Raw genomic sequence first — 141,363 nt, forward strand, 5'->3', positions numbered from 1 at the left:
AAACCAAAGGCATATGCATGAATACCATAATTCCGCAGCTTATGAAGAAATGTCTTAATATGAAAACAACTTTCCCCAGTGGACAATTAGTACGTCCGTCTGTCCGCACGCCCGCACCTATATCTGCTCCGCCAGACGGACACACTGACGGGAATATCAGTTTTGTACATTATTTCGTTCTGTTAACTATATTATTTATGAGGATGAATTGCACAACATGCCAATATTGCAGAACATATTTCACTTTTCTTTTTCCAAATAAGTGTTCATTTGAATTTCTGTTGTAATTTTCGTTTTTTTGTTTTGTTTGTTTCACTGCTGATCGATCAAACGGGTGTTGGTGTAGCTGTTAATTGTCAGACTTGCTTTGTGAAGTCTTCATGTTATTTCTGAGAAGCAGGATTGTCATTTTCACTTTCACGTGTTTCTTCCATCTGCCGACGGTGTCGCCGTTTCTCATTTCACCCGTTTTTGTGCGTACGCCTGGGTCAGAGCGTGAAGGACCGCACATTTTCCCGTCAAGTTTGCTTTTTATAAATCTCAACTATTGCGTAGAGAGTGGCGTACGCCTTCTTTTGTGCGTACGCAACGTTTATAAATGAGGCCCCTGATCAGGAAGTGAGGCGATCTGTAGGAACCAAACCGCGGCCACGAGCGCTTCATCCTTAGGGATGCACAGATAAACCCCTCAGACCTTCAGCTGGGATCCGGGACTCTGTGGATTCTTCCAGATGGACAAAAAAAAAAAAGACTTTAACATTAATGCCACAAATAGCTGGCTTACAAAACGCCACAGAGACACGCCCCCAAACTGCTGGACCAAAGTCGTTTAGACTGAACTTTTTGACCACAACCAAGAACCCTAATCCTACAGTGAAACACGGAGGCGGATGGCTGATGGTTTGGGGATGTGTGAGCTGCACACATTGCTGGTGGGACGGCCGCAGCACGCCGTCAGAAGATCCCGGAGGAAACTGGAAAACTATTCACCTGGGAGGCTGCACACGGGACTGACTTGGACATTTCAACATGACGATGATCCAAAACCAGAGCAGGGCCGCCCGTCGTTGGCTCCACCAGAATAAGGGGAAGGTTGTGGAGCGACCGCCTCCTGACCTCAATGAGTCGCTCGGGGGAGATCTGAAAATGTCTGCCAAGAACTGCTTTACCATCAGAGAACACAAAGCTCGTCCACAACGACCTCCAGGGAATCAAGATATTGATGCAACAGGAGGAAACAAGTCGACTTTTGAGGTTTCTGTTGTCATTAGGATTTCAAAAGTGTTGACGCTGTTTGACAGTAAACGCCTTAATCCACTAACCATGGGTGGAGAAAAACGATTTGGACTTTATGGTTCTGAAAAATAAAATATATAAACTTATGAGCACAGCTGTATGTTTGGAATGAAACGGTTTGTCCAAGAATACATTTGTTATTCAGCTGTTCATTATATTTGAAAATTGTCTAAATAACAACTAAAGTTATAATTTATTACATCTGGACTTTAAAAACTTTTACAAACCAACATGCAGGATGTAAAGCCTGCAAGAATATTTCATAAAGAAACTGCTCATCTTGTAAAACAATGTAACCTTTAGCGGTAAATAATGTGCAGGTTGCACAGTTGGAGCTCTAGTTCTTAATAAAGTTTGTTTTAAAAATGATATTCTTTCTTACCCTACAAGTATTGAAATATGAAACGCTGTCAGCAGCAGGGTTTGGAGCTCCAATTGACTCTGAAACACGCCGCTGCACGCGCGCTCGTCTTTGGCGCGCGCGCGCTCACTGCGCGCGCATCGTCTTGGATGCGGTCCGGCGGCTCCACCCTTGCTGGGAAGGTGGATGAGCCGCTGGCGGTCCCGCCTTCCGCCGCTCTGCTCTGTTATGACTTCCGCGGAGCTGCGAGGTCGGTCATGACTTCGGTGTGGAAGCGCGTGCAGCGCGCGGGAAAGAAAGCCTCCAAGTTTGAGTTCATCGCCACTTTCCAGGAGCTGCTCGTGGAATGCAGCCATAAATGGTGAGTCCCAACACTTTGATTCCGGAAGGACTCCAGCAGGAAGCGTCTCCAGACGCAAACCAACACCGAGAAGGTCCATTTGGATCCTCCAGAAGCAGCTTTAAATCCGCTTTCTGATAGTTTGTGTTGCCGTCGTGTGGAAGCGGAAGTAAACGCCCACGTGTGACGGACGATCAGCTGTTCCTCATCAATGATCCATGATGCTGCTGACATAAGGAGACTCTTCTCCCCGACGTTTAACGTGACCGTGACGTAAGAAAGTTGATCCTAGGGGAAAAGGCGCTTCCTGGCCCTTTCCAGGTGTGGCCGGTCGTGATGACCCCCCCCACCCCCCCACCCCGCGGGGAAGTTCGTGTCAGGTCGGATCGGCGCGGATCCCCAGCGGGGTCAGTTAGGGACCGTCAATAAATTATCAAAAAGAAATGAATTACAGTCAAACATTTCCTCAATTGTGTCCAGATGATCTGATTTACGTTGCTATGTTTTTAGAAGAAACATGGAATGAACTAGGCCTGCACAAGAAATTACAACGCATATCTCAAAAGACGGCGAAAATTGTTTCCTTAAATGTGCTAAAACAGTCTTATTGCAGCTTAAAGTATTTGACAAATTAAATAAATCCATTTATGTGTTTGACCAATCGGATGGAGCCTTTTTATGTCATATGTTCACCCTCCATGTAGGGTCATTTGGATTATTATTTGTCATCTTGACTCTTATTTAAATCAAACTGTAGCACTGAAATAGAATTGATGTTTTTAGTTGTTTTGCTTTTTGTTCATGTATTGCAAGTTATATCGTCAGCAATATTGATTGCTGATATCGCTAATTGCAGCCAGTTTGAGTTTAAGTTAATATTATGGTATTTCATTCAAAATCTCCCAAACCGTGTGACCTTATGACTCCAAATATATGCCGAATTGTGGCGCCGACATACCAACACCATACAGACCAATTTTTTTTGCATTAATAGATGGTAAATATTTTTTAGGAATTTTTATATTAAATTTTCAGAGGAAATGTGTTGGGATGTTAGTGCCTCATTTCGGGATACATTTGGCCTTCTCGGGTCACATGCCTTGGGAGCTATTGAAAAAAATGGTCAGAATTTATATGCAAACTGCTGGAATTTTAATATAAAATTCATCTAAAATATTCAGCATCTTTGATTGCAAAATAAATTGGTGTGTATGATGTTGGAGCCATAATTCTGCATATTTTTGGAATTCTAAGGACACGTGGTTTGAAAACTGTTGAAAAAAATATACCAGAACATAAACTTAAAACCATTTTTTTCTCATGAAAACATTGCAAAATAATAATATTGCTTAAACACAACATGAGGAAATATTTCGTTGTATTTTATTTCTTTTGCAAAGCATTTATTCTTGGGTTTGATCTAAAATCTTGGCCACATTCTGCACTTGTTAGCTTGTTGACGGTCCCTAAGAGAGACCACTGGGGACCACCCAGCTGATTGTTGAATATCCAGCCTAAAACTAACTTCAGCGTGGTCTGCAGCTTTGGTTACAGTGTCAGAAACAGAACCAGAACCTGTGGCTCTGGTTTCTGATGGTTAACCATATTTCTCAAGTCTGCTTTTTTAGTAAACAGATGTGATTTGTTCACCAGCCTAAAGAAAACCGCATGACTGAACATGACTCTGTCTAAGCATGTTAAGAGCAGGAATGTGGCTGCAGAGAAGACGGCACTGATTGAAAATGGAAAACATTTCAGTTTGTTGCAGAAGAAACGAAACAAAACAATGCCGTTCAACAAAAGGAGGTCAATGATCTGGAAAATTATCTTCCTTAATACTTAATGGTAAAAGGAGGAATTGGTTTTTAACGTAAAGAAAATGTAAAGCAACACCAGAAGAGGATTTTCTAAAACAAGGGATGTGTGAAGAATTGTGGAAAGGAAGGATCAGCTTTGAGCCGTTTCTGTGACAGACTGACAGAAGAGGTTAGACAGGAATCTCTGTGGATCACCACGTTTGCAGATGACACTGTGCTCTGTAGTGAGAGCAGGGAGCAGAAATGAAGGTCAGTATGCAGCAGAGCAGAGTTTCTGTGTGTGAATGAGAGGAGCTGAGGAGGAACGGTGGGGTTACGGCAGCAGAAGGCGGAGAAGGTGGAGGACTTTAAGTTCTTAGGGTTCACAGTCCAGAACAGCATAGAGGTGGAGAGGCAGAGAGGCAGCCCTGCTGCAAGCAGGTTGGAACAGGTGGAGGGAGGTTTTTGTGTAATCATCAAGAATGAAAGGAGAGGTGTAGAGGATTGGGGTGAGAGGATGAAGGGGTGTCCAATTCCAGGCCTCGAGGGACGGCCTCCTGCCGGTTTTCCAGAAATCCTGCCTTATCTGCTGCTGATCACCTGGATCAGGTTTAGCCAATAAAGCGTTTCAATGGCAGGCTGATTGAAAAACATGTAGGACACGGTCTCTCGCAGCCTGGATCCTGACACCTCTGCTGCAGAAACAGGAGGCGGAGCTTCAGGAAGCAGAGATGAAGATGCTGAGTGAGGTTGTCTTTGGGACCAGGATGGATCAGGAATGAATCCATCAGAGGATCAGATCCTGGTGGATGTTCTGGAGAGCAGGAGGAACAGTGATGATGATGATGGTGAGAGGATGCTGAGGCGCTGACTGGCTCTCCGCCAATCATTTCTTGTTCCTGTGGTAACGGGGAAAACTCCAACTTATTTTGCGTCTCCATACAGCATTTGTGTACATTGTTACCAAGACTTACTTTCAAAAATCTTAAGAAACGATCTGGAACAAAAAGTTACCTTAAACCTCCAAATAAAAACGGAGAAATGTGGGCGGCCTCTTTCTGCTTATTTTCATTTAGACTGTAATAGATAAGAAAACAACCTAACATGTTGAAAATGGAACATACCATTATAGAGTGAGTGGTAAATGTATGGTAAAGTATCCCTAATGGTATGTTCACACCGGGCATGTGATGCGTGTTCAAGAACACGCTCAACAGGCATTCTTACAGTGTTCACACTGCACTGCCCGATACTAGCACATGTACTTACAGTTGGAAGAGGTTTGGTGGGAAATGGGGCAGAAAACTTACGAATCTTGCTCCAGGCTTTTATTTCACAGCTCTATTCTGATATATGAAAGGCGGCCAAGGCATGATTGAATTTGGATGCCAATTTAGAATTTTTAGGAAAACTTTAATTGATTTAATAAAACTTTGAGTTTCTGCATTTTGTGTCCTACACCAGCAGTTTCTAAACGAATCACACATCTGCTCTGTTTGCCAGTACATCAAATGGCCTCTAACCTCAGATCGTGTATCCCATACTGTAAGAGCAGACTGGGTGAGAATCACGGTCAGTGAATGCTCTCAGTGTCTCCAGGAAACGACAGAGGAAGATGGACGTCCAATGAAGCTTGGCTTCCTTTGTCATCTCCAGACTTCTGGACATTTTTGGTCAGTGTGTCCTTTTCTAAATTGCTTTGTGTTGGGAAGTAAAGGAACACAAATAGACTGAAGAGGCTGATTGAGGAAGTAGAGTCTGTGGTTGTGTCATTGACTAAACATGAGAACTGGACAAAGTGACTCCTCCCCCTTGGCGTTCCAAACAGGAAGTACTTGCTAGTTCCTGCTACTAATCTTAGCATGTTCTTGCTAATCCTCCTTCTTTCATAAAATTTTCTCTTTATTTGCAAGTTATTCAAGTTATAAACTGACCAATGAGATGCCTCAATACCAGAAGTGGACCCCACATAGGGGTGTAGACTTCCAACAAGCCCCCATTCTGGTTGGTGAAAGTGGTTGCCATAGAAATGTTGACTCAGACCAACTCGGACCGATCGCTGCGTACTGACGTCGTCTGATGTCGTCTGACGTCGTCTGACTCCCACAAAATAATAAATGTATTTTTAAGCGCCTTTTGTGAAAAAATAAAATCAGCACAATAAAAGCACAGTAAAATCAGCCGATGGGTGGATGGATGGATGGATGGATGGATGGAGGATAGATGGATGGATGGATGGATGATGGATGGATGGAGGATAGATGGATGGATGGGCAATCATATAAGAAAGGCAGATTTAAAGAGGTGGGTTTTGAGTCTGGATTTAAAGCTGGGTAACGAGTCAATGATACGGAGGTCCATACAACTTCTCTCTCTTCTCTCTTTAACTTAGGCAACCAGATAAACTGAGAGTGGTGTGGACCAGGAGGAACCGACATTACAGCACCAAGGTAGGAATGGCACTGAGTTTGCTCCTATCTAAATGTCAGTATCCCAGGCTGGAGTTATGTGTGCTAAGCGTATGATAAAGATTCATAAGGCTGATGTAAGTTACACGCTCTTGTTCCATACGGGTGATGCTGTCGTACGGCGCCCTTCACGCCATACTTTGGTCATTGGTGCGGTGCGAGCACTGGCTCCTTACAGACCACAAATGCTGTATGCACGGGGTCTGTACCTGATTTAAATGAGGACGCCCACACTTACTACACTCTGATTCTCTGCTTTGCTCATTTGTAACACCCAGGCTATGCAAGGAGCTCTCATTTATCACCAAAAAAGCACTAACGGACTTCGGAGGGGGGGCTGACTTGAAAGAGGGAAAAATCTGTACGACTCTCACCTACTTCCCCCGGACGTACCCATGTGTGTCGTTCAATAGTTCACTAGGTCCTGTCGCTCGCAGCGTGTTCTTAGAAACAAATGGCCATGAACATTTTCTCTCTGCTGATTCGCCTAGCGGTCTACGACCTTGATATTTCGTGCGACCATCTACAAGCCCCAAACAGGTTTGACCATTTTTCACCTGCAGATGTCCCGGATCCACCTGTTGGGACTAAGTCATGAATTTGCACCTTCCCCGCTCCCTTTCAAGCAATCAATCAATCAATCTCCTTTTTAATGAATTCATTGTGTGATAAGTTATTATTGTGTGTATAAATGCAAATATTTATGATTATTAGCAATTATAATGTCAATAAGATAGCATCATTTTCCTTTCATTATTTTCTAATCAATTCAAAATTAATAACTTAAATGGACTTGACGTATCTATGTATTTTAAATGTCTTTTTGTCCTTTGTCATATTGCTGGAATTGCTTGGGGGGGGCAAATCAATCTAAAATCAATCATTATGCTGCACCAAAGATCTGATTACAAATCTGTATTTATTTAGATTTGAATGTAAAGAAATAATGTGATGTAATTTAATATTCTGATGGATGGATGGATGATGTTTCTGGTGGTGGTAGTGTGCGGTTCCAGTTCCAGTTCCAGTTCCAGTTCCAGCAGCTTTTGTTGTTGTTTCAGCTCCACGGCTGGCAGCCGGGCATAAAGAACCCCTACAGAGGCCTTGTGGTCTGGCAGGTTCCAGAGAGTTTGAACATCACGGTCACACTCTTCAAGGTATGAAGGAAAGTCTGTGTGCTGGTGTGAGCGTGTGCTGGAGCGTGGTCTGCGTGCTTGACCATCATCACATGATTCACATTCTAAATATAAGGCTCATGGATAGTTTAACACATTTTCAATTTGTTTGTACACAGAACATTTACACAGATCTTTTCCTGGACGACATCAGCTGCTGTCTTTGCAGCTTTTGGGTTCTGGAGCAAATAACCAATTAGTAAATCAAAATCTGTCAAGTTGTGGTAAATATCAGTTGGGCTTTGTGGACCAGCGTCAACCAGCTCAGTGGTAGAGTGTCTGTCCTAGAACTGCAAGGTCTTGGGTTCAAATCCACATTTAGGTCATTCAAAAGTCTCCAAAAATGGGACCCAACGCCTCTGTGCTTGACGCCAAGTATTAGGAGGTTGGACTGGGGCAGGGGTCGGCAACCCATGGCTCCGGAGCCACATGTGGATTTTTCATCCTTTTGTTGTGGCTCCCTGTGACTTTGGAAAATAATGAGTATTTTATAATAATTAATTTTTATTTTAGTTTTTTCATTTTTCATGGCATTTCAAAGGCGCTGCTGGGTCCGTACGAAGCGAGTGCCACGTAAAAAACAGCTTCGTAATGAGCTCGTATTTATCGGGCGAGACCTGCAGAGCTGATAGCAGGAGGAGACACGCGGGGCGGCTTCAATCAACACTCCGATCTTCTGCCGGGAACTTGACGTACCGCGGGGCAGAGACCAACTCGCTGATGACAGACTGAGAGTTCTCGCCGGCGTTGCCAGATAGAGTCACAGTTTTCCAGCCGAAAAGTCATCTGAAAACCGCCAGACCCAGCCAAAAACCGCCCAACACAGCTTTTGTTTTTTTTCGTACTGGACTGATTTAGCAAAATAAAAGATTTTTCTAAATAAAAGATAGTTCAGACTAAAATAAAATGTGTACACTATTGAATATTTCTTCAGCGGGCCGCCTTCTTCCATTCATTTTCTTAACCCGCTCTATCCCCGCTATAACCTGCGTCCGGCTCTTTCATCCTTGTGCTGCGCTGGAGCGCCCCGACTATCGTGTTTTGCGCTCTCTGTGTAGGACACACTGAGGAGCGCGGGGGAAACAACTCTCAGCTGTAGAGGATGTGAACAGGTGAACAGGTAGAGAGGAAAAGCAGGTGGAGAGGCGGGGGAGGGGCTTTGGCTTCAGACTCTGTCAGATGGAAACACGGCGTCAGATTGAGACGCAGCTTTCCCTGCAGGAGTTGAAGCAGAGACTTTCTCTGGGATGATTTTATGAACTCAAACATGGAAACATGGTTACCAAGTAGAACTCTTCAAAATAATAAACCTGATCTCTCCACATTCTCAGTGTCTACCATGAATTGATAAACACATCGCTCCATGCAGCGATCAGACCAGAACTTCAGCCAGTGGCTCCTCCCACACGTGGCCGCGGTATCATCCTTTAAAGAACATAATGTGCATTTGCAGCGACGTATGCTTCAGACGATGTCCGATTGGCCAATCTACATGTCAATCAAGCCCCGTACTTCTCAGTGAGGATTTTGATTGGCTGGTGGATTTTAAAGAAGTACTTTTTTTTAAAATCTTTTCTGGCCCGCGATCTACACTCATGTCATTGAAGATCGACCAGTCGATCGCGATCGACGTAATGAGCACCTTTGAATAATATATACATGCAAAATATATATAATGATGTCAAAACGGGTTGTGGCTCCGGGTGCTTTCTTTTCATTAGGGGCGGTCCCAAATGGCTCTTTGAGTAAAAAAGGTTGCCGACCCCTGGACTGGGGGGTTCAACCACCAAATGGCTCCAGAACTCGGCCGTGACTGCAGCTCACCCCCCCCCCCCCCCCCTCCAGGGCAGAGTTTAATATAGGGATCACATTTCACACAACTGGTTAGACTTTCTCTCATGAAGCACTTTTGCCTTTTACACAATAAAAAGAAAAAGATCAAAGTGGAGAGAAATTAATGACAACTATTATGCTGTTGTATTTCCAGACTCTCCAGGCCAAATTGTCTTAACTTTATTTATTTAAAGACTAGCCTGTGAAAGTGACCGACACTCCGAGGGATGAATGATGAAAATCTCGTTTAGGAACCAGACTTGAATCCCCACTTGGTTCACAGTAGCTATGAGTGACAGATGATTTGCTGCTGGGTTTGTTTCTAAGGTTTACAATTATTTCTTCAACCACAGGAACCTACTGCAAAAGAATTTGAGGACAAGGACTGGAGGTTCGTAATAGAAAATGTAAGTCTCCCATTTTCATACCAAATGAGTAGAATATGATTTTTTGATGTTTCTTGCAGTCCTTTGTTATCGAATAACTTACTGTACAGCTGGGGGTCTCCAGCCCCCGAGTGGCAGAGAAAAAACACGACGTACATTTTTTCTATTTTATTTCTACTCTGATTCCCGATTCCCTCCACCTCATCCAACTCATCCTCAACACGTCAAGTCGCTCGGTTTCGTGTCAGAAATGTACCTTCCTAAAGCCGCTGATCACTAAATCGAAACCCCCAAGATAGCAAAGTTAACAAAAACAAACGTAATTGGAAAGATGCTTTTGGCAGGAAAGAGCCCGAGAGGAAACCAACACGTTCTCACCCAAACTGGTCATAAATGGATTCATGGGTAGGGACCCCCCCTCCATGTCACATAGTTTGGGTGAGCCTAACTCGTCGTACTGAAAATGAGAAACCCGAAACGCTGGTGATTGATTTACGTTTTCAACCATAAAAATAGCTTGACTCTAATTTATTTTTTAAATCTAAGCTGGTTAAAGTGAACGCATTCTCATAAATGAGAACATAGAAAAATGCTCTTTTTCTTTTGTTATTTACGACCAGGCCAGTTTACACTTTTTTTCTTTTAATTACAACTTTTAAGTCGTAAATTTACGAGAAAAAAGTCATAACTGTTAAAATACGAGATCTTAAGTCGTATATTTATGAGAAAAAAATCTCGTCAATTTACGAATTAGAATCTCGTAATTTACCTTTTTTTTTTTTTTGGTGGCCCTAAAACTCTATGGTAGTTGTTATTATTAAAATTATTTGGTTATTTTAGCCGACGAAAATAACCAGTTCAGTATTGGACCATCGGGTTAAAAAAGGCAGATCACGATATATCTCAAAATAACAAATATGTTTTAGTTAACTTAATCAAATGTGAAAGTCCCTCTATGTCTAAATATGATTTTCTGGGTTTCCATCAGGAGACTAAAGGCCATAAAAAAGTGTTGGCCTCAGGGGAGATGAATATGAAAAAATATGCCAGCGACACACCAGCAACATTTGACGTCACCCTGAAACTCAAGCCTCTGTCTGTGAAAGTGGTTGAAGCTACTTTGAAACTGAGCCTGTCCTGCATCTTTCTGAAGGAAGGCAAAGCCACGTGAGTTTTGGTCTGTTGTCCAACCGAATGACAGGAACTTCTGAAAGAAACTTCTCTTTCTGGAGGTGTGATCTGTGAGGATTCTGTCTCGTTTCACAGGGATGAAGACATGCAAAGTCTTGCTAGTTTACTCAGCATGAAGCAGAGTGACGTTGGCAATCTGGATGACTTTAATGACAGCGACGATGAAGCCAGCAAGGAGAAAAAAGGTGGCCGTGGAACTGGACAAGAAATTCATGTGATGGGTAAACATTTATTTTGATGTTGTTTAAGTTTTTAGAGCAGAAAAAATAATGCTGATGCTTGAAGACGGCAGACTTCAGTTTCACTGAAGCGGATGTGGTTGCCAAAGTAAGCAGGTCAGAGGAGCCCGCCTTCTTGGTGACTCTGGGGGGTGGGGTACTGCAAAGTACCCCAACGGAGGACACCAATGTCCTTCTGGGGGACTTGGACGCCCACATGTGCCACAACAAAGGCACCTCAAAGGAATTAGCGGCCTCCCTGATCTGAACCCGGGTAGGGTTCTTGGACCTTCACAGTATTTCCATAACCAACACCAAGGGTGTCCGTCCACTAGGACAGCCGAGGCTGGGTGATGAACTTTGTAGTCCTTCAGCAGAAAGCAAGGTGGAGAGAGGAAGGAAAGAGGCAGGATGGTAGATCTTAGAGCCCGGGGTTCAGCGGGTCTGGTCAACGGTGTGTTCTGGTGGTTTGCCCAATGACCATAGTGGCACCTTTCCAAAAGTTTTACTTTGGTTCCAATGTTTAGAACCCCTTTAGTACTCCAGCATCATACATGTTTGCATTTACGATGTGATGATTCTTACTCCATGACACTCAGTGATGATCAACACTTCTCTTTGGGTGGATTCAGTCTGGAAAACCCTTGTTCCGGATCGAGTCCTGAACCTCACGTTTGGTCTGTATTCAGACTGGCATTGAGTGGACCGTTCTGTTATGGCTTGTAAACAAAACCATGTGACTAAGGATCTATTCAGTCATGGTCACACTCTTCAAGGTATGACGTAAAGTCTTTTAAGGGCTGGTTTACAATCCTCATCGGGACAGTTAACTTTGTCTGGAACAAAACTTTTTATTTGTTACTTTGGAAGCGTGCCGCAAGTCGGTTTCTGGCAAGGAGACGTGGCGTGTTTGCTTTATCTAAGAGGATGCTAGCGATGAGGAGGGTATTAAGGTACGCTGATAAGTGTCTAAGGCTACGTTCACACTGCAGGCTGAAACGACCCAATTCCGAATTTTTTGCCCCTAAGCGGCCCAATTCCGATCTTTTCATGACAGTCTGAATGACACAGATCCGATCTTTTCAATTGCGACCCAGGCCCCGTGGATTTGCCGTCCTGATTCCGAATTGTAGCCGTTCTTTTCAATTGCGACCGCCGTCTGACCGGCCAGGCGACTTGATTCCGAACCGTCATCGACACGCAACAAACGTCATCATTTTGCGTTGAACCATGGTGGACGATGCTGCTGAGACCAGTCAGTAGAAGGGAAGGGAAGTCACTGATTGGATTCTCATTTGGGGTAATCGCTCTTTTCAAGCCAAACTCCAGGGCTCTGATCGCAACTGGGCGGTTTTTGAAAAAAATTCCAGCTAAATGGCAGAGCGTGGTGTTGAACCTTTACCGCGATGACTTTTTTTTCTTTCTCCCCTTTCCGACCGTGCTCAGAAGCGCGGGGGACCCGAGGCGATCCTCCTCCTCCTCCTCTCTGTTCTGATCCTTAGATTCTCCAGAACGGGTTAATAAAGAGTCCATAGCATTTATTTTGGGGGAAACCTTCTTTTATTACCGTCCTCCGTAACACACACCATGAATGCGCACCCACACTGCCCCCCCCTATTCTCTATCGCGGCACCCGCTTGCACACACAAACACGCGGGCGCGCGGCTCCAACACATACACATTCCTCTTCCACTACAGTGGGTACAGACGATCCCGACTCCAATGCCTTCTTAAAATGAGAAGATTGTAATTGTGCTGCTCCTTCGTGAAAATAAATTTAATATTACAAAAAGAGCTCCGCTTTTGACAACACTGTTGTTGACATCCATTGTTAACGTTGGCTCCGCAAACAACGAGTGACGTCGTTCACCGTTGGGTATTCTTCTGGCTTCTGCGCATGCGGGTCTCGTTTGGGTCGTGTCACGGTCACACTGGAGATCACAAAAGTTCGGATTTACTTGGAAATGTGAACGGTCTAGCAAACAAATCAGATTTTTTCAAAAAATCCGAATTGAGCATTAAGCCCTGCAGTGTGAACGTAGCCTGTGACGTATAGATTGTTGTGATGTGCGTCACGTTAAAAATTGTTTTAATGAGTCTGAATTCATCCGGCCACATTTCAGTGTCTCATGGTTGTGGTTTTATGACATTGTTTTAGATAATTCTGTTTAGGAACTACAAGGTAGCTGTTAGGATGACGTCACAGCGGCGGAGGGGGTGTGCCGCATAACGAGAGAAAAGTGGAAGAAGCTTTTCAGTGATGTTAAAATAAACGCTCTAAAAAATTTGGTTTTGTTTGATAAAACGACAATCGCTGCTTTACATTTGTCCTGGGCTCATCCGTTGCTTCATTCCTAATCTGTTTACGTCGGCTACGGTGGCCATTTTGGTTCAGTTTCTCCGCTCCGGGAACGGATTGCATTCAGACTGAGGAATCTCACAGCGAACCAGAGCTCAGTCCGATTAGAAACTAACCGAGACCACCTCCAAAGACGGGTCCTGGTCCCGGACCAGAGGCTGCTTGGATGTACTCAGACTGAAATTTGTTCCAGATTATCGGGGTAAATGAACTCTGGTTCACTTTAAGTGAACCAAATGCGTCCAGACTGAAAACACCCTACATGAAAAGAGCTGAAGGTCCAGTTACTGTAAGTTCAATAGTGATGGATAGAGGACAAAGTAAGAAGGGCTCATATTAAGGCATTCATGTATGTAAAGTATCTTAATTATACTATTATATAAATATAAATAACTTAAATAAAAATATGTTAAGTAAAAAAATCACATTTTAATATAAATATCATCTTAATGTATAGGTCTTATTGTTAAGACAAAAACCCACTTCTTCTTCTTCTTCTCCTTTGGGCTTTTCCCTCGCCACAGCGAATCAGCTTTGTGTATCTAACCCTTCTTCTGCATCCTCTCCTCTGACACCAGCCACCTCCACCTCTGTAGCTTCACCTGTTCCACGCTCTCACTACAAACCACACAATCGTCTGCAAACATCCCAGTCCATAGTGATTCTGTCTGACCTCATCTGTCATTCTGTCCATCACCATCACCAACAGGAAGGGGCTCAGAGTTGATCCCTCATGTAATCCCACCCCCACTTTGAACTCCTCCATCACCCTACAGCTCACCTCACCACAGTGTAACTCCTTCTGTATCAACATCTTCAAACCAAATATCGCATCTCGGCATGAAACCATCCTGCTGCTCACAATTGTTCACTCCTGCTTGTAGTCCAGCTTCAACTAGTCTTTCCCATAACTTCATTGTTTGGCTCATCAGCTTTATTCCTCTGTCGTTGGCATAACTCTGCACATCCACACACCCATGCACCTACACCGTCCATCCATTTACCCATCTGTTCATCCATTTACCCATCTGTTCATCCATTTACCCATCTGTTTTTGCATTTACCCATCAACCCAACCACCAATCTATCAATCTATCCATCTATTTTTCAAACTCGCTCAATCTTCTCTGGGGTCACGAGGAGAGAGTCTATCCCTGCTACTGTGGGGTAAAGGTGAGTTTCACCAGTTCATTGATGGGCAACACAGAGACGTACAACCACACACACACACACACACACCCACACACACACACACACACACACACACACACACACACACACACACACACACACACACACACACACACACACACACACACACACACACACACACACACACACACAATAACACCTTAGCGCCACTTTGCCAGTGAAGCATGTTCTTGGAGGCATGTTCTTGTTCTCCTTCTCCACACATGAAGAAGGAGAACATGCAAACTCCACACAGAAAGGACCCAGCTGGGATTTGAACCAGGGCCTTGTCGCTTTATTATGCGAGAGTGTTTTTTGTATTTCTGTCTGGTTCTTTTAATCATTTCATTTTATGAAGACTTGTGGTTTGATCTTAAGGTAGTGATCCAATTGGTGTGTAATCTTGTCTGTGCTTTCTTTCTCTTCAGAGATTAGCAGACAGCTGAGTACTCTCAGTGAGGAGGACACTCAACATACAGGTGAACACCGGATTCTTTGCATTTATAGAAGCAGAATCTCCAGACAAACTTCATTCTTTCCTTTGTTTTTCAGCTTCAGACCCCAGTGCCCTGCCCATCCTGAAGTCCCAGCTGCTTGGAGGTGCAGACTTTGAACAAGTCAGAAGTGAAGCGATCAAGTCGCCATCAGCAGGGTGAGTAGGAATCCAGTGGTTCAGTTTGGAGCCTTACAGACCTACTGATGCAGCTAAAATGGCAGCAACTGCAGGTCTTCCAGTCAGACAGATTAGATCCAGATTCCTGCTCGGAAACCAAGACGTTCATGGATCTCTTTGTGTTTGTCACAAATGAGATCTTTTTCAAATAGCATTTAATCCTGATTCATAAGGATTTGAATAAAGGAATACTAAGAAATATAATTTTAAGCTTCATTTGCTTGATATACGTCCTCCATCATTAGAAAAATGCCAGAAGAACATGTTAGGAACACATGTGTGCTGCCTCTTCCTTTTGCACGGCAGTTTGTTGTTGGAAGGGAAATGTAACAGTCACGTAAGATCAGTTTAGCTGTTTTTACTAATGATAGATTTAAGCCTCTGGGCTTCATGCCCACTTCCTGTGGAACATTTTTTTAGGGAAACTCCAGTCCAGTCCACTTACCAAGAGCTACCAATAGTCTCCTAGTAGTGACTGATTCTGGGCTCCTATCCATTCCCAACTATTTGGATCTGAACCTTCAACACTTTTTCACACATGGCGCTGCGTTCACACCTCGGCCGCTGGCCTTTGAGTGACTGCTTTGAATGAAGTCTAACATAAAGCCACGTTTCGGGCTTCCACACTCTCTCTACTCTACTCTACTCTAAGTACAAACCGGGCGTTCATTGGTCGCCCGCTCAGAGTTGGACTGCTTTGGACTGCTTTGGACGTCAAACAGCTGAACGTTGACCAATCAGGGAGACTGATTTGGTAGTGACGTAGGTCTAGTGTCTTTTTCATGGGAAGCGCTAACCGGTTAAAAATCGATCATGAAGGAGAAATGAATAATGGCTGTTTGTGCCTGGAGCGAGGTTAGTGGGATCTGCCCATGTTGACATTTCTCACCAAGCCTCTTCCAAATGTAGATGGTTTGATTTTGAAATGGTTTATTTCAAGCAATCAAATAGAAATAATACACAAAAACAATATAATCATCAGTTATACATTCATACAGTAACTAATCAAACTTAGGATAATTAGACATATTAATAAATATTGCTTGAAAGGGAGTGGAAAGAAGCGAACTTATATAATCCCACCCCGTTATACTATAACCATTTTATTACATGATTTATCAATATCCAGTTCCTAGGTTTTATCAGACAGAATTAACAATCATAAGGTATCAATAAAGCACATGACAAAGATGAATTACTTAAGTACTACGTCAAAAATAACTATTTTAGAAATCAACATGGCAAATGCAGCATCTGAAATATATGCAGATTATGTTACTTTTAAAAGTCATTCATATGCTTTAAAACATAATACTATATTATTAAAGCAGACAACACTGTTTCAGGAATTTTCATAGCAAAATTTCATCAAGTATCAAAAGTTAAAAACATGTGCAAAGTTATGCTACATTAGGAAAGATTTTTGAATCAATTTATCAATTTTAGGAGCTAGTGAAGTAATATCATCAAAAGTCAATCAATTTAACAATTTTCAAAAGTGATTAATCATTTGTTTTACTCTTTATATATATATATATATATATATATATATATATATATATATATATATATATATATATATATATATATATATATATTGTATTTTTATTTTATTTTTTTATATAATAAAGTAATGCTGTCGGGGAAAAATAAAAAGGGTCCATAAACTGTCGAATTGTCCAAGGTTGGTATTTCTTCTTTTACTGATAACAGCAGATTTTCTTGGTTTAAACAGTTAATAGTTTTCTTCCATGTTATGACTGTAGACATTAGATTCAGGTCCATATCCTTCTTCAGCTGATATCAGCTGCGGTGAAAGTTGAGGTCAAGTTGTCTGCAGGTCAGAACTCTGCTGTTATTCAGGTTACGTCAGACATACAGAGAAAGTGATGATTCCTGGTGTCATATTTCTTGAAATTATTTGGCTCTTTGATTTATTACTCCACGTTGTTTCAGACAACCGTAATCAAGCACTTCTCAAAGTCCTTCATGGTGTTCACGACCAGAACCTTGGATCGGTCCTCTGGACCGAGTGGTTTGACGTGAATCCTGCAGCCTTTAACCCAAGTGTTCTCAATCTGCTTACGCTTCCTGAGAAGCCGTGCATGTTTTGAGATTTCAGCATTCCTTCTGGTCAGATGGTCGTTCAGATAAACAGCAGATCCTCTGAGATTTTTGCGTTGATTCATCAGAGCTAGCTTGTGTTTGTGATTCACAAACCTGATGAGGATCGCCGGTTTATCCGTCTCCTTTCTCCTGGGGAGCAGGTGGCAGGTCTCGATGGTATCAAGATCCAGGGAAATCCCTTTAGATGTGAGAAATGAATGTATTTGCTGCACCAAAGACTCTGCACCGATTTCCGTATTAGCACTGCTAGCTACGCTAGCGCTAGCATTAGCAGTGCTAGCTCCAGCTGCATTCAGCTTCGCTCGAGGCTTGATTGGTACTCCAGTGAGAATGACATTATTCATCCTTACTTGCTGTTCCACATCGTCCAGTCTTTTCTCCAGAATGTCGACCCGGTTTTCTCGCTGCTCGTTTTGAGCCCGAAATCTTCGGAACTCTTCCATCATCTCCCAGAGTGGTGTTAGCTTAGCCGACACTTGATCCATAAAACTTTTCAGCGTTTCTTGAATAATGTCAAGAGACTTTTTGAGATCTTCATATTCCTGGGGTTTCTTCGGGGGCATGGTCAGCTCTCTTTTTTGGAGAAAAATCAACTTTTTAAGTAATTTGAAGATAGTTGTATTCGCAGAGAGGCACGCCACGCGTCCTGCTGTATAACCCCGGAACCGGAATTTATGGTGGAAAGTAAAAAACAAAATAGAAGAATTCCCTCCCTGCTGCTGCTTGCTTGTGCCAAAAGCGTGTTCATGAAACCTTGCATAATGCTTTCACACTGTCAATGTGAACGTATCACAAAACAGCTGTGGGAATCGCTCATTCACACGTTTGGTTTTTAATCTTCTCCCTGCCTGCCGTCGGAGCAAACCATGAAAGTTTTTCCCTTTTTGTTGACTTTCTGTAACCTCAGGCTCAAGAGCTGATCACCTTTGTCAATAACCTCCGAGCCCTTGGCTACATTTTAGGAAAATATTACTTTTATTTTCTTTCTTTGTGGATGACACCCAGCTTTACACCTCCACCTAACCCACTGCTGCAGCCCCTCCCTCACACTTCACCGACTGCTGTTTGGCAACAGTTCACATGTAATTTCCCAAAACTAAATACAAATAAAACTGAAATGATTTTTTCTTTTGATTTGGTGATTTAAGAAGACGTTCTGATTCCCTCCAAGACTGCATTCACGAAATGACGGAGAAAGCTGCTGGTGCTGAGTCCAATGTCTATGGCACCTTTACCGTCAACTAGCAATGCTATTAGCACTTTGAAAACCATCTACAAGTTTGAAAACAACCAGTTTAATGTTTTTGTGTGTTTGGATCCTTTTGCAGGTACTTGCCTATTCCACATGGAAAGATCAAACACACCAATGCTTCAAAAACAGAAACGCAATCGGAACAAAGCAGTGAAGCAACCGCGTTGCAGAAAAAAGCTTCCGATGTGTCTTTCACTGTGAGTAACATGCTGCAAAAACTGAATCTCAAGGCCGCGTCACACAGCTGCTATAAACAATTTGTGAATTTTCCACCTAACAAATGTCGGTCTTTGACGATCCATGCGTGATGGACGTCACTCAGGTGTTTTTTGTGTTCGTCGATGTGTGCAGATGTCCATCGAGGATTTTGGCCGACGTGTCTTATGGTTTTGAGATGTTCAAAATTTTTGGTCGGTTGAGAATTACGTAGTTTAGACGCAATTGTGTGTGATTTTTACTAGATGCGTACGCAAATGTGTGTGTTTCCACGACGATGTGTAACTTTTAGATCACGTATACGGCGCACAGATCACGTTCAGATGACATCATTGATGCATGAATCACTGATGAATTACAGATAAACATCACAATAATCACACGCTTCATGTTCTACGTTGGTTTACGTGTTCTTAGCGTGTTTATTCCTACTTCTTCTGTGGTTTTAACGTGGTTCATTCCTGATACATCTGTGAACATTTCACCTAAAGACCACAACTTTCTCACTTTTTCCAAGTAGATTCACGTATGACCAGTTTACATCCGTGACATATGCACTAAATGTACGTAGTCGACATTCCACACGGCCTGGTTTTTTCTTTCTTGCAAGAATAATAAGTTTTTTAGTAGCGAAATGATTTTGGTTTGTGAAAACATGTCTAGGTGAACGGAATATTTTTTCTTGAAGTAAAAATTCTTGGTGAGACCATTTTTTTTACCACATTGACAGATTTTTTTTGCTTATTCAAAGAAAATTTACCAATGGGGTAACATTTTTTGACTTGTTTCTAAAGGAGCTTGTTTATGCAGTGCATGATCTGTTCCTCTGATGGATTCATTCCTGATCCATCCTGGTCCCACAGAGAACCTCAGCGTCTTAAGCTCCGCCTCCTGTCTCTGCATCAGAGTCTGTGAACCAACAACATCTCCCCACAGTCTTCTTCACTTTTCACTCTCTTTGGTCACACATCAGACCTGAAACCTTCCTCCACCCGTTCCAACCTGCTTGCAGACGCCTCTCCACCTCTTTCCTACACTTTCTGTTGTTCAGGACTGTTGATCCAAAGTCCTCCACCTTCTCCACCTTCTGCTCCCTGTAACCCCACCTTCCTCTTCAGATCCTCTCATTCACACACAGATGCTCTGTTCTGCTTTAGCTTCATTCCTGATCAAACCTCCACCTCTCTAGATGTTCCTCCACCTGCTTCCTGCTCTCACTACTGATCACATCATCATCTGCAAACATCATGATCCAGAGATTCCTGTCTAACCTCTTCTGTCAGTCTGTCCATCATCATAGTAAACTAGAGAGAGCAGTCCCTCCTCCTTCAACTCCTCTTCCTCACCTACAAACATCTCACTGCTGTCTTCCAGCTCTGAACAATTCCAACCTTCTCTGTCACTCCAGACCTCCTCCTCCTCCTCCTCCTCCAAACCACAGCTCCTCTCTCTGGATCCTGTCCTCTAGATCTACAAAGACACCATTCAGCTCCTCCTGACCTTCTCTGTCCTTCTCCAGAAACCTCCTCAAAGCAAACATCCTTGCTTCTCTTTCTCTGCAGGAAACCAAACTGTTGTTCCTCTGACCTCAGTCTGGCATCCACTCCTCTTTCCCATAATTCCTTGCGGCTCATCTGTAGTTTCTCTGCTCGTCTCCCTTCTTCTACTTCAAAATGGAGTCAGAACATTTCTCCTCCATTCTTCTCACTAACACCGGTTTGGTCCTCCTGCTGTCTGTTCTGTACACTGTTCTTTCGTTGGTAACGTTGTTTTCCTTCCTGTTGTGTACTCAGAGTTCTTCTGCCTCGGCGACGTCCAGCCAGTCTCTGCTGAAGTGGTGTCAGGAGGTCACGCAGGATCACAAGGGAGTAAAGATCTCAAACTTCTCCACTTCCTGGAGAAATGGCCTGGCATTCTGTGCTATTTTACACCACTTTCATCCAGAAAAAATGTAAGAAATACTTCACAGATAATTCTCTGTATTCTAATGTTAATGCAGTTACTCAGTAGTTTTTGTTTTATTTTAATCTCTCTCAGAAATTACAAAATGCTGGATCCGTATGACATCAAGCAGAACAACAAAAAGGTTTGTTTGAAAAGTACCATGCAGACATCACAGCTATCACAACCTTACCACAACTGAGCGCTGACCCACATAAAAAACAATTTAACACAGATTAAATGTTCAGTTGATAGCCAGGATTAGTGATAAACAAAGCACTGATGCGTCTTTGTTCCATAATAACTAAAAAACAGTTTAACTAGTGAAGAGCTAAAACAGCTGAAACATCCTAAGAAATAAAGACTACTTTGCAGATTCCACCTGTTGTTTTTTGGAGCTTAACTTCCATGATAAGGAACAAGGAAACACTATTTCAAAATAACTAAATAAAAAAAAAGTCCCACTATCTGAGCGGTGAGCTGCAGACACAGCCGCACTAAGGAACCATTTGGTGGTTCAACCCCCCCAAATCCAACCCCTTAATGCTGAGGGTTAAGCGGGGAGGCATTGGGTCCCATTTTTAGAGTCTTTGGTATGACTCTGCCTGGGTTTGAACTCACAACCTTCCAGTTACAGGGCGGACACTCTTCCACAAGGCCACTGAGCTGGAACAGTTAAAAATAATGGTTTCTTGACTGTTAAACAAAATAATGGATCATTTAAAGCAGTTACTGAGCCCAAACTAATAATTTAACAACAAACCAGGTTGAATAAAAGCTAGAGCTTCACTAAACGGCAGATCGATTCTAAAAGCAAAAATCAGGGTTCAGTAAATGAAACTTCATTTCTGCGACCCCAAACACTCTCAGAAATGACTTTAATGGAACACTTTCTGGCTTTTCCAGTTATAATATGTCTGATTCATTTGTAGATTGCTAACAGAATTTTTCTAGTGTTTCTCAAAACAAACTAGGGCTGCACGACATGAGGAAAACTCGCGATTTGAGATATTAGTGATCAATATTGCGTTGACAATATAACTTGCGATACAAAACAACCAAAAACATAATTTCTATTTCCATTGCAACAGTTTAATTTAAATAAGAGTCAACATAACTTAAGTTATACTCCAAATGACCCTCCTCTACGTAGAAGGTGAACATCTGACGTAAAAGAGCTCCATCTGATTGGTTAACAATGTGGGGGCGTCCATCCGATTGGTCATAAAGGGATTTATTTGATTGGTTAAATACTTCAAGCTGCCATAAGATTATTTTAGGACGTTTAAGGGAACCATTTATTGCGATTTTTGTTGCTTTTTACGATGTGCGTATTGCACAGCTTTATATCGCGTTAATGATAAACTTGCGATTTATTGTTTCGGCCTAAAACAATCCATAACAAGCATCCAGAGTTTGTATAAAAAACTGAAGATCTAAATATCAGGAAAGTTCCTCCCTGATACAAAAACATGAAAGCCAGAAATTCCTTCATCTCCATAAAGGGATAGATAATTGGCAGAGATATACTTTTCTGATCTATTCTGCTCATTGATGATTTACCGATATGTTTTCTAATGAATGCCTGTAACCTTTTGATTGATTCTGTAGGCCTTCGATGGCTTTGCCGATCTTGGTATTTCTCGACTGATGGAACCTTCAGACTTGGTCATGCTTGAGGTTCCAGACCCCCTGATTGTCATGACCTACCTCAACCAGATCTACACCCATTTTACAGGCCAGCAGCTTAGTGTGCTCCACATAGAGAAGGACTGCAGTGAAAGCAGATATGCGGTAGCAGAAAACTATGACACCCCAGAGAGCCGTGAGGAAACCTTTCAGTACTGCATCCAGAGGCTCCAGGAGCAGACCGGGACCGAAAACCGTCCAGAGAAGGCAGGCACCAGCAGCAGGAACGTGGCTCCTCCTACTGAAGCAGAGCAAAAACAAGTTCCTTCAACAAGTGCTGCAGAAAGTACTCAACAGCCAGCGCCACGACCACGGACCCGCTTTTCAACAAAGTCCAGTCTTATTCGAGTCAAAGATGCTGATCTGGTTAAGAAGCGTAGATCTCAACAAAGCACGTCATTTGATGGAGACGGTTCAGTGGTACGTTTTGATCTTATTTGTGTAATTTTTTAATTTATCCATGTCATATTTATTCATTTATTTACTATTTAGTTCAGTAAAAGCTGTATTTGTCTTTATCAGAGTGCTGTGGAACAAAGCTGGAGGAATTCAGAAAATGGTCAGATTTACTGTCATTGCTTCTCTTCCCGCCTATCTCCTTATTTTAGCATGACGGTCATTTCTGTCTCCTTTTTCCAGAAAAATCGCTGACGCAGCTAAAACAAGAAGGACAGGTCAGTCGTTGGTCAAACTCTTGTTCTGTTTGGGTGAAGTCCTACAGGACACACTAATGGCAATGCAGCAATGTTCTGCTAATCTTTCCTACCGTTTTTATGGTTTTAGGAGCCGGGTCAATACGTGTTGGATCAGATGAAAGCCCTGGAGGCAGAGCAAGCTCGCCTTGACAACAGAGCAGGAGTGGTAGAGAAGAAACTCAGACAGTTAATAGAAACAGGTAAAGTACTTAATGGCTGTAAACAAACCTTTACGGGCCGTGTCCCACGCGGACCTACAATGTGCGCATGATGCACGGAATCAGTCAGACGAGAAAAAGGGAGAAAAGTTGTGGTCTTTACGGGAAATGTTCACAGATTTATCACGCCACCTAATCATAGTGGGGGAGTCTGAGAGCTCGAGTGATCCCAGGAGCTAAGCTGTCTGGGGCTCAAGCCCCTGGTGGGGTCTTCCATGGCTGACCGGTCCTGGGTGACGAGTTAAACAAAGAGCGGTTCAGAAGCCTCTGCAGACAAGAAAAATCAAGGACTCAACTTCACCAACACCAACGGGCTAAAATGAAAGACGCTGGATTTTACCACGGAGATGATTTGGCAGTCCAGTCCATTTTAAAACCCAGATGTTTTCAGGAAGACTTGATGTCATCGTCTTTATCTCTTTCCTGTGGAACTGTTTCATTTATTACCAGAACTAAATACAATAAAAATATTCTTTATGTTGCAAAAGTGTGCCTATAAAAAAGGTAGACCTTTGTAAATGGTTAAATAATTTCATGGATCAGTTGTTGTTTTTTAATGGAAGTTTCGTGGTCGTCCTTTTTGTGTGCAGGTAGCGACAAGGTGGAGGAGGAGACGCTGATTCAGGAATGGTTCAGTCTGGTCAACAAGAAAAACGCTTTAATCCGGAGGCAGGACCGCCTCCAACTGTTGTAAGAAAAGATATGAAAAAGAATAATGCGTATCATTTTAGTGCTCACAATGGTGTGATGATGATCTTTACATTGACTGTAATAAAAAAGCTAAAACTCTTTCCATTTCTGATTTTAACCTACATAACACATTTAAAAGGCTGTTTGTGTTTGGAAGCTTCTAAATTAGAAAAAAAATTGTTAAAGATAGAAAACTTTTTATGTAGATTAAAAGGTTTTTATTTTTATCTTATTTTAAGACAGTCTTGGAAAGGACATTAGTTTTATTTGGTAAAGTTTTATCAAAATGTAGTATTTCTATACCATTTAAATGCGATATCTTAGTTCATAAAGCGCCTCTTGCTCCTATGCGGCTCTTTCATAATGAAATGTGCTCTAATTTTATGTATTTTGCTGCCTCTTCTAAGATTCTGCTGTTGTTTGAAGTATTTGTTCTTCATTTTTACGTTTTTTTAATCTTACAGTCCTTTGGCATGAAGCGATTCCGTATAGAAACACATTTATTCCTCTTTTTTATTACAGACTGCAAGAACAAGACTTAGAAGAACGACTGAAGCTGTTAAACAAAGAACTGAGAGACTTGATGACAATTAAAGGTTTGCAGACATATTTATCCTGGATTGACTCACTAATAATTATAATAATAATAATCTAATACTGTCTTCCATATGAGACATTACTCTGTAATATGCAAACAGTATTAATATACATGCATCGTTTAGGTCCTCACCTTTAGTTTACGCTTTATTCTCTTCCCATAACTGTACAAAAACTCACAATGAAATCTGTAGAAGAGGGCTGCAGTTTGCATCTAAGAGTTTAAGGATTTTGGAAAAACCAAAGCTTTTCAGAAATGGAATTACGCTTATTTTCTTCCTTTTGGACCTCTGGTTTCCATTTACTATTTTACATCATAACAGGTCCCACATAAATGAGTAAAATTAACCAAATGAACTCATCTTATTTGATCCCATGATGTTTTTTTAAACCCACTTTATCAGCCGAACCCGAATCTTACCGTCCCTATGCAGTCTTTCATTGTAAATGTGCATGTTAGGGACATAATCACTTAAGTGTATTTACTGTGATTTTGTATTTGGATCCATTTTTAGCATTTTGGCTTTTTAAAAACAGGAGGTTTTTACAGAAACTTGCATTTAGTAAAAAACAGAATTCAAGTCTTTTTCTTTTCTTAATACAAACAATGTTGTTTGGTTTCATTTTCCATTCTGATCTGTTTGACACAAAAGACACATTTTTAGTGTTTTCCAGGTTTAATTTTTTACTATTGGCCTTATTTACAAAGTCAACCAAACCCTCTTACTAAAAACAAAAAAACGCTTTTGTTCTCTTTGTTTATGTCAAGAAAGTTTTGAAAATGGTCATAACTACTGTTGTGGATCTTAAGAATTTTGCCTCTTTTGTTTAGGGTACTGACATATTTCTGTGCATTTGTTGCAGAGTGCCACAAGTCCCAAGCGCACACACAGAGAGAGCAGCTGCTGATCCAGGAGCTGGTGTCTCTGGTCAACCAAAGAGACAAACTGGTACATGACATGGACGCTAAAGAGATGGGGTAAGGTTCACACATCTACTGGAAAAAAGGAGAGAGAGAGAGAGAGAGAGAGAGAGCGAGGCTGGAACAGATGATGTGTTCAGGGACGGAGCAGGTCCAGGCTAAAAGGTCATGATGGTCTAGTACTGAAAGCCTTTCTGTGACTCAACGCTCTGCTTTTCTGCTCTTACTACTTATCTGCATGCCTTGATATGTCTGCAGTGGGGGTCCTGGAACCAATTATTGGTGGGGGGGCACAGCTCCAGCGGTGCAGGTAGACAGGCACCAGGGGCCTCGAGCCAATTCTAACAAATTGCGATCCCGGACGAGCCCCCAATTTGTTACGATTGGCCATGGACCTTGAAGAAATAGGTGGAGAGACGAAGCCGGTTTTGGCACTCAAAGTGCTTTTAATATGTTTAAAGAGTAATAAAAAGCTAAAATAAGAGAAAGGTTGAAGGTGTGCTGCTGTGCGAGTGTCTGCGAATGTAAGTGTATGCTAAAAAAACGTACAGAAGCCAAACAGAGGAGTAGAGAAGACGCAGCGATGGATCTGGATTTGGGAGGAAGAAGAGGGAGAACCATCCTAAGGGGGGTCTTTTATGTCCATCATCTGATTCCCGAATACCTGCACCTGTGCAGGAGGAGGAGGACAGACAGGAACGGAACCACAAGGCCCAGGACCATAACGGGGTGCTACCCTGTAGAACATTTTGGATTGAAGCCTGACTGCTCTGCGGTGTGCGACTAGCACTGCGTGGCGGACAAAGGAGCAAAAATGGTTATCCGTTTGTTACACTATAAACTGATAACCCAGGGGGGAACCTCCCCAGCCAGGGCGCTACCCAATCTATTCATTCTACAAGGAAGTCTCCATACCTGAATGCTGCCAAGTGATTCCCTAAAAATATAGTGACATCATTTAGCAAATGAGTATGAATCTATTAAAAAACACGAGTTCTCAGACGAAAAACGTGGAACCCTGAGGTACATTCTAAAGAGCATCTGCTTGGTAAACGGCTCACGATCCTTCTGTCTTTGTTCTCAGAGCGTTGGAAGAGGACGAACGCCTCAACCGCAGCCTCGAGCAACGGAAAATCAAGTACGCTCAGCAACAAGAAGACAAGTGTGTTTTACACTGACCGATCGTCAGCCTTTTACTACGAAATGCTGTCCTATCGCGTACAAATGACATAATAACTACAACAAGCAAAGTTTCTATTTTTATTTTACTTTTCCCACTGCAGCTTTAAGCAAACAGTTAAAGAACATGTGAAAAATATTCTCAGAAGGAGCACAGACTTTTCAAGACTGTTCAACAAAAAAATACAAGTTAGCCAGGAGGAATATCAGCTTAATTAGGATTCAGTTTAACTTTCACGTCTTCATTGTTCAACTTTCTGTATTTTAGGACCTAAAAAAGTCGCCTCCTGTTCTGTAGGAGCCAAACTTGCTTTAATTATTTTGAATCTGGCTTCAGGGTTGCAGGAAACCACAAACTTAAGGTCGTGTTGCACAGCTGCTGAGCACATTTTGTACATTTTCCACGTATGAAATGTCAGTCATCCGTGATCCAAGCGTGATCTACGTCATTCATACGTGTTTCTTGCGTTCGTTGATGTGCTCAGATGCCCGTCGAGGGTTTCAGCCGACGGGTCTTTACGGGAATTCATTTTTTAGCTGTTCTGAATTTTTGGTCAGTTGAGAATTATTCAGTTTGAGTATTTTATGTAGTTTATACACAATTATTACGTAAATCTTACATTTTTTTATGAGATCCATCCAGAAATGTGTGTTTTTCCAGGAGCGTTCCACGTTTGTCTAACAGACTTTTCATGCATGAACCACTGATGTGTAACTTTTAGATCACGTATACGGCGCACAGATCACGTTCAGATGACATCATTGATGCATGAATCACTGATGAATTACAGATAAACATCACAATAATCACACGCTTCATGTTCTACGTTGGTTTACGTGTTCTTAGCGTGTTTATTCCTACTTCTTCTGTGGTTTTAACGTGGTTCATTCCTGATAGATCTGTGAACATTTCACCTAAAGACCACAACTTTCTGACTTTTTCAACGCAGATTCACGTATGACCAGTTTACATCCGTGTCATATGCATAAACTGTACATAGCGGCTGTGGGACACGACCTTGACAGCTTCTGTTTTAAACATTTTACAAGAGCAAAATGTTCCAACCTTTATACTTTCCCTAAAAGTAATCATTTTATTATTTACCAGAAACACTTCGTAACAATGCTAAGTTGTTGAGCTTCTAACACAAAACATTTCAGTTTTTTTTTTAATTGTTATTTGAATTAACATTTTTGTAGCACAAATTACTAGCAAACATTCAGCGGTGCTGTCGGCGTCATTAGCAGACTCAGAAGATGCTGCTAAGTCAGAATATGTGGCAGTAAGTCAGACAACAACAACATCACGAGACGGTGGGTTTGCTCTTCATGTATGTTACAGAGTCTAGCGGCGTTCCCTCGTTTATGACTTTCTCAGAATAACCTGATGGGGGAAATCTGAAAAGCAGGATTCCAGATGTGTTAATGCTGTCAAACTCCTCACCACACACTTTCTACACTTTCTCTCCCGTTTAAACTCTCAAAGTTCAAACCTTGATAGAAAAAGAAGAATGTAAACGCAGATCTGACCGGGATACATAGAAGATGTCGAGGGATCACTGTGTTTTAGAAATGAGTTTTAAACTGGAGTCAAGTTTTTTCCCTTGTGTGTACTACTTTATCCATGCAGTTATTTTTCAAATATTTATGATGTGAGATTGTGTATGTTTGCTCCCATGCTTTATTTTGTTTCATTCTGTCTCAAATTGCTGCTTGGGGATAAATAAAGGTTTATTTGAACTGAACCGTGTGGCTAAAGGTTAACTCCCATCATCCTCTCTGTTCATGGACCTAAACACATTCAAGTCTCTGGAAGGCAACAACTGTAGTGTTAATTCAGCCTCAACAATCACAGATGCACACAACCTGTGTCACAAATACACACAATCTCTTCAGTCAAATCTAAGGGGCCGTTCGATTGGCTCAAAGCAAACACGCCTGCTTTGCTGATGAGTTTGATTGACAGATTCATTAGCCAATGGTGACACCAGTTGAGCTGCTGCGTCAGGAGAGTCTCAGAATCCACCGTAACAACACGTGTGTGTTTGTGAAACACAACGTGTGCATTTCCAAATGAATATGGGACATTTGCATAAAATTACAGTTGTGAATCAGAGCGTGTGTATTTGTGAAACAGGTTGTGTGCATCTCCGATTATTGAGACTGAATTAATGTGATGTGATACAGCTGGACATAAAAACCTCATGTGTCTCCTGACAGCAAAGTGAGGGTTTGAATCCCTCTGTAATTCAGAGCAGAGGATTTTGGTGTCTGACTGTCTCCACTCACAGTTGTGTATCTTGTCTAATACCAAAATCTCTACAAAGCAATAATGAAGAGGTGCACTTAGCAAAAACTAGTCTAGTTAAGTGTACCACAAATACACATGGTCTACCAGGGGGCCCCGATCCAGGCATCGAGGGCCGGGGGCCCCGATCCAGGCATCGAGGGCCGGGGGCCCCGATCCAGGCATCGAGGGCCGGGGGCCCCGATCCAGGCATCGAGGGCCGGGGGCCCCGATCCAGGCATCGAGGGCCAGTGTCCTCCATGTTTTCCAACCAACCTGCAGGGAATCGGCAGCAGATAAGGCCGGATTTCTGGAAAACCAGCAGGACGCCGACCGTCCAGACCGGATATGGGCACCTTTGGTTTACAAAAAGTGAGACAATAGAATAAAAGTTACTTTTTTCTATATATTATATAAACGTTTATGCTCTATAGTATACTTTCTGTAAGTATACTTGATAAAATAAACTTCCATTTTTTTGGTGAGGGTATTGTCCAGGTGTAATAAATGATCTGCTTGGCTTGGCCGTGTCACACAACCACTACGTACATTTTTGAGTATTTTTCACCTATGAAATGTCGGTCATCCGTGATCTACGTCGTTCATACGTGTTTCGTGTGTTCCTCAATGTGCTCGGATGTCCGTCGTGCGTTTCGGTCAACGGGTCGTGAATTCGGTTTTGAGCTGTTCAGATTAGATTTAGATTTAGATGTAAGATTCAGGATTACAGTTTATGGTATGTAACCCTTGTGCTATCCTAGGCACTTTACCATTGGGAGTTGGGTCATCTAGACCCACTAGACAATGATTTGTGATCTTCACTGGTGTCCATGGATTACATGAAATCTTTCCACCTTTATCCACCTTTGTCATGGTAGGGGGAACACCTCAATGGAAGGGGGGGGGGTTAATAGGATAGCACGAGGGTTAAGGACAGTTTATACCCAATTATTATGTAAATCTTATCCAATTGTGTCATTTTTGTGAGATTCATCCATAAATGTGTGTCTTTCCAGGAGCGTTCCACGTTTGTCTAACAGACTTTTCATGCATGAACCACTGATGTGTAACTTTTAGATCACGTATACGGCGCACAGATCACGTTCAGATGACATCATTGATGCATGAATCACTGATGAATTACAGATGAACATCACAATAATCACACGGTTCATGTTCTACGTTGGTTTACGTGTTCTTAGCGTGTTAATTCCTACTTCTTCTGTGGTTTTTGACGTGGTTCATTCCTGATAAATCTGTGAACATTTCACCTAAAGACCACAACTTTCTCACTTTTTCAACGCAGATTCACGTCTGACCAGCTTACATCCGTGACATATGCAGCAAATGTACATAGCGACTGGCACTGACACAGTTTTTTTTTTTTTTTCCTTTTAACTTTTTCATTTATTATTATTTACTCTTACAAACATGGAAATGAAAATGTAGGCCTGCCCAAAACACTTGAAACACATCTTTAACATTTAGAATTTATTGCTTCCAGTTTCACAAAAAAATGTTTTAGATACTTTTGCACCAGAAATGCCACAAACTTTCCAGGCCATGATGATAAAGGGAACAGACCTGAGCAAAACGGTTGCTGGAATGCAGCGTATCAGTAAAGGTTTAAGGATGAGTAGGAATACATTTAAGAATCAGAAGTCTTGAAACACGAATGCAGAAAACCGTTTCAGGTTGAGCAAAGAGAAGAGTTCAGAGATACAAATTGTTAAAAACAACATCTTAAATAAAAAAAATAAAAAATCCTTAACCTCTATAAATTAACGTGTAAATGTCACATGTATGAAAATGTAATTTTCAATTAAAGTTCTAAGGCTCATATTAGCGAAAGTTTTCTTTTGCTGAATAGAAACTTTGCATATGTTAACCACAATTTCACAGCTTTTCCTGTTTAGTTTCTCCCAAAAAAATAAAATGTTAGGTGAAACACAAGCTGCTATTTTTTCTCCCGTAAATTTTCTTGCAGTCTGTCTATAAAACCACATTCTGGTAGTGGTCACTCTGGGTCACAGGTTTTGCCAGCATGCTTTTAAGAGCCTGAACTCTTACAAACCCGTCAAGTATCAAAAATGATCCCTTTTAAATCAAGAACAGTAACAATTGTGAGGCGAGTGTCTCCATTTCTAGAAAGCCGGAGCAATTTTGGCCTTTAAATCGTCAACAGCCTGGTTGAGCTTTGAGTTTTTGGTCCTTTGAAGAAGTCTCACATGCCTGGTCCTGTGCTTGATTGTCTAGGCCTTCTTTCCAGCTGAGTGATTGAGTGCCAGGCTGAACGCTGAGCACCCGCTCCACAGACCAACATCAGCTTTCCGAGGTTAATATGAGTGATGCTTTGCCAACCCAGGTCCTACTTTTCAGGAGTTTGCACCTTTGCTTGAGTCATGGGGCCTTGCTGCCTCTTCTCCTTCGTCTGCGACTTTCAGAAAACCTGGCTGCCCCTGAAATTTGGCGTGGAAATGCTTCAGTACAAGCTGGGCCAATCCAATTGAGCGGACACATGCATCTGCCACTAACCCCGTCACAGCGAGCGCTGTGGGAACACTGACACTGTAGGGAGCAGTCCGGTCCAAAATGGTCTCCATTGCAGTGTTATTCACATCGTTGTCCTGTCCGTCCGGGGGGGCACAGGCACCGTCCCGTTTGTGGGTCACATGGTAACTGAGAACAGCCCGCTCCAAACCTGCCAGCTTCACACCTTTGACACTGTGGGCCATGGTAGCCTGGTGCACAGATGCATTTTCCTGTCACATGGTCACAATCTTGCCCCGTCTGGCAGTAACATGCAAGGGAACAGTTCACTCCATGATGTCCTGAAGGACACGTGTGTTGACAGGTGAAGCCGCAGTACCCAGCTGCAGCTGCCTGTAAAACGATCACAGGTCCCATGGGCAGTCTTCTGCACAATTCAGCCCATACTTACCCTGCGAACAGGCTGAGTCGCAGCGAGGTCCAGTCAAGCCCAGTCCGCACTTACAAGAGCCATCAACAGGATCACAACATTATTCTCAGGAAACCCGATTTACTAAAAGCAAAGGAGTGTTTTCCTACAGACAAAAGCTGTTTGACGTGTAACCCTTGTTCTATCCTAGGCACTTTAACATTAGTTGGGTCATCTAGACCCACTAGACAGTGCTCTGAACCTTTTTTCTTCAATTATTTGTGATCTTCACTGGTGTCCATGGATTACATGAAATCTTTCCACCTTTATCCTCAATGGAAGGGGGGGGGGGGTCATCTAAGATAGCACAAGGGTTAATGAATTCCAGAGTAAATGACAGACATTTGTAATCCAGACGTCATGTGACGACGCTGCAGTTACTGAAGCAAAACGAAAGCTTGTGGCAAAGAAAATACAGTTTCTCTTCAGATTCTACTTTGACATGAATCAATATCGACCTTTTTATTTGGAGTAACTTATGGAATAATCTAACAAAGGAGCCCACTACAAAAACCCAAAAAATGAATGATTGCTGGCAAAAACGAAGTGGGAAATGGGATGAGGGTGTTGATGTCAACGATCTAGAATGTTAAAGGGTGAAATAAACGACATTTATTTCACTGTCAAAGGAGCAGAAAGATTTCGTGTTTATCCTTTTAGGCCAGGAGAACTGGAGGAACCCGAAGCCTTTGCTTTTCTTTGGTGTTATTTCTTTTTCAACTTTTTTTCCATGCACTGATTTTATTTATTTTTTGGCTGTTAATGGCTGCTTTCCCAAATGAACAAACCAAAAACCCAAATGAACTTTGAAGCCCTGAAGGAAAACGCTGGGTTCTCCAGGGCTGAAGAACAAACTGACAGAAAAAGCCTGGAGAAAGAAGGCGTGTAATTAGCGTGTTCTGGGTTCACAGAACTCTAGAAACAGAGAAATCCAAATATTAAGACTTTATTAAAGGCATCAATAGGTTGTTAGACTTCGTGCAACAAATGAGTTTTTTATTTGAAGTGTCTCATATTTGATGATATTTAGACCTAATTGATTGCATGTGTGAAGGTGAAGTGGGGTCAGATCTGGTTTTATCTCATCCTTCCAACCGTCTTTATTTATTGAAGCCGTTCTCCGTCGTAGGACATCCCATGACCTCCACAGACCGGACCGTGTCTTTTATTACCCAGCAAACACAGGCGACACAAAGTGGTGAGCTGACAACAGTCGTAGCATCGTGAACGGGGCACCAACACGTTTCCTTCTTTAGCTAGGACTGAGGACTGGAAGAAAGACGCGTCGTTGGAGAGAGGAAAGCTCCGTGGCGTCCTCCCCTTCAGCTGGCCTGCTGTGCCTGCTGCTGCTCTACCATGGCCTCACACGCCCGTCCCAGTTCTCCCAGTTTGACCTTGGCGTACTCGGCTCTGTTCAGCGCCATCTGGCAGTCCTTCCTGGCCGAGTAGGTGGAGCCCTCGTGAGGCTGGCCTGTGGCCACCTGCAGACATCAGAACACAGTTTTCCTGTCGTCAGAGGAAACCTTTGGGAAGTTAGAGGGGCGGGGGTAGTGGTTAGCGCTCTTGCCTCACGCCGCTGGTTCAAATCCCAGCTGGGAGACGTTTACATGTTCTCCTTATGCACGCGTGCGTTTCCTCCAGTTTCTCTCAAACCTAAGCTTCATGGGTAATTTCAAGTTTCAAAATTGTCCCCTTTAACGTAAATATGCGGCGGTCTGCCTCTATGTGAACCCCACCCTCCCCCAACAGTAGCCGGATAGGCTCCAGCAACCCCATGACCAAAAATCAGAACCAGAACTTGGATGGATGAAGTTAAAAGTAGGTCATGATGAAAATTAGAATAAATTTGTTCTCTACCTATTTCACTGATATGGGGAGGGGGAGGGGGGGGGGATCATGGCTTTACATAATCATCCTACACTTTTTTTTATTATTTGATTTGAGTTGTGGGCGGGACTGTGTGAATTTCCCATCATCCCTTTGTTTACGATCTCTCACCGCTAGCTTACAGCCCCCCCCCCCCCCCCCCAAGCTAACGTTAGCGGCAGCAGCATCAGATCCGTCCATCCATCCGTCTGGTTCTGGTCCAGATTCCAGCTCAGACCAGGAGAACAAAGACGATCATGGATCTGTTGGTCTGCAGGTGGATGATCAGAAATGGGCGGAGCTTGTGGCCCACAGACTGTAGTTTGTACAAAACAACTACAAACTTTGTCAAACAGCATCTTTTTGTCTCATCCTGATTCACCACTCAGGCTTTTTTAAACAGAGAAATACTCAGAAATGCAGCTTAATGTTAATTTTCCTCATGAATGGAGTTGGTCTAAATAATTAAAAAAACTGCCTTATTCTCAGACTCTAATTATAATACTAGAAATGTTAGAGTTGGATCTTTTTTCAGTGTAAATCAGTGCTAACGTAAAGCTGCTTTTCATAGTGGGGAACGTGGACGAGTCGCTGTTTCATTGACTGGTGTGACTTGGTACTAAACGGAAAACGTTCTCCCTGCTCCTCAGTGGTACCCGGCCAGAATGATGACGTCACGCTTGGTTCTGGTTCTGGTACCTGGGTCAGGTAGCGGATCTGGGCGCTCAGTTCGCTCTCCACTCGGTTTGTCGAGCTTTGGAACTGCAGGAGTTGTCTTTCCACTTCTTTCCAATTTGCAATCTGTTTGTCCTTAGAGAGCTCCAGGACAATATTCCCTGCAGAGCAAAGAAGAAAATCATCACAGTCGGACAAATGACCCAAAAAAATAAAATGATTCTTTAGCAGCGACTCGATTCAGAATCAACTTTCTCTAAAGTTCTAATCTTTGGCTTCTTCTTCTCCTTCACTCCATCAGGTCTTTGGTCTTCCTCCTCCTTCCTGCTACATTACACCCTCATCATCATCATCATCATCATCACTGTTCCTCCTCTGAAACCGTCTCCATCTGCCTCCCTGCACTGATCTCCAGAACATCCACCACGATCCGTGCTTCTCTTTCTCTGCAGGAAACCAAACTCTGGTTCCTCTGACCTCAGTCTGGCATCCGCTCCTATTTCCCATAATGCATTGCAGCTCATCTGTAGTTTCTCTGCTCGTCTCCCTTCTTCTTCTTCATCCTTGAACAACAGTCAGAGACTCTTCGGCCTCCTCTCCTAAACTCTTCCAGACCTCCAGAGGTTTGCTGTCAGGACCAACCGTCTTTCTACTCTTCATCCTCGCTGATCTTTGCTTCTTCTGCCTCCACCTCTCCTCTTCTGGATCTGCTCATCCGTCTCCCTCCAGAACTTTCTTCTCGGACGACATTCAACATCACGAATTCAAACTTCCTGTTAAAATCTCTACATTTGTCCTCTTCGTCCTCTTCCTCCTCTTCTGCAGACAGAGGTTCTACCAGAACCCTGAAGGTCGTGACTGATCCAGTATGAAAGTTCTGCTCATGATTTAAATCCTTGGTTTTTGAATCCAGTGTCCTTCCCGTCTGGATTTCCACAGCTTTTCTTCAGATTAGGAAAAAATCTCTGGATTTAAATCCACGTATGGACGCATCGCTCACTTCCTAAAACTGTTTCAGGCCCCAAAATGAGACATGAATCACTTTAAAAATACTTGATACAGTCAAAAATTTGAATTAAAATAGAGAAGGAAACAAACCCACATGGATGAAGAGCTACTTTAAACCGGAAGACAGAGAATGAGGTTTTCAGAATAATGGCTCTTGGTGGGGGGGGTGGGGGGGCACATGGGACACGCAAGTAGAGCACAAGAAACAGCTGTTTTCCAGAATGGGATGCTTCATGTGGCACTGCCTTACCTGCACACTGCAGGACCATGGCTATCTCTTTCTCTACTTCCTCCAGAACTCGGAGACGCTCGTTTGCCATGAAGCAAAGCGGAGAAAAACCACCGTCTCTCCTCTCCAGAAGCCGAAACGAAACGAACAGGATCCCTCCGTCTCTCTCCTCTAAACCGTTTACCCTCTAAAACCCCTTACTGGGTCAAATTTGAACGCTATAGTGTAAAAAGTCCGGACACAAACAGAGCAGAGCTGAATGAGTCTTCTTCTTCTGTGGTTCTCAAACAACTAAATGGTTCATTACCGCCACCTACTGGTAGGAAGGGGGATTTTTTTTTTCTTTTCTTTCCTTTTTCTCAATTTTCCTCATTTCTTTTAAATACGTTGTTGTTGGTTTTCAAAAACGTTAGCTATTCTGAATGATGGAAGTATTGAATCGTATTATTACAATAGAAACACTAAACAACAGAACTCATGTAAAATATGAAGTCTATAAGAACATTTGATCTTTCTAAAGAACTGCAGTTTTTTCTACATTCTTTGTTCAATAAGATCATTTAAACCTCTGGACTGTAAATGTTCATTGTTGATGTGCAGGTGGCACAGCATGTGCAATGTTTTCTGTAGCCATTGTCTTGTGTCTAGTTCATTATAAAGTTTGTTTAAAAAAACATGCAAGAAAGTGTTTGGCAATGTTTTGATAAATAATTGTGCTACAAAATATTGTCACTTCTCGAAAGCCAATCCATACAATAATGTCACATGTCTGTCAAATGAAGCAGCATGTTTTTCTTTCTTAGTCATTTTTTAGCCTTCTTTAAAACGACCCTGTTCGTTCTAGAGATACAGTAAAATGAATAAATCATCAACTTATAACATTATACAGCAACAATCTGAAACATTAAGACGCCATCACAATAAAAAAAGAAACCAACAGCACTATATCAAATCAGATAAGGTTAAAAAAACTGTTTTTGTGTATAGAAAATTAAAACTAAAATCAAACATTTTATCTCTAAGGTATTTGGAGTGTTTGTGCCCATATTGGTGGTAAAAATCCTCCTGAAAAACTACTGATTTGTATGCATTCTTATCACAGATGATTGATTGTTTCCATGGTAACATCACAGCTGTTTTCCTGAAAAGTGTAAACATAACAGCTCCCTGTTTGGATGAATGTCATTCATATTCTTGAAATGAGTTTCTTTGCATTTTGGAGCAACAGGAAGTTTTATAAATTTAGATCTTAAGTTCCCGCTTTCCAACTTTGTGTAATTTTTTTTAATGTAGGACACGTGGAGCAAAGATTGAGGGACTTTTTGTAATTTTTTGCATTTTTTGCAACGTTTGTTGATGGAAAGTAGAATGTTTAGTAGTTTCTTACAGTCCTAATTGTATTTCAGAATGAAATTGCCCCCCCCCCCCACACACACACAAATCTGAGAATTAGATACTTTTTTCTTTTTCTTTTTAATCTAAGCCAAACAATTTTAAGTACACCGTAAAAACTCTGCAACTGTGTTGTCCACATCATTATAATGCAGAGTTATTGTGCCTTTTGTTCATGTAATGTTTTGTTTTTTCTAATGAAATTGAAGTTTCCTTTGTTTATTCATTTCTTGCAGGTTTGGGGATTGACAAAACATTTTGCAGTGTGAATGAATCTTGAGAGACATTATTTAGAAAAAACTTTAAAAATGGAAATGTCAAGCTGTGATCACACGTTTAAGTGAAGTTTGCTGCTCAAGCTCACTAAAAATACAGAGAGAGAGAGAGAGAGGGGGGGGGGGGTTAATAAATTTTTAATTTTTCAAAAATCAAATGAGTTCGAATTGGCTTTTGGTTTTGAAGTTGTTTGATAATGTTTGAGTACTGACTGATTTAATCCAAAAATGTGTTTTTTTCATCTGTAATTGTTTTATTGAACATTGAAAAAACAGTTTTATACATGGGGATAAATAAGGTCACCTCTTAAGGATAGATCAGGTCCATGTTCAATTCTCTTTTTATTTATTTTTAAATTAGAACTTTCATTCAACAAATGTTGGAATCTAGACCAGTGTGGTTTCGTTTGCGCGTGCGCAGTGCTCAGCCCCGCTGTCGGCCGCAGAGATTTGACGTCGTGTCGCACGTCAATGACGTATTTGTCGCCAGAGAGGGAAAATGGCTACATCTGTCGGGCTGCATGGCTCGCCTGCCCTCAGACTCACAGAGGGTTTAGTGTCGTTTCTGAAAGAACAGCGGCCCGAGTATTTACCGGAGGTGTTGGTCAACTACAGGGAGCACGGCCTTCAGATCCAGGTGAGCGCGCGGAGCGCTAAGGCTCATGGGAGCTTGATGTTTTTTTTGTTAATCGAAGGCAGAATGCTAACGTGGAGCAGCACATCATTGTGTGTATTTGTGTGTTTCACGTGAGCGTTTATCTCCTCAGGGAGCGAATGATGTGGCAGGTTTGGTGGGTTTCAGCAATGCCAAGTTATCCTCAAGCAAGACCAGGTGAGACTTTCACATTAAAATGCTGATGCTTTTACTTTGAAAAAGCACACAGGTAAAGGTAAGGAGGACCGTTTCTGCTTGTGTGCATCCATAAACAGGTTTGAGGGCCTGTGTCTGCTCTCTGTGTTGGTCAAAGACAGCAGCAGTGACCTGTTCCAGCAGCACTGCCTCTTCTGGCTGCGCTCCCTTCAGCAAATCATTCAGGTATGGAGAAGGCTGCATGCAAGGGCAGGTGGGGTTGGGAGGGGGCATTTGTTGTCTAAATACAGCCCTGCTCACCCTTACTGCCCCTCCTTCATGTCAGCATATTTTTTAAACATGTTGTTGTAGCATTTTTCTGATGATGGATGACATTTATAAAGAAATTCAGATTAAACTAGTAGGAGCTGCTTTTCTAGAAAGAACTGCAGGGTTGAATGCTAGATTTCTGAATGAAACTCAAAGGGGAAGAATTGGCCTAAAAATAAAGAAGGAAATGATCAAAGTTGACTATAAATAAGGGGAAAACAACACAATAACAAAAAAAACTTTGTGAAAAATGTTACAGCCGGGTATCGAACCAGCGAGCTTCTGCACCAAGGATTCCCCGTGTCTTTCAATGGAGGCAAAAATCCTGGAATATCTGGAAAAGTTCAAGGATTTGAAGGACCAAAAGTCAGAGCTGGAAAAAGATGAAAGAGCTGAACATTTGAATAGTTGAACGGTTAAAATAGATGAAAAACTGTAGGAGGAGTTAAGCACCAAAAAATGGAGGAAGATGCTAGAATAAAGAAAGAGAAACAGGAAAAGAATGGTTGAAGGATTTATAGTATTCACCAAATAGCATTTCTGAGTATGTCTTTATTCAAAGCAGACAAAACAAAGACATCCATTTCCCCCTGGATCCTGAGTGAGAAAATCCCCAATAATCTCGACCCCACCAAGCCCCCCCCCCTCCTGCAGGAGCTTTAATGAAGCCTTGACCTCTGCAGAAAGGCCTGTGTCAGTGGTGTCTCCCTCTCTGCTGCTGCTGCAGTCTCAGGCTCCCGTTCAGACCGTCCAGCTGGCCGTCAACATCCTGAAGGACCTGCTGCAGTACTCCAGCCATCTAGCGGAGCTCGCCAGGGAGGTCGGCCTCAACTCCATCCTGGGCATCCTGACGTCCCTGCTGGGCCTGAAGACCGAGGTGAGGGGGGGCGAGCTAGGAAGAAAGGCTGGGGGGCTGCATGGCACGTTTGTTTTCATCGTCTGAGCTTTTAGTACTTCATCGTATGTGTTCTGAATGTTTGTTTTTTTAAAGATGGAGTGGATCTATTGATGATCAGTAGAATGGGGGGGGCGGGGCCATTTTGAAGATGATTTTGTCTTTTTCTGAGGTGTTTACATATAGTTTAATCTAGTTTAAATTAATTTTAATCTTTCAGGAACACAAAGGAACTGAATGTTTTAATTTTATTCCACACATTCACGGTGTACTGCGTTGTCTGTACCTGTCCTTTTAAAGTATTGGTCCCTTTCACTTTTCTCTCTAAACGTCTCCACTTGTTGATTTTGTGTTCACGTGTTTTTAAAGCAGCAAAAAGAAACAGAAATAAAAATACATTCATGTATTTGTACTTACATTGACACGTTTTCACTACAGCTTCCAGCCTTCCTCCCTTATTTTGTCCATTTTTACTTTAGTTGTTCATTGGAACTTTTCTATTTAGTGTTTCCTTTGTCTCGTTGTGTCTTATTTTACAAACGTTTGTTTATGTAATACTCGTTGTTTTTCCAAAGAGGTTATAGTAGAAATGGAAGATGTGCATAGTTCAGTTCAGTTCTGTTCTGTTTCAATGAATTTTTATGAAACTCTTTTTGGAAAAATTGAATCTGAAAGTGTTTCTATGACCTGGAAGCTGCTCAGTGTTGCTTCGTTTGAATATTTATCTATATTTGGCTTTCCTAACGTTCAAAAGCATCCGTGTTGTTTGTGTTCCAACCCTCCAAGTGTGAACTAGCAGCCATGGAGGGAATGGTGGCCTGCATGCTCTTCTATCCCAGAGCCTGTGGATCCCTGAAGGACAAACTAGGAGCCTATTTCCTCTCCAAAATGGACAGCAACAACATGAAAACCCAGGAGGTGAGGACTCCTTCTGTCAGTGTCCGTCTCCTGTTTGTCCAGCTGTTTATGAATTGTTGTTGCTTTTTTTTGGTGTGTAGATGGCCTGCTTGTGTTACAGCCATTTGCCCTGCCTGGGGGGGCTTTTGGACAGAGCCATAAGTGCTGGCAAAGCTGACGGCTGGACCAATCAGATCCAATGTCTCCTGGCTACGGCTGATGCCTTGTTGACTCAGATCTACAAAGGCTCAGAGCCAGGTAATCTTTATGGTGGTTTGTTAGTACACACGTGTATTCTTTACTTCTCTGTGCTGGGTTGAATAGTTTTACTCTTTATTTCTGTGCAGCCACTGAAGGGGAAACATCCCAGGCAGTCAGCGATGCAGAACTTTAGTTATTCACCAAAAATCCTTATTTTCTGCACCATCAAACAAAAAAAAACCCAGAATATTTCTCAAATGTCCAACATGACGTTCATTACTCAGAATGATTAATTAGTGTCTGATTAGTTCCTTTGTTGATGGTTGAGTTAATCGAGGGGTGGGCAAACGTTTTGACTGAGGTGGGGGTCTTGAAATGTGACTGAAGCAGATCTGTGGAACATTTTGGAGTTTTTATTTCAGGACGGTGGCTTTCGTTTGTGCCCGATGAGTCGATTACCTTCTATGGGAAACGTTAACGCGCTCATGTGGCGTTGAAATGGTCGGGAAAAATGACAGTTCGGCTCCAAAAACAGAAAACCAACATCATATCCGAAGAACAACAATTCTTCCAACTTACTGTGGTTATAGAGCGCCATCTGTGGAGAGACACCAGAATTACAGGGAGAATTAAACATTAGTTAGGATTATCAATATAAATAATTTCAGTTTGGCGTGCCAGATTTAATGGTTGAACACTTATGGCCCCCGGCCCGTAGTTTGGCCACCGTGTTTTTCGGTTGCTTCCTGTCTTACAGACGGCTCTGATGACACATTCAGTCCAAAATAGGAGGGAAAACGGCGTTCATTTGTATATCTGATAATAACACAAAGAGAAAAATAAAGTTTGTTAATTTAGCCCCATAGTCGCCAAAAAAAGTCTAGAATAAAAATGATTATTTTATTTGTGTAGCCTATAGAATAAGTCCCCACTTCAACATAAACCGTTTATTTAGTTGAATATGGAAATAAGTAGAGCTGAAGCCAAAGACTGAAGTATTCTGAGGAGGATTCACTTCAATTAGAACTGCTTTGGAGAACTACAAACCTGGTCCTGATGGGACAGACAGAGAGAAACAGACCAGAATCTATCCCAGCTTGAATCGTTTCACATATTAGAACCAGGTTTTGTGAAAGTTCTTTTTGTTCTTTCAGAAATGGTGGTGCAGTACACAGGTCCTGGAGTGGAACTCGCCTTTCCTTACCTGGACCCAACAGAACCGCTGCTGCTGCTGCGCCTCCAGCAAAGATACACTGCTGTGTGCAGAGCCATGAGACACACACTCAGGTAACACACACACACACACACACATACAGAATAAAAAAGTGTCTGTCAGGATGTTGGTGGTCTATTTACTGTGGAGCCTCTGGAGAGAATCTGGACAAATAAGGGATTTATTTATTGAACATGAAGCATTCTAAGCATGAATGAACAACATGGAGAAGAGGTTTTCGATGCGCAGGTTTGTGACGTCGTGGGGGTGTGACGTCGTGGGGGTGTGACGTCGTGGGGGTGTGACGTCGTGGGGGTGTGACGTCGTGGGGGTGTGACGTCGTGGGTATGTGACGTCGTGGGGGTGTGACGTCGTGGGGGTGTGACGTCGTGGGGGTGTGACGTCGTGGGGGTGTGACGTCGTGGGTGTGTGACGTCGTGGGTGTGTGACGTCGTGGGTGTGTGACGTCGTGGGTGTGTGACGTCGTGGGTGTGTGATGTCGTGGGTGTGTGATGTCGTGGGTGTGTGATGTCGTGGGTGTGTGACGTCGTGGGGGTGTGACGTCGTGGGTATGTGATGTGATGTTGTGGGTGTCTGGTGTCGTAGGTGTGTGATGCCGTGGGTGTGTGATGTCGTGGGTGTGTGATGTCATAGGTATGTGACGTCGTGGGGGTGTGATGTCATCGGTATGTGATGTCGTGGGGGTGTGACGTCGTGGGGGTGTGACGTCGTGGGTGTGTGACGTCGTGGGTGTGTGATGTCGTGGGTGTGTGATGTCGTGGGTGTGTGATGTCGTGGGTGTGTGATGTCGTGGGTGTGTGATGTCGTGGGTGTGTGATGTCATAGGTATGTGACGTCGTGGGTATGTGATGTGATGTTGTGGGTGTCTGGTGTCGTAGGTGTGTGATGCCGTGGGTGTGTGATGTTGTGGGTGTGTGATGTCGTAGGTGGGTGTGTGATGTCGTGGGTGTCTGATGTCGTGGGCGTGTGACGTCGTGGGTGTATCATGTCGTGGGTGTTTCATGTCGTGGGTGTTTCATGTCGTGGGTGTTTCATGTCGTGGGTGTTTCATGTCGTGGGTGTGTCCTGTCGTGGGTGTGTCCTGTCGTGGGTGTCTGATGTCGTGGGTGTCTGATGTCGTGGGTGTGTCATGTCGTGGGTGTGTCATGTCGTGGGTGTGTCATGTCGTGGGTGTGTCATGTCGTGGGTGTGTCATGTCGTGGGTGTGTGATGTCGTGGGTGTGTGATGTCGTGGGTGTGTGATGTCGTGGGTGTGTGATGCCGTGGGTGTGTGATGTCGTGGGTGTTTCTTGTCGTGGGGGTGTGATGTCGTGGGGGTGTGTGATGTCGTGGGGGTCTGACGTCGTGGGGGTCTGACGTCGTGGGGGTCTGACGTCGTGGGGGTCTGACGTCGTGGGGGTCTGACGTCGTGGGGGTCTGACGTCGTGGGGGTCTGACGTCGTGGGGGTCTGACGTCGTGGGGGTCTGACGTCGTGGGGGTCTGACGTCCTGGGGGTCTGACGTCGTGGGGGTCTGACGTCGTGGGCGTGTGACGTCGTGGGCGTGTGACGTCGTGGGGGTGTGACGTCGTGGGCGTGTGACGTCGTGGGGGTGTGACGTCGTGGGCGTGTGACGTCGTGGGCGTGTGACGTCGTGGGCGTCTGATGTCGTGGGTGTGTCATGCGTATGTTTGTGACGTCGTGGGGGTGTGACGTCGTGGGCGTGTGACGTCGTGGGTGTGTCATGCGTATGTTTGTGATTTCGTGGGTGTCTGACGTCGTGGGGGTGTGACGTCGTGGGCGTGTGACGTCGTGGGCGTCTGATGTCGTGGGTGTGTCATGCGTATGTTTGTGACGTCGTGGGGGTGTGACGTCGTGGGCGTGTGACGTCGTGGGTGTGTCATGCGTATGTTTGTGATTTCGTGGGTGTCTGACGTCGTGGGCGTGTGACGTCGTGGGCGTGTGACGTCGTGGGCGTCTGATGTCGTGGGTGTGTCATGCGTATGTTTGTGACGTCGTGGGGGTGTGACGTCGTGGGGGTGTCATGCGTATGTTTGTGATGTCATGGGCGTGTGACGTCGTGGGGGTGTGACGTCGTGGGCGTGTGACGTCGTGGGCGTCTGATGTCGTGGGGGTGTGACGTCGTGGGGGTGTGACGTCGTGGGCGTGTGACGTCGTGGGCGTCTGATGTCGTGGGTGTGTCGTGCGTATGTGTGTGACGTCGTGGGCGTGTGACGTCGTGGGTGTGTCATGCGTATGTTTGTGATTTCGTGGGTGTCTGACGTCGTGGGGGTGTGACGTCGTGGGCGTGTGACGTCGTGGGCGTCTGATGTCGTGGGTGTGTCGTGCGTATGTGTGTGACGTCGTGGGCGTGTGACGTCGTGGGTGTGTCATGCGTATGTTTGTGATTTCGTGGGTGTCTGACGTCGTGGGGGTGTGACGTCGTGGGGGTGTGACGTCGTGGGGGTGTCATGCGTATGTTTGTGATGTCATGGGCGTGTGACGTCGTGGGGGTGTGACGTCGTGGGCGTGTGACGTCGTGGGCGTGTGACGTCGTGGGCGTCTGATGTCGTGGGTGTGTCGTGCGTATGTGTGTGACGTCGTGGGCGTGTGACGTCGTGGGTGTGTCATGCGTATGTTTGTGATTTCGTGGGTGTCTGACGTCGTGGGGGTGTGACGTCGTGGGCGTGTGACGTCGTGGGCGTGTGACGTCGTGGGGGCGTGACGTCGTGGGGGTGTGACGTCGTGGGCGTGTGACGTCGTGGGCGTGTGACGTCGTGGGTGTGTCATGCGTATGTTTGTGATGTCGTGGGTGTCGGATGTCGTGGGCGTGTGACGTCGTGGGGGCGTGACGTCGTGGGGGTGTGACGTCGTGGGCGTGTGACGTCGTGGGCGTGTGACGTCGTGGGTGTGTCATGCGTATGTTTGTGATGTCGTGGGTGTCGGATGTCGTGGGCGTGTGACGTTGTGGGAATGAATTAATGAATATTACAGCTTTTCAACAGAGGCGTTCTGGATCGTCAAACCCAGAAAATCTATTTGTCTTATTTGTCTTCTCATCATCAGGGTGATGTCGTGGGCGTGTGACGTCGTGGGCGTGTGACGTCGTGGGCGTGTGACGTCGTGGGCGTGTGACGTCGTGGGGGTGTGACGTCGTGGGGGTGTGACGTCGTGGGTGTCTGACGTCGTGGGTGTCTGATGTCGTGGGTGTGTCATGCGTATGTTTGTGATGTCGTGGGTGTTTGATGTCGTGGGGGTGTGACGTCGTGGGCGTGGGACGTCGTGGGCGTTTGACGTCGTGGGGGTGTGACGTCGTGGGCGTGTGACGTCGTGGGTGTGTCATGCGTATGTTTGTGATGTCGTTGGTGTCTGATGTCGTGGGGGTGTGACGTCGTGGCGGTGTGACGTCGTGGGGGTGTGACGTCGTGGTGGTGTCATGCGTATGTTTGTGACGTCGTGGGCGTGTGACGTCGTGGGGGTGTGACGTCGTGGGCGTCTGATGTTGTGGGTGTGTCATGCGTATGTTTGTGATGTCGTGGGTGTCTGATGTCGTGGGGGTGTGACGTCGTGGGCGTGTGACGTCGTGGGCGTGTGACGTCGTGGGTGTCTGACGTCGTGGGTGTCTGATGTCGTGGGGGTGTCATGCGTGTGTTTGTGACGTCGTGGGCGTCTGACGTCGTGGGGGTGTCATGCGTATGTTTGTGATGTCGTGGGTGTCTGATGTCGTGGGCGTGTGACGTCGTGGGCGTGTGACGTCGTGGGCGTGTGACGTCGTGGGCGTCTGATGTCGTGGGGGTGTGACGCCGTGGGCGTGTGACGTCGTGGGGGTGTGACGTCATGGGCGTGTGACGTCGTGGGGGTGTGACGTCGTGGGCGTGTGACGTCGTGGGGGTGTGACGCCGTGGGCGTGTGACGTCGTGGGGGTGTGACGTCATGGGCGTGTGACGTCGTGGGGGTGTGACGCCGTGGGCGTGTGACGTCGTGGGCGTGTGACGTCGTGGGAATGAATGAATGAATATTACAGCTTTTCAACAGAGGCGTTCTGGATCGTCAAACCCAGAAAATCTATTTGTCTTATTTGTCTTCTCATCATCAGGGTGATGTCGTGGGCGTGTGACGTCGTGGGCGTGTGACGTCGTGGGCGTGTGACGTCGTGGGCGTGTGACGTCGTGGGGGTGTGACGTCGTGGGTGTCTGACGTCGTGGGTGTCTGATGTCGTGGGTGTGTCATGCGTATGTTTGTGATGTCGTGGGTGTTTGATGTCGTGGGGGTGTGACGTCGTGGGCGTGGGACGTCGTGGGCGTGTGACGTCGTGGGGGTGTGACGCCGTGGGCGTCTGATGTCGTGGGTGTGTCATGCGTATGTTTGTGACGTCGTGGGCGTGTGACGTCGTGGGGGTGTGACGCCGTGGGCGTGTGACGTCGTGGGCGTGTGACGTCGTGGGGGTGTGACGCCGTGGGCGTGTGACGTCGTGGGAATGAATGAATGAATATTACAGCTTTTCAACAGAGGCGTTCTGGATCTTCAAACCCAGAAAATCTATTTGTCTTATTTGTCTTTTCATCATCAGGGTGATGTCGTGGGCGTGTCATGCGTATGTTTGTGATGTCGTGGGCGTGTCATGCGTATGTTTGTGATGTCGTGGGCGTGTGACGTCGTGGGCGTGTGGGCGTTCTGGATCGTCAAACCCAGAAAATCTATTTGTCTTATATGTCTTCTCATCATCAGGGTGGACCCGGCTTCAGCTGTTCGTCTGCCAGTAAAACCAATCCTCAACCTGGTGTGTCGAGCTCTCGCTGTAAACTCCAAGAGTACTGTAAGTGCAAAAACACACACACACAACATTCAAAAAGTGAAAAAGAAGATGAAGAGATATTTAATGTTCCTTATTGGAAATCGAGAGTAACGTTTGTTTATGGAAGCCGTCTGATTCAAATCATTTTTGTTGAACAATGACTGCTGCTGCTTCTACTGTTCAACACCATGAGTGAATTAATTACAAAAACAAAAAGTAATGGCACTAAAGAATCTGCTGACAGAAGTTTTAAAGGCCCACTTCAATGGTTCAGAACTGGACGGATGGACAGCTCCGATATTGCTGCTGTTTTTGTTGCAGCGCTAATGTTAGGCCAGAGTTGTTGTTGTAGTTGTTGGAGAGTGTAAACAAAGGGATGATGGGAAATTAAAAAACGGATGACAGAAACCAGTCTGCAGGTATATTTATGCCTGAAATGATCATAATGCAGCAGTAATTTCCTTCTTTGTTGTTCACTAAAGCTTTCTGTTCACGTGTTTTAAGTTACTGCACTCGAATGTACGTCTTTTATGATTTGGTGACGCTCTGTGTTTCCGTTTAATCTGTTCTTTTTCAGAGTTTATCTGCAGATGGAAGTTTGATGCTGTTGATTTTACCCAGCATTCACTGCAACACTTTAGAGATGCTGTCAGACCTGATCACAGTGTGAGTACTCAGCTGCATGTGCCCCATACGTCTATAGTTTGAGCCTTAGCGACCTTTAGAATGCACTGATCCAATAACTAAAGGGAACACCAGCTAACTGCTAACGGATGGAAGATTTCTATATAAATGCTTCATTATTTGCAGACCTGCATGTGCTGACAACACAACACAACCACACAACACAACAGGATTAATGCTAATGACATCTATTGGCCTGTGGAAGTCTGGATGTGGAATCATGCTCAAAAGAAAAAAACTCAACTGATCCAACGTGGATGTAACGTTTTTGACACGAGTCAGAATGAGGTGCAGGAGTGGGCGTGGCCTCCACATGCCCATATGACTTTACTTCTTATGAGGCGGGGGATGGTCCCCTGCCACACCGGGAACGACCGGGCCGGTCCATTCCACCGAAACCTTCGTCTAGCAGAAACTGCTGACACAATGCAGCCACATGAGGTCCAGTGTGGTCTGGCCTTGGGAGGACTCCAGGGCCCAACCGCACCAGCATGTGGTCTCACACGGGGTTTGAGGATCTGATCTGGGTACATAACAGCAGTCAGGCTTCCTCTGGTGAGCTCATGGAGAGCTGTGCGTCCCCAAATCATTACTGAACCGGTCAGAACATTCTCCAGACTCTGTCCCAGTGTGACCCGGCTTCCATCTGTGAAGACCACAGGGCGCCAGTGGAGAATTTGTCGATCTCTGTGTTCTCCTGCAAATGCCAAACGTCCTCCTGCTGTTGGGCTGTGAGCACGACTCCCACCTGTGGATGTCGGTCCCTCATGGGGTCTGGTTCTAACCGTTTGAGCAGACATGTGGCCTGTGGAAATGGTGATTCTGCTGAGCTCTGGCTGTGCTCCTCTTGTTTCTCCGTGAGCAAAGGAGGAGGTGGTGGTCCTGATGGAGGGTTGTTGCCCTCCTACCGCCTCCGCCACATCTCCTGATGTTCTGGCCTGTCTCCTGGTAGCGCCTCCACGCTCTGGACACGACGCTGACAGGCGTTGATGTGTCGTCCTGGATGAGTTGCACTTCCTGTGTGGCTCGTAGACGCCGTCTCCCGGTTCCACTGGAGTGACGGCACTGTTGACATTTAAAAGTCACCAAAGCATCGCCCAGAAAACAGAAGGGTGGAGAAGTGGTCACCACTGTCAGAATCGCTCCTTTATTGGAGGAGTCTCGCTGATGGCCCTTTTCTTTCCACCACTTCCACCAAAACAGGGGAAGTGTCTCTTCGGTCAGCGGTGCTTCCTGATTGGACAGTTTGATTACACGGAAGTGGACTTGGAGCAACATTGAGTTATTTAGGTGTTCCCTTTATTTTCTTGAGCATAAGTAAAATTAAATACTCTTTATTCCAGCAGGCTTTGTAATTTTACTTAAAAATGACCAACAAAAAAACATTTAGCTCACTGAGATTTTATTGGTTTTACTGACGTTTCCATCAGAAATCCAAGTTAAATTTTTAGGATATATTTTCAGGAATAATCAGTTTTTAGTAAAAAGTGGCGTCTGGTCACTCAGCCTTGAGGAACTAGTTGGTGCGATTGCAGCAAAGCTAGATCCTGTTAATCAGTTTAGCCTGATTTCTATCAACGCCTGCTTTTTGTTGGTGTGATTCTTGCATTGCAGGGTCCGCAGCAGCATGGTTCCATACGCCGCTATCATTCAAAGGCTGTTTTCTCAAACGCTGTCTGCTTGGACTCCTCTGGTGGAAGCAGGCGTTGGCCGGCAGAGAGGGTACAGGTGAGGGCCTCTACCTGTACCTGCTGCTACATTGACACTGAGGTTCTCTGATGAAGACTCCACAGGAGTCCATGCTGTGAGTTTTAGTCTGTGTGTGAATTAAGGAAGGTTTTCTTTTTCTTGTCCAGCTCGGTTAGGGTGTCTGTGTACAAAACCTTAGAGCTGTGGGTCAAGGTAGTGGGAGCTTCTGTCAGCATTCTCCAGGAAAACCCAATGCATGCAGACCTGCTGTTCAGTAACCTGCTTGGTGACATCACCCCCGGACCAGAATCCATCAAGGTAAGAATTGACCACATTCAGAAATGAAGGGACTATAAAAAGCAGTGGCTATGTGCTTGTAGCAGTAATTGAAGATGGACTTGGTCCACCGTTTACTCCCTTCTTTCAGTTTAGGGCGGGTCTGGGTGTGGACGTAGTTCCCGGGGGAAAGCCAGGTCCTCGGAGGACGAAGCATTTGGTCATTGCAGATCCAATGGGTCCATCACTGCAGAGGAAGGGGGACCCTTTGTCCAATCAGGACACGTGCCTTGCTGCCCTTAGAGGTGGAATCGCTATTTGATCCAATAATAACGGTTTAGTCGGGTGTTTTTATGAAACTGCTGACTTTTAAACGACTTGTTTCTCTTCTTCTGCAGCATTGAGACAAATCATCCAGACGTGCGGGACACTGATAAAGGAGGACATACACAAGGTACGTTTGTGGAAAGGACAATCAGGACTGAGGGTCTGATTTTAGGGTTAAGTTACCATGAGAGGTCACAGGGATGGACCACTGTCTGCATGATTTCCAGATATCCAAGCTCTACTCGTGACTGATTACCTGCTTCAGGCGTAGGGTAGGGTGTGTTGTAAAAACACTCCATAATGCGACCCTCGAGGCCTGGAGTTGCCCGTCCCTGGCGGGGCATTTCTTGCTGGAGGCAGACTTAAAAATGTTCCTGACAGTTGCTCCATTTTCCAGAAAGATGTGTACGGTTTACTGCACACATGATGTGCTGTTCATGCTGTTGTGTATGGCGTCATAACCCTCCTTTCCTGTTCTTGCAGAGGCTCCATGAGGTTGTGTTGCCGCTGTGTGTGTGTCTGCAGCAGCAGAAAGGCTCCAGCTCGGTTTTCGAGTCCACCGGGGCCATCAGTGGGCAGTACAGCAGCGCTCGTGCTCGTCGAGAGCTTTTCAGGTGCGCCGTTTGTAAATGCGCCGTATGGTGTCGCTCAGATTTTTCATGACAGTCGCCCAACCCTCCTGCAGATTTGTGAAAAATGCTCCTACAGCAAAGCAAAGTCTGCTTTTTACGTTGGTTCACGTGTTCTTTGTGCGGATTATTCGTTCTTCTTCTGTGGTTTTAACGTGGTTCATTCCTGATCCATCAGTGAACATTTCACCTAAAGACCACAACTTTTCTTTTTCCACGTAGATTCACGTCTGACCAGTTTACATCCGTGTCATATGCAGTAAATTCACATAGCGGCTGTGGGACACAGACTTTAACGGCTTAAATGCTGACGATGTCATAGATTTAATGGTACAGTTAAAATCAGAATCCATGGTTGTATTGCAATAGTAGGATTTGTAAATCGCTGTTCTGGTTTCATTTTTGGTTCTGGACCAAATTGAGTCTTTTTCCTCGGCTGATCGGTTATTCGGTTGCTGTGACGCCGACTGCAGCTCAGTCTTATTCTTCAGGTCAAAACGAGAATCTGAATGTCTGATCACCAGTTGCGGTTGCTAGTTGTTCATTGGGGGTCATCCATTGCAGAGGTTGTCATGACGACTGAGCCGTTGTCGGATAAGCGATGCAGAGAACATGTTGGCTCTGTTTGTTTGACTTCCAGGTTGCTGCTGGCTCTGGTTCTGGTCCCGTCACCATCATGGCCTCCACCTCTTACCTGCGCCGTCTCCATCTTCAGCAACGGCCGCACTGACCGCAACCTCAAGGTGACGCTTCTCCGTCAGTCACTGTTTGGGATCCATTTCTTTAGGGGGTATATATGACATTTGCAAAGGTATGGAGGGTATGTTTAAGGCGTTAGCGGGAACGCCGCTCTTTGACACACCGTACCTCTTTGACCGTTTACGCCATCAAAAACGGGAAAAAATTGTTTTTGCCTTTGCATCGATGCGCAGTGTCTCCCCTGGGACTGGAAGGTCATGAGTTCAAATCCACGGTGGAGTTGTACCAAATGTCTCCCTGCTTGATACTCAGGCTTAGCCCGCCGTGAGATCAGCGCCAGAAAACCGTCTAAAGTCAACTCTAACTTGTGTTTAATACTGTGGTTGAGGTTTGATTATATGAAAGACAGAATACGGCCATTATTTGTAGTTTCTGGAGAGGAGCGACCTTTAGTTTTGATAAACGTAGAGAAAAATGAACGTAGGTCAGAGGTCTGCAGCGTCTGGAGCCGCTTTGGGAGGCAGGGCTATCTGTAAGAAATCCAACAACAAGGAAGCCGATCGTTATTTTATTTAGGGATGAGGAGCGACAGGATTTTTTCTAGAGCAACAAATTGTAGAAACTTTACGATGCACAGCGAAAGTCCCACCCGCCGCCGCCACCACGGGTGGCGAGCAGTTCAAGTTCAGAGGAGTCAGACACGCCTCCACCTGTGAGTTAGACTCCAGCCAGAGAGGACGTCAGCAAAACAGAATTCCAGGAAAAAAGCGATATGAACAACAGAGCAGCACCGGAAGACAGATTCAGATTGTTTGGGCTGCCTGGAAGCTGAAGCCTCGCCGTCAGACACCAGGAAGGTCCCATCATGGAGGCGTGAGGCCTCCCATCAGCCTCTGTGAGGCGGAACACAAACGGTTTACAGAGGAGGCACAAAGAAATCGGAATTTCTTGTATTTTCTTCCAAAAGAAATGTTGTTTTTGTGAATTTCCATCTGAAACTTTCATTTTATGCTGTAAAAAGGGTCGGTTGAACATTTTTGGGGTTTTCACAGCAAATGTGAGCATTTTTCTCCAAACGGGATTCTCTGTTTTTGTATGATTTCATGTCTAGTGTGTGAATGCAGCGTGGGAAAATGACACAATAAAGTTAGTGTCACATAGATGAGGTTCTGTTGGTTAAAATGATCCCAGCCAAGCAAACAAGTAATCATTCAAATGGAAAAAAAAAACATCCAAACGTCCATCTGCAGCTTGGATTTCCTCCTTTTTTCCAAAAGGATTCGTCCGATAACATTTTAGTAACCTCCGCCTCTTCCTCCTCCTCTTCCTCTCTCTTAGGTCTCTTCGTTCTGTGCCGAGGCACTGACCATCTGCAACACCATGGTCCACCCACGCACCCCTTCAATTGCCCTGCCCTTGCCCCCCCTCACCCTCAAACCCCCCACCTCTGCCCCGGTGCTCTCCCCTCAGGGGTCGGCTCCTAGGCTGACCCTGCCGACCCTCCTGGAGGGTCACGGTTCCGGCCCTCCTTTTCCTTCACGGCAGTCTCTGAATCTGGGCCCGTCGTCCATGCTGAGCTCTCTGGAGAACCACCTGTCGACGGTTCCGGGTCTCCCGGCTCAAGGCCCCACCCCCGGGGACCTGTTCTCCCCCCACCGGCAGCACGACTCTGGGCTCGGGCTTCCGGAAAGCCAGAGGCCCGTTTTCGTCCGCTTCGACAAAGAGGAGCCGGACGACGTGGAGATCTCCCTGGCGAGTGACTCGGACGACAGCGTGGTCATCGTTCCTCCGGGGATGATCAACCTGGACCAGCAACAGGACGAGGCGGCGGCGAACGTGCAGACGATGCTGTCCGCCGCGCCGGCCGGGGGCGGCGTGGCGTTACCCGCAGCAGAATCGAACTCAATGGTCCCCATAACGGCAGCCACGAGCACAAGCGACGTGTCCACTCTCCTGAACGACTTGCCCGCCTCGTCGTCCCTGCTCGCCACCTCGGCCTCCTCCGTCAACTCCTTCCCCCCCTCCGGCGGCTCTGCGGCCCCTCTGCCTCCTGCCCTGAACTCCGGCATCGTCTCGGACCCGCACGGCGACCTGGCGGACGCGCTGCCCTGCAAACCCCAGCTCCAGCAGATGCTGATGCAGGCGCCGGCGGCGGGTCAGGCCAGCGCCATGGGGCTGCCGCTCCAGATGCTGCAAACCCCGCTGAGTCAGCAGGGAAGGCTCCACCCGCCGCTGCCCGCGCCCCCCAGCAACGAGGACTCCGCCATCATCAACATCAACAGCACCGATGACGAAGACGAGGAGGAGGACCTGGAGGACGACGAGGAGCTGGAAGAGGAGGAGGAGGACGGGCTGGATGAAGAGGAGGAAGAGGAAGGAAGCGAGGATTTCTACGATGGGGAGGAGTACGAGGACTACGACGAAGAGGAGGGAGAAGAGCTCGAGGAGGAGGAGGAGGAAGAGGAGGAGGAGATCGGGGACATGCCGCCGCTGGAGGGAAGCGAGGAAAAGTTGGTGGACGTTGCCATCGAGGAAGGGCAAGTCCTCCATCCCGCCGCCGATGACAAAGAGCCGAGTCAGCTTCACGCGGAGGCGGACTCCGAAAGAGGAATACAGGAACTCCAACCGCAGAGGACGGTGCTCGGAGAAGACCGGGTGAAGCTGCAGGAGGTGGAGAGCATCGGCGTCCTGGAGGACGTGCAGGTCGGCGTGGAGGAAGATGAGAGCGAGCGCATGGACGATCCCACCATGCCTCAGATCATCTGCGTCAGCGGAGGAGCGCAGGAAAGCCTGGAGTCGGGGGATGAGGGGGGAGGAACGACGAGCGTCCTTCAAGAAGACAGAAGTCATCAAGCTGCCAAGGAGGAGGAGCTGGAAGCTGCTGCAGAGGAGCAAGCGGGGTTCAGGGCAGAGGTGAGAGCCGCTGCTGAAACGGCGGCACGTAGACGAGACGGGTGAAGAGCGGAGGCTCACCAGGAGAAACGGCATCACGGTTACGTCACTTTGTGAGGTGTGTCAACGTGCTGCTCCTCATTTTCCCTTTGCTTCATGGTTCAGGAGCCTGAAGGGGAAACGGCGCCGGAGGACGTGAGCAGCAGCGACGCTCCGGATCCCCCTGCAGGACGGCCAGCCGGCGCTCCGGCAGAACAAGCAGAAGCAGGGCGGCGAAATCCAGCAGAAGAAGAAGAAAAACAGGCGGAAAATCCAGCCTCCGAGGGAGGAGAACAGCCAAAAGGAGGAGAAGAGGAGGAGAAGAGTGAACCGCCAAGAGAGGAGAGTGACAAAGAGGAGGCACAGGGGACGAAGAGGAAGAGGGAAGATGAAGTGGAGGAAGAGGCGGGACCAAGCACAGAAAAGAAGAAGGTAAGAACAGAACAGTTTCTGGCTTCACAAATATGTGGATCATTTTTCTGTCCTGCAGTAGGTTTAGGTTTGGAAAGGGTTGGGGTCGTGCTCCGGTCTGCCTGTGATCAGCCTCACTTCAGATCACTCATCCAGATACTGAAGGGTTGCCAGTTTGATTCCCGGCTGCCACGTTAAATGAGGGGTCTCTTGGCGAGGCTCCGCCTCCAGTGGGTTACCTTCATCCTCCTAGTCCGTGTTTTCGGTGAGAAGCTTGAGTAAAATGTCCACAAGACACGCCCAACTTCTGTTCGGTGGCGCCCGCTGTGCAACGCCCAAGGCCGCCAGGTCCTACCGAGAAGCGCGTCACCATCCAGTCGTTGGTCACATGGCTCATTCAATAAAAAAAAAGTGTTTCCGTTGCAGTTTTGGGCCATACGTCCATCTGGACACGCCTCAAAAACCGTTTTCTCCATAAATCCTACGGGCACGTCCGGATCACGTGCACGCCCAGTGCACGTGCAGCCTTTGTGAGGAGCCAGAGCTCACCTTACCAGCGACCAGAATGTGGCGTCAGGACGCCGTTAACGCCATACGTGCGAGTCACAAATACCTCACCATGCACTTGGCCACACTCACCACAATGGTACGTTCCGTTTCCATGACGTCACTAGAGGGGGCGTACGAGCCTCAAGAGGACTGCAGGACGCACCAGCGGCCACCTCAGGACGCTCCTCCATGAACCTCCACGGACCGGACGACCCCAAAACTTTGTGATGATGTCACAATGTGATGATGTCACAATGTGATGATGTCACAATGTGAGGAGGAGGGGCTCAGAGCGCAGGTCTTTAGAGGAACCTTCAGAAAACGGATCAAAATACCACTGGGGGGGGGGTTGTGAGAAATGAACATGATAAAACACTGAAGAGTGCAAAAAGTTTATTTTGTATGACCTATGCCCTTTAATGACAAAGCAAATGCAACAAGACACTTTCTTCTTAATTCCATTTAACCCTTGTGGTATCCTATGGGGTCAAAATGACCCCCCCCCCCCTTCCATTGTCGTGTTCTCCCTACCATGACAAAGGTGGATAAAGGTGGAAAGATTTCATGTAATCCATGGACACCAGTGAAGATCACAAATCATTGAAGAAAAAAGGTCCAGAGCTCTGTCTAGTGGGTCTAGATGACCCAACTCCCAATGTTAAAGTGCCTATAGGATAGCACAAGGGTTACACCTCGATATTTGGGTCATAGTTTTGGAAATGTGTGTATTACTAAAGAATAAAAAAAGTCAGAAATTTATGTTTATTCAATTTGCCAATAAGCAAAGGACAATAAAGAAAAACCTGTAATTAGAGATCACTAGGCCTTGTGTGATGCAATAAAACGCTAAATAATAAATCCTTCCTAATTTTAGCACGTGTTTTTTTTAGATTTAGTTCAGTTAAGTTTTAAACGGAATTGTGGCTCATCTACTGTGAGGATTAGGTTTATTTTGTTTCATGTCATGGCTTTTATTTTCTTAAACTGCATAATTCATTTATTTTATTTTGATAGTGCAGTAGTAGAAATTGCTCCTCCTATTCTGTTGTAGAACAACACAGTCACTCCTATAAATATAACTATGATTGTTTTATCCTTTTTGCTGCCGATTGATCGTACATCCTGTCTTTTCAGGTGGATGAGGACGCCATGGCGTCCATGCTGGCAGATTTTGTGGCGTGTCCACCTGATGATGAAGCTGCCGCCGCCGCCGCCGGATCAACCTGTTCATGAAAATCTGCCTTTCTCTAATGAATGTTAGGATTACATTGATGTGTACATAGATGGTTGATACATTGATACATTGACATAGATGGTCAACATTAGATTTCCCCCACATTTTGTCATCCCTACAACACTCTTCTGATCTTATTGTGAAAATCAAAGTCTGTTCATCATCCTCTACGTTCCACAGCATCTACTAGCAGAAACTCACAGAACCATGTTAGCTGTTACCTAAAACCATCACTCTATCCGTGCATGCAGTACGGATTCTCACATCTGTGTCCACTTTGAGACATTTCTGTTTTGTCTTTTTTTGTTCTTACAATAAAGTATTTCACCAGTTTTTTGGAAAAAAAAAACTTCATTCTTTTAAAAAGAAGCGAAAAGAACACACCCTGATAATAAAACACAAAGTGCCCTTTTAAATCAGAGCCTTAACTAAAAACATGACAGATCTGAATATTTTCCTTCAGGTTCACCTTTCACCCTCGTCAGGCCGACAGGAGCTGGGTTTGAACGGCGTTTTGACATGTTTGCCTGTTTAGCTGTCGGTACAACATGCCTGTCTCTCAATTGCATTCTTTCAAGGTAGGAAGTGATGGGAAAATAATCCAGGTTTCTTTTAATGTTTAAACTCATTTGGCCAGCAAGAACATCAGGTTTTTGATTTAAAAATATTTTTAAAAATGTGTCGTTTTCTTGGACACATTTCTGCTACGGAAGAGGATTAGAGCCATGGGAAAAGAAAAAACAAAGTACAGAAAATTCTGACTTTATTCTCAGAATTCTGATCTTAAAAGGTTAGAATTAAACTCTAAATTCACCCCTGAGTTGTGGGCGGGACTGTTGGTGCAGAGCAACTCCGCTCCCCTACCCGTCACCCATCTGTTTACACACACTCCCGCCGTCTTACAGCCCCAAGCTAACATTAGGGGTGCAACAAAATGGCAGCGATATCAGATCCATCCATCTGTCCTGTTCTGATCCAGATTCCAGCTCAGACCAGGAAATCAAAGATGTTCATTGTTCTGTTTGTCTGCAGGTGGAGGATCATAAAGGGGCGGGGCTTGGAAAGTGTGGCCCCGCCCAGCGTAGATATTTTTTTTAACATATAAGATCTTTTTCCATTGGCATTTTATTCGTCTGCTCCAGATTCCCAAAGCTTTGAATCCTGATGTGACGTAAATATGAGGCTGATTTCCACCGGGCCGTCTCAGTTCGATTATAATAATTAATTAATGTTCATCGGTCAACCAGAATGTTTACATCGCCTCAGTCATGTCTGCGTTCCACGTCCGTCCATCCGTACAGAAACGCAAGCTTTACGCAGGAGTTCTATTGACGGTCAAGGCTTCATGGGCAATTTCGCGGCAAAAAGCCGGAGAACCGGAAACGGATCCGGATTTCAAAATAAACACTTCAGTTGTACTTTCAAAATAAAGCTTTGTCTTATAATCAACGCCGAATTTCCACATCTCTAAGTGGGTCCGTCTCATTACTGTTTTTTTCATTTATGTGTTATTTTATTATTTATTTTTTATACTGTATTGTTAAAAATACAGAACAAATATGGAGGACAAGGACAATAGTCATAACAATGAGAATATCAGAGGATGGCATATATATTCTAAAAGAAAGATTGCAAAACACATTACCATCCATTGAATATGTTCAAAGACAGAAATCTTTCATATAGAAATATAGAAACTTTTTTGTTTGAACTATTACAAATGGCATGTAAATTAAAATGTAATTATTTAATTATTACAGGGGAAAAAGTTGTGGTGAGGAAAATTTTGATTTTCTTAACTCATCAATAAATAGATGAGTTGCCAATGTTTGATTTTGTGTTCTTTTCTTGTGGGCCAAATATGATATATTCAAGTTTCATCTAAAATTGTGAGTCAAAACATGTACATTCTTTCCAAACCTTTATAGTAATATTACAATTCCAGAGTAGGTGACTGAGTGTTTCTGGTGTTCTTTACAGAGAGGACAGCTGGGGTCAATTGTCTTATTATATCTTAGTATGTATTGATTAGTGGAAGAGATTCTATGTAGATGTTTGTAGGAGACGTCTCTCATCGTGTTATTGATTAATAATTCCTGATCCAGAGTCCACATATTTTAGTCTGGAATAAATATTTCCCCACTAGAACGCAGCAGAGGGAACAGAAATGACATTTTGCTGAAACAGCATGACTTTTTTTATCTTAAGGGCAAAGCTGAAACAGGATTTTCCAACATTAGTGTCATTATTAGGAGATATTTTCATCAAGTTCCGTATTTTTAAAGAGCTGACAGATTTCATTAACAGCATCAAAAACAATGGCGTACTCTGTTGGAGGAACAGCAGGGCAACATTTAAGGTTAAATTCTTTCTTTCTGAGTGATTGACCATTGTGGTTAAAAAGCTGACCCACCAGTAGAATATTATTATTAAACCAATGATTGTAAAATAAAGATTTGTTCTTGTAAAGAATATATCTGTTATTCCAAATAGAAAGGTTATGAGGGGAAAAATAGTGTTTATAAATAAGAAAGAAGAATCTGTCTGTAAAAAGCAAAGAGTTTAACTGGTATTTGTCAATATTATAACTAAAGAGGAGAAGAAAATGGAGAAAACCAACATTAGCAAACATGAGATGAGGGAAAATATTCCAGATTGAGAGTGGATTTTTTTAAAGTATTATTTAATCCTTTTTATGTTAAAAGTATGATGTAACCCTTGTTCTATCCTAGGCACTTTAACATTGGGAGTTGGGTCATCTAGACCCACTAGACAGTGCTCTGAACCTTTTTTCTTCAATGATTTGTGATCTTCACTGGTGTCCACTGTGGAGGACAAACAAGTTTTTTTTTTTGTTCAACATAAAGAAAATGCTGTTTGTATCATCTGCTAATAGACGGTGGCGGTATTCAAAGAAGACAATCTATGACGACATTATGAATCCCGTCAAAAAGAGAAATATGAGAGCTTGCAACTCTCAAAGCTATAATATCTATTAAGTTATTATATGTTTGCTGATTATTATTATTTTCTTTTTTTTCCTGAAGAACCCAGAGAGAATTATTTGATATCAGATCGGGTTATAAGTGGCTTTCTGGGAAACAATAAATATTTACATTTAGGAAACCCTGCGACTGTCACACTTTTTCTGTTTCAAACGGACCCTGGCCCCCGATCAGAGGATGGAAACGTCAAGGGGCCCTCACTGGAAAAAGTTTGGGGACCCCTGGATTTATCAATTAAGGGGGCATAATTAAATAAGAATCTGTCTATACTATTTTTGGAAATAATAATGCTTAAGTCTGTTAAAGTTTCTGTTTCTTTGACAGGAACGTTACAGATTGATTGCACAGAAAATGGACCTTTTTACACTCGTTAGCCTATTTGACGTCATCAGACTGAAGACCGAATTGGCCAATCGTCTTTTAGAGTACAGAATTGAGCTCAGCCAATAGGAATTCTTCTTGTTGGATTGCTCTTCCCCGCGGTTCAACCTTTGTAATATTCTGTTAGCCGCCATTTTGAGGTAGACTGCAGGTAGATGTTGCTTTGTCATTTAGCCTTGAATAGAAGTCCGGATTGAACTGAAGCTGAACGGAGAAGAAGCCATTTCGGTGCTGCGGTAATGGCGACTGGAGCGAACGCCACTCCTCTGGGGAAACTGCACCCCAGCATCGGCGCTAAACGGGGATTTGATGCGGGGCCTGGTGCGGGCAATGGGCTGATGCCCGCGCCGGGGCCGACCGCCTCCTTCCCCGCGATGCCGGGCTTCCAGCCCGCGATGCCGAGCGCCCCATTTGCCCAGTTCAATCCAGTCGGCAATTTTCAGACCCCCGCTCAACCAGCCGCCGTGTCCGGGATGAGCAAGAGTGGTAAGTGGACCGAAAGCCGGGGGGGCTGCTAACGTTTGTCAGGCGGTACGGTGGAACGAACGAAGGCCCGCAGCCAGCGCCGCTTCACGAAATGGAGGCCGTCGCTGGTTTGTAAACAGCTCGGACCAGACAGGACGAGCCACGAGGCGAGCGTCCCGCTCCTGCGCAGGAGCGAAGCGGTAGCTACGACCCGGGTTTGGACCAGTAAAGACGAACTTTGATGCCGTAATGGAACCGGGACGGGCTGGCAGTGCCACGGATTGGAATTTATTGTTGACCTCTCCGTCGTTGCCAGTTTTGTTCGAATATAAAGTTCTTCTAGAAACATCCGTGTTCTCCCAGAGATTCGAGTCTAAAATCAAACCTTTGCACACGAAAAAAACCGAGAGTTTGAGTCAAAAAACAACAAGAAAATCGTTAAAAAGCAGCAAAAGAAACTTGGAGAAAAAGTATAAATTATTAATTAAGGAAGGCCATTAACTTAAAAATAGTATTTACACACATTTGTTTTATGCCGTTATTTAATGTGTTCTCTATTGAAAGTTACTGGTTTAAAACGTAATGCAGCAACGCGCATGCGTGTCGCTATCTGGTCACTAAACTATGGCCAGCCTTGTAGACCTTTAACAAAAAGTTCATTTATTAAAGTCCCGCTCCGATCCTCTTTCGATCTATCGTTAAAGCTTTCTCAGTGGTCTCTTAATTATGATGATGATGATGATTTTATTCCAAATCTAGAAACCTGTGTTGTTTTCTAGAACCTAGTTTCTGAAGAGCCACAGTTAGGAGTTCATTACAAATCACCTCTGAGTTGTGGGAGTGTTGGATTGGAACTTACCCTCCTTCTCTCCCGCTGGCTTACAGCCCCTCACATCACCAAGCTAACATTAGCAGTGAAACAAAAGCAGCAGCAACATCGTAGCTATCCAGCCGTACAGTTTAGATCCAGATTCCAGCTCAGGAAAACAAAGACGTTCATGGATCTATTTGTCTGACAGTGGATGATCAAGAAGGGGCGGAGCAAGAAGACTATAGCACCTACATCACCGCTACAGGCTTTTCCCAACTGCGTTTTTTGTCTGCTCCCGATTCACAATGATTTGACTTAAGAAGTAATAGAAAAGCAGCTTTAATGTTAATATTCTTCATATGTGTCCTTGGTCCTTGAGGAACTGTGAGTTGGCCACCTTTGGCCCATGAACCAGACTTTGGACATGTATATGAAGTGTAGGAAGTTTACTACTGGTAACTAAATACTGCTTCAGACTGAATTGGAACATTTTAAGTTTACATTATAGATGACATGTAAAAGTGAAATTCATGTATACTGCCTGACTTTCAGTATAGACCAAATATACTTGTAGTATACTTAAATAAACTACTTTTTGCTGAGGGTAGATTATTTCATAATAACTGGAAGTTGGTGTTGTTGCTGGATTATCTCTTTCCAGATTTGCCTGAATACTCTGATCGTTTCTTACTGCAATATTTGTAATTTCTGTGTTTGTAGAAAACATTTTTTTTTATATTACAGTGTACCTGTTAAAGGATGACGTAATGCTTGTTTAAAAAAAACAACAATACAAATCGTTTCCACTGTCATTGTTTTCATGGTGATGCTTGACTTTTGCCTTTAGCTTTGGATGATGTCATCTAAAAAAACAACAACTTTACCCCCATTTTGTGCAGATTTCGGAAAGAAAAGAAAGAAAAGCAGATGGAGCAGTGAAACCCCCGATCAGAAGACGATCATTCCCGGAATGCCTACCGTCATTCCTCCTGGACTCACCCGGGATCAAGAGAGAGCTTACATAGGTAAATGTTGCTTTATTCAGCTAAGGTTGGCTTTTAATGCTATAAATGCCATTTTCTCTCACATTTCATCCGATGTATTTTGTTAAGGTTTGGATTTTATGCAAGTGCATACCAGTGTTTATGTTGTTTTGCTAAATTCTCAACAGTTGGAGCTTTCCGCAGACTTCTACAGAATTCCTACCTTTTTTTGTTTTTAAACCAATTTTAATCTTTTTTCCACAACATTATCAAAGTGTGAGAAATCGGATTCTGTTCCAACTGTTGAGATGAAGCTGTCATGTTTAATGACCAATGATTATAACATGTTGAAGCGTTGGATTCTCTTTAAGTGGTGCTGCTGTGTCCTGTAGTCTCTTTGTTTGCATACCATTGGGCTCCCATTAGCAAGATGGGTTTTTGATATCCCAACCTCACTGCCTGCTGATATCTATTCTGAGATCCAGGTCACTGCCCAGTGTCTTGCTTGATCCTCAGCACATCATCAGTGTCGTTTCTGTGCATGAAAACATTGCAATGTTGTAACAAAAATTGGTTATTCAATAATTTTGGTTTTCTGGGGGGGGGTTCACCCTAGCATAACTTGGTCTAAGGGGTATTTCAAAGAGAGACCCTTAATGCTTCTGTTCCCTGTGGCTTTATTGAACACGTAACACAAGTCAAAAGTGAGCGTGAACACGCCGCCAAAGCTTTTTTGATATGTTATATTATAGTGACTGGTGCCCCTGACCAGCATCGGAGGAGCTTCAGGTGAACAGAAACACAAGCGACGCTTAGATTTGCTCTTTGATCAGAGTCTTTGTGGGAAACTGGATTGACTGAATAGTGGGAACAGCTCGTTGAGAGGCTGTTGACCACACTCTTGGCATGGATTACGTGTTGAATTAAGCTCCAGTTTCTAGTTTGGTCTGCTTCAAATGGAGAGAAAACCAATGAACATTTTAACCACATGCCTTCCAGCAGCAGAATGACACATACACGCTGCCTTTACTTTCCTCATTAAAGTAGATGGCACCTTTTGTCAGAAACTAACATCATTCTTGATGTTGTCCTCTCATTGGTAATGGTTGTTCTTCCTTGGTATGTAAACATTCATTACCCCTTGTTTGTCACCCTTGGTTTACTTTGCTCATTCCGTAGATCCCCTGAGCACTTTGAAAATGGAATTGCTGTGAGCATTAAGCCAGCAGCCTCATTAACTTGCATATTACAGTAATCACTCCTGTAATCGGGTGGGGGGGCGTTGTCTTCACTTTCATAATGTGCATGGAATGAGTGGGTTTTTTCATCAGCAGCGTTAGATCTGTGGAGTGCAAACGTCTCACTGCTGTGCCTAGAATGTCAAAGCTGGAAAGGAAAGTACTCCGTTGTACAACAATAACCTTGTAAGGCGTGGGAGTTTACCACAGCAGACGTTTGAAGTATTAATGTCATGACAGGCTTTTTGTAGAACTCATCATTCTACCATTTAACATGTTTTCCTGCTTAATCATTTTCCAATAGAAGTCTTTGTAGAGCCTGTAATGTACAGTATCTGTCAGAGGGTTAGTGATTTCATGCTTCAGTCTTAAGAAGTGTGCATTTGATCTCCTGAACTGCAATAATGAATGAGACATGGCTCTAATGTGCAGAGCAGTGTCTCTCTGATGTTGTTTTGGTAACCACATTTCTCTCCATCCTTGTTTTTCTTTCCTAACCTGAATTCTTCCAGTCCAACTGCAGATTGAAGACCTGACTCGTAAACTGCGTACAGGAGACCTGGGAATCCCTGTTAACCCTGAGGACAGGTTGGAAAAAGATTAAACCCTTGAACAGTAACATTTTCTACCTTCTTGACTATTTGGAAGACAGTTGTTCATTTGAATTGAATGTGATGATTAGCTTAAAGCTATTTAGCTGCATTAGCTGAAAAGTGTAGAAACTACTTTGAAAGTCAGTGTTAGAATTACTGCAGGTTTTTTTTATGTCACTCCAACTTCCTGCTGGTATGTTGGGATATTTTTAATAATTAGTTTTCTTTTTTAGTGGTAACTCATTAAATCTTTAAATTATTGCTTTTTTAGAACAATGTGATTGACGTACAGTCAAAGATCTTTAACACAGACATAGAAAAATCGTTTGTTTTCATCCAAGTCAAGAATGCACTGTTTTCAAATGTGGGAATGACACTTTTTTTCCCTAATTTCCCATTGATTATTTAAACATAAGCTGTCAAGGTAATGACAGAGAGGAGAATCTATTGAAGTTTGGGGCTCTTCTGGTCTCACCATCACAGCTGCACTGATGCAGACAGTAGCTGTATTTCCATTGACTATGATATTATACATATTAGATTTGCGATAATAAATTCTCCAAATGGAAAAACGACAACTTTGAAAAAACGTATCAATTGAAAAAGGGTTGTGCTTGGAGGAGCTATTTTTTGAGGCGTATCAGAATGGACGTATTTTAACTGTGGTAGAAACACTTTTTTCAAATTAAATTCGTCACATGACCAACAACTGGATGGCGATGTGCTTCTCGGTGGGAACTGGCGGCCTTGGGTCAGACAGTGTCACAAGGCTCATCCAAAGTTGAGCGTGCCATGTGGAATTGTTGGATCCACAACTCCTCTGGAAAACCACCATTTCCCAAAATGGTTTTATCCGTAGCCCCTCCCACGTGTAAGGAGCTCGCCGCTTTATGGTATGAAGAAGACGCCGGCGTCTCCTTCGACAGATGATGATGAGCGCTAGAGCAACGGCAGACATTTTAATGTATCTGCAGTCAAAGTATTGTTCAGATCCGGCGCCGTGTTTTTTAATGACTTATCGCGTCAGTTGGTTTGTGTTTGTTCACACAATTAGGATTTAATGGAAACAATGTGATTGTGAATTTTCTTTTTTACATTTCTAGAATTTGGATCAAGTTTTGAGCACATGTGCAATGGAAACGCAGCTACTGGTATCTCAGAAGTAGCAACGGTGCTTCAGTCTTGGATTCAAAAACATTTTATTTTATTTAGATATGTTGATTCAAGTGGTATTAATGTTTTAACACTTAGTCATTCCTTCAAAAAGTTTAGTATACTGTCATCTGAAGATCAATTACGTTAGCCAGTAAAGACCATGGTCAAAGTTTCATGCATTCTTAATATTTATTACTACTTATATTTTTACTACTCAGTAACTTGAGTTTTCACTGGATTTCTGCACCTTTTAGCATTATTGGTTTACATTTCTGCTTGTCTTTATGTGATGCAAAGTGCTGTGTGGATGTGGTTTAAAAAGAACATGATGCTTTATGATACATGCTGTTTAGATATTTGACCATAAAGCAGGTGTTAGTTTGAGTTATCAGTTCATTTGAAGTAAACGCCAAAGTTAAAACAGCTCACTTTGGAATCATGTACAGAACTGTGCAAAAGTTTTTGGCTGGTGAGTAAAAATCCTGTAAACAAAGAAATATAAATTATGGTTTATCCATTTACAGAATACAACGTGGGAAGCCAAAAGTAAAAACATACAAGTCTGTATTTGGTGTTTCTAGCTTTTGTCTTCAAACCAGCATCCGTTCTTATCGGCTGGCTTGCTCAAAGTCTGGGGTTTTGTTAGATTTTACTCATGTCAAAGAAAGTAAACAAAGTATTACATGCACAGACAAACTATGTTCCCGCAATCTTAAGTACATAATATTCAAGAAACAAACATGAATCATATCAGAATGGCTGTTGCATATAAAATCAAACAGATGCTGGTGGTCAATGTTATAGGTAGTTTGAAACTGGTCATGAAGTGAAACAGAAACCACTGTGAAGTAGACTTACACCAAATTGCTACCAAGTGATGAGAGTGAGTACAAAAAGGCACAGAGAAGTTCCATTGGTTACCCCAAATTTCCGCTGGCGCGTCTGCAATGCGTTTCTGTTGCATTGTGTGACGAGTGCGTCTCAAGCCCATCAGTTGGACACGTTGTCTCCGACCCGTCCCTCCTCCCACCACTCCTGGAGGAGTCATTTGTCCTACTATCCCCATGTCATCAACATCCAAAACTTTAGCAATCGGGCCCCAGGAACCGCACCAATGTCCTGTTTCTCCAGCTTTTAACCACGAAATTGATGCGTTGACAGACTGGAAATGGAACTTCCAAGTAAAGCTTGCATTGTGGTGCGGAGGGAAGGACTTCAGACGCAGACACAATGGAGGCGATGTAAGCATTCTGATTGATGAGCGTTTTTATTTTCTGGATCTACGCACCGCAGACGGACCTTTAGGGGTTAGATGTTCATCCGCATTTGAAGAAGCATAAAGAAACGTCGAGGATAGTAAACACAGTGTTGGACAAGGAAAACTAGTTCAGCAGAAGATGGAAACATCAAAATTATTACTTTTCAAAATCAGAAGATGTCCAGCATCAGACAAGTCTGCTCAGAAGTATCTTTGTGGAAAAGTTTCAGGTTAAAAGCTAAACTTCTGACATAGAAACAAGACCAAGCAACTCAACTATGCAGGAAAACAGGAAGTGGACTGGAGAAAAATGGCAACAGCTGCTTGTTGAAGGGCTGTGAAGAAGAACAATGATTGTAGGCAATAGTGAAGCATGGCGGAGGCTCCACAAACATCTGGTCCTGTATTTCTGCAAATGGAGATTTGGTCAAGATTCATGGTGTCCTCAATGCAATACAGACAGATACTTACCCATCTATCGGGGTATGATTGACCGCAGTCTGAAGAACCAAAAGCCATGAAGAACTGGAAGTGATGGCATGGCCTCCACAGAGGCCCGGTCTCTACTTCATGGAGTGGTTCAGGAATTAATCAAAGAGGCTGAAGGTGGGGAAACAGACTACATTCACAGACGTTTTGTGGTTAGTTAACTAAAATGTTTGGATCAACCATGCTGAGCAAGTTTACCGAGAAGTGGTGCTGGTCTGAAGACAAATGGTGGTCACACCAAATATGGACTTTGTTCACATTTCTGTTTTGTTTTTTTTGTGCATTTCATTGATTAATGACAATAACTACTTTTTGTAAAAAAAAATTCTCACCTGCCTGAAATGTTTGCACAGTGCTGTATAAAAAAGTACATTTAATAGTCTTAATCGCCATCAGCTGATACAGCCGTATCTGTTTTACGTAGCATTTTCTTTCTCCCTTCTAAATTTATTAGTGATGACCCTAGCTAATGGTGACCACTGGCTCTGCCTTAGACCAAACGGAATGATTCATCATTGGACATCTTGGGTTCTTTTGTGCTCTATACACTTTTTTACCCAGCAAGGAGGCCACGTGTCCAGTTTTTGGGGGGGGGGGTCCTTAGCTGTGAAAGAAGGTGTTTGGAAACTCAGTGGCCAGTTTGACATACAGATCTGCTCCTGCAGGCAGCGTCTTTCCCTCAACTCTGTGTGGACTCACACTGTAAGAGTGTTCAGAACATTTCCACAGCAACCCAAATCTAATGGAGACCTTTAGCTCTCTTCCAATCCTTCCCCTCTAATGTGACAGCACAGACATGGGAGGCATTTCAGGTCATCATCGTTGGAAGTTTGAAGCTTAAAAGAAATCCTTTTTTTCCCTCCATTCCTCACTTTTCATGTACACGAGAGTGGCTCTCTAATGGGAGAGCGTAAGAAAAGGTGGATTTCTAATCTTAATTCCTTTTCTCTAACCCAAATTACCCCTCGTCAATCTAACCCTTTTTCAAGCACAGAGCCTCCGTATAACAGCAGCACAGGTTTTCAGCATCCCTGGAGAGGTCTGGACCTCTTCCTCCTCATCAGCACCAAGCAACCCTCAAAGCCATCGCCGTCTTAGGACTGAAATACTTTACACACACTCTGGTTGTCTGTTTGTTCCTTCTTTGTGGTTGATTCCCCTTCAGTGTAAAGGGTTAATTACCTGTATACAGCGATGGTTGCCCCCTTCTTACCCAGAACTGTATGAAGAGGTGCTTTGTAGCCTTTAACATGTCATTGCAGGGTCTTAAGTCCTTTTTATTTGTAAGTTTGTTTTCGTCCTGGTGGACCAGACAGTCCTCAGTACATCCAAGTCCTAACAGATAATAATGGTGATTGAAATGTAGTCTTAGTCAGCTGTAGGTAGCTCTTCTCAGCTGTGGGCCGCCTCCTGTACAAAGTCGTCAGTGTGCTGTGCTTTGTATTCTGTCTGCTGCTCTCAGGTCCCCCTCTCCAGAGCCCATTTATAACAGCGAGGGCAAACGGCTAAACACCCGTGAGTATCGCACGCGGAAGAAGATCGAGGAGGAGCGCCATGCCCTCATCACTGAAATGATCGGACTGAACCCTGACTTCAAGCCTCCTGCAGACTACAAGTATGTCCAGTTCTAGGTGTTCCTGATGATTTAATGTCCTTATTTTGGACATTAGCTCTTTGCTGTGATGTTTCATTAGTGTGTTTTATTTAAAAAGAATTCATCTACATAGTTACTGGGTTGTGTGGGTTCCACTGTGGGCGAATGTCAAAGCTCACCTGGACTCTGCAGCGTTCCTCTTCAGTGTGTATGCAGTGTTCCCTCGTTTATGTTCCATAAAGGACGTAGCGTTCTAGATGTTATAAGGCTATAAAACTCCTCACTTTGCATTTTTTTTTAATAGTTTTTTCAGTCAGACATGAATATTTTCACACTTTTCTCTCTGAAACTCTCAAAAGTTCAAACCTTAAAAAAAGAATCCAGGATTATAGAATCAGAACAAAGATCTGATCACGATAAAGAATAATGTAGATTTAACAAGCTGAATTTACGGCACAGAAGAGATAAGACAACATCAGTAGCCAATCAGGATGCAGAGCACAATGTGGTGTAAAAACACACACAGAACGCATGCAAAATTCTACAGGAAAAAAATCTGTTAAAAGGTGATGTGTACAGGTGTGTGTACATCACTGTTAAGTCTGAAGAAATAAAAAGACAGCTTAGACGATGTCTGTTCTTCAGGCATGGCGGTACAGACAAGCAACATGTCCTTTGACGATTTCCGATTGGCCCAATCCAAATTCACCTCCTGCCCCTACGGTTTCTCCAGACCCGTGCATTTATCCCTCCAAGCACAGACTTATAGAAACATAAGGTCTTCAAATCCGGGTGTTACTCCCACTTGATGGCGTCCTGAATAGTCGCAGGTCATCTGCGTAGGCGCGTAGCTGCCAGTGCTTGGAAATAAATAAAAACATCAGTTCTATTATTTAAAAAGCCATGCTAAAACAGAAAGTCCTTACCTGCAATTAGAATGAAAACTTGTGTGCTTCAGAGGTCACCCATGTGAGGAAAAGCGCCACGTGGAACACGCTGGCAGCGTAGGGATAGTCACTACGGCTACTCCTAAAAAATCGAGTTCAGACACCATTACAGCTTCAAATACCCCTACAGTTGGAGCAGTAAGGGGTCAGAGGGGTAGGGGAGGAACTCTGAGTTTATAGATATGAAATGTTTTTTCTCTCCTCCCAATAAACCGCGTGAATGTGCTAACCTTTTTGAAATAAAAGCTGCGCTTTTCTCAAGTGAATTCTTTTTGCTGCAGGCCTCCAGCCACCCGAGTCAGCGATAAAGTCATGATCCCGCAAGATGAATACCCCGAAATCAACTTTGTTGGGCTGCTGATTGGACCACGGTAACGCACACCGTTTCAGACGGCTGCCTTTGCTTTCTAACGTCCTGTAAACTTCAACGTCTTGAGGTGGCTCAGACTCTCTCTATGCTCTCGTTTTCCCAGAGGAAATACGCTGAAGAACATCGAGAAAGAATGCTGTGCCAAGATCATGATCAGAGGGAAGGGTTCGGTGAAAGAAGGGAAGGTCGGGCGAAAGGATGGCCAGATGCTGCCCGGAGAGGACGAGCCTCTGCACGCCTTGGTCACGGCCAACACCATGGAAAATGTCAAGAAGGCTGTGGAGCAGGTGTGTTTGCTGGTGGACACTTCCCAGTCTGATGTGTTTCCAGCTACAGGAGCAGATTTGGTTCTGATGGGAAAACTGTTCACAGATCCGAAACATCCTCAAGCAAGGAATCGAGACGCCTGAGGACCAAAACGACCTACGCAAGATGCAGCTGAGGGAGCTGGCCAGACTCAACGGCACTCTCAGAGAAGACGACAACAGGTGTGTGTGTGTGGCGCTATGGGCTGTTCTGCCCATAAAAACGACTCCACGAAAGGAGGATTTAGGGAAAGGTTCAAGCTTTATGTTGAAAGCGGCGCTGAAGATTGTTTCCTCGTTTTTCCTTGCAGGATTCTTCGTCCTTGGCAGAACTCGGAGCCACGCAGCATCACCAACACCACCCTTTGCACAAAGTGTGGTGGAGCCGGTCACATCTCTTCTGACTGCAAGTACACCAGGTAACCATCAGCCTCGGTCTGGAGGTTCCAGTTGCAGAACTCGTCACAAAGATTCATTTGTTGTTGTTGTTCTGCAGCACCTTCGCTGCCCACAGAGCCACAGGCGGGGAGCCCCCCCAGTCAGCGCAGGACAAGGCTCGTATGGACAAAGAATACCTGTCCCTCATGGCTGAGCTGGGGGAGGCCCCCGTCCCCAGCTCTGGCGGGGGACACTCCAACTCTCAGTCAGGATCTCGGAATTCCGGCCCCAACAGCAACCAGGCGATGGTCAGTTCAGGAAACAGACTGGAGCTGCTTCTTTGATGAGTGGAAAGCGTCTTAGCTGATGTGTGTTTCAGAACCGCCCCCCCTGGATGAGCTCTGGCCCCTCAGAGAACAGGAACTACTCTGCTGTTCAGGGAGGTCCCGCTGGACCCCACGGCTTCCCTCCCCCGATGCCTAGCATGGGAGGACCACCGCTTCCTCCCAATCCTAACGGAATGCCCCCACCCTGGATGCAGCCGCCCCCACCTCCCATGGGCCAGGGACCCCATGGACACCCCATGGGTAGGAGCTTTCATTGCCCAGAAGACGCACAATGTAAATATTACTCTTCTTTTCAAACAAACTGACTTTCAAATTCAAATGTAGCGGTCAGCAAGTAAAACGGTTCACTTCTGGCCCCAACCTAATGAAGTCAATTCAGTCGCCACTTTCTCACGGTATGGACGCCGTCATGTTGGAACCATCAGTAAGAAGGGATCTGCCTGAGTAGACGTTTCTATGGCAACCAGGAGTGAGCTTGTTGAAAGGCCACACCTGAAAGCAGGCTCAGGAGAATCTGTCAATCACACGTTTTCAACGCTCACATTTAGCGGGGCGTCTGATTGGTCCGTTTATAACTTGAGTGACTTGCAAGAAAGAAAAGAGATTTTAAAAACATTTAGCATTATCAAGATTTTAAAATAGGAATCTGAGCCAGAGCGGTCCTTAGTTCTCTATCGAAGTCTGGAATTTTGGCTTTTTGGAGCCAGCAGGTACTTCCTGTTTGGAACGCCGGGGGGGGAGGGGTCACTCAGTCCAGTTCCCATTTACAGTCAATCAATTCTGGCAAAAAAAAGTATATTATTGTGCTTTCAATTTTATATAATATTTACTTTGGTGTAAAGGATTTTTGTGTTTAAAGTGTTTTATAAATAAAGATTGATTTGGTTTATAAATAAAGGTGGAAGGCGGCGCCTTCCTCTGAACCTTCAAAGCAGAACTGAGCATCACATCTGTTTGTTTAGGTATGATGCCACCTCCAATGGGTATGATGCCACCACCTCCTCCACCCCCCAGCAGCCAGCCCCCTCCACCACCCTCCGCTCCCTTGCCACCATGGCAACAACAGGCTCCGCCCCCTCCTCCTACAAGCAGCATGGCAACAAGTACACCGCTGCCGTGGCAGCAGAGTAAGTATCCAACCAGAATCTGGTGCAGTGCATGTCAGACCCCAGCAGGGTCACGCCAGGGCGGTGTTGCTGCGTTTTGGCGCCGTTTGGTGACCGTCTGTCCCCTCCTCCTCCCTCGCAGACACCACCACCACCACCTCCAGCACCGGCACGCTGCCTCCATGGCAGCAGCCCCAACAGCCTTCTGTGTCTGCAGCTCAGCCCCCTCTGCCCATCGGAACCGCATCCATGGTGCCGCCTCCTCCCGGGGTCCAGCCCCCCTTGCCCCCAGGCGCCCCTCCGCCGCCACCCCCACCACCTCCGGGCTCCACCAGCATGATGTATGTTCCGCCGCCCCCTCCGCCACCCATGGACCCTTCCAATTTTGTTACCATGATGGGGATGGGAGTTCCGGGCATGCCACCCTTTGGGATGCCCCCCGCCCCTCCTCCTCCTCCCCCACAGAATTAATTCTCAATTGCAGTTGCCCGACAGCCCCCCCCTCCATCACATGATTCGGTCCGGCTGATTGACGCTACAGTCCACAGAGGAGTGGTTTCCAGCTGTGAGCGGCTGCATCCGTTCTGCTGCTGCAGCGCCGCGGTTGTCATGGAAACCCGCCCCCCCTTCATGGTTTCTGTGCTCCAATGAATCTGAACATTTTAGTTTGAGGTCCCAGCTGAAGCTGCATGATCCGAGCTCAGTCTGGTCCGCTGTTTTCCCGCCCTTCTCTGTTTTCCCGCCTTCAATCAGATGAATATTTTTGTAACAGTGAGACGATCGGTGACACGGATCTTAGCTCAGTCCAAAACGCTCCGTGTTGTAACTCATTTCCCTGTTGGTTGCTTAGCTCTAGACTATAATTGCTGTTTCCTGCTCTTCTTTTCACTGCATCTGCGTTCAGAAACGCAGAGACGGAACGGCGTTTGTGTGGCTTTGAGAAGATTCTGTTCTGTTCTTTCTTAGACGGACGTCAACAGAGCATCTTGTCTTTTTCCTTGTTTGTGGATTTGTCTCTGACCTCAATAAAAATATAATTCTTGGTTTGGTAATAAACTGATCAGTAAGCTTCCTTTCTGTGGATGTGAGGTCTTTGCACTCACTCTGAAATCTCAGGATTGTCAACCATGAACCCGTTCTGTCAAACGTCTGCTGCTGCGTGAACTTCTCGCTCCGCCTCCGTGTTGCAGAAGCTGTGTAACACGCATGTCTCACATACGGTGCAAACGGAGGTCAAAGCTTCTTTGAGGACTTGTCGTTCAGATTTCCCAACAGATCTCTAAAAATTGCAGCAGAGACAACAGGAAGAGTCTCAGGACGCAGATCCCCTCATTGCCCCTTACTGTGTTTTAATAATAGGTATTTACATGTATTTAGATGAATATTTACCAAAACTAAATGCAAAAGTAGTTTCAAAGACCCACTCCGGTCATCTTCTGTTCTATTTTTTTCAACGTTTTTAGCCAAAATTAGAGCATGTCGTTTTCTAGGACATAGTTTCTGCAGAGCGGCAGGAGTTCATCAAATTCACCTCTGATGTCCCATCATTTCTTTGTTTACACTCTGTCCCGCTAGCTTACAGCCCCTCACACCCCCTGCCTAACATTAGCGGTGCAACAAAAACAGCAGCAACATCAGATCCATCCATCCGTCCAGTTCTGATCCAGATTCCAGCTCAGACCAGGAAAACAAAGACAATCATGGATCTGTTGGTCTGCTGGTGGATGATCAGAAAGGGGCGGAGCATGGAGGCTTTGGCCTGCAGAATGTAGTTGTACATAAAAAATGCAAGCTTTTTAAATGGGTTTTTTTTCGTCTGCCCCTGATTCACAACGATTATACCACGGTCCGGGTGAATACTCGAATCTGATTGGCTGCTGGGTGAGCATTAGTGATAACCGCACGCCCCAAAAGGAAGTATCTTAAATCTTCTGTATCCATGAGCCGGCTTCTCTAAAACAACCTTTAGCTTCATCATCTGGACAAACACGATCGGTAAGAGGAGAACTTTCTCTCTGAACTGATGCTTTATTCAACCCATCGGGATCATCAGCATAGATGTATCGCTTTCAAATCTTGACTGCAGCGGTGGCGCAGTCAAATGTGATAATGCACACTTCGTCTGCCATTAACCCTTATAAAGAACAACTCAGAAAATTCATTTTAAGCTTACCGTATTTTCTTTGTTCTCCATCATCTGCAAATGCTGCTAGAACATGTTAACACTGGGGTTTCAGGATCAATGGTCGTAACACGGACTTATCTTTAGCTAAGATCAATGCTTCCACTAAACAAACCCTTAATGGAAGAAAAACGTTCAATGTCTTCAGATGAGTATCTGTACGGTTGTACAAAGCAGAAACTTAAGAATATTAAAAAAACTGTGGTGGTACTATGATGGTCTGGGCCAGGTTGATTTTGCACAAACGTCTGCTGAATACCGAACGAGCTGGATGGAGTCTGGTCTTCCAGAGGAAACAGTCCTGAGTGGACGACGTGGATTCAAACCTGAACGGCCAAAAACACATTTTTCAGTCAAAGTCTGGATTTGAAGAAATGCTTATTTAAAGGGTTTTTTTTAAACAAAGGGTACATTAGTCTAAATAATCACTAGAATATCTGCAGCTTTAACAACATGACAAGAACTTTTGCACCGTTCTCCAGAAGATCTCCAGATGTCATTAAACTACATTTCACCAAAAAGTGCCTAAAACTGTTGGAATCAAGAAAAAAGACATTTTTGCAAAGCTTCTGTTTTTCTATAGAAGCATCAAAATTGACAGAAAATAAAAACGTTATGTTTAACACTAAATTTGGCTGTGATTGTTCCGCTTGTTCTTCCCGCCACGGCCCGTCGTCTTTGAGAGGTAACCCCCCCCGACCTCTCAGAGCTTCACTGTCGTTGGCGTCCAGCCCGGCGTCTCAGGTTGGCGACCAACCAGAGTGGGTGTGGGGAGAACAGGCCTTTTTAGACCAGTGTCTCCATCCACTTAAACCACGAAAACTCATTTTTACACTGAAGCATTTGGTCCAACATGACGTTTTAATCTGAAGTGTTTTATGTTTTTATTCACCTATTTATAGCTTTCAACCGCTTTTATGATGGAAGCCGTTAATGTACAGCGTTTTGTTAGAATTTTGTTTATTTACAAATGTACAACTTTATAAATAAACTTATTGTTATTATTACTATTATTATTTTGGTTGAGTTCAAGGGTCGGTGACCTGAGGCTCCTTGAAAGAAAACTATTTGAATAAAGAGTGAATTTGTAGTTTTGGTTACTATATTTCAGATAATTTTATTAAATCATCTATGTTTAGACTTTTATCATGTCAGATAAAAATGATGGTAAAGCTTGAATCTACCATCCATCCATGTAGGACTTGACTGAATTTTTTATTATTTATTTATTTTAAGTTAATTCGCTGCACCAGGATCTTCTTTGACACCGGATGTGTTTTATTTTGAAAGGATTCTGGATGTGCTGCAGACAAAAGTAAAAAAAAAGTTCACGTTATTTGTAGCAAATTAGAAACCTGTTATAATTAAATTACTGTAAGCCAAATGTCTCTTGTGGCGTTGAGGCTGCCTGCCGCCTCCTGGTTTGGCCTCTGATGAAGTTTTACTTTGAAACGCCACCGGAAGCAGTTTTCTTTCCTGCGCTGTCCGGTATAAGTGAGACCGGAGCGTCTGCGCGTCTGCACCCGCGGAGAAGCAGCTCAGCAGAGGCCGCCGGCAGCGCTCCTCCACGCTCACACCTCCACGCACACCGGGACCGTCATGGCCAAACCGCTGAGCGACCAGGAGCGCCGGAAGCAGATCTCCGTGCGGGGACTGGCCGGGGTGGAGAATGTCGCCGACCTGAAAACCAATTTCAACCGACACCTTCATTTCACCCTGGTGAAGGACCGGAACGTAGCGACCAAACGGGACTATTACTTCGCCCTGGCCAACACGGTCCGGGACCACCTGGTGGGCCGCTGGATCCGGACGCAGCAGCACTACTACGAGAAGGACCCGAAGGTGAGCGATGCGGCGCTGTGGCGCAGCGGCACGTACACAGCTGATCGGAGTGGGAGGGGATGCGCTGCAGGGTCACAGCTGATGCTCGAGCCGCGCGCGTGCACGCCGCTTTGCTTTTCATATCCATTTATAGTCACACGGCGGCTCCGCTGCGTGCACGCGGGCTGCTTCAGCTGTTGGCGTTCAGCGCGTGCAGCTGTGCAGCCGCTGCAGCCCCTGAGTGACCTTGACATGGTCCCCGCTGCAGAGCTGCATGCGGCCTGCGGCGCTGCGGCTGCTCCGTTATGAGATTACGTAAGAGTTGTCTTCAGATGCCCCGCCCACCGTCATCAAAGCAGACGTTCTGTCCGAATTCTGTCCCTACATGCTGCACCATGTGGTGCGTAGGAAAGGACCGCTCTATATAGTGTACTATATAGAGCGGTCCTTCACTACGCACTAAAAAGTGCACTATATACACTATAAAGTGAACTATGGACTCTATATAGTGCACTATATAGAGCAGTGTTTTTCAACCAGTGTCCTGCGGCACACTAGTGTGAGATGGTCAGGTGTGCCGTGGGAAATTGCCCTCATTAACTGATCTAAAAACATTTCCCATCTTCAGGATTTCAGCTGTCTGTTCATCCAAACAGGCCCTGATAAAACACTGAGGAGTTAGGAATATAAAAGATCATAAAATACTTTTTCTTTGCGTTTATTTTATTTTATTAAAGATATTTTGATAAGAATGACCGTACGGCGATTCAGCTGCACCTTCGTCTGTATTTTGGAAAAGTCCCGCCCCTTTAACTGTCTCCACCAATCATTCTTGGGGAGCTTAATCACATGTCATCAGTCTGACCAATCAGAAGTGGTTAAAGTCTACACTTCCTTGTTCTTAATTTTGCTCGTAAAGTCGCTCAGTTCCAGCAGAAATACCAGCTAAAGCTCGTCTTTAGCGGTGTAGCTTTGCACAGAATCCGGTATCAGACCGTGGAACAAGAGAACAAAACCATGAAGCTCCGAAAACCGATCTCCGGCCGTTTTATGCACTACATCTCCCATGATGCATTGGGTTGTGAGAGTGACAGTGCACAAGGAGATCTGTTGTTAAACGTCTTGAAACCAACGAACACACATTAAACTGTTTTTAAATCTTCTAACTTAACTTTTATTGCATCTTTTAGAAAAAAACAGCTGCAGTTTCCAGCTTTTTCTGTAACAACTATCTCAAAAATGCATGTGAGATTGTGGAGGGGCTGTAGATCAATACAGACTATGAGTTTCTCCTTTTTTTTTTTAATTTTTGGATGCTGGTGTGCCGCGGGATTTCTTTTAAGGTTAAAGTGTGCCGTGGCTCAGAAAAGGTTGAAAAACACTGATATAGAGTACTACATAGTACACTATATAGAGTACATAGTATACTATATAGTGCACTATGTAGTGAATTGGGAAGGAATTCAGGCCCAACCTGCAATTCCAAAATTTAGAGCCCTACAAATTTCCCAAAACTAGTGTGCATTGATGCTCACTAGATCAGCAAATATGGACCACAATGCATTGCGTCTGAACAATTTTTGCCCAAAAACTGTATTTACATACATGTACTCGTTGTGTTCCCACCTTAACCCCTAACTACTAAAAAAATCTATATAGTGCAGAACTATGTAGGGCCCTGAATTTCACAAGCAATTCGGACAACACGCTCACTACTTTTTATTTTTTATGGTGGATATGACATCATCGTTTTTACAAAGTTAAAATCTAATGGATATGAGGGTTTTAGGGCCGATCATTTATGAGTCCACTGTCTTCTGAAGATAAAACCCTTGATGGTTTATCAAAAAAATACATTTAAATATTTTTTTTTTTTTTGCAAAAATTCTTCAAACGCAAGGCATTGTGGTATATGCTGATCTAGTGAGCATCAATGCACACCGGTTTTTCGCAGAGACTTCTGGGAAATTTCCAGGGCACTGGAGTTTGGAATTGTAGATTCAGACAGCTCTACAAAACGGCAAACACACTATGTAGGGGTTAGGGTGGGAATTCAGACACAAATATGTTTTTTAATAAACCATCAAGGTTTTTATCTTCAGAAGACAGTGGACGCATAAATGATCATCTCAAAACGCTCACATCAACTTTGTGAAAGGGATGACGCCATATCTGCTGTTAAAAAAAAAAAAAAAGTAGTGAGCGTGGAGTCTGAATTGCTTTTAAAATTCAGGCTACTATATAGTTTTTTAGTATTTAGGGTGGGAATTCAGACACAGCCTCGCCGGCCGCTCCACATCAAGCTTGGAGTCTGCGGCTGCAGACCTGCAGGCCTCCTCCTGAGGTCATGAAGGGGTCACAGCTGCTGCACCTTCATCCTCCATACAGGTCCTGTTGCACAGAGGAAATATGATTAAACAAAGTTTTACCGGAACTTATTTTGCAACCCCCCCCTTCCTGTGTGCGTGACTCTTCAGCTTTTCATGTTTGGTCAGGAGCCGTCATGTTTGCAGAGAACTGTTTCTCTTTCCTCTTGCTAGACGGGACACAGAAACCTCTTTTCTGTTGTGCAACGTCTCTGTTATCTGCCTCCTTTCTGGCCGCCATGATTGTTCAGCAGCAGGAGGGGACAGGATGTAACTGGCAGAACGCCAGAGCAACGGCCGCACGGGCACGGCGCCAGCTGGAAGACGCCGCTGAAATTCTACAAGTCTTTGTGTTAATTTGAGAGAAAAAGTTTCACATTCTGGAGAGCTGAATGTCCTCCACAGACGGCCGTGCTCCTGCTGCCGCCGTGCCACTCCTTTGGACGCGTTCATGCCTTTTGTCTCCTTCTTTCTTCTGTGATTGACGTTTTGAACAGACTTTATCAACAACTAACAGTAAATGATGGTTAAAGGCCGCATCTGCAGCTTCCTGGTGAATCCAGCCTCTGTCTGCTCCTCTGTTCCTCCTGCAGCGGGTCTACTACCTCTCCCTGGAGTTCTACATGGGACGCACTCTGCAGAACACCATGGTGAACCTGGGCCTGGAGAGCGCCTGTGATGAGGCCATCTACCAGGTAAAGAGGCTTTGTTAGTCTGGTAAAACCCAGAAGGCGCCGTCCGACCTGTCCTCCTGTTGGCCGGGGCGTCAGCATCAAATCACCACAACTCAGCCCCACAGCCCCCCAGCCCCCGTAGAGTTTTGGGCCTGCTTGTACTCTGGCATCTCCCCCAACCCTCGCCGTGGGCCCACTGGACCGGAAGGTTGGGGGAGATGAGGACAAGCAGGCCCAAAACTCTGGGAGTCTGAGCACAAACACCCCAGCCAAGGCTGAGAAAACCCTCATGAACAAATGTAGAAGTGATAAATAGAAAGTTAAAATATATAAACAGCTAAAATATGAAGATATAAATTAAAATACGTTAATGCATAAAAAAGCCCAAAACACCTGGAATATAAATTAGGATGAGTTAAGACGTAAAAAAGGACAACTTGACTAAAAAGCATGAAACCAATAAATATGTGATAAAATATCATCTAAAATATAAAAGTAAAATTCTAGATCCCACACACGAGATCTAATTAAAAGCTGAATTAAATAGATGCGTCAGTGGATGAGGCCTGTAGTTTCCAAAACAACACATCTCCCAATTAGCCTTAAACTTTCAGCTTAGAGTGAATGTTGACTGAGGATTACCGGGGATTTAAACCGTAGACCTCTGCAGGTCTTCAGGAGACCTGGTGATGTCACTCACAAATCTACTTTAGAAGGTTGGACACTCTACACTCGTTTACTCCCAAACACCATGGGAAAATCTCAAATGATACAATTTGGTTAACCAAATTCTTGAACATATGACCTAACTTTACATTAAAGAATCTGCTAAAGTTTGATGTTTGGATTGGGTGAATGGTAGAATGTGCTTTCCTACCTTGCTTTAGAGTCCGTGTCACACAACCACTACGTACATTTTCCACGTATGAAATGTCGGTCTTCCGTTAGTCAAATCCTTTTCAGGTGTTTGTTGGTTCTGTTCATGATTTTTAAGGACAAATTCTTGGTACATCCTGAGTTGGTTTGGGAACCTCAGGTTTTTATCTCTGCTTTATGCAGATGATGTTGTTTTGTCAGTTTTTTCATTGAACCAGGACCTTCAGTGTCCTCTAAGGCATTTTCAGTCGAGTGTGAAGTGGCTGGAACTCCAATTTGGAGGCCATGGTTCTCGACTGGAAAGAGGGGCTTTGGCTGGTACTCACGTACTACTTTTCTCTGTTGATTAAGGCCCAAAGTAAATTTACATCAACAGTTTAATTTAGCCATGCACACACACACATTCACACATTGATGGTGGCAGAGCTGCAATGCAAGGTGCTATCAGACCACCAGGACCAACGACTGGTTCAGAGTTTTGCCCAAGGACACCGTGATACCTGGACAGGCAAGGTGGGACCAAACCTGCAACTTTCAAAGGTTGACCACTCTGTCTGCGGATCTTTGTTTCATCATTTAGGTGTAGAGTTTGTGCCTGGAGGACTTTAAATGTCTTGGAGTCTTGTTCACGAGTGAGTGAGGGAAGGATGGAACGTGAAGTTGACGGCATCTCCGGATTGGTGCAGCGGTTTGCTGACTTAAGGCCCGTTCACACCGGGACGAATTTCGCCGGCGATTTTCGCCAACGTTTAACGCCTCGTGACTAAACAAAGGGCACCAATGAGAGTGTGCACACCGACACGAAAAAACACTACGCGTCAAAGCGTCAAAAAAAAAAACGCCTCGGATTCGTTTTTTTTTGACGCCTTGCATCGAAAGCTATTCGACCAATGAGAACGGCGCTTTTGCACACGTGTCTGGAGCTTCTGAAGTTACAGTAAAACACCACTTGGGGGCGCTCAAACACAAAACTGCCTTGCTGAGCACACATACCAGCGAAGAAGTTAGACGCCAAGTAGCGTCTACACTGCCGCGAAGAAATAATGACGGACATTCTAAAATATCCCCTTACCAAGTACCAGTTGGAGCTACTGGTGCTTGAAATATTCATGTTTACTTTGTTTGATTCTGACAAGCGAGTAAATACTTGCTCTCTTCTTCTGAGTGAAAAGCGACTTTAAGAAGCGTAAAGTTGCGCAGCGCCACCTTGTGTACAGGAGTATTTCTGTTTACATTAAGCGCCATCTAATGTCAGGGAATGAAATTGCATGTTCACTCCACTCATCGTCAGCGAAAATCGCCTGGGTGTGAACACAAAAAACGTGGCGAAAAACGCTGGCGAATATTCGTCCCGGTGTGTACGGGCCTTAAGTCTGTTGTAGTGAAGAAGGAGCTAAAGCTCTCCAGTGTTTGTTTCAACACTCATCTGTGGTCTTGAGCTTTGGGTCATGACCTCCTCCTCTTCTACACTGAGATGGCTAAGCCATCTACTCCAGGTGACTCTGGACACCTCCCTGGAGAGGAGATGTGGGCATGTTCTACTACAAGGAGACCTGGGGAAGACCTAGGACAGGCTGGGGGGACGGTCTGTCTGGACCGGCCTGTGAACGCCTCAGGGTTCCACCAGCAGAACTGGATGAGATCTCTATTGAGGGGGAGGTCCCTGCTGAGGCTGCCCGCCCTGGACAAGTGGGGGGAAAAGGGATGGATGTGTGATGTCTGACATCATTTAGGGTCTTTGGGAATGTTGTCCACAGCAGAAGTGGATCTGTCTTCACCTCCTCAAGTTTCTGAAGATCATGAAGAAGGTCGTTGTCTCTGGGGAAAAGAATCATGACGATCCAAAAGAAAATCATCTGTTCCCATAAATACGACACGAAAGTAAATAAACACACAGCATAGTCAGAACTGTTCAGTTAAACTTTACAAAAAGTACTTGTGTTGGTCTTTGACACGAGCAGGAAGTTGCTCCCTCATGGGTCCAGCATCCCCCCCCTATCCGCCCACCAACAAACTCATCTCACAGCACTTCAAGAGTACTTGATCTCCAGATGGGCCATCACTAACGTGGAGGCGGGGGAGGGCGTTCTTTCTATCCCTGGGGTCCTTCAGCTGAGTCTGCAGCAGCAGCAGCCCAACCAGAGGCTGTTTGAAGTTCTTCATCCACAAACGACACGTTTTTTTCTAAGGGAAATACTTCTCCACATTCTGCAGTGCAGAGATGGAGAGTCTGAAGGAAATGGTTTTGTCATGAAGACGGAGAAGATCATTTCAGAAGGAGAGAGACAACGCAAAGATAACCAGCGTTGAGCCCTAAAACTAGAAAGGCCGTGTGACCTTTGACCCCTGAGTCCAAACTGGGGACTAGTTGTGCCGGTCGATCCGGTTCAGCCTGAACACCGAAGGCTCACCGAGTGTTCAGACTGATCACGTTTGGTTCTTAAAGTGATCAGAGTTCGTCTCCACCGATAATCCAGAACACACTTTTAGTCTGAATTCACCCAAACGGACTCTGGTCCAGGACCAGGAACCGCTCTCTGACCCGTCTTTGGAGGTGGTCTCGGTTTGTTTTTCACTCGCTCTGACTTTCCTCAGTCTGAATAGACTCCATGCTCAGAGACCCAACTGGACCACAACAGCCACCGTAGCCGGGCATTATGGGATGTAAACAGAGTAGAAATGAGTGCAGGCTCATTGAAACAACTTTAACGTGATCCACATCACTTCTCACTGTTATCAGCGTTCCTTCTCAGCCGTCGTCTCCTTGGTAACCGCCCTGCAGCGACTCCTGGTTGTTTTCTCCTGTTAAAAAGGTTCTTGTCTTAAAATGTTTCACCAGAAGTTTTTGCATGGAGCTTCAAAGTAGCCTGATTTTTTTTCTTATTGTATATCAATAATGAGTTTGTTGGTTACATTTTGTTTTCATATTTAAGTTTTTTTTTAGCTGATCCTCTATTAATAGAATAAACTTGTTTTTAACCACTCCTGACACAACACTAAATTCAGAGGCCTCATGTTTTATCAGTCCTCCAAAATGCATAAATGTCAGATTATTATGAGGATTTAATTTGTTGTCAGAACTGTTTATATTTAGATTCAGTTCTTATCTTCTGCTGCAACAGAACCTAGTTCCTGTTCAGAAACAATGGGCTTAAATGAAAGAACTGCCTTATTATAAGAAATGCAACTAATTTTACTGCTTTAGGAGGATCTTTTGGACACTGAATTTTATTTTGAAAGGAACTGGAAGAGGCCGGTGTCAGAGTAAAATAAATCATAACTGTTATACAGCCTATTTAAAATCTAACACGGTTGTAGTTTAAATATTGTGAATATTTAAGTACTACATGTTAAAAATAAAAGGCCTCAAAAAAGTGTATTTTTTAAAAACAGATTTTGCTGCTTTGGCTCAGTTTTGTCAGTAAGAAACTGGACCAAATGGTTCTTTAGAGGTTTCAGACTCCGGGTTTAGCTGCTGCATTACACTACAATACATACACACTCCTTATACATACACACTGTATATGCTGGCCGTGGAATATTTACAATCAATCCAGATCAGACTTTAACGTATTGTCCACACATGTCAAATATAGCGATAATTGATAATTCCAAAATAATTTGAATTCAATTCTTGGTAGAAATTCAGCTCCCTGAAAAGAGCCATGAATGCCATCACAGATCCGGACCAAATGAAGTGGACCAATGGACTTTTCCAGTCTGAATACACTCTAGAGTTGAAATTTTTCATATTGATGAAGTGTTAGATTTATTAATGGACATTTTAAAGTTAGTTATTAATGTAATTATGAGTTGAGATGCCTTCTGAGTTTTTCTAGAACAGTGAAGATGCTAAACGCTCTGCTGGGATGATCTGATTTGAGAGTCGATGGAATTCATCAGCAGAGCTCTTCATGGATGCTCGACCGAGCTCACGTTTGGATTTCCAAACAGTTTTTCTGGAACTTCAGGGTTCTTGTCCTTTCTTCCGCTCATCAAACCTTTTTTTTCAGTTGGGGCTGGACATGGAGGAGCTGCAGGACATTGAGGAAGATGCAGGGCTGGGGAACGGAGGACTGGGCCGCCTTGCTGGTGAGCTGCAGATCGGCTGAGACCTGAACGTCTAGATTGGGGTTCGAACCCACAACCCCCCCCCCCCCCCCCTCACGATGCCTCGTGTCTCCCCCTCAGCCTGTTTCCTGGACTCCATGGCCTCTCTGGGTCTGGCCGCCTACGGTTACGGCATTCGCTACGAGTTTGGCATTTTCAATCAGAAGGTGGTCAACGGCTGGCAGGTACCAAGTCCGGCTGCAAACCAGTCTCTTCCTGAGGCGACGGCAGAGTCGTGACTAAACTAAACGCCACCCCATGTCTCTGCTCAGGTGGAAGAGGCTGATGATTGGCTGCGCTACGGTAACCCGTGGGAGAAGGCGCGCCCCGAGTACATGCGGCCCGTCCACTTCTATGGCCGGGTCCAGCACACGGCCGAAGGAGTCAAATGGGTCGACACGCAGGTCAGTGCTGGTGAGACAGAAAAACTTCATCTGGAACCGAGGCAGAATAAAATAAATAAAAATAAAAAAATGTCTGTTTAGAGAAGCAAATGTTGGTATGAAGTCTACAACCACACATGATTTCACAAACCGAGTATGTCTTTATTCTAATCAGAAGAGAATCAGAAGAGAAAAATGCAGATTAAAAAAGATCGTGTCTGTGATGTAGAAAATAGGCCGGGCGGGGCCAAAGCCTCCAAGCTCCGCCCCTTTCTGATCATCCACCCGCAGACCAACAGATCCATGAAGGTCTTTGTTATCCTGGTCTGAGCTGGAATCTGGATCAGAACTGGACGGCTGGATGGATCTGATACTGCTGCTGTTTTTGTTGCACCGCTAACGTTAGCTCCGGGGTGACAGACAGACAGACGGACAGACAGGCAGGCAGACAGACAGGCAGATAGGCAGGCAGACAGACAGACAGATAGACAGGCAGACAGGCAGACAGATAGACAGGCAGGGAGGCAGACAGATAGACAGACAGGCAGACAGACAGATAGACAGACAGACAGGCATCATAAAAGTAGTTACCCTCTTATGAATATGAGTTAAAAGATAAAACGTCACTAAAATATGTATTTCTCTCTAAAAATCCGTATTGTGAGAGGCTGGAAGGTTATGGGAGAGCGTTTAAACAGAGAGCTCTCAGCAACAGGGAGGGGAAAGGGGGCGGGGCTGCTTTACACCAACAGTCCCGCCCTCAACTCAGAGGTGAACTTCTAATGAACTTCTGCTGCTCTGCAGAAAAACTAAGTCATAGAAAGCAACTCAGGTTTTTAGATCTGGATCATCATCAAAGTAAGTTTAGTTGTCAGTTGTTCATATTTTATGTCTGATTTAATGTTTTTGTGCAGTTATTGGTGTGACGGCGGTTGAGACAACTGTGTTGAGATATTGGAGTATTTAAATACCATTGAATTAAACGAGTTTTATGTGCGAAGAGCATCAGAGACTTTCACACATTTACTGAAGGTAAAGTCAGGACCGTGACGTAAACGGCGTCCGCATTGATGTCCTTCTTTGGCTCAAGATGGCGGTCAGTCTTCATGTTAGTGATTGATCTGATACAGAAATAAACGTTCTGGTGGACTCTCAGAGTTTATTCACATGAACTTTAGGCTTCAGGCCAGTTCATTGTGTGTCGGGCCTTTTGATGCCTCTGGTCCTGAATCCAATATCTGCTGATGGCTGTTTGTCTCTGCTGCTGGAGTTTAGGTGGTTCTGGCTCTTCCGTATGACACCCCTGTTCCTGGATACCGAAACAACATCGTGAACACCATGAGGCTGTGGTCTGCCAAGGCCCCCTGTGACTTCAACCTCAAAGACTGTGAGTTTTCTTGGCTTTAAAAAGCTCGTTTGTGAAGCAGAAATGCTCAAACGTTTGGATTGTTTCCATTCTTTCTGCTGATCCTCAGTTAACGTTGGAGGCTACATCCAAGCTGTGCTGGACAGGAACCTGGCGGAGAACATCTCCAGAGTTCTGTACCCCAACGACAACGTGAGTCCTTTTCCCCTCGTGGACACAAACCTGCTGGCAACGTCTGTCAGAAGTGAACCGCAGCCAAACTAACGCCTCTTCCCCCCAAAACCAGAACGGTCCCAACTGCTCGACATAGAAAAGAGTCTGGATGGTTTTTCATTCACTTGTTTTGGTTTGAAATCCTGAAATCCAGAGGGAAATGTTTTGTGTCTTTACAAAAAAACTTGTTGGACCAAAACCCAGATCATGTGAAAGGAAGAGCAGGTAGGAGAAAAATGATCCCAAACAAAGTACAAGTACATTGGTGTCAGATGTTTTAGGCTGTGGTCAGACTGGACACAATCAGTTCTCTTAAAGTGAACCAGAGTTTGTTTCCTCCGATAATCCGGAACAAATTTTCAATCTGAATACACCCAGGCGGTTCCTGGTCCTCCAGGAAATTTCAGATTTCAAATTTGTCCCTGGACCAGGACCAGGACCAGGAACCGCTCTCTGACCCGTCTTTGGAGGTGGTCTCGGTTCGTTTCCAACTGGACTGAGCTCTGGTTCGCTTTGACTTTCCTCAGTCTGAATAGACTACATACTCTAAGCGGAATAACTGAACCAAAACGGCCACCGTAGCCGGGCATTATGGGATGTAAACAGTGTAGTAGAGCAGCGATGAGTCACAGCGACTCATTAAAAATGATTTCAGGCTCAAACTAAGAACTGGGTCCAAGTTCCACCAAATTCTTGTCCAAGTCTTCAAGAGCCGTTCCTCCAAGCCAGAGCCGACCTGTCCGTCCCTTCAGGATCCACCACCCTGTAGTCCTGTAGCCCCGCTGGTTAGAAACCAGGCAGGGGTTGCTGGTTCCCTCTGTGGTTGGGCGGCGCTAACCTGAGCTCTCTTTTGTTAACGCTCTGGTCCAAGGACATCATTTCTGTCCATCTGCAGCCAGTCTGTCTTTGTTTTTGATACAACAACCTTCATAAAACGATGATGAGGACATCACATCTGGAGCATCTGTTTGCCTCTTATGGGTTTCCGGACGTCATGGCGTCCTCAGGCCACGCCCCACCAGCAAAAGAGGCTGACTGCCAGTGGGACGTCTCTGTAATGTAAACATTATTCCCCCACAGTTCTTTGAGGGGAAGGAGCTGCGGCTGAAGCAGGAGTACTTTGTCGTGGCAGCAACTCTTCAAGACATCATTCGCCGGTTCAAAGCCTCCAAGTTCGGCTCCACAGAGTTTGTGAGGATCGATCTCTCTACTCTGCCAGACAAGGTGACAGCTTTCATTGGCTTTGGTGGGAATCTACAGCTCTTCTTAAACCAAAAACTGAATTCTTGCTCTGCTTTTTTGCGCTCCACAGGTGGCCATCCAGCTAAACGACACCCACCCTGCTCTGGCCATTCCTGAGCTGATGAGGATCCTGGTGGACGTGGAGAAGCTCTCATGGGAGAAGGTGAACGTCTGCATCTGTCGGCATCTTGAGTTGTTATGTCAGGAGGATGGAAACCAAGTGTCTTCCTGCCGTGCGTCCAGGCTTGGGACATCGTGATCCGTACGTGTGCCTACACCAACCACACCGTCCTGCCGGAGGCGCTGGAGCGCTGGCCCGTCGACCTGTTTCAGAACCTGCTGCCCAGACACCTGGAGATCATCTATGAGATCAACAGGAGGCACATGGAGGTGAGGAGAGCTGCTGCTCTGGGAGGTTTGAGCATTTGGGGGGTTACTTTGTCTTCTGTTTATCCAGATGAACAAACCTAAAGACACGATGACGATCTGGTTGTTTTTAGGCCTTGAAACTCCAGCTGCAGCAGCTGAAACCAGCATGACAGGCTTTAGTTTTACTCCAAGACTTTTTATTAGTATTTCACATTTAAACAAAGGTTGACAAAGTGTACAAAACTCCACAAACCCTCCCATTACTGGACCACTCTTTCAAACGCGAAATAGTTTTCAAAAGAAAATAAACCTCTCACTTGCACATTTCAGTCAATCTTTAAATATTCTATCAGCAGTGACGTCTAAATTCTTCATATAATTTAAAAAGGGACTCCAAGTGGGACAAAAATCTTGTGTGCATCCTCTGGCAGAAAAACACATTTTCTTCAAAACCAAATAGTGTCAGAGATCATTTCTACATATCTTTAACCCTTATGCTGTCCTATAACCCCCCCCCCCCTTCCATTGAGGTGTTCTCCCTACCATGACAAAGGTGGATAAAGGTGGAAAGATTTCATGTAATCCATGGACACCAGTGAAGATCACAAATCATTGAAGAAAAAAGGTTCAGAGCACTGTCTAGTGGGTCTAGATGACCCAACTCCCAATGTTAAACTGTCTAGGATAGCACAAGGGTTACGGTTGGAGGAAATTGATTCTTCCATTTTGAGAAGAACAAGTCTCCAAGGTCCTATAGAGCAGTGTTTTTCAACCAGTGTGCCGCGGCACACTAGTGTGCCGTGAGAGATGGTCAAGTGTGCCGTGAGAAATTGCCCTCATTAACTGATCTAAAAGCAATTACCATCTCCAGGAAATCAGCTCTTTGTTCATCCAAACAGACCCTGATAAAACACTGAGAAGTTAAGAATATGAACGATCATAAAATACTTTTTTCGTTGTGTTTATTTGATTCTATTAAAGACATTTTGATAAGAATGACGGTAACGCGAAATAGGTGCAGCTATAACTGTGTAAGGAAAAGTCCCGCAGCTTTTACTGTCTCCACGACTCCACCAATCATTCTTGAAGGCTTAATCACATGTCATCAGTCTGACCAATCAGAAGTGGTTAAAGTCTCCACTTCCTTGTTCCAATTTAGCTCATAGCTCACTCAGTTCCAACAAAAACACCAGCTAAAGCTCGTCTTTAGCGGTGTAGCTTTCCACAGAATCCGGTATCAGACCGTGGAACAAGTGAACAAAACAATGAAGCTCAGAGACGCGAGTCTTTCTGCCGTTTTCTCGCAGTTTTCACACTACATCTCCCATGATGCATTGGCTTAAAGGGACAGCGCCTCAGGGGGGGGGGGGGGCTGTAGATCAAAACAGACTGAGTTTCTGCATTTTTTTTTTTTTTTTTTTGGGATGCTGGTGTGCCGCGGGATTTTTGTCAAGGTTAAAGTGTGCCGTGGCTCAAAAAAGGTTGAAAAACACTGCTATAGATCATATTTTGTGCTCTGTGGTTGAGATCTTGTGGGATTATAACGTTATTTTAACATTCAAAACATGAACTTTGCCTGCAATGACACTGTCACATCTGTAGGATGGTCAAAGTTACTTTATTGAAATGTATATTGCCCGTGTTTAAGCAATACAACCCCCCAAATTGATTGTTCACAGATGAGCTTGAAGAATCTTCATTTCTTCTAACGTTTAGGATCTTTGAGCTCTCGATTCCTTTCAGCTGGTATCTAACGCCGTGCTTTTAACCTCCTTCCCGCCTTTAAGAAGACGCCGTCTCACCTGCTGTTTTTATTCCCCCACAGAATGAAAAACCTTTTCTGTCCTTCAGGAGTTCCTTCAGTCCCAAAAAGATTCCCAAAAATGACCAAAACTAACATTTCCTTGTTGCTTCTTACCGTCTAAAACAGCCATTAAGACATTTATTTAGAACATGTATAACATGTTATTGAATTCAATCAGTTAGATACATTTTTTTAATGTAACAACTTTTACTTATAACAGCAGCACATACAAGTTCCTTTCAAAATAAAATACACCGTGTGTTAAATCGGATCCTCCTGCTGCAGCAGATTCACTTCATTAAAGATGTAAAAAAGTCAAATCTGGATTTTTCCATCATAATGTCGTTTTCTCCTTTTACCGTCAAAGGGTTTATATCCTGCTGTTCTTAAGTCTTTCAGAGTAAACTATATCCATATGTATGATCATATGTTACATTTGGAATGCTAAAAGTTTTTTTTTATGAAATATGAATTATTTTTGGAGCTCATTTTCCTACCTGAAAGTAAGAAGACTCGACCTCTGAGGCTCCGCCCACACGGAGATGGATGTGTACGTTGTTCATAGAAAAGGAAACCGTTTAGCCGATTACTGCTAGCTCCACTGAGAAAGTGGGCGTGTCTGTTAGTCTGGGGGCGGAGCTGGTAGAAGAGACTCTTCCTGGAAGGGGCGGTTCCTCATTTTGTGATGTCATAATGTGAGGACCGGCTCGTTTTCGTGGATTGGGAGGGGTTGATGCTCAGAGAGCAGGTTTTCAGAGGAATACTCAGAAATGCGTGAACGGATAAAAATACCGCTCTGGTTGTTTTTTTGGTGAGGATTGAAGATTATAAAACACTTAAAAGCTCAAAAATCAAAAACAAAAGGTTTTAAAAAATTACAAAACAGAAGATGTGATGGAAAACCAACTCTGTGGATTCAAACTCTCAGGACCTGAGGCAGGAAGACGGTTAGTTGACCTTAGACCTGATGTGTTCATGGGACAGTAGTCACTGACGTCTACCCAAAAGGGCAGCTGGGACTTTAGTCATTGCTGTAAATCTGGGGGTTGTGGGTAATTCATGGCAGGGGTCCATCCCGCCCTGGTTTAGGGTAAAGTTTGGTTTATTCACTCTTTCTCATTGACCTTTGACACTTGGAAAGACACTAAAAAGGGGTTTATGCTGTTGTGCGTTTGTGGTTTTCGGGGTCGGACTCGGAAGCGGCTCAACACCTTTTCTGTCTGCAGCGCATCACTCAGCTCTACCCCGGAGACGTTGACCGCATGCGCAGAATGTCCCTGATCGAGGAAGGGGACGTCAAGAAAATCAACATGGCCCACCTGTGCATCGTGGGGTCTCACGCCGTCAACGGGGTGGCCCGCATCCACTCTGACATCATCAAAAGCACCGTGTAAGAAGACCGCGGCTCACTGGAGCTGGAAAAAACCTTCAGGTCGGGTTTGTGACGGGATGTTCCACCTCTCCCAGATTCAAGGATTTCTATGAAATGGATCCGCACAAGTTCCAGAACAAGACCAACGGGATCACCCCCCGGCGCTGGCTGGTCATGTGTAACCCGGGGCTCGCCGACGTCATCGCTGAGGTTTGGTACTGAACATGCTTTGGTTCATTTTTTAAATATAGACGATTCTGTGACATGAAGAACTGGATCTGGTTACTTTCTCAGAGGATCGGAGAGGATTACATCCGGGACCTGGACCAACTGAAGAAGCTGCTGGACTTTGTAGACGACGAGGCGCTCATCCGAGATGTCGCTAAAGTCAAACAGGTAAGGACTTCAAAAGGTAAAAGTGTCTTTAAATCTCCCCTCTTCACCTTTCTATGCCTTAAAATGGAAGGAGAACAAGCTGAAGTTTGCCGCCCACCTGGAGGAACACTACAAGGTGAAGATCAACAGTGACTCCATGTTTGACATCCATGTGAAGAGGATCCACGAATACAAACGGCAGCTGCTCAACTGCCTGCACATCATCACTCTGTACAACCGTACGACTCACCCCTCGCCTCCGCAAAGCTTCACGCAATCACATCTAAATCCCATTTGAACGATGAATCAATAAAAGGTTAAAGCGGTTTTGTCCAATTCAGGCATCAAGAAGGAGCCCAACAAGAAATGGACCCCAAGGACCATCATGATTGGAGGGAAAGTAGGAAACCCTTTGTTTAAGGTCCACACACGAGCGTGTTTGGATTGTGATGAGAGTTCTCTGTTTCCAGGCAGCTCCAGGCTACCACACGGCCAAGATGATCATCAAACTCATCACATCCATCGGTGACGTGGTCAACAACGATCCGGTCGTGGGAGACCGGCTGAAGGTCATTTTCCTGGAGAACTACCGAGTGACTCTGGCTGAAAAGGGTAACGAGTTACTCATGAATACAATCAGGTCGTCAGTGTATTTAAGGTGGAATTGTTTTCTTGACGCACTCGTTACACGAGTGAAAACAACGTCTTTGCACTAAACGCTTCATATGCTGCAGCAATGCAGACTCTGCCGGATTAAGACCCCCGGGGGCCCCTGGGAACATTTTAAACATGTTCACATTTTTTATTCTTTCTCTTAAAAATAATCAAAAGAAAATCAATAAAAATATTGCAGACTTGGAAATAAGAAAGTAAGAAAAAGTCAGGAAAGCAACACAACAGCATGAGCTCAGACAAATGTCCCCTTAAGGTGGAATGGCTGATTTAGGACTAGAGCAAGAAATTCACATTCCAGCATGGGGGCCAACATGGGGCCAAATGTACTCAAGTAAACCTTAAGCTGCAGCAAATCTTCTAAATACTTTCTTCTCTAACTTAAGGAACGTATTGGAGATCAAATGAAACATTTCAACCAGCCGTCCTCTGCAGGAGTTCATGAAAAAGAAATCTTGCAACTTCAGTTTTTCTGAACTCAAATAGAATTAACATACAAGTTGATTAAAATGGTTCACAAAGACCAGCAAGCAGGCATTGATAATATAGAGGAGAAATGAATCTGCTATATAACTATAATGCTGCTCCAGTCTGTCACGTTCTAAACATCCAGAAAACGTCGTTTCCTCCGGCTTAGAAAGACGCTAAAACAAAACCGCTAAAAATGAGAAAAGAACATTTAGTGCAGCCAATAGTCGATCTTTAGGTTTATGCCAAGATGTCTTTACTCATCTCCTCTATTCTGTCGCTGATGGTGTCATTTGAAAGAGGAATTTGGGATAATTTACCTTCGGCCGCTGTTCCGAGTATCAGGCTCGGCATTTTTAACGCAGCTGGTTTTACCAGTGTTTCACCGATGGTGTGTGGCTTGCCCTGCTTTGCGATCAGGTACGCGACTTCTTATGATGCTGTGAGGATCGGTTTGTTAATGGGAATCATGTCCTTATCATCAAATCTGGCTCTCTTCACCCTGAATTCAGCAAGCGTTGTGTTCTTATATTCTCCATCTCCATGCAGCTTCTCAAAGTGTTCCTTTAGTTTTGCCGGTGCGAGGCTGGAGTTGCTCAACTTGGCATTGCAAATCATGCAGATAGGACGCTGACTCCCATCCCGTTCTGTGATACATGAGAATCCATATTGTAGATATTCATCTGACCACTTTCTTTTTTTGCTCGACATAGTTTGTATGGATTAAAATATGAAGAAAGTAATTACACTATGTACTTCGACAACATGCACACGTTGGATCACTCCTGAGTGCGCTTAATTCCTCGCAACACTGATTGGCCAAGCAATGTCACGTGATCATTTGCAGCCAGTGATGGCCAAGCAGGGCATACCATTGTGTACAGACACGATGAGTCGGTGTGTCTTAACTTCCGCGGCAGAGGCTCCACCGAACCCCTAGGGTTCGATCGAACCCAGGTTAGGAACCACTGTATTAGCCTATTCCTAACCCTACTTACTCCAAAGATTATGAGCGAACAGGCCCTTAATAATAATCATAACAATAATAAAATCACATTTAGAAGATCTTCTCACTCTATTCTGAAGGGTTTGTTTGTTCACAACAGAACTCGCTCTTTCTTCTTCTACGGTCATTTCCGATAATTTAGAGAGTTCTGCTCATGTCCATAGTGGCGTACGGAAATGTGGTTATAATCAGATAACGTTTTTCTGGGCCCATGCACACGGTTCCGTTCTAATCCGATCTTTGATATTTTGCACATAGAACCACAGCCAAGATGGATTTTCTGTAGACTTTTTTAGCTCTGAGACATTTTAGCCACAATAATCGACTGTATTCTACCGGTCTAATGAAGCCCGCATGGCTTTCCACCCGTCTGTCTGTCTGGTCTAGTCATCCCTGCGGCCGACCTGTCGGAGCAGATCTCCACTGCAGGGACCGAGGCCTCCGGCACCGGAAACATGAAATTCATGCTGAACGGCGCTCTGACCATTGGCACCATGGATGGAGCCAATGTGGAGATGGCAGAGGAGGCTGGAGAGGAAAACCTCTTCATCTTCGGCATGAGGGTGGATGACGTGGAGGCTCTGGACAAGAAAGGGTGCGTCTCCACTCTAAGTCAGCTAAACGCAGCTCTGGTGGTTTTACTATTGTTGAGTTTAACCGTGCTGGAGCCAAAATCAGGTAAAAGGTTCCAAGCAGTTGTTTATGGTCTTATCATGGTTTTCAGTTATGACGCCATGTCGTACTACAACCGGATCCCAGAGCTGAAGCAGGCGGTGGACCAGATCTCAGGAGGCTTCTTCAGTCCAGACCATCCGGGCCTTTTTAAAGACCTGGTCAACATGCTGATGCACCATGACAGGTAGGAGGAGCTCAGCCAGCCCACGCTCATCCATCCACTCCAGACCTGTTTACCCAGAATCCTTTGCTTTATGTGACGGGAGGAATGAATGGTTTGATCTCAGACATGAATCTGGGCTGTGACTGCAGAGAGGAAGAAGGGATTCACTCACTTCCTGTCTGTTTCAGGTTTAAGGTGTTTGCAGACTATGAAGATTACATCCAGTGTCAGGATAAGGTCAGCGCTCTCTACAAGGTCAGTTCAAGGACAAGAGCAGCTGCAGGTCTCTGCAGCCTGAAGTTTAAGGTTCTACTTTGTCTGCAGAGACGTTCTGTGTTCTCTGCTCTGACGCATCAACGTTTTCTGAACAGTTTTTTACTGACTAGTAATGTTTTAATGCTGAGGACTGAGAAGCATCTTTAGTATAGATACAAACAAGATGCTGTTGGTGAACCACAGGAGGGGATGTGTGTTGTTAAGCCTTTTTCCTCAGCCGTGTGAAAAACCACATGAAACATATAAATGCGCCTGAATGAGCTGGAACCGCATAGCGTGTCCGTCATCAATCAGACGTTTTCTGTGTTCAGGACACCAAAGCCTGGACCAAGAAGGTCATCCACAACATCGCCGGCTGTGGCAAATTTTCCAGCGACCGCACCATCTCCCAGTACGCCCGGGAGATTTGGGGCATGGAGCCAAATTTGGAGAAGATTGCTGCCCCGGACGACCCTCGCTAAACCGCCGGACGTGGCCGCGTGGGACGCCGCGCCCTGTAGCTCCTCCCTGCACTGTGGAGTCCCTCCTGCTTCCTTAGCCTCCATCCTGCCTTCCTCTTCGTCATGCTTTACCACATCTTTGGTGACAAAGATTTACGTAGAAGTTTTACAGATGTTTTCCGTGCTCCAGTTATCAAACTCACTGCTGAACGAAACCTTTACATGTCCACATCCACGCGTCCAACCTAAACATTTAAAGCGTTAGCTGCTGTAGAGGTCTAGATTGGTCTAAGTCATGACTTTGTTTGATTCCAGTGATGCTTCATGGATCTGTTCTACTTTGAGGTTTCAGACACTCGTCTCTGGCATTCCTCCTTAACAAAAGGCAGCAGAAATCCAAACCAGCGTGTTTTAACCGTTCCACATCTGTCGGGGTGAAAGGCAGACATTCCTCCACGTTTGCAGCTCCTTCATCCCCAACGTCATGTTTCATAGATTCTCCACTGTTGTACCTGTTTGAAGGTGTTAAAGGAATGTATTTGTGTCCATTAAGATTATTGTTGGTTCTAGTGGAGTGCCTGAATGCTAATGTACGCTCAGTTGTGATGTCTGTAGCATGTTTGTGTGTCTTCTTCATTCATGTTTCTTGTCTAATTCTCTAAAGTGACCTAGAAAGAACGTTTTCTCTGCCTACAAAGAAAAATGATCTAACTTTGGAAATTAGTCAGGCCTGATACTGATACTGCACTGTGACGTGTTGATGCTCTGTAGCGCCATCTGGTGGTTCTGCTGCTGCTCCCACCTCTGACTGTAGAAGGCCAGCAGCAGCACAACCTGCTGCCTCAGTGTCAGGGCTTTTATTTTGAAAAATAAAGCTGCAATGATCCAACTCTCCGTCTCTGAAACAGACTAAATCTGAACTGCTGTCATGGATGACACAGACAAACTCCATCGTGTCAGTCTCCTAGTCCTATGAGCACACACACACACACACACGCACACACACACGCGCACACACACACACACACACACACAGAGAGGGAGAGAATCTGCAGACTGCTCTGACCTAAATGTCCTAAATGTCTCCATATGTCTCTCCTTCTGGACAGGAAGCTTTGTGACCTAGCTGTAAAAGTCCTCACCTTTTGGGTTTTATTCTAAACTTTGACGCGTGAAGGTCACCTCCTTCAGATGCTGAAGTCTCAAGATAAAAATCATAGAAAACATTATTAAAAAATTCAGGGATAAAGAGGCAGAAATAAAAGTTTACAAAACACTACAAATGACCATGAAAGTCATTAAAATGACATGAATAAATGCATAAAAACACAGAGTATAATACATTGAAGCAGAGTTACTGCCTGCCTTAGCTCATAACTTTTCAGTGCAGCTTTATATCACATCTGAAAACGATACATTGATATATATTGACTCTTCTCATGGAAAGGAGGACATTCTACAAATGTCTACAAACTATGTCCAAACGTTTTCCAGAGGGACAGATTAGTTCAGGTGAAAATGTGGCTTTTGCAGCTTTAATATTGACATTAAATACAAATAATCATTTCTTTGCAATGGGATACTTTTCATTTCAGAATCAGCTTTATTGGCCAAGTACAATAAGTTTCTTCACATCAAATAGAAATGCATCTAAATGTTTTCACCAAACTTACTGTGTATTTTACATTTAGAATCCAGAAATGAAGGGAAAGTTTGGTCAACAGTAAATCATAACACCTCACTGTAAATATCTAAATAGATGATGTGAAAGGGGGAAATAACCCAAATACTTATCTTACTCAGGAGTACAACTGTGGTTTGATCAGAGAAATAAATCTTTTACTTTTTTAGTTCACAGTTGACAGATTACAAAAGAGCGGGAAAGGGTCACAGAGGTAGTTCAGTCACAGATGTCTCCATTATGGGAAGTATTGCTGGCTGCAAATGATTAGTTTCATGGCAGGAACTGTAGAGATTTAGATGCGTCTACTTCTGGCCGATGGGCCGGGCTTTGGACGTGCCTGGCATACAATCCTGTTAGTAATGCTTATGGCAAAGATGAACTCCCCTGAACTCACATTCCCTTACCCAGTGGTGGTTTTGGTTCTAAATTTGTGGGTAGAAATGGCTTTGTGTAGGTAGGCATAATTTAGGCGGTTTTAGGGTCAGTTCGGAGACTTTTTATTTTTTCTCATAAAAATATAGGACAAAGTTAGGCTGTGTGGCTGTTCTATGTACTGGAGCTCCGTGAACACACCAGGCAGAGATGCTTAATGGACCGGGCTCTGTCATCTAACCTGGTGTTGCCGCCCCGCTTGTCCAAAATTGTGTTCTTTAAAGCTTGACACCACGTCTGCGTGTGGGAGGAGCTACCAGCTAATATTTTTGTCAATCGCTACATGGAGCGGTGTCTGTGTTTATCTCACTAACAATTCATGGAAGACATGGAGAATGTTGAGAGATCAGGTTTATTATTTTGAAGAGTTCTACATGGTAATCCTGTTTCCATGTTTGAGTTCATAAAATCATCCCAGAGAGAGTCTCTGCTTCAACTCCTGCAGTGAAAGCTGCATCTTCTTGACAGCCGTGTTTTTATCTCTGACAGAGTTTAAAGCTTGCTGTCCCGCGTTAACCAGAGAGGGAAAAATAAAACCAGGGGACCTGATTTATTATTATCTCGTTGAAAATAAAAAAATATCACAAGGTTCAGCGGCCCCGAGGAGGCTGGCTCCCCATCCTTCAGAGGGTCTCTGTCTGGCTGCCAGTGTCATGCGTGAGGGAAACCCAGATGTGACGTCAGACTGGATCTGTGATCACAGACAGAGCTGTGTTAGCTACAGAGCAGAGAAGAGCTTGCGTACAAATTTTTGGATAGAACTTGTGCATTTTCCAGAAACGATGCGGTAATAATAGAAGAAATCCTTGAATAAAATGAACAAACAGGCTCCAAAATTTTGTACGGTCCCCAACCACAAGGCCGGTCCGCTGAAGAAATATGCAATACTGTCCTCATTTTATTATTAGTCTGAACTATCTTTTATTTTAAAAAAACATCTCTTTTGAAAGAAGGATCCGGGTGTATTCTTGTTTCTCCTGATCTCATTATTACACACACACACACACACACAAACATATTTAAGCGACCTGTCGTATTTCAGGCAGGCACACTCGGCAGTGTTTTACAGGTTACTCCCCTAGGGCGGTTCAGTCAATTAACACACCCGCTCAGCGTCCTATTTAAGCTGTGTGCATGGGCTTAGCTGTTCATTCTCTTTCTTATCTTCAGCGCTCATTCTTCGCCGGTTCTCCGTGCTCGCTGTTCTCTTTCATGGTGACCTTCCCCTCGTTCTTCTCGGATTGTCAGAACCCCCTTCTTATGGGGGCGTCCGTCTCCTCCTTTACACAGTGGCACCGCGTTCTTCACCGGTTCTCCACCGGTGGTGGTCTCCACCGGTTCTCCACCACCGGTTCTCCACCGGTGGTGGAGAACCGGTGGCTCCGGTGGAACCGGCTCCTTTAAAACGTGCTTGCTGTCTTATCTTAGGTGAAAACAAGATGGAACAGCACATTTAATATGTTGGAAAGGCTGTTTAAGGAGAGAGAGCAAATGGGGGCAGCTCTGGCCACCCTCCATACGGACCTTCCTCCATCACCTCAGAGGACTACCAGGCCATACACCACTGCTTGAGCGTTCTTTCCCCGTTTCAAGAGGCCACAGTTGAGCTTTCGACAGAAAAACGAGTGTCAGTCTCCAAAGTCAGTCCCATAGTCAAAATGCTGAAACATTACATCTCAAGCAGGTGTGGTCAGATCACACAGCCACTTGGTGAAAAACTGGCCACTAACTTGAAGAACAATCTCCATGAGAGGTTTTCAGCTCTGGAGAAGGTCACTGCTCTGTCAATGGCAACCTTGTTGGACCCAAGGTTTAAAGAGCTGGGGTTCTGCAGCCAAGGCTCTGCCCACACGGCCATAGAGCGACTCACTAAAGAGTGTGCTGCAACAATGCAGGCGCTACTTCCAGAGGCACAGCCACAGTCGCCACCTAGAGAAGGTCCTTAAGGTCAGCAGGAAGATGGTGGTCTCTGGGCCCTGCTGGACAGGCATGTGGGGGTTCAACAGCAGGTGACCAGCACAACTGCCAGTGCAACAGTGGAGGTTCAGAGGTACAGTAAAGATTAGAATCCTCATCATAACTTCTGCTCATTTTAGACTGGTGCATGACAATAGGCTATTAATGTCCTTCTAGGTACTTAAAGGAACCTCACATCCCAAGGACTCAGGACCCACTGAGATACTGGGTTACCCACAAGGTTTTATACCCACATCTCTACAAGCTGGCAATGAAGTTTTTATGCACACCAGCTTCATCTGTGCCTTGTGAGAGGATCTTCTCCAAGGCTGGCGAAATCGTCAGCCAAAGACGAAACAGGCTGAAGCCCAGCACAGTGGAGAAAATTCTGTTTTTAAATAAAAATCTATAACATGTATCCCACCCAGTCATGTTAGACCCTGGTTCACAATCACTCATTCTCACTTTATACATGGCATTCACAATGTAACACAAGCACTTCCTCACAAATCTTCAAACATTGTCTTTGTTTCATTTCCACAGTGAAGTGTTACAAGGGCAAGGAACTTAGTGGAGTAGATGATATACGTCCTGTCTGCCACCAGATGCCGCTGTTCTGTGTGGTTTCGAAGCCCCAAATGCTTCATTCATTTTTCTGGCACATTTACATGAAGCCCCATGAGAGCTTCATGGGGCTTCGATTCCCATCCCTACTTGTTATACTCCGCCTCTAACTGTATGAGTTTCAGCCTAGCTAAAATACTATCAAAACCTAAATGGAATTTTGCCCTGTCATTCTCTACCACCTTCTGAGCTGTTTCCCATTTTGACCTTGTGGTTTCCAGTCCATATTCTGCACACATTGTGAGGAAACTGGAGATTCTAAACAGGACTGTAAAATAGGTAAATTAGGTTCGTTCCCCTTCAGCTTCCTGCACACAGAAATGAATGAATAAGACTCAGAGACAGTTACTTATCTTTTGTGGAGGTTTTACTTCGTACAAACACGAAGGGGTCAGACAAATCAACATGGTGCATTCAAAGTCCGAACCAACGAGCTCAGAGATGGGCTTTGGTATAAAAAGCCTGCATTTGCATATTCAGAAGATCGTCCGATGGACCCCGTGTGAAAATCACGGCCACAGGTTACTGCTGGAGAGAAGCTCAAAGGCTAAAGTGAAGATAAGTCTGAGGCCTGCTCAGCAGAAAACACATGCACAGTAAAAAGGGAGGATGAGAAGAAACTGTTAGAACAATAGCTTGGCTGTGCTTTCTTCAAATGTAATATAATTTTGAGATTACAATACATGCTTAGTGAATTAAGTTTAAACCATTAGTGTAATAAAAGTTAAAGGCAGTTTCTAACTATTCTTCACATACCCCCCTGTTTGTCATATCAAAATTACATATGAAAAGTCAGCAGAACTCCTGTCATCATCAACCAAATACCATTTCACGAAGATTTTCAGTATAGGCAGCATATCGGTTCTGCCTAGAAAACAAAAGTGTATAGGTACAGGTAAATACAAAAGAAAACATAAAATCAACATGAATAAATGAGCATATCAGAGGTGGTAGGTGATACATGAGTGTTGATGCGATAACCTCCAGGGCTAAACTTATACCATCTGTGTGAAACATTCAGTGAGCAGTCAGGGAGGGCAAAACTTATCAACGGCCCGCGCCCCTCGGCAGCCATCACTAAGGATACGCATGCATCACCAGTCCAAACCTCGGCACAAAATCGTTAATTAAAGTTACATAGTACAAGAAACAAAGTAGGAAATAAAGAAAATAAAGAAATGCAAATCCAATAAAGGAAAAACAACAAAAGACAATAACACTTTAAAGACCAGTTACAACCACAAGTGGATGCGAATTAGGTTAATTGTAGGCATAATGCTGATAGAGTCGGCCTGGCAGCATCTTGGCGATCATTCATTTGATACAGGGAATCAAACAGGTGACGAAAAGAACAACACACAGAGGACCGGAGTGACTATTTTTATCAGTACACTCCACCAGAAGTAAACTAATAAAGTGGGGACCCAGGCCAGTAGGCGTCAGTCATCTGAGAAGAAATCTGTGATTTAAGGGACTTGACCTCACTGATGATGTGAGTGAGATCTCCAGAGGAAGAGGGAATAAAAGTACAAGATGAAACCATGAGGAACAGCTGGACCCATGTTAGCTGGTTCGAAGCTCACTGTAGCTGGAAGAGAGGAGCGCTAGAGGAAACACACCAGGGAGCTCCCCTCGCCAGGAGTAGTGTCACACTGCGGCGGCTCCGTTGTTGGACTTCAACCAGGGATGTGTCTCAAAATGTCAGTCTCATAGGCTCTCAGCAATTTACAGTGGCTTACGTGAGTCCAAGAGGGTTGTTCAGCAATGTGTACTACAGTTGGCATGTTGAGGAGAACCTTGAAGGGTCCCGTTCACCTCGGTGTGACCAATCAGTCCGTTGAATAGCCTACAGGAAAACCAGGTCACCGACAGAGGTCTTCTGGTCGGGATGCAGAGTCTGTGGGGAGGAGAGAGCTGAAGGCAGACTCATTGTTTCCTTTGTTCTCACAGCTTTCTTCAAACAATCATGTAAATCATCAATGGTGTGGGGACTTCCGGAATGCCGGCATAGAGGAGACACGCTCAGTCTGAGGCTCCCACACTCGGTTCACTAAAAACTCCACAAACTCGAAAAAAAACAACAGAAAAGAAGATATGAGTGGAGGAAACACGCTGCGGAAAAGCCAAAGAAAAAAAAAAGAAGTGAACGAGCTGACCGAACCAGAAAATATCGAGCACGAGATGGAAGAAGCGGCCAGCGAAGCTAACTCGGACAACGAAAACCAGCGAAGCCCCAGCGACACAAAGCTAATGCTAGACGGGCTAGCAAAAATTAGCGCTCAGATCCATGACTTGGACACAGAGCTGCGAGGGACAAAAAACGAACTGAAACAGGAAATATCTTCCCTCAGGCAAGATATGGACCGACAGTTCAAGGAGCACCACAACTCGCTGGAAATTCAAAAAGCAGACCTAGCCGAAGCCCAGACTCGCATCGCAACTTTGGAGGAGAGCAACATGGAGGCGAACGGTGAGCTGAAAACAATGCAAAAACAGATGCGACTTCTGCGGGACAAGGTTACGGAATCTGAAGCCAGAGCCCGGAGAAATAACATCAGAATCTTCGGGCTACCAGAAGAAGTTGAAGGGGGCCCAGTTATAACTTATCTAAACGATTTGTTTAAAAAAGAGCTTCTCATTCCGACGGACTTTGATCTTCAGATGCAACATGCACACAGAACCCCCCTGATGAAACCCAAAGCAGGCCAGCGCCCGAGGCATGTCGTGGTCAATTTCTTAAGTTTTGCAACGAAAGACACGATCCTGAAGAAAGCATGGCAAAAGAAAATAAAAGTGAAAGATCAGCTCATCCAGTTTGACCACGACTATCCAGCAGAAATTGTACAACAAAGGCGCTCATACTCGGACATTAAAAAAGTTCTGAAGGAGCGGGGAATCCGTTTTCAAACCCCATACACAAAGCTGAGGATTCATTGGAAGGAAGGCGTACAAAGCTACAACAGCGCGATGGAAGCGGCAGAAGACATTAAGAAGAGAGGGATCGATGTCAACACTCCAAGCAGCGAAAGCAGCAGGGGACCGGACCGGACCCAAGCAGCAGAGGGATGGCAGCGCGTCGGAGGGACAGCGCGGCGTGCACAAGAGAGGCTCCAGGAATACCAGAGGAAATAACCACAGGAAATCCGTAAATGGAGCCGAATTAAACAAAAAAGGCCGAGACGGAGCTCACAGACTGAGGAGGAAGGAACGTTGGACAAAGCTAGACTTATGTCTAGAGGCAGGCTCCCATCTGGAATGAGGACATCCTGCCCACCCACCAACGGGGACGAGAGAGGAGAGATGGATCATCTTTTCTCCATGTGGAAGTCACAATTTACGTTTGTGTTCAGGTTTTACAGTTTTTTACAATTTTTGTTTACATGGTCACGGTCTAGGTGCATAAATATGATTGTTATAAGACAAAATGTGTAGTTTGAGTATTGCCTCGTTAAATGTGAATGGGTTAACCACACCCAAAAAGAGGGGGATAATTCTGCAAAAATTAAAAAAAGAAAATATACAATTAGCTCTATTACAAGAAACCCATTTAAATGATCAAGAACACGAGAAACTTAAAAAACTAGGATTCAGAAATACATATTACAGTTCATACAAACAAAGCCGCAAACGAGGAGTCGCTATTCTGATATCAAACAGAACTCAATTTGAGACTGACAAAGTCATAAAGGGGAAGGACGGGCAGTACATCATTGTTAAAGGACGAATGGGAGATGCAGTTTTGACAATAGTAAATGTATACGCCCCACCTGAAAGTGATAAACAGTTTTTTAAATCCCTGTTTAACGTTATTGCTGAAGAGGCAGAGGGTATATTAATCTGTGGAGGAGACTTCAATGTAGCCTTAAACTTTAAATTAGACACAACTAGTAAACATAAACATAAAAAGGCTATTGCCAAATTTGTTAAATTATCCATGGAAGAACTGGGATTGGTAGATCTATGGAGAAGCTTAAACCCCCGTAAGAAAGCTTACACACATTACTCCGCAAGTCACAAAGTACATTCACGAATAGACTATTTCTTTGTTTTTAAATCAGATATTAATAGAGTAGAAGAATGTAAAATTGAGGGTGCAGATGTGTCTGACCATAATATCCAGCACATGAAAATAAATATATCAAATAGGAAGAAACAAACAACATGGAGACTGAACGTTGGGATTTTGAATAATGAAACAATTATAAAGGACATAAAAGCCGACATAAAACAATATATGGATGACAATGACAATGGAGCGGTAGACCCTACAGTGCTATGGGATGCTCTTAAAGCAGTAATTAGAGGAAAACTAATAGCGAAGACAGCATGGTTGCGGAAAAAGAGAATTCAAAAATATGAAGAATACTCGGTAAAATTAAAAGAACTTGAACAGCAGCTCATAAATAAAAATACAACAGAAATATACCAACAAATACAAAATATTAAAAAACAAATCAACCACATATAAGAGGACGAAATAGAAAAAAAGATGATTTATTTCAAACAAAGCTATCAGGAAGTAGGGCCTAAATCAACAAAATTACTAGCCAAAAGAATTAAAAAACAACAAACTCTGAATACAATCTATGAAATCCTTGATCCCGAAACCAATAAAGTAACAAATAATCCAGAGGAAATTGAGAGAATATTCACTAATTACTATAAAAAGCTATATTCACAACCTCCTTCAGCCTGTGAACAAGATAAAAGAAGCTTTCTGGAAAATATGGATCTGCCATTTATCGGATTAAATCAAAATAAACTACTTACAGCTGAAATTACTACAGAGGAAATATTAAAAACCATAAGCTCTTTGAAAAACAATAAATCACCAGGCAGCGACGGGTTTCCAGCTGAAGGGTATAAAATATTTAAAGATGAGCTGACTCCAATATTACACAAATCTTTGAATTGGACCCTACAAAATAATAAAATGCCTATTTCCTGGTCCGAAGCAATTATTTCAGTTCTGTTGAAACCAGGGAAAAACAAACAGTCGTGCGCCAATTATAGGCCTATTTCAGTACTAAATATAGATTACAAAATCTACACGTCTATAATCTGTAACAGGATAAACACATTTTTACCTGACATTATTGATGAGGACCAGACGGGATTCATAAAAAGTCGCCAGACACACGACAACATTAGAAGAACCTTACACTTAACTGAAAGAGCCCAAAGAGAACATATAAGTACAGTTCTCTTAAGTATTGACGCGGAAAAAGCTTTTGACTGCGTTAATTGGGAATTTTTATTCTTAGTCTTAGAAAAAATGGGATTTAATAACAAATCAGTTGAAATTATAAAAACAATATATTCACAACCAACGGCTAAAATTAAAATAAACGGGAATTTAACAGGAACATTTAAATTGGAAAGATCCACTAGGCAGGGTTGTGGACTCTCCCCAACTCTGTTTGCTCTTTTTATTGAGCCTCTGGCACAGGCAATCCGAGAAAAACCTGAAATTAAAGGAGTTTCAATGAATGGCGTTGAACATAAAATAGGATTGTTTGCTGATGACCTAATAGCGTACCTCGAACAACCAGAATCATCAATTCCACAGTTTATGAAACTGTTGGGAACATTTGAAAATTTATCGGGATATAAAATTAATATTTCAAAAACTCAGACTCTAACATTCAACTATGTTCCCTCTGAATACATTAGAAACAACTTTAAATTCAATTGGAATATGACAAGTATTAAATACTTAGGAGTAGAAATAACACAAGACTTTCAACATATAAACATTAAAAATTATTCAGAAGTACAAGACAAGATAAAAAAAGACATAGAAAGATGGTCAACACTCCCACTAGATTTCAGCTCTAGAATCGAAATAGTGAAAATGAATATATTGCCGCGGTTTTTATTTTTATTTCAAGCTCTACCAGCACAGGTCTCCAACACTCAATTTGCAACGTGGGATAAAACAATATCCAGATTCATATGGGACAACAAAAGATCCAGAATAAAATATGGCACCCTCCAGCTTCCAAAGAACAAAGGAGGTATGGCATTACCAAAGCTGAAAGAGTACTACATCGCCTCACAATTACGGTACTTATGCTGTTGGTGTAACCCCCATTATACTGGAAAATGGAAAAATATTGAATGTGAAACTTTACAAGAACCTATTCAAAACATTATTGGTGATAAAGAGTTATATGAAACAAAGAAAAGGCATTTAGATCCCATAACAAATCATACACTAACTATATGGTTCAAACTACTCCAAAAATACAAAATCTTAAATAGTGCAAAAAAATTAAAATGGGTAGCATATGACAGGCAATTTAAACCAGCAGAATATGATCAGACCTTTAAATATTGGACTACAAAAGGAATAACAGCATGGTGCTTGCTAGAAAAGGACGGACAGCTGGAGAGTTTTGAGAACTTAACTAAACAATTTCACCTTGAAAAACAGGATTTTTTCAGATACTTACAAATGAGAAACTACCATAAGAAAGCAATACAGAGCGACTCCTCTGGGGATGAAGGCGGGATAGTTCACACAATAACAAAGACATATAAAGACAACAATACTAAATGGATTAGTATGCTATATAAATCATTAATGGAATATGACGAAAACACAACTTTGAAAGTAAAAGATAACTGGGAAAGAGAATTAAACATAAGGATAACTGAACAGGACTGGTTAGATATGTGGAGACACCACCATACCACCACTGGATCTCGAACGTGGAGAGAGTTTGCCTGGAAAAACCTTATTAGATTTTTCATAACACCTAAACTGAAGAACAAACATTTGAAAACAAATCAGAGCTGTTGGCGCGGATGTGGAGAAATAAATGTTGACCACTCTCATGTATTTTGGAAATGTCAGAATGTAACAGGTTTTTGGAATATGGTGGGCGATCTCACATGCAAAGTGCTGGGATACACAATTCCTTTGTTGCCAGAACTGTTTTATCTGTACATGTTTTCAGGAAACCTAATCCACCAAAGTGACAAATATTTATTTAAAGTCATGTCACTAGCCGCCAAAAAAACAATAACCAGAAACTGGGGCACTACGGAGATCCCTTCAAAGGAGCAATGGACTTCAACAATCAACAACATATATTCAATGGAATTAATAACATACAGGCTGAAGCTGCAAGAGGCACAATTACACCGAAAGTGGAAAAAATGGACACTGTACAACAGATAGACATGGGGAACACCTAGACTTGACCTTTTTCTTTTCTCTCTTGTTTTTTTGTGATGTTGTTTGAGATTTGTGTTCATGTAACAAAAACTAATAAAAATAAAGTTATAAAAAAAAAAAAAAAAAAAATCATCAATGGTGTCAGTAGAGCCAGGCATGAGAGTAGAAAAAATCAGGGGGAAAAATAAAAAAATAAAATAAAAATTAAAAATTGTGAAAAAAACACATCGAAAGTGAAACAGACAAGAACTGCGTCTCATTTTAACAGTACAATGAGCGTTAGGTTGTAAATAAATAAATCATACACGGACACAGTAAAACGGTAAAAACAGGCACATTGACTAATGGGAAAGTTTGAATGGAAGGGAGTGGAGCACACTGCATGTGATTCTGGAGAATTCACACAAGAGAATCACAGGTCACATTGTTTCAACTATCAGCCGTGCAAGCAGCTGCAGCTTACAGCGAGTGAGTAAAGGTGGGGGCTGATCAGATAAGGTGGTGAGGTCCGGGGAGAGAAATAATTTTGCTAGAAACAGAAACTAAATGTACCAAAAAATTTTAACCTGTGCTTGGGCCAGCTGGAGTTTAGTTTTACCGCACTTATTGCCCTGAGAGTTGAAACTTCAAAAGATTAGCAGACATGTCCATTAAAAAAAATGTAAGGCGAGTTAGTGAACCAGAGATCCTCAGGAATGCTTTTAAGGGGTCAATCCTGATTTACAAGCAGAAATGGAGGGACCTGAGAAGTGGGGTCAGAAGGCTGCAATCAAACTTTTTATAAGCAGGGAGAGTGAACTAAAAAAAAGGGAAGGCGGCACCCGCCATCTGAGTCTGATCATGTTTATCCAAGAGGGAGGTGTGTCCTGCACAAACTGATCCACGTCTGCTTTGTAAGAAATGATACTTTCTATAGCTTTTTCTGAACATCTACCCTAGTCCATGTCCTAAACACTAAAATACACACTAAAATACACACTAAAAGACGTCCTATTTTTATTCTGAGAGCATAGAAAGCCGTTACATCTGCTTACAGTGGAGAAATCACCCCTCCTTTCTGCGAGTTTTCATCCGCCTGTCTGCAGGCTCGGGCACGCGCACTCTGATCTGTGAAGCTGCTCCCCCCTCCTCCTGCTCTGTCCTGCACTCTGAGGCTGCTTAACTTTCTATGAAATCCATAATCTTTAACCCATTTATCCAAATACTTGATTAATGTCTGATCCTGACTTTCCACATACTTCTAAACTTTATGAAAAGTTTTCTGGACCTGAGCAATGTGCTTTCTTACTGTCTTTGTTAGATTTTGCGAATGAGTCCCACCCATCTTTTTGAGGTTTTTGATCGACGATCAGCTACAACATTCTCAATTTCAATCACAAACCAGAGTTCCCACCCAAGTAACCCGTTTTATGGATTCTCCAGCGCTGAATCTAATCAGCAGAAAAAGCTTGGAGAATCAGAAAAGAAACCTAATTATTTGTCAACTGAGTTACTATGTTGTTTTATAACGAGGCATTAATCAAAGCGAGCATACACCACAGAAGCTGTCGAAAAAGGGCAAACTCAGACACAGACAGAGAGACATAAAAAGCGTTACACACACATAGCTTCCCCGGAGCTCCGTTTCTTCGCAAAAGTTACACTCAGCCTTCCCAAGGCTCTATTTATTCGTCTCACGCGGCTGTTCCTACACTTATGCCTACACTTCCGGCCTACACTGACATCCCTACACTTCTTCTCCTTCCCCGGAGAACATATTTGTCTACTCTTATGCCTACACTTCCATCCCTGCACTGCCATTCCCACCGCGGAGGGAAGGCTCCTACACTCACAGCCTCGCGAGCTGTCCACACTTTTTCCCGTCCGCGAAGGATGACTCGTGCACGTGCAGCACCCTGACAACGGGCGGTGCTCTATTCAACGTGTTCGCGCAGCGGTCTGCAGCCGTTTCTCTATTCTTCCCCAAAGTTGATGTGCGCACACACAAGGTCACAGACACAGTCAACATAAAACCCTAACAAGTAAAGAGAGGACAGACTTTCTGTGTGGCAAACTCACTTCGAGCAATGAACCTCGTTATTTAAAGAGGGTCCGACGTCGCCGAGGGCACCAGTGGATCCAGGGGCAGGGCTGCCGATCCTGAAGGCTGATGTGTCAATACTGAGGCTGTGATCTCAGACCGAGCTCGGTTTTTGGGCAACCCCCCCCCAAGGGGTTCCAGCTGTGTCCAAGGCACGCGTCGACCGGCTCAGAAGGACCAAATGTGAGGAAACTGGAGATTCTAAACAGGACTGTAAAATAGGTAAATTAGGTTCGTTCCCCTTCAGTTTCCTGCACACAGAAATGAATGAATAAGACTCAGAGACAGTTACTTATCTTTTGTGGAGGTTTTACTTCGTACAAACACGAAGGGGTCAGACAAATCAACATGGTGCATTCAAAGTCCGAACCAACGAGCTCAGAGATGGGCTTTGGTATAAAAAGCCTGCATTTGCATATTCAGAAGATCGTCCGATGGACCTCGTGTGAAAATCACGGCCACAGGTTACTGCTGGAGAGAAGCTCAAAGGCTAAAGTGAAGATAAGTCTGAGGCCTGCTCAGCAGATCACACATGCACAGTAAAAAGGGAGGATGAGAATAAACTGTTAGAACAATAGCTTGGCTGTGCTTTCTTCAAATGTAATATAATTTTGAGATTACAATACATGCTTAGTGAATTAAGTTTAAACCATTAGTGTAATAAAAGTTAAAGGCAGTTTCTAACTATTCTTCACACACATGTTCCTGTATATTATTCCACTTGATTGTGGTGCTCCATGTATGCTTTACCTGCCAGCATCTTAAACCCTGCAGTTATGTGCTGGATTGTTTCAGGCGCGTCTTTACACAGCCTACACCTTGGGTCTTGTCTGGTGAGGTAGATCTACACCTTGGGTCTTGTCTGGTGAGGTAGATCTACACCTTGGGTCTTGTCTGGTGTGATAGATCTACACCTTGGGTCTTGTCTGGTGTGGTAGATCTACACCTTGGGTCTTGTCTGGTGTGGTAGATCTGAACCTCTATTGCTCTGGTGCTCAGGGCTTGTTCCTGACCTGCCAGGATGAGTGCTTCAGTGCTGTCCTGTAGGCCAGCCCTTTCTAGCCATTGGTAGGACTTCTTGATATTAGCCACTTCAGTTGTGGTCCGGTGGTACATCCTATGCAGGGGTTTTTCCTCCCATGAGGATCTGTCCTCCAGCACTGTATCCTCTGCTCTCCATTGCCTGAGACATTCACTGAGCACACTGTCAGTTGGGGAACTTGATGTACTCATGCATCTTGGTTGTTTCATCATGGATAGTGGCTTCTACGCTCACTAGTCCTCGGCTTCCTTCCATGCAGCTACCATACAGTATCAGGTTGGTGGATTTAGGATGGAACCCTCCATGCATGGTGAGGAGCTTTCGTGTTTTAACATCCGTGGTCTGTATCTCTTCCTTTGGCCATCTTATTATTCCTGCAGGGTATCTGATAACTGGCAGTGCGTAGCTGTTTATTGCCCGGGTCTTATTTTTGCCATTGAGCTGGCTTCTCAGGACTTGCCTTACCCATTGGAGGTATTTAGCTTTTGCAGATTTCCTTGTTGCCTGCTCCAGGTTGCCATTTGCCTGCGGAATTCCAAGGTACTTGTAACTGTCCTCAATGTCTGCCATTGTTCCTTCTGGGAGTGAGACCCCTCTTGTGTGGACTACCTTGCCTCGATTTGTCACCATCCGGCTACATTTCTCGAGCCCGAATGACATCCCAATGTCAGTACTGTAGATCCTGGTGGTGTGGATCAGGGAGTCAATGTCACGCTCGCTCTTAGCATATAGCTTGATGTCATCCATGTAGAGGAGGTGACTGATGTTGGCCCCATGTCGGTATCCATAGCCAGTCTTGTTTTTTTTTTTTTTGCTGAGGGGGTTCAGACCTATGCAGAACAACAGTGGGGACAGAGTATCACCTTGGTATATCCCACATTTGATGGACACTTGTGCAAGTGGCTTTCCATTGGCTTCAAGGGTGGTTTTCCACAGCTTTATTGAGTTTCCTATGAAGGCTCTTATAGTCCTGTTGATGTTGTACAGTTCCAAGCATTCAATGATCCACGTGTGTGGCATTGAGTCATTGTCAATCCAGGCTGTGCACAGGTTGGTGTGTCGTGACCTGCAGTCTTGAGCGACTGTTCTGTCAAACAGGAGTTGGTGTTTGGCTCCTCTGGAGTCTCTACCAATGGCCTTCTGTGTGTTGCTGAAGTATTGATCCATGTACCTATTTATCTTGGTTGAAATGATGCCAGACATGAGCTTCCATGTTGTGGAAAGACAGGTTATTGGCCAGTAGTTGGATGGGACTGCAACCTTTGAGGGATTCTTCTGGATCAGGATCGTTTGCCCTTCCGTTAGCCTTTCAGGGTGAGTCCCATCTCTTAGCAGCTGGTTCATTTGTGCTGCCAGGTGATCATGGAGTGCGGTGAGCTTCTTAGCCAGTAGGCATGTGTCTTGTCAGGGCCCGGTGCTGTCCAATTCTTCATACCTGAGACTCTTTCTTGGATGTCTGCTACTGTGATGGTTACTGGATTCTGTTCAGGGAGGTTCCTATGCTCTTTTCTCAGAGAAACCAGCCCCTGGGCATTGCTTTTATGTGCTGTCTCTTTCTCCAATATACTTTTCCAGTACTGGTCAGTAGATCATTTCAGGATGTTTCAGGGTTGTTCAGTAGTTCCTCCTCACAGGATGAACACATGGACCTAAAAAGTGAGGCAGGGACGGGCAAGACAAACTGTTTCCGTTTTAAGTTGGGAAATCACTTTCTGGAGCTTTGTGGCATCAATCAAGGTAAAACGTCTAGTGTTCTCACAAGCCAGGTAGAATACAGTGGATTGAACTTTTAGTGGTCGTTGAGAGATTAGATCTAAAATTATTTATCTTATCAGTGAAGTGGACTGCAAACTCCTCACATTTTTTACTGCTGAGAATAGAACATGGACTAGAAGAGATTGGATTGATTAGCCAGTCAATGGATGGCTCGGTTGGCTGCGAGTAGGTCTGGACCTGGAAGAAATTGGTTCAATTCCTAGTGGGGCGTGGTGAGCTTCATCCAGTATGGGTCCTTGGGCAAGACACTTCACACTTTTCCCTAACAATGTATTCTCAAGGGGGCCCAAGTTTGGGTCTCCCAACAGCTCCCTGAGCCCACAGCATCAAGAACTGACATTAAAATCTTTTCTTACTCACCTCAGAACTGTCTCTCCTTCAGGGTTTCAGCATCTGTGTCTGTTTTGTCTCTCTAGCCATTACACAGGGTTGTGTCAGGAAGGGGATCCGGTGTAAAAATGTCTACCAAACCACCTGTGCTAATCAGTGCCAGCGTATTTGCTGTGGCGTCCTCAGACGGGACATGTTGAAAGGTGAACAGCATTCCTGTTTTGTATGATGGATAGAGTTGTTGTATTGTCTCAGGACATTTGGTGATGACTTGTTAATTTTGTTTTTTGCCATTTTTGTTCTGCACTACTCGAGTTTCTTTTAAGTTTCTTGTTTTCTGCAGTTATCAATGGACAAGGTGCTTATTTAATTATTAACCTTTTGGATGGATAAATCTACAGATGAACTTGTTGGTTGTGTTCCAGATGTGAGGTGAAGTTTGCAGCAGACGAGTTGTCTGTGTCTGTTTGAGAGGTTTGATTCCTCAGCTTTTTTAACCTATCTTAGATGACCCCCCCCTTCCATTGAGGTGTTCTCCCTACCATGACAAAGGTGGATAAAGGTGGATAGATTTCATGTAATCCATGGACACCAGTGAAGATCACAAATCATTGAAGAAAAAAGGTTCAGAGCTCTGTCTAGTGGGTCTAGATGACCCAACTCCCAATGTTAAAGTGCCTAGGATAGCACAAGGGTTAAAAGCTGTAAAAATGAGACCCAGCAGCACCTTCACTGCCTTGACTTCCTTTGTCGTTGCAATGAGACACATTGTAATTATAGCTCACACACAGGAAGAAATCATCTGTTAATTCAAATTCAACTGAACTGGACTGGAGTATCCTGGAATTAAACCATCAACCCGGCAGGAAGGAGACAACCACTCTTCCTTCTAAGATGGAGCTCTTTGAAAGTATTTGAATGAGTTCTGGTAAATCAAAGACTTTAGATCTTAACACTAGAAGGATTCTGTGAGGACATTGGGTTGGAAAAACAGAACTGCTTCCTTTTCTTCTTTGGAGCTTTTTTCTTGCTAGTTGCATCATTGCCATCTGCTGGAAACACTGACGCCTCATCTCTTCTATTGGACATTTCAATTAGTTCCATTATCATCCAGTAAACATCCAGGCTTTCCTTCCCCTATTCAACCAAATCTTCCATCCATTTTCACTTTTCCATATGGTTTAATGAGGTATTTTTCTCTGTGAAATAAGGATATATCTCTGTGATACTGCAAAAGTACTTCAGTGTACTTTTTGATGTAAATTTGAGATTTTTGTTCCCTATTTTCTACTCATCTGTATTTATTGTTTCATTTCTCTCATGTCCACCTTTTCTCCAACTTTCTTTGGTTTGGATCTTCAGTCTTGATCAATTCCTGGGCTTTGTTAGGACGGCCTCGTTTGTACAGGTATCTGTGTTTATTTGGGCTCCTTCATGACATCAGACCTGAGATAACTGGACGCTGACTTTGACCTGAGAGCAGCAACATGAATATAATATAGGTTGATTTGTAACTACTAACAACTGTCTGTTAGGAGTGTGTGTGGTTTTCTGTGTGTGTGTGTGTTGGGGGGGGGGGGGGGGGGGGGGGTGATAGACTGACCTTTACTCTGCAGTAGCTTGGATAGGCTCCAGCATCCCCATGATGGAGCAGGAACAGAAGATAGTTAGATGGAAGTATTTATTGCTAGTTGTTGTGAGTTTGTTAATAAAGATATGTCCTTTTCAAAAAGATATTATCCAACAATGAAAACCCTTGCTCCTCTTCTTAGAAGCTGGGTACCTCACAGAGATGGTAAAGGGCGTATACTTATATAGCGCTTTCTACCTTCTTTCAAAGGGCCAAAGCCCTTTACAGTCACAGTCCCATTCACCCATGCACACACACATTCACACACTGGCGGCGGATCCGCTGCTGAACACTGGCGCCAACCTCCCACCAGAGGCAAGGTGGGGTTCAGGGTCTTGCCCAAGGACACTTCGACACATGGGCATGCAAGGCGGGAATTGAACCTGCAATCTTACAATCATGGGTCGACTGCCCTACCGCTGCACCACAGCCGCCCCAGAGATGGACCCTGGGTATCTCACAAATCCATTTGATGCATTTCTTTTCTTTTCCCCAAGGTCTTTCTGATTGCTGTTGTTTTGGCTTCCTGTTGTCATGATCCAGTCAGTAAGAGAGCTTCATGAAGGAAAATCTTGGCTTTAGTTTAGTTTCTTCAGCAGCAATCTGACTCATCATCAATCAAGCAAACAGATTTCCTAAAATTCCGAGTGTTTCAAACATGAAGCTGTGTGAAGAACAACACGTCTTGTCCTTTTTGTAGCAGCTGACAGTTGTCTTCAGGTGTTTTTCAGCAGCGTCTCTGCAGCGTCAAAGAGCAGCACAGCAGCAACAGTCTGAACTACAGAAGAAACTCTGAGAATTGATTTTAGTTCCTAGAATATTCACAGGATGTGGTCAGAAATGTTTGACAATTTGATGTTTGTTCTGTAAAAAAACATTAGAATTTATTAGTAGAATGACTAGAATGATTCTGTTTTTACATGGAACTGATCAAACAGTTTAACGTTCTGTATGATTTCTGTTCTTGTTGAAACTTAAAGCTTTTGCTTTCATTTTCAGTTTAGTTTGTAATAGAAATGCCTTTTCTTCTGGAAAAACTGTTGCATCATGGTCCTTCAGTGCATCTGTTATGTTTAAAGGATGAAATAAATGTAGAAATCTGACCCACCTGCTGATGACACATTTCTCAGGTTCTTTGGTTCCTATCCTGATCTAACAACCATCTTCTCTAAAGTTCTCCTCTTCCTCATCTGCAGCACCTCTGTCATGATGGCGGTAACAAACAGGAAGAGAAGAAAGAAGCTGTTTGGCTGAACTCACAGTGAAACCATCTGATTGGAGGATCAGAGTCAAACCGATTTCTGAGAAAGTGTAAATCTCACAGTCTGTGTGTCTGAGAGGAGAAATGGCGCAGAAAAGACCAGATCTGGATGAAGAAAGCTTCTGCTGTTCCATCTGTCTGGATCTGCTGAAGGATCCGGTGACTATTCCCTGTGGACACAGCTACTGCATGAAGTGTCTTCAAGGATTGTGGGATGCAGAGGAGAAAGTCCCCAGCTGTCCTCAGTGCAGGAAGACCTTCACACCGAGGCCTGTTCTGGTGATAAATGTCATGTTAGCAGCTTTAGTGGAGCAGCTGAAGAAGACCGGACTCCAAGCTGCTCCTGCTGGTCTCTGCTATGCTGGACCTGAAGATGTGGTCTGTGACGTCTGCACTGGAAGAAAACTGAAAGCCATCAAGTCCTGCTTGAGCTGCCTGGCCTCTTACTGTGAGGAACACCTTCAGCCTCATTTGAAAGCAGCTGCATTGAAGAAACACAAGCTGGTGGAACCCTCCAAGAAGCTGCAGGAGAACATCTGCTCCCGTCATGATGAGGTGATGAAGATGTTCTGTCGCACTGATCAGAAGAGCATCTGTTATCTCTGCTCTGTGGAAGAACACAGAGGCCACGACACAGTCTCAGCTGCAGCAGAAAGGACTGAGAAGCAGAGAGAGCTGGAGGAGAGTCAGCAACAAATCCAGCAGAGAATCCAGGACAGAGAGAAAGAGGTGAAGCTGCTCCAACGGGAGGTGGAGGCCATCAATCACTCTGCTGATCAAAGCGTGGAGGACAGTGAGAAGATCTTCACTCAGATGATCCGTCTCCTCCAGAAAAGAAGCCGTGATGTGGAGCAGCAGATCAGATCCCAGCAGCAAACTGAAGTGAGGCGAGTCAAAGGTCTTCAGGAGGAGCTGGAGCAGGACATGGCTGAGCTGAAGAGGAGAGACGCTGAGCTGAAGCAGCTCTGGCTCACAGAGGATCACAGCCACTTTCTGCTCAACTACCCCTCACTGCCCCCACTCAGTGAGTCCACCCCCTCAGCCAGCATCCATGTCCGTCCTCTGACATACTTTGAGGATGTGACAGCAGCTGTGTCAGAGCTCAGAGACAAACTGCAGGACATTCTGAGAGAGGAATGGACAAACATCTCACTGACCGTCTCTCATGTGGACGTTTTACTGTCAGAACCAGAACCAGAACCAAAGAGCAGAGCTGACTTCCTCAGATATTCACGTCAAATCACACTGGATCCAAACACAGCACACAGACATCTGTTACTGTCAGAGGAGAACAGAAAGGTGACAGCGATGGAAGAACCTCAGTCTGATTCTGATCATCCAGACAGATTTACTGATTGGTTTCAGGTTCTGAGTAGAGAGAGTCTGACTGGACGTTGTTACTGGGAGGTGGAGAGGAGAGGAGAATATGTCAAAGTAGCAGTCGCATACAAGAACATCAGCAGATCTGGAAGTGAAAGTGGATTTGGTTTAAATGATAAGTCTTGGTCATTATATTGTCAGCCAGACTTGTTCTCATTTGTCCACAACAGCATAGAAACCTCCATCTCAGCTCGTGTTCCCTCCAGAGTAGGAGTGTACCTGGATCACAGAGCAGGTGTTCTGTCCTTCTACAGCGTCTCTGAAAGCATGACTCTCCTCCACAGAGTCCAGACCACTTTCACTCAGCCGCTCCATGCTGGACTGTTGGTGTGTTTAGGATCCACAGCAGAGTTGTGTAAAGTGAAGTAGTTCCTTAAAGAAGTGAAATGTTTGTTTTCAGTGATTTCTCTGCTTTGGATCATCTACAACTAAACGTTTGAACTGTTCAGATTCTGTGGAGTCATGTTTGGAGTCAGAAATGGAGAGAAATGAAAATCTCTAGAATGTGGATTGGAGACATTTTGGAACATGAATGTCAAACTTTTGGGAGTCCAATCTGTTTTCTTGTGGTTTCTTTGAACTTTGGGATTCCAATGTTTTTGTGTTGTTGTCATGGAGACTGAAGGAAGCTGCAACACAAATGGAATCAGTGAGGTCACCATCCCAGACTTTCTCTGGTTTGTTCTCCACAGAAACACCAAGAGAAGAAGCTGAAGGAGAAGATTGTGTTTGTGGAAAGAAGAACATTTACAACTTTGTGTTCTTTCTGCTTCATTTGACAACCTTGGATTGAAGATTTGTGTTTTCATGTCTCTGTTTCTGAGAGCAAAACTTGAAAAGGTTGTTAAGATAAGATAGAATAGGAAATTCAGTTGTCACAGCAGTCAAAACCAGTGGCGCCTCCAGAAATGTTTTACTTCCGCCCCAAAGGCTCTGAGTGTTCGAACGCGGGAGTGAACCCCAAAGGAAGACCAGCCTCACCGTCTTATCCGTGTTCTGCATTCAGCGGCTCGTCTTTTGATGTCTGCACACTCAAAGGCAGCAGGGAGGGGAGGGGAGGGGGTGTGGGCCGGTTTAGGTGATCAGAGCTACTTGCCACCTGCTGGCTGTACATTTGGGATCAAATGCACAACTGATGCTACCACAGTTTGTAGTGGCTAGTGGGGTGACCGTGGCGTGGCCACTGGGGTGGCCAGGTGTCGGCCAGGGGTGGCCACCCCCTGCTGGCACCACTGGTCAAAACAAGAAATATAGCTGTTAGAAAAAACAAAGTAGCATTGACTACGAATAAAATTGTAATATTAGAAACTGGGAGTAAAAGTACACATCATCAATAACAAGATAAATTGTTAAAAAACAGCAGCAGTTTCAGCAGTCCTAGACCGTGTTGTTGTATAGTCTGACTGTTGGGACAAAGGACCTCAGGTATGGTTTCTTTTTGCACTGGGGGTGCAGCAGTCTTCGGCTGAACGAGCTACTCATGGTCGTCACCGTCACATACAGAGGGTGGGAGTCCACGCCAGAGACTACAGGAACTGCAACTTGGTTTGTGAGGTGATAATGGATGGTGGTAATCTTTGAAACAAAGAATGACATTAGAGCATTGCAAAAGTCAGGGTGAAAAGAGATGATTACAAAGAAAGTCAGGGGTTTTTGTTGTGTTGGAGAGAAGTGAGTAAAGAGTCCTAGAGCTGTGTCTGTTTGAATGAATCAGGCCAGAGTAATCGGAAGTTTTAGCAGAAGCTTTGGAATCTTTGTAGAGGATAATTTGGTTTTTGTACATGTCCTTAAGAATTTTCCAGTTTTATTTTGAAGTCTTTCCAGTTGTCTGCCTTTGGCTTTGAGCTGACGTAGTGAAGGTGTGAACCAAGGTGCAGAGCGGGTGAAGGAAACAAATCTTGTTCTGAGGGGTGCATGAGTGTTTAGAAGTGAATGCAAGTTATTGTTATAATGTAAAACCAGGTCTTCAGATGTGGCATCAGGATTTAATCTGGGAAGGTTGTTGATGTTAGCTGAAAAACTAGCAGTATTGATGTCTTGTATCTTACCGAATGATATGATGCTTGGAAGGTTGAGTTTGGATCATGTGAGCAGGAGATTAAAGGTGATGAGTTTATGGTCAGTGAACGGGAGTGAGTGAGGTTTGCAATCAGATGGAGCAAGTTCAGAGCAGCACACTAAGTCCAGAGTGTGTCCTTTGTAGTGAGTGGGAAAATTAATAAATTGCTGCAATCAAAGGCTTCTCATCATCTAAACATGATGAGAAGTCTTTGGCGAGAGGATTATTACAATTGTCCATGTGGAAATTAAAATCACCAAGAGTAATAATGTTCTGAGATCGCTAAGTGAAATGGGTCAGGAGATGCAAAAAGTCGTTCAGAAAATCCTTGTTGTATTTGGATGGACGGTAGACCGTAGATACTATGGTGGGGGCGGGTCCAGGAAGAAGTGACGCGGTGTATTCAAATGAGCAGACACAGGACGGACTTTCCAGGACTCACGGTGAATCATCAAGACACCACCACCTCGTGCACGTGTGCGCGGCTCACTGGTGAACACAAATCAAATCAAACTTTATTTATAAAGCACTTTTCATATAAAAATATAACACAGTGCTTTACATTAAAACACAACAAAGTATAAAAACAAGCATGATGATTAAAGAATAAATAAATAAAACTAAATAAATAAATAGGGCCCCCCTCCCCGTACCTAGCCCCCCACTCCTTTCACACCTCCCACCCCCTAACTGATGGGAAAAGACAGTGAGATAGGCTGAGCACAAAAACAAGATGCTGGAAACGCTGATAGTTGGAACCTCCCCCCCTGTGAACAGCCGCATAGACAGCCAAATGCAGCATCACAGGCGGGGACCGCTCCACCACAGCTAAGCAGTGATGCAGGTCCCCATCTAGAGCCGCAGTGGCTGAACAGCAGCCGACCCAGAGGGAGAGGTTCCAGCTGAGGAAGCACCGGAAATAAAATGAATAAAAATGAGAATAAAAAAGTAAACATATTGATAAAAACAATAAAACATTCAAATGAGGTCAACTAAAATAATGTGTTAAAGATCTAGTTCAAGTTCATAAAAGAAGATAAAATGGATAAGCATTTTAGATATAAAGCTATGGATGGCAGAAAACTTCTTGCAGCTCAACCAGGACAAAACTGAAGTTTTGATCATCGGTTCTGAAGACAAGAGAGAGATGATTTTACCCAAACTTAGGAATTTTAAATCTTCTCAGTGTGTGAGAAACCTGGGCGTTCTTTTTGACTCTGAGCTGAATTTTATTCCCCACATCAGAAACGTTGTGAAAACAGGATTTTACCATCTTAAGAACATTGCCAGAGTCGCCCGTTCCTCTCTCTTGCCAGCACAGAGGTGCTAATGCATGCTTTTATTTTTAGTCGTTTAGATTATTTTTCTCTCTGGTTTACCCAAAAAGTCAATCTCAAATCTACAACTATTGCAGAACTCAGCGGCACGAGTTCTGACGAGGACCAGAGGGCGGGAACACATTACACCGGTTTTAAAATCGCTGCATTGGCTCCCTGTGCGTTTCAGGATTGATTTTAAAATTATTTTAATGGTTTATAAATGTTTTTATGGTCTTGGGCCTTCTTGTTTACATGATATTATTTTAAAATACGAACCCTCGCGGACCCTGAGGTCCTTTGGCACTGGCCTCTTAGTTGTCCCTAAGGTGAGGACCAAGACACACGGTGAGGCTTCGTTCTGCCATTATGGTCCTCGCCTGTGGAACGGCCTGCCGGAGAACCTCAGGGCCGCAGAGACTGTAGAGGTTTTTAAGAAGAGGCTCAAGACCCACCTTTTTAGTCTGGCTTTTACATGACTTTGATCATTCCTTATGTCTTTTATTATTCATCTATTTATTAATTAATGTATTTATTTACGTATTTATTTATTTATTTATTTGTAAGGACTATTATTATCTCTGTTTTTAATATGCTATTCTTTTTATTGTTATTTTACCAATGATACTTAGGTTATGTTTTAATCACTGACGTATTTTATTTTTTAATTACTAACATTCTTATTTTATTTTTTATCTTTTTCTCTTTTTATTGTTGTTATTTTATTTTTTAATTACTAACATTCTTATTTTATTTTTTATCTTTTTCTCTTTTTATTGTTGTTATTTTATGATCATTTTTATTCTGGTGAGGTAGGGGTCCCTTCTTTGTGTGATTGTCCTTTGTTTTCCGTTTTTAACAACTTTAATTTTTTATGACTGTTTTATCTGTTTTTATGTTAAGTTATGTTTTTATGTTCCTTTGTGTTTTTAACCAAAATTAAAGTCGCTATATAAATAAATAAAGTTTGAGTTTGAGTTTAAATAAATAAACACATATAAATAACTAACTGAACAAATAAATAAATAAACAACTAAATAAAAGTAGTAAGAAATTAGCTAAAAGCCAGGTTAAAAATATGGTCTGGAGCCTTTTCTTAAAAGCATTAATGCTCTCTGCGGCTCTCAGGTCCTCCGGCAGACTGTTCCATAAACGGGGACCATAGTGCTGAAATACAGCCTCTCCATAGGTTTTAGTTTTTACAGTTGGAATGGTTCACAGACCAGAGCCAGAGAATCTCAGGGTCCGCGAGGGTTCATACTTTACTAAAAGATCTGATAGATAAGAAGGCGCAAGACCATTAAGACATTTAAAAACAGTTAAAAGTATCTTAAAATCAATCCTGAAGCATATGGGGAGCCAATGCAGGGATTTTAAAATTGGGGTGATGTGAGCTCGCCTCCTGGTCTTTGTAAGAACTCGTGCAGCAGAATTTTGGAGAAGCTGAAGGTTCCTAATGTTGGTTTGCAGTGGTCTGCAAAGTCCTCACACAATGAGGCGGAGGCTGGCATTGTGTTTTTGTTCGCATTTGAGTTTATTATAGATTCATTTGTGGTGAAAAGGACTCTTTGACATGGTGCCTCTGCCAGCTGCTCTCCCCCTCCCCTGCCTGCTCTGCTCCGGACGCGACCAGCTGTCTCCACTTACCCTCATCACCACCATGGCCTCTTAAGGAGTTCCTGGACCTCCACTCGACGCCAGTTCGTTTTCCTCCCACGGTGCTTAGTCTGACTTGCTCAAGTTCTTGTCCTGTTTACCAAGCTTCATGTTACTAATTGCCCCTATCGTCTCTGACTCAGGAATAATCTACTCTGGATCTCACCTGGTCGCTGTCCCCTGGTTCCACGCTGTCCCTCGTCTGGAATCCTGCTGCTGCTCTCCTCCAGCCAGCTGCTGCGCCCCTGTTGGAAAGAAGCCTAAGACTCACCTTTCTATATAAAGACTTCTTAACTCACCTTATTGTCCTAGTCTCCTTCTGGGTTACAGCATCTGGGTCACTCTGAACTTTTGACAAACCATGACAGAACAAACTGGCCAAACTCCTGACCCAGCTGACCCGGAAGGGCTCCAACATGCCTTATCCATACAAGAAAATCTTCTTACTCATCAAGCGGAGGCCATCACTCTCCTGTCCTCGGCTCAGTGGGATCTTTTTCGTCGCCTCGACAGCATCACGCAATTCCTCAGTGCATCTACTAGCCAACATGCTAATTCCGCAGCCGCTGCTCAAGATCCCGATTCCGTCAACAAAGCCACTTCCGTTTCCGCCGACATCCCAGAAAATGTCCGCCTTCAGCCGGAACCTTTCTACGGCAATGTTGATGCCTTTGGAGGGTTCCTACTACAGTGCCGACTCATTTTCCAGCAGGCTCCAAGGTATTACCATTCCGACCACAGCAAAATCTCATTGATTGTTAACTCTCTCCGCAGTAAGGCGCTACAATGGGCCCAAGCTTTTCTAGTCTCGCATCCTATCGCTCATCTCCCATACGACAGTTTCATTGGAGAATTCCGGCTCGTCTTCGATCAGCCCCGAAAGCAGGAAGAAGCAGTCCGGCGGTTACTAAGTCTCAAACAAGGTAACCGCCCGGTAAGCGACCATCTGATTGACTTCCGCATTCTAGCGGTCGAAGCTGGTTGGCCTGACTCTGCTCTAAAAGGGATATTTTATCAGTCACTTAACGAACGTATCAAGGATCATTTATGTTCTCAGCCAGAGGCGGACTCTTTTGAAGACCTGGTCACCGCAGCCCTAAGGTCAGACGTCAGGTTACGGGAACGGTTCGCAGAACAAAAACGTAAGTCTCCGGTCAATCCATCTCCTCCTATGCATGCGGTTCAACCTTCTAACCGTGAAACTCTTGACAATGTCCCCCATGAACCTATGCAGATCGGTCACTCAAAACTATCCCCCGAGGAACGTGATAAACGACGGGACGAGGGCTTATGTTTATATTGTGGCCAAGCCGGTCATATGGTCTCCGATTGCCGCGCACGTTTAAAACTCCCGAGCCCCCCGTTAGATAACAGGCCACGGGGAGGAGATGCTGAACTCATTCACAGTTCCAAGTTTTTATGTGTTCCAGTCAAGCTCAGTCACAAGAATCTGGTTTTCGAACTCGAGGCTCTCATAGACTCTGGGGCTGAACATAGCCTTATCGATCAACGTCTCGTTCAAGAACTCTCTCTTCCTGTTGAACCTCTCGCTAATCCTGTTAAAGCTGCCGGCCTAGGAGGCAAACAACTCACTCGCATTACTAAGCGCACTGGTCCCGTACTCCTTCTCACCTCGGGAAATCACCGGGAATACCTTCAGTTTTTCATTACTCACTGTCCTCAGACCCCGATAATCCTGGGGTTCTCCTGGCTCCAGATTCATAATCCACACATTGACTGGAGCTCGCCCCGTATTGCTAATTGGAGTACCTACTGTTTGGCTAATTGTCTCCATTCCGCCTTGCCCATTACTAACGTACCTGATTCAGCTCAAGAGGATATCGACCTGTCAAACGTTCCTGCCTGTTATCACGATCTTCGTACGGTCTTCAGTAAAGTTAAAGCTAGTTCACTTCCGCCTCACCGACCTTATGATTGTTCCATCGAGCTATTAAACGGCGCCCCCCTTCCCAAGGGGAAACTATATAAACCTTCGGGTCCAGAAAAGACTGCCATGGAGAATTATATTCAGGAAGCTCTGTCCCAAGGTCACATTCGCCCCTCATCATCTCCTGTCGGTGCAGGTTTTTTCTTTGTAGAAAAGAAAGACAAGACTCTACGTCCCTGCATTGATTTCCGTGAGTTAAATCAAATCACGGTTAAGGACAAATATTCTCTCCCTCTAATCGATTCCGTGTTTGAATCTGTCCAGCAAGCCAAAATCTTTACAAAACTAGATCTTCGTAATGCTTACCACCTCGTGCGAATCCGTGAGGGGGATGAATGGAAGACCGCATTCACCACGCCATTAGGTCATTACGAATATCTTGTTATGCCGTTCGACCTCACTAACGCCCCCGCAGTATTTCAACGCCTTGTAAATGACGTTCTGCGGGATTTCCTTAACAGATTTGTCTTCATATATTTGGATGACATCCTCATCTACTCTTCCGATTCCTCCCAGCATAAACATCATGTTCGCCTAGTTCTAGAAAGATTATTGGCTAATCAGCTGTTTGTTAAAGCCGAAAAGTGCGAATTCCATGTTTCCACCGTCCCATTCTTGGGATACATCATCGAAGCAGGCAACATACGTCCGGATCCAGCTAAGATTGAGGCCGTTGCCCAGTGGAAAATACCCCAGACCAGGAAAAAGCTCCAACAGTTTTTGGGTTTCGCAAATTTCTACTGCCGCTTTATCCGTAACTACAGTAGTATTGCAGCGCCTCTCACTCAACTCACCTCCATCAATAAAACTTACTCCTGGAACCCTGCTGCCGATTCCGCATTCAAAAAACTTAAGTCCCTTTTTGTTTCAGCTCCCATCCTCATTCAACCTGATGTCACGAAGCAATTTATCGTTGAGGTGGACGCCTCTGATTCTGGCGTGGGGGCGGTTCTGTCACAACGGTAGGAAAGCTCTGGGAAGCTTAAACCGTGTGCTTTATTTTCCCGCAAACTAAGCCAGGCGGAGCAAAACTATGATGTGGGCAACCGTGAGTTATTGGCTATAAAACTAGCCTTGGAAGAATGGCGCCACTGGCTGGAGGGAGCAGAAAAACCATTCATAGTCTGGACAGATCATAAGAACCTCGCCTATCTCCGCAGCGCAAAACGCTTAAACTCCCGCCAGGCCAGGTGGTGTTTGTTTTTCGATCGTTTTCACTTTACGATCTCCTACCGGCCTGGCAGCCGAAATGTTAAGCCTGATGCTTTGTCCCGCAAATACTCCTCCTCTGATTCCTCCTCTGACTCATCCATTCTCCCCATGTCCTGTTTCGTTGGAAGTCTCACCTGGGAGATCGAGAGCAAACTCCAGCAAGCTCAAGGTGAGATTCCTGCCGGCACCTTCTGTCCTTCTGGTACACTGTATGTCCCCGAATCCCTCAGGTCAGAAGTCATTGCCTGGGGACACACGTCCCGCATCTCCTGCCACGGGGGAGTTTACAGGACCATCCGCCTCCTAAAGCGGCGTTTTTTCTGGCCCTCCCTGGAACGGGATGTCAGGGAATATATCTCAGCCTGCAGTATCTGCGCCCGTTCCAAGGCTTCCAACAGGCCCCCCTCAGGTCATCTCCTGCCTCTATCCACGCCTAGCCGTCCCTGGTCTCATATTGCGGTGGATTTTGTTACTGGGCTTCCTCCGTCTCAAGGCCATACGGTAATCCTTACAGTCATTGATCGTTTTTCAAAAGCCGCTCAATTCATTCCTCTGCCTCAGTTGCCCTCTGCCATGGAAACGGCCGATGCCCTCATCCATCACGTTTTCAGACACCATGGGATACCCAGTGACATCGTGTCCGACCGCGGACCTCAATTTACATCTCAAGTATGGAAGGCCTTCTGCTCCGCCCTCGGAGCCACAGTCAGCCTTACCTCCGGGTACCACCCACAGGCCAATGGACAAGCTGAACGGGCTAACCAGGAGCTGGAGGCGGCTCTCAGGTGTCTGGCGGCTCAGAATCAGGAGGACTGGTCCAAATACCTGGTGTGGGTAGAGTATGCCCACAATTCCCATTCATCCACTGCCACCGGGATATCACCTTTTGAGGCCTCCTTGGGTTACTCACCCCCTTTGTTTCCTTCCCAGGAATTGGATCTGGCAGTGCCCTCGGTCCAGCTCCACCTTCAGCGGTGTCGTGACATCTGGCTGCAGACCAGGGCGGCTCTCCTCCGCACCAAGGAGAGCAACTGCCAGATAGCCAACCGTCATAGGGTGGTGAGTCCCAACTACCAACCTGGCCAGAAGGTTTGGTTATCGTCTCGTAACATTCCTCTACAGGCCTCATCCCGGAAACTGGCTCCCAAGTTCATTGGACCCTACACCATTGACGGGGTCATAAATCCTGTTTGTGTCAAGCTGCGTCTCCCTGCTGCCCCCAAGGTGAATCCCACGTTCCACGTCTCACAGGTCAAGCCAGTCACTGAGAGTCCGCTTTGCCCGCCGTCCGCTTCCCCGCCACCCGCCCGTACCATCGACGGCGCCCCGGCCTTTACGGTTGATAGGATCTTGGATGTCCGGCGTCGTGGGCGGGGGGTGCAGTTCTTGGTGGACTGGGAAGGGTATGGTCCAGAGGAACGTTCATGGATTTCCCGCTCCCTCATTCTGGACCATACCCTCATCGACGACTTTTACCGGGCCCATCCTGACCGTCGTCTTGGACCGCCTGGTGGCGGTCGTTGAGGGGGGGGTACTGACATGGTGCCTCTGCCAGCTGCTCTCCCCCTCCCCTGCCTGCTCTGCTCCGGACGCGACCAGCTGTCTCCACTTACCCTCATCACCACCATGGCCTCTTAAGGAGTTCCTGGACCTCCACTCGACGCCAGTTCGTTTTCCTCCCACGGTGCTTAGTCTGACTTGCTCAAGTTCTTGTCCTGTTTACCAAGCTTCATGTTACTAATTGCCCCTATCGTCTCTGACTCAGGAATAATCTACTCTGGATCTCACCTGGTCGCTGTCCCCTGGTTCCACGCTGTCCCTCGTCTGGAATCCTGCTGCTGCTCTCCTCCAGCCAGCTGCTGCGCCCCTGTTGGAAAGAAGCCTAAGACTCACCTTTCTATATAAAGACTTCTTAACTCACCTTATTGTCCTAGTCTCCTTCTGGGTTACAGCATCTGGGTCACTCTGAACTTTTGACAAACCATGACACTCTTGGGTTATTTGTATTTACAGAAATGATGTTCGCAAAGTAGGAATTTCTGGTCTGTTTTACGGTTTGATTATATAGTTTTAGTTGGTTTTGGTATAGTTGATATTTTATTTCAAGTTTGTGTTTTCTCCAAAGTCTTTCAGCAGATCTACAACGTCTCTTCAATTGTTTAATTTCCTCAGTTCTCCAGGGTGGTGTAAGTTTGATTCTTATCTTTTTAGATTTTAGAGGAGCAACTGATTCAAGACTGGATTTTAATTTACTGTTAAAACTTTCATGAGTAGATCACAGGGGACTGGTAAGAAAGTTGAAGAGTGGGAGTGAACAGATGTAATAAAATTTTCGACCACCTCAGGAGCAGGAGTCAAGTAGCGTTTCTTCACCGTTCTCACAGAGGTCTCCTGTTTTATAAAACCAGTGATGTTAAAAAGTACACAGTTATGGTCAGATACTATGAGGTGCCGTGTAGGTCATTATTCAGAATTAGCATTCATAAACACATATGAAATCTCTCACACACACATGTGAAAATGCTCTCACACATACTACTGAAATTTTCAAAAGAAACGACGGAAGGCATTGTGTTCTGATCATGGAAAACGTGGCTGATTTATAAATAATTAAATTACAAACACTTTGGTGTTAATTTAATGTATTTGTTCATAAATAAACCCCTCAAGTTATTTGTTCATGCCAATATTTATTTTTTGTTTTTGTGCCGCTGAACGATTAACGGGCTCTTGCGAGGAGGCATTTTTTTCTGTAGTTTTCTTACACCTTACTAAAAATGGCTTTGAATATGAATCTGTCCGTGTTCATGGCAATAATTCAACCGTTTTTCTTGAGATCATTTTGTATCGTCCCCCGCCCCGCAGGAAAAAAAACAGGTATTGGTATTAATATTATAAAAGAGATTCATGTCCCTCCTCCAGCCTCATCTTTTCATGCATTCCTCCTTTGTGTAATGTGCAACTTCATATATTTTCTCAAATCCTGCTCGGTTAAAAGTGTGCGTGTGTCCGCGCGCAGACAGACGGCCTGAAGCGCGCTAAACCAGCTGGTAAAGATGCAGGTCAAAGTAAAAAAAAACATTGTAATGGTTCGACAGAGCTGAAAATCTATGAATTAATTTTTTCCTGATGGAAAAACACTTTTTTTTTTAGCTTCAGCCATTTCCTGTTTTTGCTGTTTTGCGCTTCAGTTGGGCATCGGCATGCAGATCTGAACACCATGCGTGTCTCACGATTCAATTCAATTCAATTCAATTCAATTTTATTTGTATAGCCCAAAATCACAACAACAGTCGTCTCGATGGGCTTCGAAGTAAAACATGAAATCAAAAGGATCACGAATACAAAGAGTTCAATAGAAAAATACTAAAATGAACTAACAAACTGACTAAGCTATACTGGCATCCCTGCCCTTAGACCCCCCTTCGCGGTAAGGAAAAACTCCCAAAAAAAACGGATTCCGGAAAAAACGAAGAAACCTCAGGGGTGCCCACATGAAGGAGGGATCCTCCCCCAGGACGGACAGGCGATTTACCAGAAATCTTAGAGAAGAATTAACTTATCTAAATCTACAACTACATATATAAAAGTCCAGCAGACGAGCTTCATCCAGCCGTGGTTATCGGGACAGTCAAAGGCGCGAGTCGAGCCGGAGACAGGAACCACAGCCAGGTGTAGGAGCAGGAGCAGAGACGAGGTACTCGGTCAGGTACAGAGCAGAGACGAGCCAGAGATGAGCCGGAGACAGGATCCACAGCCAGGTGTAGGAGGGCGAGCAAAGGCGAGGTAAACGGTCAGGAACTGGAGCACGGATGAGCCAACTGGAGTCTGGAAGCACTCCCACTCCCCAGGAGGGGAGAGGAAAAGAGGGACAATACATGAATCGCACTGCACCAAACAGAGGCATGGAGAACTAAATGATAAATTATGATCAAGAATAGAGGAGAGGAAGGGTAGAAGTAAAAAAGGAAAGAGGACAGAACCCCAGTGTACCATAGTTACCCCAGCTTCAACTTCTAGCAGCCTTTTAAAAGAAATAGTTATTATTAAGTTTAATTTAAACAAACTAACATTAAGTTAAATAATCTCTGAATACTAACTAGTCTGACAATAAGCCTGTCCAAAGAGGAATGTTTTCAGTCTAACTTTGAATGTAGAAACTGAGTCGGCCTCTCTTACATGAGCTGGGAGTTTATTCCATAAGACAGGGGCTTGGTGGCTAAACGCTCTACCTCCAACCGTACTTTTACTAATTCTAGGAACCACAAGCAGTCCTGCATTTAGTGAGTGAAGTGTTCTGATTGGATGGTAAGGGACTATGAGGTCATTAATATAGGACGGGGCCATTCCATGTAAGGCCTTATAGGTTAACAGGAGGATCTTGAACTTAATTCTAGAATCAACTGGGAGCCAATGGAGCGAAACTAACACAGGAGTGATGTGATCTCTTCTGCTAGTTCCAGCTAACAATCTAGCAGCTGCGTTCTGAACAAGCTGGAGACTTCTTAAGGAACTCTTAGGACACGCTGCTAACAAGGAGTTACAGTAATCCAGCCTCGACGTAACAAATGCATGGATGAGTTTTTCAGCATCACTCTTAGAAAGTATATTTCTGATCTTAGCAATATTCCGCAGGTGAAAAAAGGCAGTTCTACACGCCTGAGATATATGAGCCTTAAATGATAAATCCTGGTCAAGTAAAACCCCAAGGTTTCTAACTGTGGAATTGGGGGCTATACTTATACCATCCAGGGAGACTATCTGAGCAGACAGAGCATCTCTGAGGTTTTTAGGACCAAGTATAATGACCTCAGTTTTTTCTGGGTTCAAGAGGAGGTAATTAATTGTCATCCAGGTCTTGATGTCACTGATGCAGGCGTTCAGTTTCTCTATCTGGTCATTCTGGTCAGGCTTCATGGATAAATACAACTGCGTATCGTCGGCATAACAATGAAAATTGATGCTGTGTTTCCTGATTATGTTTCCTAGGGGTAACATATAAAGCGTAAACAGGATCGGTCCCAAGACTGAGCCCTGTGGGACTCCATAGTTGACTCGAGTGCACTGAGAGGAATGGCCATTTACATTAACGAACTGATACCTATCAGACAGATAGGATTTAAACCACTGGAGAGCAGATCCTCTGATCCCTATGTCCTGCTCTAATCTATGGAGTAAAATACCGTGGTCGATAGTGTCAAAGGCAGCACTGAGGTCCAACAGGACCAGAATAGAAAGTAGTCCCTTTTCTGAGGCCAATAACAAGTCATTAGAGACTCTAACTAGTGCAGTTTCCGTACTGTGGTGAGGTCTAAACCCCGACTGAAAGTCTTCAAAGCGGCTGTTGTCCTGTAGGTGGCAGTAAAGCTGCTTAACTACAACTCTTTCTAGGATTTTAGAAATAAAGGGCAGGTTTGATATCGGTCTATAGTTGGCCAAGATGCTAGGATCCAAACTGGGCTTTTTCAGAAGAGGTTTAACAACTGCATATTTAAAAGACTGTGGCACGTAACCCGTTTCCAGAGAGGCATTTATCATTGTTAATATGGGATCATTAATTAGGGGAAAAGTTTCTTTAAAAAGTCTAGTGGGAATTGGGTCTAACAGACACGTTGAGGATTTGGAGGACGTAATAATTGATGTTATTTCCGCTTGATCCACAGCAGTGAAGCAGTCTAATGTTACAGAGGTTTCTTTGGATGCCTCCATTTCTACCGCTTCAGCCTGTTCTGGGCTGATAGTAGGAATAACTTGATTTAACTTATGTCTAATATTTGAGATTTTACTATCGAAAAATGTAAGAAAATCATCAGAGCTGAGAGAAACAGGAACATGTGGTTCTACTGAGCTCTGACTGCGAGTTAATTTAGCTATAGTGCTAAAAAGAAATCTTGGATTGTTTCCATTCTCTGATATTAAGGTTGAATAGTACTGGCTTCTAGCTCTACGCAGGGCTTTTTTATAATTTAAAAGGCTATGTTTCCAGATATCCAGAGACTGCTCTGAACCGGAGCGGCGCCATTCTCTTTCCAACTTACGGGTTTCTCGTTTAAGAGAACGAGTTTCAGCGTTAAACCACGGTGCTACTCGGTTTTGTCTGACGAACTTAGGTTTCAAGGGGGCAACAACATGGAGTGTACTCCTGAGGGCTTGTAAGGCATCATTAACAAAGTGGTCATTTATACTAGGACTGATACTATGGGAGCTGGTCTCAGAGTATTTTCTCAGAATATCACTAAGTACTGGCTGAACTGTGTGTTTAAACTCAGACACAGAACGGTCAGTTAAGGTTCTTCTAAGCTGTTTCTTATTCACTGGGGCAGAAGGATGTTCCAGTGTAAGCTGGAAGGTAATCATAAAGTGATCAGAAATGATGGGGTTAAGAGGAAGGACACTCAGCTGGCTGATCTCTATCCCATGGGTTAGAACAAGGTCCAGGGTGTGCTTATGACAGTGAGTGGGTTCATTCACACTTTGGGTGAAACCAACATCATCTAATAAAGCTGCAAAAGCCTCACGATGAAGCTCGTTTGAGCTTCTTTTCTGCTTTATCAATTGACATCATGTCCCTGCCAGGAAACCTGCTCCTTCCTTCCTCATCCAGCGCAGTGTTGCCAGATAGAGACACAGCTCTTTCATCCTTCTGCTGATTAATGTAATTTTGCTATGATCAGACTGATAGTACCTTGGGGCTTGTTGAAACAGCAAGCGGCACTGAAGAACGAAACCGCCACAGGCTTCGACGTCCCCATAGAATGGTTCAGGTAGTAGGCGGAAGTTTTCCAGGTTCATGGTGGAAGCGGAATTGGAAGCGTTGCTGGGAGCCGGAAGTGTAGCTGCGGTGGAAGAAGTGGACATTTGACCAGTTAAATTCATTAATGTTTAGGTCAAACCATCTGGGCGTCGAAACAGCTCTTGTTGGGTGGATGATATTTGGGACAGAGCGTCGGCTTGACGACCCAGGCCGATGCCTTGCTGTTTTACGGCGAAACGTAGTGCTTCTGGGTCAGCTGGGTCCGGAGTAAGGCCAGTTTGTTCTGTCATTATAATCAGGCAGAGCGAACCCAGACGCTGGAACCCAGAGTAAAGACAGGTAAGTGGGAGGTGAGAAAAGATTTATCGTTTCTCTGTGGAAGACAGTGGCATGGCCATGACGAGGTCCGGACTTGAGAATGGCTTGTGTCATGGCTGGAGGTGCTAACGCGGTAAGCGAGAGAGGCAGAGGCTGCAGGCTCACTGATACTGCTTAGCAGAGGGTCCACACTGGCGTCACTGGTTTCCTGAGGCATGAGAACAAGAGTTAGTTCTGGATTGAGAGCAAGGCAGAGCAAAACAGAGCACAACTGAGACCAAGCGAGTCACCGCTGAAGGCCAACGAACTGGCATCGGCTTGAGGCATGGGAGCTCCTTAAGAGCAGAAGTGGTGATGAGGAGAGTGACGGCTGCTGGTGGTAATCAGGAGCAGAATGGAGTAGAGCAGGAGGGGGAGGAGTCTGACAGAGGCACCATGACAGAAACAAATAGTTCTTCCTGCAGAAATCAACCACACAGAATCTTCCAGTGACTCATAAATGTATTCTGGGGCTGACATGAACACAAAATAGGTTGATTTGTAACTTGTAACAACTGTCTTTATGGGTGGTTTGTGTGTGGTTTTCTGTGTGTGGGGGGTGGGGTGGGGGGGGATGATAGACTGGCCTTTGCTCTGCAGTAGCTTGGATAGGCTCCAGCATCCCCATGACGGAGAAGTAACAGAAGATAGTTAGATGAAGGTGACTCATAAATGTATTCTGGGCCTGTGTGGACGTGTTAGTTCTTAGAAATCTGACCAAACCAGAGTAACGTGCTCTCCAAATAGTGCAGAAGGCGTGTTCCTTCTAAAACTGGAAACACCAGCAACCTTTTAGTCCCCTGAAGCAGAGCCAGTGAGCACGTTCAGACTGAATGAAAGCAGGATTCTGCAGCAGAAACAGCAAAAGAAAGAAGAAAGCTTCTGCTGCGACAGACTGGCGACCTGTCCAGGTTGTCCCCTGCCTTTGCCCACAAGTGGCCGGGATAGGCTCCGGCAGCCCCGTGACCCCGAAAGGGAAAAAGCGGTTAAGAAAATGAATGAATAAATGAATGAGCTTCTGCTGTTCCATCTGCCGGATCTGCTGAAGGAGAAAACTGTTGATGTCTTCTGTCTCTCTTTCTGAAAGGGTTAACAGATCAGGGCTCCTCTTCCTAATCTGCAGTTCCTCCTCTGTCATGATGGGCGTCACCACCAGGAAGAGAAGAAAGAAGCTGATTGGCTGAACTCAAAGTGAAACCATCTGATTTAAAGATTGGAGTCAAACCGGTTTCTGAAAAAGTGAAACTCTCACAGTCTGTGTGTCTGAGAGGAGAAATGGCGCAGAAAAGAGCAGATCTGGATGAAGAAAGCTTCTGCTGTTCCATCTGTCTGGATCTGCTGAAGGATCCGGTGACTATTCCCTGTGGACACAGCTACTGCATGAAGTGTCTTCAAGGATTGTGGGATGCAGAGGAGAAAGTCCCCAGCTGTCCTCAGTGCAGGAAGACCTTCACACCGAGGCCTGTTCTGGGGAAAAATGTCATGTTAGCAGCTTTAGTGGAGCAGCGGAAGAAGACCGGACTCCAAGCTGCTCCTGCTGGTCTCTGCTATGCTGGACCTGAAGATGTGGTCTGTGAGAAGCAGAGAGAGCTGGAGGAGAGTCAGCAACAAATCCAACAGAGAATCCAGGACAGAGAGAAAGAGGTGAAGCTGCTTCAACGGGAGCTGGAGGCCATCAATCACTCTGCTGATCAAAGCGTGGAGGACAGTGAGAAGATCTTCACTCAGATGATCCGTCTCCTCCAGAAAAGAAGCCGTGATGTGGAGCAGCAGATCAGATCCCAGCAGCAAACTGAAGTGAGGCGAGTCAAAGGTCTTCAGGAGGAGCTGGAGCAGGACATGGCTGAGCTGAAGAGGAGAGACGCTGAGCTGAAGCAGCTCTGGCTCACAGAGGATCACAGCCACTTTCTGCTCAACTACCCCTCACTGCCCCCACTCAGTGAGTCCACCCCCTCAGCCAGCATCCATGTCCGTCCTCTGACATACTTTGAGGATGTGACAGCAGCTGTGTCAGAGCTCAGAGACAAACTGCAGGACATTCTGAGAGAGGAATGGACAAACATCTCACTGACAGTCTCTCATGTGGACGTTTTACTGTCAGAACCAGAACCAGAACCAAAGAGCAGAGCTGACTTCCTCAGATATTCACGTCAAATCACACTGGATCCAAACACAGCACACAGAAAACTGTTACTGTCAGAGAAAAAAAAATTGCGCAAAAAAAAAAAAAAGTTAACAATGGCAGATATTAGTGTGGGCGCTATGAAGTGGTCAGCATAGAAGACAAGCTCTGCTAAAAACAAATTAAATTGATTTTTTCAGACACTTTATGCCAGGAAAAACACCAGAACTCTACTTGTCGTCATCTTAATCTCAACGAACATTATATATTGACAAGTTAAAAATCGAAAAGTGGCCAATAATCTTCGAAAATTCAAATGCTGCGGAGCGGCGCCAACTACAGGACACAAAACATCGACCGGTGAGGGTTCACCTCCCAAAGCTACCACATCACAACCTGGAGACCCAATGGACCCGTCGGTTCTGAAGGCAGAAATTCTGTCCTCCCAGAAAGCGGACTTTACGGCAATGTTCAGGCAGGAGCTAAAGGCCGCGCTCACAGAGGACCTTGAAGCCATCAAAACGGAGCTGTCTGAAGACCGAGCTGGCCAGCAGCACCGCAGCAGTCCGCTCTGAGGTGGAAACGATGAAAGCAACAATGACACACATGAAACACGCGCTTTCATCCCAGTCAGATGATGTAGTATCCCTTCAAAACAAGGTTGAAAAACTCAAAACAGAAGTGAACGACCTGCGAGGGAAAGGTCTGGACATGGAGGGGCAAATGAGGCGCTCCAACATCTGCATACTGAATGTCCCGGATACCGCAGGCTCCAGCTCCCCGACAGCAGAGTCCACACTCCTTGAAGAAGTCCTAAATATGGACAAGGATATCCTGATAGACCACTCTCACCGAGGATTAAAAACAAGAAGCCAAAACGACAAACCCTGAGTTATCGTTTCAAAAGTGCCCTACTATCAGGACTGTGTTGACATTCTCCGCCGCGCCAGAGAGTCCGGACTGCTCCGCTGGAAAGGAAAAGACATCCTCATCTTCCCCAATTACCCTCCAAACGTGGTGCAAGCCCGGTCAGACTTTGGCGAGGTGAGGCGGCTCCTCCGCGGGCTAGAGGGCATCAAATACGGACTTCTGTATCCAGCGCGACTCCGGTTAACGCACAACGGGATTGAACTCCTTTCTCTTTCGGCTTTTCCCATCAGGGGTCGCCACAGCGAATCATCGTTTTCCACTTCACTCTATCATGGACATCTTCTACCCTAACATTAGCCAACTTCATGTCCTCTGTTAAGACATCCATATATCTCCTCTTTGGCCGTCCTCTTGCCCTCCTGTCAGGCAGTTCCATCTCCAACATCCTTCTACCAATAAATCCACTGTCCCTCCTCTGAACATGTCCAAACCATCTCAGTCTGGCTTCTCTGACTTTGTCGCTAACACAGGCAACATGAGCCATCCCTCTGATGTACTCGTTCCTTATCCTGTCTAACCTGGTCACTCCTAAGGAGAACCTCAACATCTTCATCTCTGCTACCTCCATCTCAGCCTCTTGTCTCTGTCTCACTGCTACCGTCTCTAACCCATAGAGCAGAGCTGGTCTCACCACTGTCTTGTACACCTTTCCTTTGAGTCTTGCTGACACTCTTCTTCACACAACACTCCTGACACTTTCCTCCAACTTTCTTTCCCTGTCATTTTCCTCGTTCATCAGCTCCTCAAAATACTCCTTCCATCTTTTCTGTACACTCTCCTGGGTTGTTAGCACCTTTCCATCTCTGTCCTTAATCACCCTTACCTGTTGCACGTCCTTCCCATCTCTGTCTCTCTGTCTGGCTAGCCTGTACAAGTCCTTCTCTCCTTCCTTTGTGTCTAGCCTGTCATATAGCTCATCGTAAGCTTTCTGTTTGGCCTTTGCCACCTCTCTCTTCACTCTACGCTGCGCTTCCTTGTACTCCTGTCTACCTTCCTCAGTCCTTTCTACATCCCACTTCCTTTTAGCCAACCTCTTCCCCAGGACCCATTCCTGTACTTCCTCATTCCACCACCAAGTGTCTTTACCGTTTTTCCTCTTTCCAGATGACACACCTAGCACTTTCCTACCTGTTTCCCTGATAATCTCTGCTGTAGTTTCCCAGTCATCTGGAAGTTCATCCTGACCACCCAGGACCTGCCTCAACTTCTGCCTAAATTCCTCACAAGTTTCTTCATTCTGTAGCTTCCACCACTTGGTCTTCTTTTCTGTTTTCCCTCTCTTCTTCTTCCTGACCTCCAGAGTCATCTTACACACCACCATGCGGTGCTGTCTGGTTACACTCTCTCCTACCACCACTTTGCAGTCATTAACCTCTCTCAAATGACCTCGTCTACATAGGATGTAGTCCACCTGAGTACTCCTACCTCCACTTCTGTACGTCACTCTGTGTTCCTCTCTCTTCTGGAAGTAAGTGTTGACTACAGCCATTTCCATCCTCTTTGCAAAGTCCACCACCATCTGTCCCTCCAGATTCCTTTCCTTCACACCAAACCTGCCCATCACCTCCTCATCACCTCTGTTGCCCTCACCAACATGCCCATTAAAGTCTGCTCCAATAACAACTCTCTCTCCTCTGGGAAAACTCTCTATGACCTCATCCAACTCACTCCAGAATCTCTCCTTCACTTCTAACTCACAGCCAACCTGTGGCGCATACCCACTGACTACATTCACCATCACCCCTTCAATTTCTAACTTTAGGCTCATCATCCTGTCTGAGACTCTTTTCACCTCTAGAACACTGTTTACAAACTCCCCCTTCAGAATCACTCCTACCCCGTTTATCTTCCTATCAACACCATGATAGAACAGTTTGTATCCTCCTCCAATACTACGTGCCTTGCTGCCCTTCCACCTTGTCTCCTGCACACACAGTACATCTACCTTCCTTCTCTCCATCATGTCTGCCAGCTCACTGCCTTTCCCTGTCATGGGCCAACGTTAAGAGTCCCTATTCTCAAACCTATGTTCCTGCCTTTTCCCTTCTCTCTCTGGCCACGGACCCTTCTGCCTCCCCTCTTTCTTCGACCAACAGTAGTCAACGGGATTGAACAGTGGTTCCAAAACTCAGAGGAAGCCATGGCTTATGTGAAAACCAAGATCCTACCTGGAACATCAAATGACTGAGGATATAAGTTATATGTTCTGATTCATACCTTACTGTTTTTCGAAATGGTATGAGGTGCCTGATAAATAATAATTTAATGACATAGCAGATCTCTGTCAGTAGGAGTTACATTACCTTTTTTAAGCATTTAGATGTGCATTTACTTTTTTGGGGGTTTGTGTTGTCACTGCGTTCTGATCAGTAAAGGTTTGGGTTTTACTGCACCACGTTTTTATTGTATTTTTTGATGTTTTGGTTTTCAATCTCAATTTGTATTTATTTTTTACCTTTCTTTTTGATGGTCATCCTAATTTCCAAATGAGCATTTATATAAGTGACAAATAGCTCAAATTCCAATCACATATGACCACAACTAAAGTAGATTTCCTAAACAAACCAGCTGGGTGTGACGGAAATTTTATAAGTTGGAATGTCAAATCTTTGAATACCCCAGTCAACCGTAAAAAAGTAATGAACCATTTAAACAAATTAAAAGCAGGAATTGTTTTTCTTCAAGAGAGTCATCTCTGAAATTCTGCCCCAAGAGGGTTGCCCCGCCCCGTCCCAGAGCCAGGGAAGGGTTGATCCCAGCCCCAGGTGCAGATGGGCAGCCCATCCAGCGCCGCCGGACCTACCCCCGAGCAGGACCCCCCGCCAACCCCCCCCAGCACGGGCAAAGAGACCACCCCACCAAGCCAAGCCGGACCACCCACCCCCCCACCACCACCACCACCACACACCCCCCACCGCCGAGCCCAGAAGACCACGCAGCGCCCCAGCCCGCCCCCCCCAGGCACCGGACCCAACCCCCGACAAACGGGGTCCCCACCAGCCCCCACCAGGCAGCGGAGGCCCCGACCCCCACCCCGCACCACGGCAGAAAGGCAGGGAGCAGCCAACGACCAGGCCCCCCACCCTCTAAGTCATGGAGTCAACCATGGGAGACCAGAGAGCCCGAATTATTTCAAAGTTACTTGAACTTTGGGCTGACATTTTTTCCAATTAATTAAAATGTTTTTTTAGCAATACAAAGAGTTATGAAAATGATATTTAATAATTCTCCTTCTACCTCGATGGCAGTTACAATGCTTTCTTAACACAAATGGCGTTGTTGACACATGGTGATTCTTAACCCTAGAATCTCACAGTGATAGAACTTTAATTGATGTATGTTTTAGAAAAATACATGTCCCTTTAATAGAAGATAAAATATCTTCAGAGCTGGACAAACCCTTCTCTACCCAGGAGCTCATAAATGCAATTACATCTATGCAAAATGGGAAGAGCCCTGGACCTGATGGATTTTCAGTTGAATTTTTTAAAAAGTTTGCAGACCAGCTTTCCCCAATCTTACTTATAGTTTTTGAGGAGTCAATTACTACAGGCTGCCTCCCCCTGACTATGCGACAAGCAGTCATCTCTCTTATCCCCAAACAGAATAAAAACCCTCTCGAATGTGGACAGCAAAATTTTTCAAAAATACTAGCAAGCCGCCTAGAACAGGCTTTGCCTTCGATAATAGCGGATGACCAAACTGGTTTCATTAAAGGCCACCAATCATTTTATAACGTTAGGCGTCTATTTAATATTCTTTATGGTCCCACTTCACCCGATATTCCAGAAATATTGTTGTCTTTAGACGCTGAGAAAGCATTTGATTGAGTGGAGTGGGACTATATGTTCTACACTTTAAAGCAATTTGGTTTTGGCGAAAAATTTATCTGTTGCATTAAAGTTTTATACACATTGCCTCTGGCAGCTGTCCGTACCAAAAATAACCTCTCTCCTTACTTTCCCCTTCAGCGCGGCACTCGACAAGGTTGTCCTTTATCACCTCTTTTATTTGCTATAGTGATTGAGCCACAGGCTATAGCAATACGTCATGAAATTAACATAATAGGAATACAAAGATATGGTACTGGGAATAAAGTATCCCTGTATGCAGACGATATGTTTTTATTCCTGTCCAACCCTATAACAAGCTTACCAGTCACTTTAAATCTTCTACAAGAATTTGGTCAAATATGAGGATACAAAGTTAATCTTCACAAATGTGAAATTATGCCAGTAAATACAGAAGCTAAGAAAATTAATTTGGACCTATTTCCATTTAAAGTTAGTCCACAAAATTTAAATACTTTGGTATTTGGATTACAAACTCATTTAAAGATATTTTTAAGGCTAACTATATCCCACTATTAACTCAGCTCAAAATAGATCTGGAATGTTGGTGTCTATTACCTTTTTCACTGGGGTGTGTGTGTGTGTGTGTGGGGGGGGGGGGGATTAACACATTCAAAATGAACGTGCTCCCAAAATTTTTATATATGTTTCAGTGCATCCCTTTGCATTTATCTAAATATTTTTTTACAAATGTGGATAAATTAATATCAGGTTTTTTGTGGATCAAAGGAAAACCTAGAATAAGAAAAAAAATCTTACAGCAACACCGCCAACAAGGTGGATTATCCCTTCCTTATTTCGAATATTACTACTGGGCTGCCAACATTAGATCCATGTTATATTGGAAAGATTTACAATTTAACAAATCCACAAACCCAAAATGGTTATATATGGAGGGGGCTTCTTGTCCTCATGCCTCTCTACAATCATTACTTTGTTCAGAACTACCTTTTTCTGAACCTATATCGAATTACACCTCTAATCCCATAGTTAAACAATCTCTGAAAAATTTGGAGACAATTTAGGCAAGTGTTTTCCCTCAAAAGCCAATCAAATGTACACCCACAAATAAAAATCATAGGTTTATACCTTCGACTACAGATAAAGCTTTTTGGTAATGGAGCAGAAGAAGCATTGTTTCATTTGAGGATCTATTCATTGATGGTATGTTTGCATCCTTTGAGCAACTTGTAATTAAATACAATATCCCCCGCTCACATTTCTTTAGATACCTTCAACTTTGAAGCTTTATTTCAACCTCATTCCCTCATTTCCCATCCTGCCCACCTGACTCACTTCTAGAATCCATCTTGAAACTTAAAATAAGTGTCTGAGGTGCAATGGGGAACATTTACTACTTGCTAAACACATACAATGCAAATCAAAAGACACCTCTAATATTTCTAAAAACCCAATGGGAAGAGGATTTAGGCTTAAATATCACTGAGAAGATGTGGGAGAAAGCTCTTGACAGAATATACTCTTCCTCAATTTGCTCACATCACAGGATTGCTCAATTTAAAATTGTACATAGACATAGACCTTGGTCTAAAGCAAAACTTACAAAATTCATTCCAGATATTAATCCAATTTGTGATCGATGTAAACAATCAACGGCCACCATCTCACATGTGTTTTTGTCCTGTGCAAAATGAAGTTGCTTTTGACAGTCAATATTTAAAGTATTTTCAGATGTTTTACAAAGGCCTATAAAGCCTTCTGTAATTTCTGCAATATTTGGTGTAATCCCACAGAATCTTAATCTCAGCCACAAAATACCAAAACATCATTATCTATGGGACTTCAATTGCTAGGAGACTTATTCTTCTCAAATGGAAGGATCATTTTCCTCGAACATTAAAGATGTGGATAAGTGATCTCTTACATTATTTGGTTTTGGAGAAAATTCACTTCTCTGCTAGAGGTTGTGCACAAGATTTTTATTCCACTTTGAATCCCTTCTTAAATTATATGAAGAACTTAGACGTCACTGCTGTTAGAATATTTGATGATTGACTCTGTATTTTGGAAATGTGCAATTGAGAGGTTTATTTCTTTTGAAAATGTATATTTTACAAAGTTTGAAACTGTGGTGCAGTAAGGGGAGGGAGGGGAGGGTGTGTGGGGATATGTAATCAGTTTTGTATACTTTGTCAAACTTAAATCCTTCTACCCTCTGTTTAAAGTTGAAATGCCAAAAAAAAGACTTGGTGTAAAAAAAAAAGCAGATATTTAATATTTTCATTTGCAACTTAGAAATGCTGTGTGCATCGTGGTGGCATAAACATCACTCCACAGTGCAGTGGTTATCTCAATCCCTCGTCCCACAGTGAATCACTGAGACTGGAAAAGGTGAACTGGAACGGAGCGCATCTCTCCCAGTTCCTGCCAGTGATGTCCTGCTCTGATCAGGTCGTTGGTGAGGAACCCGTTGCTGCTGAGGACGGGTTTGGTGGCCGTTGTTGGAGGATTTCCAGGTTCTTCACGGGTCCCTCTCATCTGCTCCACCGATCACACGGGTCAGCCGTTGAACTGCAGCGTCTCCTCTCCCCCCTCCCTTGATGCCACATTCACACAGAAGGATCAGGAGAAACAAGAATACACCTGGATCTGGTCATTTGTCAAAAGGCGCTCCAACAGCCACCCAGCTAACTTTGTCCAGTATTTTCATGAGAAAAAACAAAACGCTGAACTGACCCTAAAACCGTCTAAACTATGCCTACTCACCCCAAAGCCATTTTACCCCCCAGTTTAGAACCAGAACCGCCCAATCTGCCAACATTGCTAGCAGCCGATTACGTGGCTGTGCAGATGCTCCTGTGACTTGGAGGCCTGGTGGGACTGGTGAACATTTACCCCCCCCTAGATACCAGCAACAGTGACTGACTGGTCCTCAAGTGGAAGTTCACTTGTTTGTCATTCATTCATCTTCTTCCTTTGTCCCTTTCGGGGTCACGGGGCTGCTGGAGCCTATCCCAACCCCTTGAGGGTGAAGGCAGGGGACACCCTGGACAGGTCTCCAGTCTGTCACAGGATGTTTGTTTTTTGCTTTTGTTGTCACTGTGTGTGTATGTGTGTGAGTGGGGTGTTTCTGTTTTTATTTTGTTCTTGTTGAGTGATCGGGGGGGGGGGTCTCGTATTCCAGAAAGGAGGTTTAAACTACCCTGACTTTAACCCTGAACTCTGGATGAAGTACGTCTACTTAATAGTTACACCTACTTAACCCTTGTTCTATTCTAGACACTTTAACATTGGGAGTTGGGTCATCTAGACCCACTAGACAGTGCTCTGAACCTTTTTTCTTCAATGATTTGTGATCTTCACTGGTGTCCATGGATTACATGAAATCTTTCCACCTTTATCCACCTTTGTCATGGTAGGGAGAACACGTCAATGGAAGGGGGGGGGGGGGTCATCTGGACCCCATAGGATATCACAAGGGTTAAAAT

At 44.4% G+C, this 141,363-nt stretch overlaps 7 protein-coding genes and 3 long non-coding RNA genes across 12 annotated transcripts; 9 read left to right on the forward strand and 1 right to left on the reverse strand.

Moving 5' to 3' along the window:
- Nucleotides 1-1,906: 1,906 nt before the first annotated feature.
- On the forward strand, nt 1,907-28,558 carry LOC101157163 (EH domain-binding protein 1-like protein 1). 2 transcript variants are annotated; one of them, XM_011487788.2, is made up of 19 exons: nt 1,907-2,018; nt 6,186-6,243; nt 7,323-7,418; nt 9,623-9,676; nt 10,644-10,822; nt 10,922-11,067; nt 15,043-15,093; nt 15,167-15,266; nt 18,743-18,863; nt 20,676-20,833; nt 20,920-20,968; nt 22,435-22,932; nt 23,035-23,071; nt 23,152-23,186; nt 23,296-23,407; nt 24,016-24,115; nt 24,638-24,711; nt 25,577-25,691; nt 26,719-28,558. In XM_011487788.2, the coding sequence occupies exons 1-19, from the start codon at nt 1,915-1,917 to the stop codon at nt 26,810-26,812; spliced, it is 2,181 nt and encodes a 726-aa protein (XP_011486090.2). In that variant the 5' UTR covers nt 1,907-1,914; the 3' UTR covers nt 26,813-28,558. The 2 variants fall into 2 exon arrangements, with proteins under 2 accessions (XP_011486090.2, XP_023821640.1); XM_023965872.1 differs by lacking the exon at nt 1,907-2,018 and adding an exon at nt 5,358-5,466.
- A 4,431-nt stretch (nt 28,559-32,989) lies between these two features.
- med11 (mediator complex subunit 11) lies at nt 32,990-36,135 on the reverse strand. Its single transcript, XM_004080064.4, has 3 exons — nt 35,859-36,135; nt 34,625-34,761; nt 32,990-33,540 (listed from the first exon to the last, which is right to left on the reverse strand). The coding sequence occupies exons 1-3, from the start codon at nt 35,926-35,928 to the stop codon at nt 33,382-33,384; spliced, it is 366 nt and encodes a 121-aa protein (XP_004080112.2). The 5' UTR covers nt 35,929-36,135; the 3' UTR covers nt 32,990-33,381.
- Nucleotides 36,136-37,969: 1,834 nt separating this feature from the next.
- On the forward strand, nt 37,970-56,402 carry pelp1 (proline, glutamate and leucine rich protein 1). Its single transcript, XM_023966041.1, has 18 exons — nt 37,970-38,141; nt 38,272-38,336; nt 38,435-38,540; nt 39,352-39,501; nt 40,306-40,437; nt 40,518-40,674; nt 41,772-41,904; nt 46,558-46,645; nt 47,202-47,290; nt 48,923-49,036; nt 49,165-49,315; nt 49,425-49,578; nt 49,672-49,727; nt 50,084-50,214; nt 50,870-50,972; nt 52,267-53,841; nt 53,986-54,291; nt 55,954-56,402. The coding sequence occupies exons 1-18, from the start codon at nt 38,004-38,006 to the stop codon at nt 56,050-56,052; spliced, it is 3,747 nt and encodes a 1,248-aa protein (XP_023821809.1). The 5' UTR covers nt 37,970-38,003; the 3' UTR covers nt 56,053-56,402.
- Nucleotides 56,403-59,527: 3,125 nt separating this feature from the next.
- On the forward strand, nt 59,528-72,550 carry sf1 (splicing factor 1). Of its 2 annotated transcripts, none has more exons than XM_023966017.1 (12): nt 59,528-59,925; nt 61,615-61,740; nt 63,449-63,524; nt 67,894-68,046; nt 69,254-69,343; nt 69,446-69,629; nt 69,715-69,830; nt 69,959-70,066; nt 70,144-70,333; nt 70,405-70,645; nt 71,335-71,499; nt 71,621-72,550. In XM_023966017.1, the coding sequence occupies exons 1-12, from the start codon at nt 59,679-59,681 to the stop codon at nt 71,947-71,949; spliced, it is 2,025 nt and encodes a 674-aa protein (XP_023821785.1). In that variant the 5' UTR covers nt 59,528-59,678; the 3' UTR covers nt 71,950-72,550. The 2 variants fall into 2 exon arrangements, with proteins under 2 accessions (XP_023821785.1, XP_023821786.1); XM_023966018.1 differs by having other exon boundaries at nt 70,405-70,612.
- A 2,709-nt stretch (nt 72,551-75,259) lies between these two features.
- LOC101171113 (glycogen phosphorylase, muscle associated) lies at nt 75,260-95,221 on the forward strand. Its single transcript, XM_004080065.4, has 20 exons — nt 75,260-75,502; nt 78,441-78,542; nt 83,411-83,489; nt 83,589-83,692; nt 83,780-83,911; nt 85,166-85,277; nt 85,366-85,448; nt 86,550-86,693; nt 86,782-86,874; nt 86,955-87,101; nt 90,111-90,274; nt 90,352-90,466; nt 90,551-90,652; nt 90,723-90,870; nt 90,973-91,031; nt 91,102-91,243; nt 93,165-93,372; nt 93,502-93,636; nt 93,804-93,870; nt 94,203-95,221. Exons 1-20 carry the CDS (start codon nt 75,260-75,262, stop codon nt 94,350-94,352), a joined length of 2,529 nt encoding a protein of 842 aa, XP_004080113.1. The 3' UTR covers nt 94,353-95,221.
- A 2,906-nt stretch (nt 95,222-98,127) lies between these two features.
- Nucleotides 98,128-98,821, forward strand: LOC111949300. Its single transcript, XR_002875314.1, has 2 exons — nt 98,128-98,497; nt 98,581-98,821. It is a non-coding gene; the product is annotated as an uncharacterized LOC111949300 (long non-coding RNA).
- Nucleotides 98,822-114,398: 15,577 nt separating this feature from the next.
- On the forward strand, nt 114,399-116,560 carry LOC101175622 (tripartite motif-containing protein 16-like). Its single transcript, XM_004085354.4, has one exon. The coding sequence runs from the start codon at nt 114,414-114,416 to the stop codon at nt 116,076-116,078; it is 1,665 nt and encodes a 554-aa protein (XP_004085402.2). The 5' UTR covers nt 114,399-114,413; the 3' UTR covers nt 116,079-116,560.
- A 4,140-nt stretch (nt 116,561-120,700) lies between these two features.
- On the forward strand, nt 120,701-121,039 carry LOC105358821. Its single transcript, XR_002875324.1, has 2 exons — nt 120,701-120,802; nt 120,884-121,039. It is a non-coding gene; the product is annotated as an uncharacterized LOC105358821 (long non-coding RNA).
- A 3,135-nt stretch (nt 121,040-124,174) lies between these two features.
- LOC111949310 (uncharacterized protein K02A2.6-like) lies at nt 124,175-125,021 on the forward strand. Its single transcript, XM_023966335.1, has 3 exons — nt 124,175-124,401; nt 124,512-124,730; nt 124,831-125,021. Exons 1-3 carry the CDS (start codon nt 124,241-124,243, stop codon nt 124,940-124,942), a joined length of 492 nt encoding a protein of 163 aa, XP_023822103.1. The 5' UTR covers nt 124,175-124,240; the 3' UTR covers nt 124,943-125,021.
- A 365-nt stretch (nt 125,022-125,386) lies between these two features.
- LOC105358506 lies at nt 125,387-125,821 on the forward strand. Its single transcript, XR_912137.3, has 2 exons — nt 125,387-125,584; nt 125,666-125,821. It is a non-coding gene; the product is annotated as an uncharacterized LOC105358506 (long non-coding RNA).
- The last annotated feature ends 15,542 nt before the right edge of the window (nt 125,822-141,363 follow it).

Source organism: Oryzias latipes, chromosome 18 (assembly GCF_002234675.1).
Source record: "Oryzias latipes chromosome 18, ASM223467v1".
Classification (NCBI taxonomy): Eukaryota; Metazoa; Chordata; class Actinopteri; order Beloniformes; family Adrianichthyidae; genus Oryzias; species Oryzias latipes.

Bases quoted from the DNA above. Each gene is read 5' to 3' on its own strand.
- LOC101157163 (XM_011487788.2), top strand. From the start codon at position 1,915: ATGACTTCGGTGTGGAAGCGCGTGCAGCGCGCGGGAAAGAAAGCCTCC. The intron at 11,068-15,042 runs GTAAACATTTAT...CTTTCTCTTCAG, and splicing joins ACAAGAAATTCATGTGATGG to AGATTAGCAGACAGCTGAGT. The intron at 25,692-26,718 runs GTAAGGTTCACA...CTTTGTTCTCAG, and splicing joins ATGGACGCTAAAGAGATGGG to AGCGTTGGAAGAGGACGAAC.
- LOC101175622 (XM_004085354.4), top strand. From the start codon at position 114,414: ATGGCGCAGAAAAGACCAGATCTGGATGAAGAAAGCTTCTGCTGTTCC.
- med11 (XM_004080064.4), bottom strand. From the start codon at position 35,928: ATGGCAAACGAGCGTCTCCGAGTTCTGGAGGAAGTAGAGAAAGAGATA. The intron at 34,762-35,858 runs GTAAGGCAGTGC...TTTGCTCTGCAG, and splicing joins CATGGTCCTGCAGTGTGCAG to GGAATATTGTCCTGGAGCTC. The intron at 33,541-34,624 runs GTACCAGAACCA...TGATGTCTGCAG, and splicing joins AGATCCGCTACCTGACCCAG to GTGGCCACAGGCCAGCCTCA.
- sf1 (XM_023966017.1), top strand. From the start codon at position 59,679: ATGGCGACTGGAGCGAACGCCACTCCTCTGGGGAAACTGCACCCCAGC. The intron at 70,646-71,334 runs GTAAATATTACT...CTGTTTGTTTAG, and splicing joins TTGCCCAGAAGACGCACAAT to GTATGATGCCACCTCCAATG. The intron at 71,500-71,620 runs GTAAGTATCCAA...CCTCCCTCGCAG, and splicing joins ACCGCTGCCGTGGCAGCAGA to ACACCACCACCACCACCTCC.
- LOC101171113 (XM_004080065.4), top strand. From the start codon at position 75,260: ATGGCCAAACCGCTGAGCGACCAGGAGCGCCGGAAGCAGATCTCCGTG. The intron at 91,244-93,164 runs GTAACGAGTTAC...TGTCTGGTCTAG, and splicing joins AGTGACTCTGGCTGAAAAGG to TCATCCCTGCGGCCGACCTG. The intron at 93,871-94,202 runs GTCAGTTCAAGG...TTCTGTGTTCAG, and splicing joins AGGTCAGCGCTCTCTACAAG to GACACCAAAGCCTGGACCAA.
- LOC111949310 (XM_023966335.1), top strand. From the start codon at position 124,241: ATGTCAGGGAATATATCTCAGCCTGCAGTATCTGCGCCCGTTCCAAGG. The intron at 124,402-124,511 runs GTAATCCTTACA...TCACGTTTTCAG, and splicing joins CTCCGTCTCAAGGCCATACG to ACACCATGGGATACCCAGTG. The intron at 124,731-124,830 runs GTGGGTAGAGTA...TTTCCTTCCCAG, and splicing joins GACTGGTCCAAATACCTGGT to GAATTGGATCTGGCAGTGCC.
- pelp1 (XM_023966041.1), top strand. From the start codon at position 38,004: ATGGCTACATCTGTCGGGCTGCATGGCTCGCCTGCCCTCAGACTCACA. The intron at 46,646-47,201 runs GTAAGTGCAAAA...GTTCTTTTTCAG, and splicing joins CTGTAAACTCCAAGAGTACT to AGTTTATCTGCAGATGGAAG. The intron at 54,292-55,953 runs GTAAGAACAGAA...CTGTCTTTTCAG, and splicing joins CAAGCACAGAAAAGAAGAAG to GTGGATGAGGACGCCATGGC.